This window comes from Monodelphis domestica, chromosome 8, assembly GCF_027887165.1.
Source record: "Monodelphis domestica isolate mMonDom1 chromosome 8, mMonDom1.pri, whole genome shotgun sequence".
In the NCBI taxonomy this organism is placed as follows: domain Eukaryota; kingdom Metazoa; phylum Chordata; class Mammalia; order Didelphimorphia; family Didelphidae; genus Monodelphis; species Monodelphis domestica.
Window position 1 is genome coordinate 236,397,338 of NC_077234.1, and position 123,062 is coordinate 236,520,399.

At 39.6% G+C, this 123,062-nt stretch overlaps 2 protein-coding genes across 10 annotated transcripts in view; one reads left to right on the top strand and one right to left on the bottom strand.

Annotated features, from left to right (window-relative positions):
• The first annotated feature begins 5,179 nt into the window (after positions 1 to 5,179).
• On the top strand, positions 5,180 to 87,420 carry BMX (BMX non-receptor tyrosine kinase). The gene is made up of 19 exons (XM_007500881.3): positions 5,180 to 5,343; positions 18,373 to 18,519; positions 20,567 to 20,671; positions 28,811 to 28,892; positions 32,043 to 32,162; positions 37,840 to 37,907; positions 44,861 to 44,982; positions 50,592 to 50,654; positions 52,969 to 53,022; positions 57,316 to 57,370; positions 59,068 to 59,147; positions 62,489 to 62,616; positions 64,297 to 64,371; positions 65,028 to 65,199; positions 69,168 to 69,384; positions 74,292 to 74,356; positions 78,542 to 78,660; positions 80,403 to 80,560; positions 86,369 to 87,420. Exons 1-19 carry the CDS (start codon positions 5,200 to 5,202, stop codon positions 86,441 to 86,443), a joined length of 2,049 nt encoding a protein of 682 aa, XP_007500943.2. The 5' UTR covers positions 5,180 to 5,199; the 3' UTR covers positions 86,444 to 87,420.
• Positions 87,421 to 97,342: 9,922 nt separating this feature from the next.
• The window catches only part of ACE2 (angiotensin converting enzyme 2), an 85,246-nt gene continuing 59,526 nt past the window's right edge, over positions 97,343 to 123,062 (bottom strand). For all 9 annotated transcript variants that reach the window (XM_007500876.3, XM_007500875.3, XM_007500874.3 and 6 more), the window contains 10 exons: positions 122,553 to 122,779; positions 119,110 to 119,254; positions 116,388 to 116,486; positions 112,676 to 112,798; positions 112,060 to 112,232; positions 111,043 to 111,098; positions 106,562 to 106,662; positions 102,883 to 102,999; positions 100,558 to 100,752; positions 97,343 to 98,686 (listed from right to left, as the gene is read on the bottom strand). In XM_007500876.3, coding sequence (XP_007500938.2) covers positions 98,572 to 98,686; positions 100,558 to 100,752; positions 102,883 to 102,999; positions 106,562 to 106,662; positions 111,043 to 111,098; positions 112,060 to 112,232; positions 112,676 to 112,798; positions 116,388 to 116,486; positions 119,110 to 119,254; positions 122,553 to 122,779 — 1,351 coding nt within the window. In that variant the 3' untranslated portion in view covers positions 97,343 to 98,571. The remainder of the gene's footprint in view (positions 98,687 to 100,557; positions 100,753 to 102,882; positions 103,000 to 106,561; positions 106,663 to 111,042; positions 111,099 to 112,059; positions 112,233 to 112,675; positions 112,799 to 116,387; positions 116,487 to 119,109; positions 119,255 to 122,552; positions 122,780 to 123,062) is intronic.

Below are 123,062 nucleotides of genomic sequence, written 5' to 3' on the forward strand. Positions count from 1 at the left end.
GAGGCATCCTAATGGCAGTAAACAAACCGAGAGATAATCCCCAGATGTCTGTGTAGTCATTGGTCTCAAACTTTGCACCCTGCCTAGACATGAACTGGTTCTGCATATCGACTGAGGTATGAACAGTTTGGTGGATCCATAATTGCACTGGTATGGGAACTCCTCTCACCGATTCAGGTTACAACTCTGCGTATCTTCTCATTCTGTGTATTTCTTGCCTACACTCACTCAACCGGCTTCAGGTTATCAACTTCCCTTCTGAAGTGGCTCATAGAACTGACCAGGCAGAGCAATTTCATTAGAACTATCACCTCTCAGATTTTGATGGATTCAACCTAAAGCCACACATCCTTTGCTGGGTGCCACAGCAAACCACGGAGTCTTATTGAACTTAAGTCTACTAAATGCTCCCTTCTACATATGTTTTTACAGTTAATATTTTCCCCCAATTCAAATGGAGGACTTTAGCCTGTACAAAAGTCTTTCAGATTTACACCACATTATAAATTAAAATCAAAATGGACACATGATTTTAATTTTATGGATCATAGCATAAAAAAAGTTAGAAGAGAAAGATGAGAAACCTCTCTATGCCCTTGGTAAGAGAAGTATTCTTAATCTAACAAGGGAGAGAGGCAATTACAAAAGACAAAGTAGATAACTTTGATTATATAAAACTGAAACACGTTAGCACAACACCGTGTTTTAAAAGAAGAATGGAATTAGAAATAAAATATTTGGATCCGGTTTCTCAGACAAGGGTTTAGAATCCAAGCAAGTCATTCTATATGGTCAAAAGATATAAATAAAATAGTTCTTTAAAAAAATCTTAATATTATTAACAACTACATAAAATAATGCTCCAAATCACTAGGAATAAGAGAAATGAAAAATGAACACAACTCTAAGGTTTCACTAGATTCTGCAAAATTGGTAGAGATGACAAAAAATAAGAGTACTCAGTGTTGGTAGGGTTGTGGAAAGATAGGTACACTAAGCAGCTTGTTGGGCAATGTATATAGTGCTGGACCTGGAGTCAAGAAGACCTGAATTCAAATCCAGCCTCAGACACTTCCTAGATATGGGATCCTAGGCAAATCTCTTCAACCTCTATTTACCTTAGTTTCTTCAACTGTGAAACTGGGAATAATAGTGGCATAGATCTTTCTGATTTACTGAGAATCAAATGAGAAAATATTTGTGAAGTGCTTTGCACAGTGTCTAAAATAATAAGGAATATTAGTGATGGGTTAGAAATGCAGAACTAGACATAGGTTTTCAGATAAGTGAAGAAGTTGATTCATTTTGATGAAAACAAATGGTTAAAAGGAAATCTATTGGACAGTGGATAGAAATTGGCAAGTGATATTGATGCAAAAAAAGAAAATAAATATCATTGAAACATTTTTAAAATACAAAGAAGAGAATAGAATGGAGTTCAGGGATACAGATAAGCAGGATAGTTTTGTTACTATAGTATAAAATTTAATATAGACACGCATGTATTCTAAATACTATATAAAGATTACTTTAAAGTATTCAGTCTGTTTTTCTGTTCTTATTCATTGACATACTAATATTCATTGCATGAATAATAAAAAAAACATTAATGGAACAGAAAAATTATTGGCTTTGGAAAAGAGTTGAGAAGACATACTTTCTTTGCTGAGGTGGGGGACTATGGATGTGGAATGTTAAATATACTATCATATAGAATTAAAGCTTTAGTTGGTTTTGCTAACTGCTTTTAAAAAATCACTCCCGGGGGCAGCTGGGTGGCTCAGTGGATTGAGAGCCAGGCCTAGAGATGGGAGGTCCTAGGTTCAAATCTGGCCTCAGACACTTCCCAGCTGTGTGACCCTGGGCAAGTCACTTAACCCGCATTGCCTAGCCCTTACCATTCTTCTGCCTTGGAGTCAATACACAGTATTGACTCCAGGACAGAAGGTAAGGGTTTAAAAAAAAATCACTCCCCCCTCCCCCCAGCTTTGTGACAAGAGTTGGTTTGCTAGGTTGGATGGAGGAAGCAATATATTTTGAAACAGGTAGTACAAAAAATAAATGGTATTTTATTGACAAAAGATAAAAAAATAAAGCTAACTATAATAAATACAACTCATCATACCACAACACAAGATGATATGATAAAATATACACATAACTGGAACAGAAAGACATGAGTTTGAATCTAACCTCAAACACCTCACCGCATCACTCTGGGCAAGTCATTAAACCTCTGTCCACCTTAGTTTTTCTGTCTGTAAAGTGGGCATAATAATAGAACCTGCTTCAACTGTTTGTTGTGAGGATCAAGTGAGGTAATAATTCTAAAACACTTAGCATAGTGCCTGGCAGATTGTAAGTTGCTAAATGTAAGCTGTTATTGTTGTTATTATTATTATTATTATACATAAGACGGTGTGCTAAGTACAATAGATGGGTAGAATTTCTACTCATTTTGTCAAATGATGGGCAGGAAGGAGGGAGTTAACTGGGTATTTTAATGTAACAAACAAATCAATAATTTTTTTAAAGAAAGGAACTACTTCCAATGTCCGTTTATTTGAGATCCTTATGGATCCTTCACAAGCAATACTGACTCCACCTTGCTACTCCAGCCCCTACCTAGCCAGAGATTTTACGTGGTTTAGAACTGGAAGGTGCCTTAGAGATCAGCTAATCCAAACTCCTCTTTTTACAGTGGAGAACACTGAACCTGGGTGACTTGCCCAAAGTCAAGGGGGAGCTTCAGGATTCCATCTCAAGACCACTGACTCCAAATCGGGGACTTTTGCCACTACACCAAACATATTCCACGGAATATTTTTAGATATTCTTATATTGATTTATAAAATATTATACATACATTACATGTATACAGAATATGTTACATCTCATGTTTTAGAAAAAGCAAAGTTGCTGTTTACTATATAGAAGGTAGGTGTGTGTATATATATTTGGTAAATGGGGTGCTCAAGGAGGACTAGAACCTCTGGTGGAAGGATCAGTGTTCTGGGCACCATGGCGCCACCTAGTGGTTCCTGGAGGACTAGCACCTCTGGTGGAAGAGCCTTTGTTCTGTGCACCATGGCGCCACCTAGTGGCTCCTGGAGGACTAGCATCTCTGGTGGAAGAGCCTTTGTTCTGTGCACCATGGCGCCACCTAGTGGCTCCTGGAGGACTAGCATCTCTGGTGGAAGAGCCTTTGTTCTGTGCACCATGGTGCCACCTCGTGGCTCAGAGAGGACTTGCACCTCAAATGTGAGGCAGGTGAGAGCGCTCTCTCTCACCTGTGGCTCCAAGAAGTTGTTAAACCGTCTTCGCAGGGGGCGTAAACCAATTGAAGGTAGCTGAGAGGTTTCAAACCATGGATGAGTTAGGAGGGATAAATACCCCGAGAGTATGAAAGGGCAGATGAGAAAAGGTTTTCCAGTGGCGGTTCAAGATGGCTGAAGCAGGCTCTGCTGAGCTCTTAGATCTTAGTTAAAAACCAAGGATGCCAAGTCTGGAGTCATTCCGTCTGGCTTTGCTACTGGACTTTAATTACTCTGGAAGAGAGAGTGGGGCTGAGGACTTTGTGCAACTCTCTCTCATTTAAATCCAATTTATTCTCTAGTCAAAAGACATCGCCAGTGATGTCATTTGGGTCCTCTTTGAGTACAAAGGACAACAACCAACCTTATACATATATGTAAATGCATGACACACGCTTACAGGCATGTATGTAAACATGCATGTTTGCAACGCAGGTGCATGCTGTTCTTCCTGTGTGCTTACATGCATTATACATGCATATACACATGTATGTCACATCTGCCTTCTAGATGGCAAGCAGTAACTTTGCCTTTTCTACATATTCTTTTCCTCCAGCACAAGTAAGTATTTGATCCATTTTTGTAGAATCGAATCGAATTATCCCGAGTATCAATTGGAGTCCAGAGCTGAGTCAGGACTAATATCGGAAGCTTCTGCCTTGCCATGCAGTTCTAAAAGGACACGGGAATGGTTAGAATGGCAAAGGCTAAGTAAGTCATCCCTTAAAATACTGTTGCCCCATGGGCTCAATGGGTGACTCCTTCTCTTGGCTATGCCTACCTGTACCCTAAGGTACAAGGAGATTTATAGTTCTGGAGTGATGTCAGTTTGGGTCTTTCGACTTAGGTCCACAAGGCATCGGATTAGAGGCAGCGTGGCATTGTAGTGATGCCGGAGTGGACTTCTGTGCCTCAACAACTTGGGTTCAAGACCATCCGTGCCAGATACTGGCCGCATGATTCTCCGGGGTCGCTCAGAGCCTCAGACAACTCCCCAAGACTACAAATAACAGAAAGGGGACTTGGTTAAGGAAGTCCCTGCGTTGTTGAAATCACAGGTCCAGGCAACAGGCAAACACAGAAAGAAGTTCTAGACTAAGCTGTAACAATGGGCTGATGCCACAGTAACAATAATGTGGCTACACATTCACCCAATCACTCCTGTATACACACTATAATATATCATAGCCTGAGAAAGGGATATCCCCAGTTGTGTTGCTCAATGGGCCAAGCTACATTTCTCATATGGGCCGCTAGGTGGTGCCATGGCATAGGATCTGGAGTCAAGAAGACATCTTCCTGAGTTCAAATCTGCTCACTTACTAGCTGTGTGACCTTGGGCAAGTCCCTTAACCCTGTTTGCCTCAGTTTCCTCGTATGTAAAATGAGCTGGAGAAGGAAATGGCAAACCACTCCAGTATCTCTGCCAAGAAAACCCCCAATGAGATCATAAAGAGTCAGATACAACTGAAAAGAACAAATACCTTGATGTCTACCATATTCAGGAGACGAAGTTCATCTAAGTCTTGAGTTAACATTCATTACTTATTCTCTGAGCTCTTTGGCCTTACTTAACCGTTTCCTGATTTCTATGGTAGCAGTCTGTGTCCAAAGGGGAGCTTTTGTCTTTATTTTATCATTCTTTCCATTGAAATGCTACATAAACAAAGGCAGAGTTGTTGAAGTTTATTAGGAGCCCTTCTTCTCCCTTCCCAAACAGTCTTAGCTGTTACCGCTCTAAATTGGAATCTTTATAAAATGTGTTTTTACCTCTATTATTGTTCAGTTCAATCAAATCGGCGAGCATTGGCTAAGTGTCGTGTGTGGTTTCCTGTAGGATTGTGTAAAGTCCTGCAGAACAATATCCATTTGGGGGCACTGAGTAATGTGGTCATTTCAGGCCTCCCAGTTACCGAAACGTAAGAAGCCAGCCGGAGCGTACAGAGGTGATCGCTGCTTCTTTTCCTTCACCACTTGTCAGCTCATCCTGATTGGAATGGACCCCAACAAAATGAAGCCGGCAGAAATGGTATGTGGCAAAGGTTGGGGGCCACGAACTGGCCTTTGCACAGGAACTTGTCGGGATTCAAATTTGGGCTGGTGTTGATAGTAGCATGAAGACAAAGTCCAGCACCAGCTGTATTTGGGATTGGCGTTCTCTTTTCCGTTTTCTTCTGCTGGTTTTTGTTCCCCTGCCCCCCCAATACATACCTTCTAACAGCTGCTGAAAGAAAGATGTTTTCATTCAATTTCTTCCTATTTTTCCCAGTGGTTTTTCCCCCCTTTTTTATTAGAACTCTTGCTTTATAGGTTTTATATGGAACTCTTGCTAACTGTTTTTGCTTTTGTTTGTTTTGTTTTGACGCTGACTTTCACTGCAAGTGTGTGGTTTGCTAGTTTATTTGTTTGGAAATGGGTTGGTTTTTTATGTTTAGTTTTGGTGGGGAGAAGCAAGGGAAAGAGGAGATGTCTATGCAGGGGCAGTAGTTGTGAGAGGGATCCAGCCACATGGCACAGTACAAAGGACTCCAGAATCAGAATCAGAAAAACTAGATCTGAACCATTCCCTAAAATTCGCAGATGTTCCAGAGGTCTGTTTAAAATGCAGACATATGTAGGCAGTACAAGGAGTCAAAGCAAGGCTTCTTCATGTTCTTGTGCATGTCACGGACCCCTTTGACAGACTGCTCACATCTATGGACCCCTTCTCGGACTAATGTTTTGAAAAACATAAAATCAAATGTATAGGATTAAAAAGGAAATGAACTACATCAAAATCAGTTAGATACATTTGTGTGTATGTGTATATTTGTGTACATATACATGTATATACATAGTTTAGTATCCTTATTACATATGTATATGATATATATGTTTATGTGTAAATTTTTATTTATATAGATTTATAGATAAATAAAAATATTTTGTGTATTTATACATAAATAAAAATATTTTTTAAAATGTATATATAAGCACACACATATAAATAATGACACAGATCCTTGGTTAAGAACCATTGAAATTAAAGGCATTCAAACTGAAGTGTTAAATGACTAATGATCTGCTTTTTTCCTCAGCCAGGGAAATCTAAGTAAGATCTTTAGATTTGGGGGAGGGAGGAGGAGGAAGAAAAGGAGTCGAAAGAAGATAGTGCTTAAAAAAGATGGGGAATTATCAAAAATGTTCTCTAATAATAATAGATAGAATTTATATAATGCTGTAAGGTTTGCAAAGCCCGATCCATATGCTAGTGATGGTGAACTTTTTAGAGACTGAGTGCCAAAACTACACCCTCACGCCACATGTGAGCCACCACCTTACCCCAGACAGGGGAGGGAGGAAGTGTTCCCATTGGGCTGCTGGGCAGAGAGGTAGGTGATGTGAGGAACATCATTGGCCCTGATGGAGAGGGGGAGAGGAGCAGCCCCCTCCAGCATTCATGCCATAGGTTTGTCAACATGGCCATAGGCTATCTGATTTTATCCTTATAACAATCTTGTGAGAAAAATACTATTATCATCTTAATTTTATAGTTGAGGAAACTCAAGCAAACAGAAGTCAAGTGACTTGCCCAGGTTTACACAGCTACAACAATTATTTATTTTACATTAATTACAATTATTTTGTAATTAATTACATTACAATAATTAATTACAATAATTACACAACACAACAATTACAGGTAAAATCTGAACTCAGCTCTTCCTGACTCCAAGTCCAGTCAGCGGTGGGAACACGGTGGCCCTTAGCTACCTCAACAAGTTGCTAATCAATAAGAGATCAAATTAGAAAATTAGGATTGTGGTTAATATAATATTTTCCTAACCCCAGTGCCTCTATGGCATCATCTATGTGGATATCACCTTAGACAGTCTAATCCTCCAGCTTGGGGGTAGAATATATCCGGTAGGATCCATGGAAAAGCAAGTATAGGAATGGCATAGGATTAGCAGGTATGAGTCTATCTACATGTTAACTGTGGATAGCAGTTCAGTACTTGAGTTGTCCATCTATTGACCTTTCTCGCTGCTATTTTTCATTTTTATCTTTCATAAATGATAATCCTTGAACCATTTCTTGTGTATAGGCTATTAATGGAAATTGATCTAGGAATACTCTGACCCCCTGAACTTTACCCCTACCAATTCTCCATTCTCCTTTCTGTCACCTGCACTGATCACAGAGGGGGAGGGAGGAAAAGCACCACTCAGCTTCCTAACTGCTATCCAATCATCCCTTTTTGTTTATTGTTGCTGAATCATTGCAGTCGTGTCTGACTCTTCCTGATCTGATTTTGAGGTTCCCTTGGCAAAGATACTGGAATGGATTGCCATTTCCTGCTCCAGCTCATTTTGTAGATTAGGAAACTAAGGCAAGTAAAGGTAAATGACTTGAACAGGGTCACACAGCTAGGAGGTGGCTGAGGCTAGACTTGAACCATGAAGAGGAGTCTTTCTGATTCTGAGCTCAATGCTTTATTCATGTATCACCTAGCTGCTTGGGTCCTTCCTCCATTTATTCAGTTCTGAGCCCAATCTTTTGCTCATCTGGAGCACATTACATGCACACATGTGTATATATATATATATATATATATATATCTTTAGCATAATGTAGACATTATGTCATTTTCATGTAAAACACAATTGTCACTTTCTCTCCCTTCTACTTGTCAACATCAAATAATAGGATGTAGTTATGGAGGAAAAATATGAAGAATATTTAAGACAGCTTCTTTGAAAGCATAATAATATTATTCATTTATATATTGCTTTAAGGTTTGCAAAGTACTTTACAATTATTGTCTTATTTGATCCTCACAACAGTTAGGTGCTTCTTTGTTATTCCCATTTACAAAAGAGGAAAGTGGGGGACACAGGTTAAGTGGATTGCCCAGGATCACTCAGTTAGTGTCTGAGGTTGGATTTGAACTCGAATCTTCTGGTGAATCAAAGTGCCCTCTTCATTAGATGATCTGAAAGATACCTATTTTAATGGAAAAAGCTCTGGATGCAGAAGCAGAGCCATAACTTGGGTGAGACAATCAAGGCTTTGCTCCAGGGTGTTGAATTTGAAGGGACCTGACATTCAGAAGCTTGAAAAACTGAAGATAATGCCTAGTTATGAGAATAATTAGTTAAAATGGGAAATTACCATGTAGTCTACTTCCTCCCTTGAATTCCAGGCAACATTCTCCCTGGCTGAGACCCTCCCTTCTCTCCCCATCTTGCTTTCAATGGGATGCCATCTCTGGACACCAAAAATACCACTTATGGCTCTATCTGGAACCAGACGACGAATTCAAATCCTGGTCCACTGCATGTGACCCATAGACATTAATCAAATTATCTGACTCCTTATATAGAGCCAGTATAGAGTAGAGAGCAGTATAGAGTAGAACTGGGTTAAGAAGAGCTGGGTTCTTGGAGAATATTGTCCCCAGTAACAGCAAAACCATACAATATGAATGATTTAGTTAGACTCAGCAAAACAGTGATCCAAGGCAATCCCAAAGGACTCATGATGAAAAATGGTATTGCCCTCCAGAGAAAGAACTGATGAAGTCTGAATGCAGATCGAGGCAGACCATTTTTCATTTTATTTTCTTCTTGGCATTTTTTTATGTCGTCTTCCACAACACGATGAATATGGAAATGGTTTTTGTGCGATAGAACATATCTAACCAATATAACCAATATCAAATTGCTTATTCTTACGAGTGGGGAGGGAAACAAATGTTGGAAAAAATTTACACGCAATTGGGAACAATAAAGTATTATTGGAAAGAGAGAAAAAGACAAAGAGAGACAGAGAGAGAAGACATAGGTTCAAATCCTACCTCAGCTTATATGTAAAATGAGGGAGTTGGTCCTTCTTGCTTTAACTATATGATTCCATGATCTTGTCCTCAGTTTCCTCATCTGTAAGTTGACACTGGTTTCATCCAACTCAAATTACTCTTTTTGAATTGATTAAGAAAAATGTGTTTTAGATGGCACTGTGGATACAGATTCAAGCCTGGAATCAGGAAGACCTGTGTTCAAATCTGGCCTTAGACACTTAGTGACCTTGGGCAAATCACTTCACTTCTATTTGTCTTAATTTCCTCACCTGCAAAATGGGGACAATAATAATATTGACCTCTCAGGGATTGTTGGGAGGCTCAAATGAGATAATTGTAAAATGCTTAGCACAGAACCTGGCATATAGTAAATGCTATGAAAATGCTTATTCTCTTCTCTGCCTTCCATGTTTCAATTGTACTTTCTATTAAATATTTTGTTCATTCTTTTAGTAGTAAGTCAGTAAGAAGAAATGACTAGGAAAAACTTTGAAGGAGGCAGATATTGTCTAGAGTGGCCTCTACTTCCCATTTTGGTGTTCTTGGCCTCTTCTACCTTTCCTGATTACAGTAATGACCAGTGCTCACAGGGCCCTTTTATTTTACTTTTTCCTCTTATTGATTAAAACCTGCTCTTAACTAGACGTCCCATTATGAGCGTGTAAATGGCGGCTAATAGTTTAAAGTTCGGCTTCTCTTAGGAATGTTTTCATTTTCAGAGTTGAACAATCAAGGGCTTTTCCAGCCAAGGGTAGGGAAGAGCTACCAGGAGGAGTTCTTTTTGTTCTGAACAGACCCTTCCCCCAAGAGATCAGCTATCAATAGCTTTGTTTCTTCTTCCTTTCTTGGAGATTATTCTCTACTCTGGGAATAGAATTGCTATTTGCTTTGAAGATCAGTCCTGGAGCCTTGTATGATGCTGTCTTTAGGAATTCAACTGTAGGTAAGAAGGTCTTTGGGAGTTGTTCTAGTGGAAAGCGAAGGAGAAGGCGAAGAAGCATTTATAAAGCACCTATTATTATGTGCTGGGTCCTGTGCAAAGGACTTTACAAACATTACCTCATTTGATCTTCACCACCACTCCGGGAGGTAGATGCTGTTATTATTCCCATCTTACAGATGAGGAAACTGGGACAGACAGAGGTGAAATGACTTATCCAGGGTCATAGCTCACGGGTAAGAATCTGAGGTTGCATTTGAACTTGGATCTTTCTGACTTCAGGCCCAGAGTTCTATCTTTTGGACCACATAGCAGGGAAAAACCCCTTGGACAAAGTCTATGATAGACCCAAAATACACTGAGTCACACTTACGGTAGGTTACATTACAGAAAGACTTTAGTGTATTCAACTAGCAGGATACTTCCTCTTCAGATATCCCATTGGGTCAGTTAGATCCTCCCATCCTGCAGAACTGAATTTGCTTATGCATTGGCGTGTTACCTAATTCAGTCATCTGTAAGACATCTTTTTACGATATGTCATGGGACAATAGCTCCTCAAATCCTCAGAAAATAGAATTCACCGATGTAGCATGCTCACTCCCTCTATTTGCCTCCGGAGCGCTTGAATGTCTCATGTATCATAGACCTCTGGAAATAAACAGCCCTGGATATTTGGCAGGCAAATTTGATATGTCTGTCATGCAGTGGCAGTGATGTGGGGGGCCGCCTAATTTTCCTATCACCCTTTTGGAAGGCAACTCGTAAGGCATAGATAGGAGTTTCTGATCTAATTGTAGTCTGAGACAGCGAGTGCTGGAGCCTAGATTTTAGGATGTTAAAACGGAGATCGTTTGCCAGTCAGTCATTAAGAAAGCATTTATGGAGCAAATACCATGGGAAGAGTTTCTCTCTCTAGTTCTACGATTTCCAGATTTAAGGGTAGGGAGAAAGGCCTGGGAAACTGCTTTCATGTTGATTGGTCCATATTGCCATCACTTCTGATAGGAATTTGGGGTCTACAAAGACACACACCTCCTTCAATCCAGATTTTCCATTGCTAGGCACATATCCCAAGGAGTCCATGCTAAGCAGAAAGTTCCCCAAAACATCAAAGTATTTAAGTCTATTTTATATTTTAGAGTAGCAAAGAACATGCTCATCAATTGGGAAATGGCTAACCCAAGGTGGCACAAGAATGCAACAGAATTTACTCAGCTTTAAGAAATGACAAACATTACAAATGCTGAGAAGCACGGAAAGATTTACACGAACTGATGCAAAGTGTCAGAGTCAAGAAAACACTAAACACAATAATTATAACAATGTACATGGAAAGAATAACTACAAAACAATTGCAAATGACGGTTATGAAATGACAAAGAATAAACTAGTGCCTTCCTTAAGAAACAATGAGCAAATTAATTAAAAAAAACTTGGAAAGAACTATATGAGATACTGAAGAGTGAAATGAGGAGAACCAAAAGAATATTATATATAGCTGTGTATTTAATATTTGAAGAATAACTTGTGGATGTTCATCTCCAGAGAATGAATTGAGAAGTGGAAACAAGAAAGACATGATCAATGTATTTTGCTGGATGATGCCGTCTATGATGTGAGGAGTAAAGAAAGGGCAAATAAAAATAAATAAATTAAAAGAGTAAGTCAGAACTCAAAGAAGAGATCAAAGAAAAGACTTCCGATGACCCCTTTGCAGTGGTGCAGGTCCATTGGAATGGGAACATTGAATGTCTTATTGGGTTTTTTGTATTGTTTTATTTTAACAAATGCCATCTAGAGTCATGAGTGCCCTAGAATCTATCCATGGACCCTGAAAGGGATATGTGGAACTCAGTTAAGCTTTATAAAGCAGGGATTCTTAGCTAAGTTTCACATACTCCTTTGGGGGCCAAGGATATATGCCAGGGGACTCATGATTTTAGATGGAAAAATTCTGCGTCTTAATTTTCACTGATTTCTAACTGAAATTTAGCATTTCCTTCAATTATCTAAAAATGTTATTTGAGAAAGGATATATCGGCTTCACCAGAATGTCAAAGGGATCTGTAACACATGAATAAAAAGTTAAGAGCCCCTGTTATAAGATAGTCCTCTTTGGAGGACAGCAAAGGGAAATATGTGGAAAATTTCATTAAAAAGATATTAATAAAAAATCTCAAAAGAGGTTCTAAACAATTTAGTATCTAAGGGATGGAGAATGTGGAGAAGAGGGGTTCAAATGAGTATAAGAACCAAAACCAATTCTAATTTTACATTATGAGTATAACTGTATCTATAGTATATAATTAATTACACCTATTACTGCATCATTCCCCTCCTTTAATCTAAGATTTCTACAAAGCTTTAATGTTTTAGGGCACTTTACATGCATGATTACATTTGATAATCTCAGTGCACACAAGATTCAGGTTCACAATTAACTGACTCATTTTCCCTCCCTGAGAGGAAATAAAAACTGGGATTATGGGGTAACTAGATTAAACAGTGGACAGAGGTTGCTGGGCTTGGATTTAGGAAAAACTGGGATCAAATACAACCTCTGACACTTATTAGTTGTGTTACCCTGGGCAAGTCATTTCACTTCTGTCTGCTTCAGTTTCCTCATCTGCAAAGGAGATAATAATAACACTTTCCTTCAGGGTTGTTGTGAAGATCAAATAAGATAAATATTGGTTGTAGAATGCTTAGTGCAATGCTTCCACATAATAATTGATATATAAATGTTACCTCTTGTTACTGTTATGGATAATACAAATAATTGTTCCTGTGAGTAATCCCAATTCTCATTTATGAAAAATCATGACATTTTGTCTAGACTACAAATTAGCCCTCATTATAGGGATCTCATTCAGTAGGTGGCAAAATGGATGAAGTGCTGGACCTAGAGTCAGAGAGGCTTAAATTTAATCCATCCTCAGACACTTAGTAGCCATGTGACCCTGGACAAGGTCTTAGTCTGCCTCCTGACTCTACAGGTTGACATCACAATGATCTCCTGGACATTTTGAGATAAATGTACTATAAGAAACTCAACTCAAAATATTTTTGTGTTGGGGACCATCAGTCCACAACACCTTGACAGAGTCATGCGTGGTAGCTGGGGAGACCACAGAGTGGTCCTTGGCGAGATGTGACTGCCACTCTATCCCCCTTGCATGACTTCTTTCATCAATGCCCCTTACCTATGAATTGGCATGATTATTATTCCCCCTAGTCTCAGAAGAAATAATGCAAGAGCAAAACACATGTACTGTTATTCCCTAAAACATCACCAAAAGATCAGACCCTTAAACCCAATCCCAAAAAGACAATCAAGTGTTAACTTTTACTTAGGTACATAATTCCCAGCAAAACTGCAGGTACAGGCCAAGCCCAAAACTTTCTCATGAATCCAGCACACAAATCAATCATAGAGGCCCATACAATATGTACAGGTACAGTACAGGTACACTAAGTAAGCTTCAATATGCCTCAGTGGCTCAATTACACAAATCAGTAACTGAAACTCCCTAGTAAGCCACCTCTGACGAAATCATTTATCGTGTATTCTGTCTGTAATCACAATACAAAAATATAGAATGTTAATCAAGTGATTTGTTAAAAGTCAATGTATCACTTTTCCAATTATCTCTCTTTGATTTTGTATACCTGCATGCCAAGAAAATGGGTATAAATCCCAGGCCTGGGAATGTCGGAGCAGCTTTGTGCAAAGCAGTCCTGTGGCTGTAATGATTAAGCTGTCTTCTGTTTGTTATTTATTTTATTTAATTTATTTTGACTGATCATTCACCACCAGTCAGGAACCCTGGAGTCGTGAGTGAGGCTGGACCCTGACCATGGCATTTTTGCCCCAAACCTACTACTTTTCTGGGACAGCTAGGTGGCATAGTGAATAGAATGCTAGTCCTAGAGTCAGGAAGACCTGAATTCAAATCCAGTCACAGACATTTACTAGATATGTGAGCCTGGGTAAGTCACTTACCCCTGTTTGCCTCAGTTTCCTCATATGTAAAGTGAGCTGGAAAAGGAAATGACAACCATTCCAATATCTTTGCCAAGAAAATCCCAAATAGGATCACATAGAATGACTAAAATGACTGAACAACGCATCACTCTTCTGAATTTACTTATTGCTATTGAGGATGCCACAACCTTTCTAGTCAGCCAGGTTTTCAACTTCAGAATCAGCCTCTACTCCTTATTCTCCCTCACCCTACATCTTCATTCTACCTCTGTATTATCTCCTATATAATAAATCCCTTCCCTTCGCTCATATGGTCTTCATCACTTTTCACTTTCAAAACAATCAAAAGTCTCCCCTCACCAATCCATCCTCTACCCACATGCCAAAGTAATCTCCCTAAAGCATAGATCTAATCATTTTACTCTCTAGCTCAATAAACTCCAATGGTTCCCTTTTACCTCTACAATCAAATATGCATTCCTCCATTTGCCATTTAAAGCCTTCACAATCTGGCCCCATTCTACCTTCCTACAAATTACTCCACTCCTACTGCTCCGCTCCAGCCACCCAGAGTCTATGATCTAGGCAAATGGGTCTTCTTGTTTTTCCTCACACACAACATGCCATTTCCCATCTCTGTGCCTTTGCCCATAATTCATTACTTCTTCATTTTTCTCATATTCCCTGTAACCCTTCAAAGCTCATCTTAAATGGAACCCTTGTATGTGAAACCTTTGCTAACCGTCTAGCTGCTAATCCTTTCTTTTCTTTGTATTCATTTCTTATAAATTTATACACAAACATACATATATACATATACACACATATATGTATATATTTATGTATATATATGCACATACTGTTTCCCCTGATAAAATATAAGCTCCTTGAGGGCAGGCATTGTTTCATTTTTACCTTTGTATATATTCCCTGTGCCTGGTCCAAAGACTAAACACATAATGCATAGTTCAATGCTTGTTTAGCAGTTGACTTATTACAAATATTATGATGGGGGACAGCTAGTTGGCTCAGTGAATTGAGAGCCAGGCCTAGAGACAAGAGAGTCCTGGGTTCAAATCTGGCCTCAGATGCTTCCTCACTGCATGACCCTGATCAAGTCACTTAACCTCATTGCCTAACCCTTACCACTCTTTAGCCTTGGAACCAATGCGCAATGAGAAGTGGAAACAAGAAAGACATGATCAATACATTTTGCCAGATGATGCCGTCTATGATGTGAGGAGTAAAGGAAGGGCAAATAAAAATAAACAAATTAAAAGAGTAAGCCAGAACTCAAAGAAGAGATAAAAGAAAAGATTGATTCCAAAACAGAAAATAAAGGTTTGAGGAGGGGAAAAGTCACATAGTATGATTATGAGCAATCCTCTCTGCGCCTTGGTTTCCTCATCTGTAAAAGGGAGTTAAAAATAATATGTATATAGTAGTATTTGCTTTACGGTATTGTTGTGAAGTTCTCTCATGCTGATGTGCTTTGCCAATTTTAAAGCCTTGCACAAGATGTTAACCATTTCCCTTATTAATCTAGTTAAAGAAGTCGAATCAGAACTGTTTTTACATATTCCGGAATGCAGGAAAGACCGAATTTCTTAGTCCTCCTCTCTGTCCAGTCCTAGTCGCTCCTTAACTCTTTGCCAGTAATACAGAAGCCCTCCACAACTGGGACGTAGCCAGTCACCCATCTGCCCCCTCCTGCTCCTAGCCCTGTGGAGAACAATGGGCCTGCTTCCTGATTTGGGTGATAAGGAAAATGCAAATATGTTCATTCTAATCCATGTTCCTGACCCACTGGGTAGGAAGAGGAATGGCAGGTTAGTGACCAGGTCTCTCTCTTTAAAGCTAGAAATTAAGGCAAAGGGACAGTCTCACACTGACTCCCTCCGAAGACTAGCCATGAGCAAGGTAAGAGCTTCCATATTTCCAGAGGTCTAGAAAGGCATTTTCGGCATGGCTCAGAGATGCCAAACTAATGCCGCACCCTGATAGGCAAGACAAAAGAAAAAATGAAAGAGTTTGTGCCCGTCATTTGTTGCTTAGGACTCCCACTTTTCTTTATCAAGACTGAGAATTTAGTGGCTAAATTCTTTGAAGTTCTCATCTATCCAAAAAGGCTTGACTGTCGGGGTAGTTTGAGTTATTGAACTTCCTAGTTTTTAATCTGTTAAATTTGTTCAATCAAACAAATTGGGCAGTTTATTGGGATACTTGAAAAATGAATGTTTTATACTCTAGATTAAGGATTCTTAAACTGCTGTCCATGAATTTGGTTTCTTTTTTTAAGAAATATTTTGATAACTATTTCTGTATAATTGATTTCCTTTGAAATTCTATGTATTTTATATAGTTAAGGCCATTATTTTGAGGAAAGGCCCCGAGGCTTCATCAGACTGCTAAAGGGAAACATGGCACAAAAAATTTCTCTAGATATAATTGTATGGAGACGTTGGGGCTCCAGTTTGTGAAAATCAGGCATTTTTTGAGCTATAACAATTTCCTTATTAATCCCTTGCTTTTGTATGACATTTTGTATTCTTCATAGCTCTTTTTATATAAATGATCTAAAGTGGTTCTATTTGTGTTTAAAATTATATCCGTACCTGCCTAATGTTTTTAATTCTTTCTAAGGAATCTGGAAATAATGTAAGAAATATGAATATCAAAAAGTTTGTTCACATACGTGAAAGTGAGGTCATGTCTGCCAGACCAAAGCATTGTGCTAATTTGGTCAAAACATGCAGATAACTGGTGGTAGATTCAGGTTAAATTACTTATCTGGTACCATATTGCTTATTACTTAACAATAAGGATTCATAACTAGGACTGTCCCCAAAAGGACTGGGCTGCCTCAGGAGTTAGTAGTTTCCCCCTCTTTGAAGACTTTCAATTAAAGGTTGGATTTCTCACTGTCTATTATAAGAGACCAGAGTTGGGGGCGGGGATGTTGGGATTGTTTTGCAAGTTTGGGTTGAACCAAATAGTTACCAGAATCTCTGTCATTTCTGCGTGATTTGAAATGTTAATATTCATTGACATATTTGGATGAGTTAAAAAGTAAATCATTTGGAGCTTCTCTATCCAATATGGATAGTATTTGTCCATATAGATTCAGTATTGTGTAGAAGATACTTACATAGGTACAAGATTTATGTTGTTTTTGTTGTGCAGTCATTTTTAGTCATGTCTGACTTCATAACCCTCTTTGGGGTTTTCTTGACAAAGATATTGGAGGAGTTTGCCATTTTCTTCTCCAGTTCGTTTTACAGATGAGGAAACTGAGGCAAACATAGTTCAGTGATCTGTTCAGGGTCAGTCACACAGCTCGTAAATATCTGAGACTCTATTTGAACTCATGAAGATGAGTCTTCCTGACAACAGGTTGGCATCCTACACTGTGCCACTTATGTCTCTCTCCCTCCCTCTCTCTCTCTCTCTCTCTCTCTCTCTCTCTCTCTCTCTCTCTCTCTCTCTCTCTCTCTCTCTCTCTCTCTTCTCTCTCTCTCTCTCTCTCACTCTCTCTCTCTCTCTTTCTCTCTCTCCTTCTCTCTCCCCCTCTTATCTACGTAGAATATGTCTCTAATGTATGTATATACACATAAATGTGTGCATTTTATATGTGTGTATTTTATATTACATATATATGTGAAATATATGCATATAAAATGGGCACATATATGTATATTTTATGTGGATATGTATATGTAAGGGTATGTCTATGTGTATATAACAATATTTATCATATATATGGGGAGACAGAGACAGAGAAGAGAGAGAGAGAGAGAGAGAGAGAGAGAGAGAGAGAGAGAGAGAGAGAGAGCGAGCTGCAGTGATAGAGGCATTTTCTTCACTGGGAGTTTGCTAGACCTATGAACTCACAGATCTAAACCATAAAAAGTGACAAAGAGGGGCAGCTGAGTGGCTCCGTGGATTGAGAGTCAGGCCTAGAGATGGGAGGTCCTAGGTTCAAATTTGGCCTCAGATATGTCCTTTGTGACCCTGGGCAAGTCACTTCACCCCCACTGCCCAGCCCTTACCATTCTCCTGCCTTGGAACCAATATACAATATTGATTCTCAAATGGAAGGTAAAGGTTTAAAAAGATAACAAAAATGAGAAACTATAATAAATACTAATATATTTTAATATTTAAATTGGTCTCAAGATAGCACTTTTGAATGAGAAACATGTGTAGGAAGAAAAACACTAAAAAAGTTAAAAGAGAACATGGCTTGATTTGAACAAATGGTATTTTGTATGATTTCATATTTCTTCAGGATGACAATATGGACAAAAAAACCGTCCTCGAAGAACTTCTCCTCAAGAGGTCACAACAAAAGAAGAAAATGTCACCCAACAATTACAAAGAAAGGCTTTTTGTCCTTACCAAAACAAACCTCTCCTACTATGATTATGACAAGATGGTAAGACTATTTTTCTAGTTGTTTTTAGTGCTTTCATTTTATTTTTGCTTAGTTGTATCATCATTGGATAGGATTTTTAAACTTCTTAACCTTTATAGTAAAGATGATCTCAAATTCCCTTGCTATGTTCCTTTTTGGATAATCAGAATGCATTTAACTCGTGAACTTTATGGCAGTATGATACAGTAGAAAGAATTCTGGCTCTAGAGTCAGAAGAACTGGGTTGAAATCTCATTTCTGGTACATGTGGGGCTTTGGGAAAGTCAAGTGACATTTCTGGGTTTTTTCAACTATAAAACAAGGAGGTTGGATTAGAAAGTCTCAAGGAACACCCCTGCCCCAGTGCTAACTGTAGGTGTTTTGTAATAAAATCTTTAAATCCTGTCTAATTTTTCCTTATCAGAACTACACTAATCAGCCCATTGGTGATTTTTTCTAACTTAAAAGGATAAAAACCACTATGCTATCTACTGCCCAGTGGACTTACGCATCGGCTATGGGGGGTGGGGAGGAAGAAAAGAAAATGATCTATGTCTTTAACGTATAATGCTTGGAAATGATCAAATAAAATATATTTTAAAAAAACCACTATGCTAGAATGCTCTTAAGATAGACAGAGCATCTTAAGATGCTTTTTAAAAGCTTTACCTTCTGGTTCTAAGCCAGAAGAGTGGTAAGGGCGCAGTGTTGAGGGCGTGGCAAAAGACTTCCCCAGGGTCACAGCTATGTCCGAGGTCAGATGATAGCATGAGCTCTTGAGTACTGTGGGTAGACCCACTGCTAAGTTCAAGTTCTCTACAGGAATCGGCTGCTGCTTCGTTATATACTTTCTTGTGAACTACAGAGAGTTTTCTCTCTTTCAGCTGTCACCAACTTAGTTGATTAGCCATTTCATTGACGATTTCATGGATGCCGACATCTCATAACATATTTTTACCACTTTCCCACAACAGGAAAGTCTTCGGAAACCCTCTTAAAACGTGTCTTAAAAGAAAATGTTCATTAAATTAAATTGAATTGGCTCAAGAAACACTTAAGAGCAGGCAGTTCTGCAGGGGTGGGGAGGCTCAGAAGGCTCAATTCCCAGCAGAGAGTGGATGCAAAGGGAAGAGGAAAAGGCAAACTAAACAGTTTCCCAGTTTCTCATAAGTCTATTCACTATGAGTTATTTTATTTAAATGAAATTCCCAGAATATCGCACACACGCACACACACACACACTTAAGTGCAAGTTCAAAACACTCTGAAGCCAAACATAATGCCTGCTTTACTACTGTCCATAAGAGAGGAATTGTAATTTTCCAAGAACATTTTTCCAATGGCTAACCTTGACTTTGTTTATTATAAAAACGGTTGTTGAACAATTGAAATCATAGCTGCCTACAACCATCCAATGAACTGTCTCCTTGTAGGTTTCCAAGTACATTTTGGCATGACCTCCTTTGAAAAAGAAGCAGAGAAAAATATCTCTTAGTCATTCTTCCCCTAAGTTCGTTCCAGCTTTATTCACTTGCATTTTTCCTTTTTATAAGCTAAAATGTGTTGTAGATTGGGAAGAATCTTTTGACCTGTTAGGAAGGGAATCTGTGAATCAGCAAAATCACCCAATGGTAATAATAGTAACAGAAACTGTCATTGTCGTGATCATCGTCCCCGAACTGTATAGAGGGAAAAGCTTTATGAGATGCAGAGATCTAGTAGAAGAAATCAAAGCCATGGAGGAACCGGATGAGGTTCATATCATCCCTGTCATTCTTTTTATCATTGGCGTTGTCCCAAAGCTACTTTCCGAGGGCCTTGGAAGACAAGCCTATGTGTCAGGACTTTTATTCAATTTTTGTAAACAGTTATTTTATGCACTTGCTCAATAGTCCACATATAAAAATATAGTAGAATAACAATTTGCATGAAGAATACTTTCGCTTGACACTGAAAAACCTGAGGAGAATGAGATGATAATGATAATAATAAAAAATACTTCGTTTTATATTCTTTGTACATAATAATACGTGATTCCAAGATATCATATTTTTGTTTTGGGATTTAGAAAAGAGGCAGCAAGAAAGGATCAATTGACATTAAGAAAATTCGATGTGTTGAAAGAGTGAATCTTGAGGAGCAAACCCCTGTGGAGAGACAATATCCATTTCAGGTAATGTCAAGTAGAGCATGAAATCTAATGTTCAGATCATTAATCTATTTATACCCTTCTGAAGTAAAGTTTTCTCAAATAGGGAATGGCTCAGCAAGGTATTTATGGAGGGTTATTTTCAAATTTGGACTGTATGAGAAAGTATTTTGTTGGGGGGCAGCTGGGTAGCTCAGTGAATTGAGAGCCAGGCCTAGAGATGGGAGGTCCTAGGTTCAAATCTGGACTTAGACACTTCCCAGTTGTGTGACCCTGGGCAAGTCACTTGACCCCCATTGCCTAGCTCTTACCACTCTTCTTCCTTGGAACCAATATACAATATTGATTCCAAGACAGAAGGTAAGGGTTTTTTTTAAAAAGTATTTTGTTGGTTGCAGACAGGGAGGAGGAATGGGTACTCTCTGGGATTTTTCTGGGGTTTTCTACTTTCTTGTTGTTCAGCCATTCAGTCATGTTCAATAATTCTTGACTCCATTTGGGGTTTTCTTGGCAAAAATACTGGAAGGGTTTTTGCCATTTTCTTGTCCATCTCGTTTTACAGATGAGGAAACTGAGACAAACAGAGTTAAGTGACTTGCCTAGGGTCATACAATATCATACAACAGTGCAGCCCCATTGCTATGCGTCTGATCCTTAGCAGTTAACTCCTACAAAAAGAAACCCAAGCTTTTACAGTAACTTAGTCAATGCACAACTAAAACTTTGTAGCTATTTTAATGGAGCTTCCATTTACCAAGGTGCTTATTTTCAACAAAATGTCCTGTCAACCAGAGAGGCATGTCAACATGCTTATACTACAGGCTGGATTCAAACTCATGTCTTTTGACTCTTAGCCCAGCACTCTATCCCACTGAATCACCGAAGGACCCCTTTTTCTCATCCTACTAGGAGTGAGGAAAAGGAACAAGAACCAAACACTTAGACATCCTGTTTAGGAACCCATTTGCGCCAGTTTGCCTTAGCCCGCTTTGTGGAAGTTCTCAGTTTTCACATCCATTTGCCCATGCAGAACAGTCTGAAATAACTGGACTGTTCTGCAGGGAAACCAAGAGTGTGCTAGAACCAGCTGAAACTGGCTCATGGGAGTTGATTGTGTTCTAATCTGGGAATTGTCAAACACTACAAATCAGGGCTGGCTTTATTGTTTCTTCAAATGTCTGAATTTAAGAAAAGGATGGAGAAAATGCTAATGATGCAGGCTGGACTTCAAAGGGTGTTGTGGGTACAATGTTCTTCTGCAGAGAGCTGATTTTCAAGTATTTACCAACATATGCCTGCAGGAAACAAACCTAAATGGCGAGGCAAGCAAAACACTAAGATCAGCTAAAGGGTGGCCTCCTTTGGTCCTAGAGCCTTAGGATTTGGACCGCCTGGGCCTTGTGGATTTCTCCAGCAGCCTGGTGAATCCTCTGCACCCCTCTGTTCAGTATAATGTTTTATTGTCTTTATTCACAATGAAAAGACATGCTAAATTTTAAGTAGAGGTTAGTAAAAATGAAGACGTGATTTTTCCCCTCCATCTAAATGTATGGACTTCTTGAAATCCATCCATGGAACTCTTGGAGATCTGTGACCTCTAGATTAAGAACCATTGCTTTAACCCCAGGAGCAATGGTGTGTCTGTAATTCAAACATAGTAAATACTTGTTAAGGTGTATGGGGGGGTAGGTGGCTCAGTGGATAGCACACTGGCCTGGAATCAGGAAGACTCATCTTCCTGATTCAAATTTGACCTCAGACACTTACTAGCTGTGTTCCTCTAGGCGAGTTACTTAACTTTGTTTGCCTCAGTTTCCTTATCTGTAAAATGAACTAGAGAAGAAAATGGCAAACCATTCCAGGATCTTTGCCAAGAAAATCCCAAATGGGGTCATGAAGAGTCAGACATGACAGGAAAAGGGCTAAACAACAACAGAGACCTGTGCTAGGAGGAGTTTATGTAATAGTAATGTAATAAGTGAAAGATCCTAAACAAAGTGTTATGAGATATTTTTAAAAAGGGAGACGTTGCTTTGGCATAGAAGGGGAAAGGAAAAGACATGTCAGAGAGATCAGGGTTAGCTGCTCCTCCAGAAGCACCAGCCTTTTTCCCTCTGTGAAACCCTGAACTTTGGGACTAGAAGGGAACCCGGGGATTCTCCAGTTCAAATCTTGATTTTAGAAACAAAGGGACCATTTCAAAGTTGATTTTGATGTTGGGATGTTTCTGTGACGTTATCCACGCGGGTACTTGTTTCAGCTGTGAAGATGCCAACTCATCTGCACCTTCTGGCCTTTTGCTGCTTTTGTCCATGCTGGCTAATCCACCATCCGCAGGCAGTCCTTTCCATCTTTTTAGCCTCCCTCAGAGTAGGCTTCCTCTAGTTACCCATGGATACCGGTGAAGTAATACTGGCCATCTGACAAGTCTTGCTCATGCTTCCTGATCAACCCATTTCCTTTTCTAATTGCATCTTTTTCTCTAGTCTTTCATGCTGGTCTCCTGCATGATTCTTTGCGGATAACATGTTGCAAAAAATAGACGTTGAAACTTTGAAAGATACTCCAAGCCACCCTGCCTTTCTGTTATCCTTTGGATAACATTAATCTTCAGAGGCAGGCTGTTGCATTACATGATTTGAAGACACGTGGCATCATTGGAACACTTTACAAATATATGCCTTTATTCAGAGAAAAGTGTGTGCTAATTAAAAACACTATTCAGTTCCCCAAATGTCATCCAGTCTCTTCTTCTCTTATTCAGTTCGGGGCCCAGAACTTTGTTTATCGAAGATGTCTCTCCAAGATTTATAATCAGCCTAATTCTATATCATAATTTAGACAATATGCTTTCTTCATCCACTTGGCTTTTCATGTGTGATTTATTGGACTAAATTCTTTCAAGCCATTGATCTCATTTACCTCTACCTATTCTGCCATATAACTTCTATTCTTGTATTATAAATGAATATTTTATGATTTTAACATGCACAGAGATGACAACCGAGGCAGCATTTCACTCTACTGAAGTTGGGGCTTTTTTAAAGCTACAATTAAGAAGTACAATAGGATATGAATATCTTTCAGTTAATTGTGAAACTGTAAGGATACGTCCTACTCTATATTATCATTTGCAAAAATCTTTGGTGATTTCTTCTTAAACATTCATCAAGCATATCCTCAATGTGTAAATTATTTTCAAAAAGTTTTTAGAAGAGGTGAGAAAGTAGAAGCATGGTCTGATCATCATTCATAATTCCTGATTTGTCTTTTGGGTACTAATGAGGTTTGTGAATTTTCCCAAACATTCTTGCTTTAAGAGTTTTTGTGTGCCTCACTTTACCTTTATCTCTCATGGAACAGTGACCAAGATGAGAGGTCTGATTTTTTTTCTAACAAGATTAGTGTTTTTACAGACAAAGGTTGAAAAACTGAAACGTTACCAGATTCTGCAGATCACACTACAATTATCTTCTCAGCGTGCTAATACTAGATGTGTTTCTACAGAAAGCAAGTCTGTAGTAATGGGGATGTTCTTAGGGACAGTGTCTCCTGCTACAAATATCTTGCCCTTTGACTATTCTGAGACTAGAAATATGTCCAGAGAGAGAGCCTATAGTTTGGGTTTGTTTGGGGAATGTTCTCAGACAATGTCTCTAGCCACATAGAGCTTGTCCTCTGAGTGTTAAACAGTTCTGTGGACTTTTCCCCCACTCTTCCTCTTCCTGGAGATGAGAGGTCCATAGGTGTTACACAATGCACTCACATGCACCCATGGGATCCTCAGGGACTGGTCAGGAGAGGAGAAGGGAGTAAAGAAAAGGAAGGGGTAAAGGAGGGAAAGGGGATACAGAAGAGGAATTGGGGAAATTGCCTACTGAGGCAAGGAGGACTACTTTTAGATTTCTCAAGAATTGATCAATTCATGGCTTCTTCCTGCTTTATGAGCTGACTTTGCTCATAATTTCCCACTATCTTATTCTATATGCAAAAGAAAACCCAGGTTGAACCATTATTGTGGTTGGCTGCCTGTTGGCCAAGATCAAATGTTTGTTGGCTAAGAAGGTTTCTTGGCTCTTTTGATCTTCCTACTGTGGTGAGTGATTTGCATCAGTCCAATTTTTGAAAGAAAAGGTGCCCTTGTGAGAAGGATTGATGAAGGATCTATCACCCTTTTTGCCATGTTAAAGTCAGAGTCCTGACCAGCTGTGAAAGTTCTACACCAAAGGCTTGAATTGAACGTGAGGGATGAGAGTGGAAGGAGCCATTTTGAAAATGGAGCACATTTTAGGCAATGTTTGTTTTGTTTCCTATGCTATAATGGAAGAGCTTTTGCTGTTAAGTTGTTTTAGTAGTGTGTGTCTCCATTTAAGTTATCTTCACAAAGATACTGGAATGGCTTAGCATTTCCTTCTCTAGTTCATTTTACAGATGAGGAAACTGAGACAAACAGGATTGAATGACTACTCTGAGCCACACAGCTTTTAAGTGTCTGAGATTAGATTTGAATTCATGAAGATGAGCCTTACTGATCCCAAGGCTGGTGCTATATGCACAGTGAAAACTAGCTATCCCGGTAGAAGAGGTAGAAATAGCTATAAATAAAAGACCCCATCGATGGCAGAGTTGTCAAATCAAAAAGTCCTGTCTCTAGAGAGCATTCTCAAGGACAAGTTACCCATTTAACTGTGAAAAAAAATCTCTGTAAGTGGCTTTAAGGAAGTCACTGAGGGATATCACCTAAGAGACTGTTTTGAACGGCATAGAAAGATTGAAGTGATTAAAAACATAACTTACCATGGCAGTGACAAAAAGACAATCTTTGCTTTTGTGATTTTCCATGATTTTCCATGACTTTGTGCCAAAGACTGTCATTCAAGAATATTATACTGCAGATGGCCTCTACCGTGAAGTCAGGAAAGTTTTATCTGAGCAAGAAATGACCAGTGCTCCCTTTACTCAAGGAAGTCAAAGGGATTCTGGGAACTTTGATAGTAGTCATGGAGGTAGCTTTGCTGGAAATCACAACTAAATGAAAACTTTAATAACTGTGGTGGTTTTCATGGCAGACATGGTTGGTAGGGGATATGGAGGAAATGAAGATTGTTACAATAGATTTGGCAATAATAGGACCAACTTTGGAGGGTATGGAAACTTCAGTGACATTGGCAATTACAAGTCATCCTGCAAACTTTGCTTCTGTGAAGGGGGAAGACTTTGGGGCCAGTAATTCTTGTATATAGGGTGGGTCAGTGTTTTGTCAAACCTAATAATTATGGTAGTTATAGTGGCTCCAGTGATAAAGAATAGTTACAGCAACAGAAGTTTTCATCACTATTAGGAAACAAAGACGAATCAAGAGACAATAGCTAGAAAAGCAACAGGGAAGCCATAGTTTGTAAACATTTTGTGAACTCAACCAAGCACAATGGTGTCAGGGCCTTACTCCTACAAAGAGGCACATTTTAGACAATACTTTTTGTGTATGGGGAGGGAGAAAATGCCAGAAATATATTTGTGATGCTGAATAATTTATTTAAAGCATAAAGCATTTAAATAGTTTTATGTGGCTGCTTTTGTACCCACCCTATTGATTGCTAAATGTAGTAGTTTGATTGTGGCATTGAATTAAAACATCTTTAAAAATAGGAAATGATAATAGTCTGAAGGAATGTCTGTTCTTTTATCCTGTTGAGTGTTCTTTTATTCTGTTGAGTGTATATGGTCACGATAATCCATTTCTCACATTTTAGCCTTAATAGTTGGTTTACATAGGTCAGTTTGGAATGACCTCAATTATATTCCATATCTTATCATTTTATTCTTTCTAATTGACATTAGTCATTTTCTCTGCTATAATAAATCTATATTCTGACTGTACACAGACAGAAATGAGACCAATATCAGTAACTAGTTGGTGGCTGTTCAGATATTCACTTTTTATATTATTTCTCTAACTCCTCTTAAATTATATTCATATGAGTCACCAGAGTGGTTGCAGTAAAAAATTCTTTAGCTTCATGAAAAGAGGTCTAGCTTCCAGGAATAGGGAAGGGATAGTCCCGCTGTACTCTGCCCTTGTCAGATATTATCTGGCATATTGTGTGTAGTTCCAGATCTATGGTTTAAGGACATTGATCATTGGAGTCCCCAGAGGACAGCTGGAATGGGGAATTGCCTTGAGTCTGTGTCCTGTCAAGATCAGTTAAAGGAACTAGAAACATTTAGTCTGAATCAAAAAACTGTGATAACTGGCTTCAAATATTTGAAGCATTGTCACCTGGAAGAGGGATTAGACATATTCTGTTTGGCCACAAAGGGTAGGTAGAGTAATGAGAGATGGAAGTTTCCAAGACATTAATTTGGACTTGATACCAGGCAAAACTTCTTAGCAATTAGAGTTTTCTGAAAGTGGCTTTCTGGAAAAGAAGCAGATTCCCCCTACTTGAAGGTCTTCATTCAGTGACTCTCTGAGCACTTGTTAGATAGGGTAGAATGGAGACTTCTTTAGTGTATGTATATGTTGAACTAAAATGGCGCCCGGGGTTCTTTTCAGCCCTCAAATAATGGGATCCTGTAATTTTTGCATTTTTCTTGGATCAGCTTCTTCAATGTCTACCTTCACTTTAGACTGACCAAATATTGAACTCTTTCACTTCAAAAGAAGGGACTTAATGAAATCTTTGTAGGGTTTCTCTACTACCTTGTTTTCTGCCCCAACTATCGTCAGTGACCTTTTTACAAATATTATCATGAGCATTGTCATACAAGAAGATGAAGTATTTCATGAAATAATATTTCTTCTTGCTTTTGAATGCATAGAAACCCCCCTGGTTTGCCAATAAATGTATTCTCTAAGCAGAACTTTATAGCTCTCTTTCCTTTTAGCTCCATCTTCCTTTTGGTTTGCATTTGTGGTAGGAATACTAAGGTTCCTTTACAAGAGCTCAACCTGTGGTCCATGAACTTGGTTTTATTTTAATGCTTTGATCACTGGATTTCACTATAAATGGGTTTCCTTTGTTATGTGTATTTGATTTCATGCTGTTAAAAACATTTTTCTGAGGAGGGATCCAGAGACTTTACCACACTATCAAAAGGGTCCATAATACACACAAAAAGGTTAAGAGGATAGGCAAGGAGCCACCAACGATTTAAACCCGTGTTCTTGGCGCCCTTGGGACCCTGTTTTCGCCACTGGGCCCTGACCATCATTATAGGAGTAGAAAAGGGCTTCATGGGACCTAACATCATTTGTAGTGTGAAAAGAATTCATCACCTACCTAGTAGAGATGGCAATCTCTTTCATTAGAAAGGTCGATTCTTAGAAAATAGACATTGTTTCTTAGGACTCTACCCAGAACTTTCTAAATCAATCAATCATCAGCCAGTGAGCATTCATAAATCACAAAGCTAGGGGACTGAAGATTCAAGGACTAAAAAAAATAAATAAACAATCTCTTCCCTCAGGAAGCTTATATTCTATTCCAGAATGATGGAATCTGCCAGTGTTTTTAATTCGCTGACATAATAATCCTTAGAGGATGCATAGTCATCTCCACAGCATAATAAGGACTGGAGTAGGATTCTGTGAAGGATTTTAGGCCTTGGAGCTAATGGTTTATTTTAATTAAAAAAAAAAAAACCTATTTTCTGTCTCAGAATCAATACTGTGTATTGGTTCCAAGGCAGAAGAGCAGTAAGGTCCAAGCAATGGGGGTTAAGTGACTTGCCCAGGGTCACACAGCTGGGAAGTGTCTGAGGTCAGATTTGAACACAGGACCCAGATCTCTCCAGTCCTGGCTCTATATCCACTGAGCTGCCCCTCAAAGCTTGTTTTTAAATCCAAATTCTCAAACTCCGTATTCAGTCTTCCTACTGTCAATACCGTACTAAATGTTTGTTTGGGAGGTTTTTAATGGATGACTAAACATCATCATTAACATGGCTTGCTTTCACATTACCTTTTTAAAATAAAAATGTGAGAAGGCCTGGAGGATTCATTTTTAGGAATTAAGAAAAAGTTGTTTCTAGATGTGGGGGGACCTCCTCCAAAGCCAGTGTGTATTCATTGTACCTAGCTTCTGCAGAGAAATCTCATTGCTAAGGAATGCCCAGAAGCCCACAGGCTGGAATATGGTGTCAGCGTCTCTCTCTTTTCAGATTGTTTATAAAGATGGACTTCTCTACGTCTATGCGTCCAACGAAGAGAGCCGGAGCAAGTGGCTAAAAGCCCTCCAGAAAGGTATGATCACATTAGCCTCCCGTGAAGCGTACAGGATAGGGCATTAATGGAACTGATTCAGTGCTAAGAGAACCTTCTAACTGTGCTCATTCCCCTCGCCATGTGGGCCATTCTCAGCCCATTCCACATTTTTTCTGAAGTAAAGGAGGGCTCAGCTGCCTGGGTGCCATCTTTCCCCACTACTGTGCCTTCCTGGGGGCCCAGGAGAGTACCCTTAGTTCCAGTCTCCCCCCATGCCTGTCCCTCTTTCAGAACCCCAGGGCAAAGCCCAAGCATGGGATGGTGCCCAGTCACACAGCAGGCCATATGCCCACGTCCCTGAGCCTCGTCCCTTCAGTTTCTCTCTCCCCACTGCTTTATGTCTTTACAACCCCGTGAGGTGGGAGCTCTTATTCTTCATCTCTGAAAGATGAGGAAAAATAGGGGAGAGAAAATGAATGTCTTGCCAAAGGCATACAATACAGCGAAGTGTCAGAGGCAGGAATGGCAGGAAAATAAAGATGGAAACGAGCAGAGATGGGCAGTGAAGAGAGCATTCACAAAGACTCAGAGACAGGAGAGGTCAGAGCAACTTTGGTGTTGTTCACTCATTTCCAACTCATCTTTTAAAAATGATTCTAAATGATCTTTTATCTTCCCAATTGCACACTTTTTCACGGTTTATAACCTCCAAATTGTCTTCCTTCCCTCCTCCTGGCCATGGTAAGCCATTTAATCTGGGTTAAATATATTTTCATGAAAACATATTTCCATGTTGTTCATTGTGTATCCAGCTCTTCTTGACTCCATTTGGGGTTTTCTTGGCAAAGATACTGGAGTGGTTTATTATTTCCTTCTCCAGCTTGTTTGAAATATTAGGAAACTGAGGCAAGCGGGGTAAGTGGCATGGCCAGTGTTTCACAGCTAGTGTCTGAGGTCAGATTTAACTCAGGCTCCATGGTTCGGGGGCCTGGCACTCTATCCCCTTCTCTACCTAGCTGCCCAGGACAGGTTTAGGGAACTCGAAATGATCACAAAAAGCATCAAGGCAAGAGCCATGACATTTGCCTAGGAGACACGGTATAGAGATCCTTGAATGCCAAAGCAATACAATCAAATACACATCTAGAATCAGGGCACAGTTTTTAAGCTTTTTGAGCTTAAAGAGAAAGTGAGGTCCTCAAGCCTGCGCCTTAGGAAGATTATCATGGCAGGGGTTGAAGAATAGAGTCGAGAGGGCTGAGACTGGAAACAGGAAGACCAATCTCGAAACTAAAACAATAATACCAGGCAAGATGCGATAAGACCCTAACGAGGGAGTTTGGGGGATAAGGAAAGAGGGAGTAGAAAGGAAAGGAGGGATGCTAGAGATAAGCCACAAATGCTTGCTTTCTCCAAGCTCTGTAAGAGAAACCCCCTCTTTCTTTACATCTAGGCAGCCGAAACTCGTGGAGTGGTCAGGAAGGGGAGCTTAGATTGCTTCAGAAACATTACTTCATTTGTTGTTTGGTTATTTTTCAGTCCTGTCCAACTCTTCATGATCCCACTTGGGCTTTTCTTGGCAAAGATACTGGAGTGGTTTGCCATTTCCTTCTCCAACTCATTTTGCAATTGGGGAAACTGAGGCAAACAGGGTTAAGTGACTTTCCCAAGGTCACCCAACTAGTAAGTGTCTGAGGCCAGATTTGAACTTGGGAAAAGGAGTCTTCCTGACTTCAGACCCAGCACTCTCTCCATTGTGTCTCCTTGCTGCCCTAACATCATTTTATAGTACAATAGAAAGAAAGCATTTAATTTTTAGTCAGATAGAGCTGAGTTCAGATTCTTATTTTTCAAATTATAATCTGTATAATCTTTGGCAAATCATGTAACCTCTTCTAGTCTGTGGTTGAAAACCATGTCATTTACCTAACTCTATAAACTCCAGTGGCTCCCTATTACTTCCAGGATCAAATATAAATTCTTCTTTTTAGCTCTTTAAAAACAAAAAGGAATATGGAATGCTTTGTGAATGTGCATATTATCTTTACACAGAGACCATGTTAATATTCTCTGTAGTGTTTAATTTTAGTAAGACTTTTGTTCTGCTTTTAAAGCCCTTTGTAAAGTGACCCCTTTCTTCCTTTCCAGACTCTCCATAGATCTAAGACCTACCAACACTGGTCTTTTTGTGGTTGCTCACATGCACTCTATTTCCATATTTTCACTGTCTGTCCTCCACACCAGGAATGTTTTCTCTCTCTCTCTTCACCTTCTTGACAGATTGTCCAATGGTCAGAGCACCAAGCCTGGCATTGGCAAGACCTGAGTTCAAATCTTGATTCAGACACTTACTGGCTGTGTGACCCTGGGTAAATCACTTAATACCATTTGCCTCAGTTCTCCCATCTTGGGCAATGACCTAGAGGAGAAAATGGCAAACCACTCCAGGATCATTGCCAAACAAACCACAAATGGGGATACAAAGAATTGGATGCAACTGAAAATGATTGAACGATGAACAAAAGAATGTAAACTCCCTGAGAGTAGAGATTATTGCCTTTTTTTGTCTTTGCATCTCCAAGGCTTACCACAGTGCCAAACAAACCCTGAGCAGAGGCTTAATAAATGGCTTATTGATGGGCTGATACAATTTTCAAATCCCCAAATAAATAGGAATGCAACTGCTACAGGGAACTGAATTTTCAGGCATTTAAAAAAGCTGCATTTGGAATAGAGCAATAGGAAAAGGTAAAAGGCTCTCTCTAAGGCTAGAAAGCTGTCTTCAGGATTGGAAAGACCAAGGATCAAGTCCTCCCTTTAATATAGACTTGCCATTTGACTCTGGGCAGGTCGCGTAACCTCTATTTTCCTGAGTTTTCACATCTGTGAAATGGGGATAATAGTAGCACCTACCTACCAGGGTTGTTACAAGGATCAAATGAAATAATATTCGTAAAGCACTTCTCACAGTGCCTGGCACAGAGTAAGCACTCTAGGAATAGTAAATTATTATTACTCCGATGTAACTACATAGAATTCTAGACTGGCATAAGGACACACATATCTTCTGGGACCACAGGATATGATTCTAGGGGGGTTCAATGGTCCTTCTATAAAAACACTTGCTGGATGTGTTCCCCACTCCTGGCCGAGCTTCTCTTAAGAGTGACTTTTCCATTTGCCTTCCAGAAATCAGGGGGAACCCCCACCTGCTCATCAAGTACCACACCGGATTCTTCACAGATGGCAAGTTCCTTTGTTGCCAGCAGAGTTGTAAGGCGGCTCCTGGATGCACCCTCTGGGAGGAATGTAATGCCAATCCCTTCATTCTATCTGATTCTAAAGAATTGTCATCCTTAGTCAACTCCTACCAGCTGTCAAAGCTGGGAGAGGAGGAAACATTGTCCAAAGAGTTTGGATTTGCTTGTTTGGGCAGCGTATGGCGAAGAAGTAGGAGACTTGGGGCAGCTAGGTAGTGCAGTGGATAGAGAGCCAGCTCTGGAGTCAGGAGGAGTTGGGTTCAGATCTGGCCTCAGACACAGACTAGCTGTGTGACCCTGAGTAAGTCATTTAATCCTACTTACCTAGCCCTTGCTCTTCATCCTGGAGGTATTACTAGGACAGAAAGGAAAGTTAAACAAACAAACAAACAAAAAAGAATAAGACTTGGAGTTAAAAACCCTGATTCTATCTTTGACATTTACTAGATGTGTGACCTGAGCAAATCAGGCTCAGTTTTCCCTTCTGTAAAATGGAGATATTAACATCTACCTCCCAAAGCTGCCCTGAGGATCCAATGGAATACTATACATGTAAAGCATTTGGCAAGAGCTTAGAGCATTGTGTGAGTGTTACACAGATTTAATTGGAGTCTTTTTTGCCAAGCTTAACTGTGTTATGATCTTTTTATAAATGATCTTCTTTTTGATAGGGGTGGGAGGTTAGAGAAATAGAGGCTACATTCTAAGGGAGAAGACAACATCCTTTCTTTTTGTGACAGACTCTTATGGCTACTTTGTACATTTGGGTTTGTAAGACTAGACAGCCCTCAGGAGGGTTGATTTCCTCCTGTTTTGTACTTTGCCTGTCATTAAACAAAGCTGTCAATAGGGAGATTGTGGTTTCTTGGCTCTAACCCACAATTCCTGCTGTAACAGCTGGCTTTCCCAAAGGTGTGGCTCCTGGAGATAAAGAGACTTGTATGTTCTTCATAAAATAGATCGCCATTTTTAATATAAATATATATTCTAACATTTTCATTTTTCAAACACAAATGTGTACCTCGACTTCAAGAATAAATATAAACTAAAGCAGATCATAATATTCATAAAATAACAGGCAACAAAGATTATACAGGTATCCCTTCCACATCATGACTTTCCCCATCATGGTTCCAATATATCATAGGTTGGCATAAGAAATTAAATGGGAGTTTGGGAGGATGCAGACGACACACAAAGGCTAACAGATGACACAGAAAAAGCTTAGAAACTCAGAAGTGGATAAAATATATGTATATTTGTATGATATAAATATATTGTATCTTTTAATATCATACATGTATTTTAAAACATTTTATATAGAACAGTTATTTTTTAAAGTCAAAATAAGTAAAAAGTTAGTTTGTGAAGAAGACATGAAAACCATCAGATGATACACAAAGGTTAGAAATGTAGAGATACCTTAAAAAGATTAATAACTTATAAGTGCATACATGAAAAAGGAAAAAAATAACATATATAAATGCATACAAGAAAAAGAAAAAACTCAGACTTATTCTCTGGTTTGGAAAGAGAGAGACAGAGAGAGAAGCAGAGAACAGAGAGGGATGGAGAGACAGAGAGATAGAGAGCCAGGCAGATAGAGACAGAGACAGAATCAGAGAGACAGAGACAGAGAAGACAGAGTGAGACAGAGAGAGAGAGACAGAGACAGAGACAGAGACAGAGACAGAGAGAGAGAGAGAGAGAGAGAGAGAGAGAGAGAGAGAGAGAGAGAGAGAGAGAGAGAGAGAGATCCTTTTAAAGCTATATTACAGGTTAGGTAGTTCAGTGGATTGGGAACCAGATGAGAAGTCTAGACTTGCTAGATGTGTGAACTTGAGCAAGTCACTTAATTACCATTGCCTAACCCTAACTGCTTTTCTGCCTTGGAACCAATACACAGTATTGATTTTAAGACAGAAAGTGAGGGTTAAAAAAACCTGAAACTAAAACATATTATATATTTGTTCAACTGTGATTATGTTTGGATGTCAAGATAAAGAAGTAAAAAATTGATCTGAATCAGAAAATAAATATTTATGAAGCACCTACTATGTGCCCAGCACTATGCTAAGAGTTGGGGATATAAAAGTGAAAAATGTCTGAACAGAGTTACAGATAAATGAAAATGAGAAATATCATTATTTTAGAGTTTATATGACTGTGCTCCAGTCTTTGAATTATCATTTGCTGATAAATAAATTAGTTAAAATTTATCTTAGCAGAATTTGAGTGGCCCAGATTCTGACGTTTCCAGAGAAAATCTGGGATTCCTGCATTTCTCTACGACTATAAACTGTGTAGCTCTTGGGCCCTGGATTGGCCTTTGGCCAGAAAAAGGCCTCTTTGATCAGTCTCTGCTCTCCTCATAGCTCTCCCTGGGGTACCGGTTGAGTATTTGAGAATACCTTTATAGGCAATGAGGCCATTTTTCCATCTGTCCCTTGGGAGAGTTTCAGTTGTAGTCACAGAGATTCTGCCCTCTGGCAGCTTCAGCCCTGAACAGCTTTGTATGAGAGTCAAAGCCTGTCCAAGACACATTGGCTAACTCGCTGTTATAACCCAGTCCACGTTTGCCCATCTGTGCACTGCTGTCCATGTCGGTGTGTCTCCCTGGAATGCCTTCCCTGTCCAACTTGCACCTGTCCAACCTGTCAAAATCTTATTCTTTGAGGGCTTCTTACCCATTGAAGACGGTGCTGTCTGGACCATTTTGGTGAGCAAATCTGAGGGGGAAAATCACCTTTTCTACAAATTTCCTGTTTTTTCTACCTTTCCAGCTCCTGCTGAGTTCTGTTGGTATTTCTATTATGGCCACCATCACATTTGAGTTGTTGATATTTGTGTCTGAGGATACTTATGTGTCTTGAACTTCCAAATACTTTGGATAAAGTCAGTCTGGAGTCAGGAAAATCTGAATTCAAATCTGGCCTCAGACACTTACTAATTGTGTGACCCTAGGCAAGTCACTTAACCTTGTTGTTGGTCTCAGTTTCCTCATCTGTAAAATGAGCCAGAGAAGGAAATAACCAATGACTCTAGTATCTTTGCCAAGAAAAGCCCAAATGGGATTACAAAAAGTCTGGAAAAAGAATTCACAAAAATGTACCTGTACTGGAGAAGGAAATGGCAACCCATTCCAGAATCTTTGCTTAGAAAGCCCCATGGAGTCCCAAAGAGTTAAATGTGACTGAACAACAAAAAATGTACCCATCCACTGTCCTAAGCATCAGAGCTATAAAGAAGAGAAGAAAATAGTCCCTGTCCTGGAATTGTAAAGATGACGTTCTAATGGACAAGGCATTATTTATGTAAATAGATGCATTTGCATACATGCTATAAATATTTATGGATGTTTTACATTTATGAATATTGATGTTTATGTAAATAAATAAAAGGTGTTTACATAAATACAAGGGACAGCCAGATAGATGGAAGATAACCTTAAGGAAGGCAGAAGTGCCTGGGGAGTCTGGAACAGGTCTCCTACTGAAGAGCTTAATATTTGGCAAAAAGAGCGTTTGAGCTTAGTCTCAAAGGGAGCCTGGGATTCTGAAAAGTAGAAGCGGACTCAAAATTCCAGACTTGGAGACTGCCAGGGCAAGGACAGGGATTCGGGAGATGGAGTGTCGTGTTAGGGGAACTGAAAATAGACTGTTTTTATTTAATCATAGAGTACAAAGGGTAAAAAGATTAGAAAGGAAGGACAGAGTCTTTTAGGAACAATATTAAATGCCAAACAAAGGAGTTTAGTTTTGATCTTAGAGTAGGCAGGCCACATATTCATACTTATCCTTTAGGAAAATTTCATTGGCAATGAGGAGGGGAAGGACAGAGTACACTGGAAAGAGACTTGAAGCAAAGAAACCAAGAGACTCTTCCAATAATCCACGTGAAAAAGAATACAATTCTGAAGGAGAGTAGTGGCTTATAAGTACCCCCCCAAAAGCGATGTATCCAAGATTTGGGGTGGAGAAAGAAAAAAACATGATTTGGCAGCTGGTTAGATATAGAAACTTATGATCTTCTGAATTGAGAAATATTGATTTCAATTTTACGTGATTCCAAACTTGATTGTGTCCTAGGCAGGGCTGTTCATGAATATGGTTTTGAGAAAGAGAAAATAGTAACACTGGGTATTTTTGACCCTTCCTGCTTTTGAGACCCTCTTGTCCGTACCCCTCTCTGAGAGGCATGGCTCAGAAGGGGCATCATTCCATATGCACATGAGAAGGGAGGAAGGAAGTGAATCTAAGCACTAAATACTTTACAAATATTATGCCACTGACCTTCACGACAAATCTAGGATCTAGGTGGTGTTATTACCCCCATTTTATAGTCTAGAAAACCAGAGATCAGCTTCAAATCACACAGGTAGTAAATATTTGGATTTTAACAACTCTGAGGTACCAACTCACACTTACCAGATTGGCTAATAGGACAGAAAAGGGAAATGGAAATGCTAGAAAGGATGTAAGAAAGTTGGGACACTACTATATTGTTGATGAGGGTTTGAACTGATCCAACCATTCAGAGAATGATTTGAAACTCTTTTCAAAGGACTTTATAACTCTGCAAACCCTTTGCTTCATTACTAGGTTTGTTTCTCAAAGAGATCAAAACAAAGGGAAAAGGACCTATTTGTACAAAAATATTTATAGCACCGTGTGTGTGTGTGTGTGTGTGTGTGTGTGTGTGTGTGTGTGTGTGTGTGTGTGGTGGCAAAGAACTGGAAATCAAGGGGGTGTCATCATCATCAGCTGGGGAATGGCTGACCAGTTTGTGATATATGATCACACTGAAGTACTATCATGCTATAAGAAATGACAGGCAGGAGAATTTCAGAAAAACCTGGAAAGCCTTACACGAACTGATGCGAAGTGAAGTGAACAGAATGAAGAGAATATTGTCACAGTAGCAGTAATATTATACAATGATCAATTGTGAATGACTTAGCTATTCTCAGCAATAAAATGATCCAAGACAGTTTCAATGGACCCATAATGCTTTCCATCTCTAGAGAAAGGTCTGATGGATTCTTCCTGACTCCAGACCCAGCTTTCTTTACCTATCGAGACACTTTGATGCTTCTAAATTGGGAAGTGGGGGGGAAATTAAAAAGAAATGAATTGGGGAGTGGGCAAAACGCAGGCTTAATAATTAGCAACAGCACTATGTAATGCAAAAATAACATGTTGATATTCCAAAAGGTCTCTTCTTTTGTGGTGCCAATTTGAATATCTCACAAACAAGTGTAAGAAATGCAAATAATTCTCAGTAATCCATATATCTGTTCCTCATCCTCAAAGAAGACTGTATACCTTTAGGACTAACATTTGTTTATTATCAGAAGATGCAGGTCAACAGTGGGTGTATGCTTAGGGCCATTATGCAGCATTCTGAGTTCCATGGATGTCACAGAAGTTGGATATAAACAAAAATAGTAAAGTTTAGGGTTGTTTTCCTTTGAAAATGATCTTTTTAGTTGTGCAAAACTTCTATCTTTGACCTAATCTATTGGACAATAAATGACATAGGCAGAGATTGCTCCTTGTTATGACTTCTGCCCTTTTTAGGCATTCTAGTATATAGCTGTAGGGATTCTTTTAATATTTATGTCCCCAGGTTTCAAGAGTTAAACAAGTTCTTTTTTTTTGTTTGTTTTTGCGTAGAGGTATCTATTGGTCTAAGAGTCCTTGGTCATTTCTCGTTTTTCCTTGTAGATGCCAATCTTCATGTGGAAAGCATCCCTGTGAAGCCAGTACTACATCCCATCATTCCCCATAGATTGGTAAGTCACCATCATTTTTTAAAACAAACCACTTACAGGCTTCATAAGACCATACGCACCAAATAAGCACATACTACCACATCTATGTAGTATGGATATATGTACTACATTCTAGTATATATCTTAGAAACATATATGTCAAAGATTCTTAGATTTTAGTCTGGGAACAGAGGACACTTTCCAACCGGGCATCAGGGAGCCTGGGAAAATACGTTAATAGTAGCCACTGGCAATACTTGATACCAGACTCAACTATGTATTCTGAAAGAGTTCAAAATGGAAGCCACTTCAGTGAAATTATGGTATTCTCTCCTCCAATTCCATAACATGCCTTCACATAAGAGAAGGAAGAAATGGTGATAATATGGGGGAGGTGTCATGAGAGGCACCAAATAAAATTTAAGATTGCATTCCCAAGGACTAAATTGACTCAATCCCACCAAAAAGAAATAATAACTAACCTCTATATAGCAATTGTTATGTGCCAGATGCTACAATTATTATGTCATTTAATCCTCAAAACAACTCTTTGGAGGTAGGTGCTATTATTATTCCCATTGAATAGATGAGGAAACTCAGGGCAAATGACTTGCCCACGATCACATAACTAATAAGTATCTTCTGAGGTTGAATTGGAACTCAGGTCCTCCTGACTCCAGTTCCAGTGCTCTATCCATTTTGCCATCTAGCTGCCCAAATTGGGGATAATGGTGATCTGGAAAGAACTTCAATCATCAGTCAACAACTATACCCCTAATGCTATTTTACAGCTGGGTAAACTGAGGAGGAATAGACATTAAAATGTCAAAGGCCAGATGGGAACCCAGGTCTTCTGACTCCAGGGATAGTACCCTTTGCCCTATGATGTGCTGAGACAGCTAGGTGGTGCAGAGGGCAGAGCACTGAACTTGGACAAAGGAAGATATAAGCGAATGCCTGGACTCTGCCCATTCATTACTAGCTGTGTGATCCTGAGTCAGTCATTTAATGGTCCAGTTTAGTCAGTTGTAAAAAGGGGATAATAACACCTACCTAACAGAAAGACTGCCAGCAGAGGTAGTACACTGTACCACGATACAAGGCAAATCCTACTGTCTACTACCATCGTACATGTAAAACACTACCTGTAGGATCTGGGGGAAATTGTCCAACTTTCTGAGCTTCGCCAAGGAAACAGATCGACTAGAAGGCTTGATCTCCCAGCTCCCTCCTGCTGGAGACTTTCAGTCTTGTGGAACTTGCCCAGAGTCATTCATTTGAATACTTTCAGACTTGTCATTCAGGGCTGCCCACACTCTTGCACAGTTTTTATTACTTTGTCTGACCATGGAACAGCTCAGCGGGGCAATGGATGGAGTGCTGGGCTTGGAATCAGGAAGATCCAAGTTCAAATATGACTTCAGACACTTACTGTGTGACCCTGGAACAGTCACTTAATCCTGTTTGCCTCATTTTCCTTATCTGAAAATGAGATGGCAATGGCAATGGCAAGCCACTTCCAGTTTATATTGCCAAGAATATCCCCAGTGGGGTCACAAAGAGGAGAATCTGCTTGAAGCCTCTCTGGAGAGGAAAGATCTTTGGGTGGAATCTCAGCCCTTGTATCGATACTCTGCTATGCCATGGAAAGGCAAAAGATCAGCCAGCCCGCCATCAATTCTGTTGCCGGTATCGATGCTTTTTAATAACTACTAGACACTGAAGGAATTCCAAAGAGAATCATGACATGGCGCCTGGCCTCAAGTTCCTTATGATTGAGTAGGTTTGGGTTTGCCAGCACATAAAGACTAAATAAAATTTAGACAGGGGTGGAAGCAGCTAGATGGTTCAGTGGAAACAGCCAAAAGTGGAGATGGAGAACTAGGTTCAAATCGGGCCTCAGTTATGTGACCCTGGGCAAGTCACTTAACCTCAGTTGCCTTACTGCTCTTCTCCCTTGGAACTGATCATCAATATTGATTCTAAGACAGAAGGTAAGGGTTTAAAAAAATTAGCTCGGTGATGGGAGACCTGAGGGAGAAAACTAGACACAGAGATAGAGGAGACCCAGGAATGTGCAATGACATAAGGCTGAGAGGAACAGGAAGTGGTCAGATGTCAATTGCCACAGAGTGGCCTGAGGGGGTGAACACTGAAACGAAACCCTGGATTTGGTAATTGGAGCTCACTGTGACCTTGATCAGAAGAGTCATGAGCACAGAAGGCAGATTGCAAGGCGTTGAGTAACACCTGGTTGGTGAGGAAGTGGAGGCAGCAAGAGTACAGTATTCTTATTTTGTCAGTGAAAAAGAGGATAGAATATGTGGGGTGGTAGAGGCTAGGGCTGAGTTTTTTGTTTTGTTTTGTTTTTTCAAATAGGGGAGGCCTCAGAATATTTATTAGACAGAGAGGAAGGAGTTAGTAAAGAGAGAAAGACTGAAAACGACTCCTTAGAAGAATGATGGCTGTCACTCATGAAATTCGATGTTGTTTTTGTTCAGTCACGTCAGACTCTTAGTGGCCCCATTTGGGGTTTTCCTGGCAAAGATCCTGGAGTACTTTGCCATGTCCTTCTCTGGCTCGTTTACAGACAGGGAAACAGAGGCAAACAAGGTTAAATGACTCCCTCAGAATCATCTAGCTACTAAGTGTCTAAGGCCAGATTTGAACTCAGGAAAAGGAGTTTTTCTGACTCTCAGCCCAGGACTCTCTCTGCTGTAGCTCCTAGCTTCCCGAAGGCTTGCAGATTTATCTACAAAACAACCTACTTTCATTTTCTCATTTAATCCTCATTACAATCCTGTAGAGTAAATGCTATAGGTAAGGATAGAGAGACTAAGTGTGCCTTGCCCATCCTTACACAGCTAATAAGCGTGAGGAGGGATTGGAACTCAGGTCTTAGTTCACCCTTCTTTCCATTACATTGTACCACATTGCCTCTTAGGCAGGACACGGAATCTCAGCTCTTGTACCAACACGGAGACCCGACAAATTCATTGGCAGAGTAGATCCTACTAGAAATTGAATCTTACTAAAGTTAGTAATAGTCGTTTCTAATAAGCTGAGGAAGCCATCTGGGCGTATCTAGGATATGACTGATGACTGCCTTTCAGGATAATTGAATCCCTTTGCAATCTTATGAATTTTATTTTATGCATTTAAAAACTTGGGAGTGGATAGAGCGCTGGGTCTAGAGATGATCCTGAGTTCAAATCTGGCCTCAGACACTTCCTAGCTCTGTGACCCTGGGCAAGTCACTGAACCCCCATTGCCTAGCCCTTATCTCTCTTCTGCCTTGGAACCAATCACAGTATCAATTCTGAGATAGGAAGTAACAGAGAGAGAGAGAAGAGAGAGAGAGAGAGAGAGAGAGAGAGAGAGAGAGAGAGAGAGAGACAGAGACAGAGAGACAGAGACAGAGACAGAGACAGAGACAGAGAGACAGAGAGAGACAGAGAGACAGAGAGAGAGAGAGACAGAGAGACAGAGAGAGAGAGAGAGAGGGAGGGAGGGGGAGAGAGACAGAGAGAGAGAGAGAGAGAGAGAGAGAGAGAGAGAGAGAGAGAGAGAGAGAGAGAGAGAGAGAGAGTAAGAACACCTAGGTGATTCAGTGGATAGAGTCAGGTCTGGAGATGGGAGATCCTGGGTTCAAGTCTGGGCTTAATTACTTCCTAGCTGGGTGACCCTGGGCAAGTCAGTTAAGCCTCCCTGTCTAGCCCTTATCACTCTTTGCTCTTGGAACCAGTACACAGTATTGATTCTGAGACAGAAAGTAAGAGTTTTTTTTTTTTTTTAAAGAGAGAGAAAAAGAGGGTAGGGGTAGCTAGGAGGATCAATAGATAGAGAGCCAGGACTGGAGATGGAAGGTCCTGGGTTCAAATCTAGCCTCAGATACTTCCTAGCTGGGTGACCCTGGGCAAGTCACTTAACCCCTGTTGGGTAGCCCTCACTCTTCCTCTGACTTGGAGCTGACACTTGGTATCTCTTCTAAGGCAAAACAAGACAGAGGCTACCTTAGCATTTTGATCAATGAACACAGTAAGAGGATGCCCTGTGGTACCCTTCATGGACCAAATTCCTTGCATGTTTCTTACCTCCCTACGTACTCCTCAGCAAACTTGCGATGCCCACCACTCGCCTGAGCCCACAGGATCTGTGAAGTGAGCAGGAAGAGAGATGGGCTCTGAGCCGAGGGAGCCCGGCCCGAGCTGTCCTCTGCATGCCGTGGGCTCCCCTGGACACGTATTTCTACCCCCCCTCCCCCACACCTGCAGGCTCAGAAGCATGTTGGGAGCTAAGCCAAATGGGGGGGGGGGGGAGTGCCCTTTTGGTACGCTCTGATAAAGAAGAAAAGCTGCTCTTGCTACAAATGCAAAACCAGAGCATTATTTCACAGTGCAGCAGCCTTTGTCTCCTAAGGGATTATTTGGGGTTTGTGCTGAAGATTTTCAGCCATGCAAATCAGCAGCCAGACAGTTTGAATGCTGGATAAGCCCATTTTAGTTCTCTCCTGGGTGAATGCACTGGGAGTCGTTTAGAAAGAAGATTTTGGAACCCATTTTCTCCCCAAGTGCATTCGAAAGAGAAAGGCGTTTGAGTAAAACCAGGAAATAAAAATCAGGTCTCTGACCTTTTCATGTTGATTCCCCATCGCTTCAGTGAAACTTTTTACTCCCCTATTTCTTGGGAGAAAGAGGCTCTTAATTTTGTGGGGGGGTCAGGGACCTTTCTAGCAGGTTGGTGGAGCCTATGGACCCTCTCCCAGAAGGAGTCAAGTCAACAAGCATTTATTAAGTTCCGGTTATGTTCCATGCTCTGGGCAAGGCTTTAGCAACATAAACAAATGTCCCTCCTCCAAGTTTTTTGTTTTTTAAACTCCTACCTTCTGTCTTAGTACCAATTCTAAGAAGAGAGGCAAGGGCTAGGCAAGGAGGGATAAATGACTTACCCAAGATCAGACAGTTAGGAAGTGTCTGAGGACAGATTTGAATGCAGACCCTCCTCATTCCAGTCCTGATGCTCTATCCATTGTGCCTCCTGGCTGCCCCTCCCCAGTTCTTAAATGCATAAAATAAAACACATAGGATGACAAACGTAATCAATTATGTTGAAATACATTTATCATTCATATTCTAGATAAACCCTAATATTTGGACAGCTAGGTGGCACATTGGATAGGGTAAGATTTAAATTGATATCCCAGCACTCCAAGAATTATATTTTATAAAGTTTATTAATATTTACTTGAAGTAGAAGGAATGAAAAGGAAATAGAAGTATAAAAGCCTAATTATCTAACAAAATTAAGACCATGTGAGCAAAAGTCTCCTGGCTCTCCCCTCATGCCGCCTCCACCAGACCTGATCACCAGAAGAAGAGAGCAAGAGGCGGGACTATACCAAATTTATATCCTCCCTATGTCAGCATATAATGTGAGTACAGTGGGGCTCTGGGAATTGTAGTTTTTACACACGTGGAAGTAACCTGAGAGCTGATTCCTCACCTCTCCCTGGCCCAAAATTATGTCTCCCAAATCTATCTGGGAAAACTATTAGGGAGGTTTTCCATCCTCCCTCTTCCTTTCTAGAGTGGATCTACTCTTTGGGATATTTTTCTCTATGTCATACCTCCTAGGTATCCCCTGTATAATTGGAAAATCTTGAACCCCAGGACTACATTCCCCAGAATTCTTTTTCATTACCCAGCATCCCTTTCCCTGTGTCCTGTGCTGGGTAATGAAAAAGAATTCTGGGGAACATAGTCTTGGGGTTCAGGATTTTCCAACTATACACCCCAGCAGAGCATGGTTGTCCTTAGTCTTCCCTTCTCTTGCTCTAAGCCTCCAGCAGAGCTTGCTGAGAAAGGGAGGGAAGGCAAAAACCCTTTATAACCTGCTCTTGGCCAGGTGCTTTGCAGGGGGTTTCCTTTGTAATATTATAGCACTTCTTCCTCACCTTCATCTTCCAAAATTGGTGACACAATAATCCCCATTTTGCAGTTGAGGAAACAGAGAATCAATTAAATGGCTTGATCTGAGGCACACACATAGAAGCTGCTTGGGGCCAAATTTAAACTGAGGGCTTCCTAACTCTCAGCTCAGGTCTCTGGCCACTCCCCTTCTAGCTGCCAAACAATGGAAAACACTATTGACTGAGTAAAACCTTCTCTACAAAAAATGCACCATGACGAATTGTTCTGGTTCCAGACTAGTTCCCTGACCTTCTCCCCTCTCCTCTCCCCACACTAAATGGTGTGGAGACTCTCCTCCAGGAAGCCCCCATAAGCCTCCCACAGGCCCTACTTGCACCCCTCTGTCATTGTCAGGATAAATGAACTGACTGAGAGATGGCATTGACCCAATGAAGATTGTTGAGTTCCCCAGAAGAAGAGGTAGAGACTCCCCAAGAGAACAGTCCCTTTGTGGTCGCCATAATAGAACAATGGTACTGGAATCAAGAAGACCTGAGTTCAAATCTGTTCTGAGGCAATATAAGTTATGTGACCCTGGATAAGTCATTTAAGCTTGTTTGCCTCAGTTTCCTCCTTTGTAAAATGAATTAGAGAAGGAAATGTCAAATCACTCTTTGCCAGGAAAGTCTCAAATGGGGTCACAAAGAGTCAGACATGACTAAACAATCATGACCGTTTTCAAAATAAATATTTTTAAAAGTAAATTCACAGAGCTCCAGGTTAAGAACCCTTTCTTTGGAAAGTGCTGGTTTCCTTTTTTATTTTATTTTATTATGGTGAATAGGTCTTCTTCCTAGCAAAATTTTGCATAATAGCATACCATCATAGGGTGCCTGCATTCTAAATATTGTAGATCCCCGAAGGATCAAAATCAAAGATGTCTCAGGGACTTGGGGTGGTGGGAGGGAATGGGGAGTAAACAAGTTCAAGAATGGTCATCAATGGCTTATGAGCATGTGCCTCAAATATTTATTGTAATAAATTCATTTCTTCTGAATACCAAAGCTGAAGATCCCACGAGCTGTTGCTTCCCTTCCACCTCATGAATCATCCCCAAAGTCCACTACAGAAGAGTTTGATTCAGAGAAGAGAAGAAATGAAAGTTCTGAGATGGGTGCAAATACACGGTAAGTTTCAAATGAAGTATCCTTGGTGGTATTGGTGGTAAATAAGAAAACAAAATAAAAATATAGAAACCTGGCTCTCTGCTTCTGCCATGATGGGCAACTACATTCACCATGCAGAAAGGTATGTTAGATCAATAGGAGTAATAATAATTTGATTTACATAGTGCTTTATGTGGCATGTGAAATTTAATAAATGGTAAACTGAGGCAAAATTCTCAACGCAAGATAGCATTTATTAATAGAAGTATGCAATACAATAATAAAAGGCTTGCCTTTATTTAGGTCCAAAACCAAATCAAAGATGCAACTTATTTATTTATTAATAGGATTTATTTACAAGTGTCTCAGCCCTGTCCTTCTCTCCCTGCATCATAGAAGTTATCATCCAGGAGAAATATATGTGTATATAAATTATATCTTTCATGTTTCCATTTTTTAGTTCATCCTCTGGAGGAAACATTAATAAATTATTCTTCCAGTATTAAAGCTGTAGCTGTGTATGATCTCTTTGTTCTATTCATTTGTCCATTGCAATCATATACTACTATGTGTTTAGCCATTCTCCAATTGATGGGCATCCCCTCAATTTCCAATTCTTTGCCACCACAAAGAGAGCTGTCATAAATATTTTAGAATATAAAAGTTCTTTCCTTTTTCCCTGATCTCCTTGGGAAACAGACCCAGCAATGAATCATTTTGTTTTTATTTGTTGCTTTAATTTCATAACAAATCCCAAAACAAGAAGTGCTTGGGAGTGCCCCTCCCATATCCCTCCCACACTTTAAGACTCTATCGCTGAAGGGACAAAGGCAGTCAACCAAGGGCTGGAGAAGGGCACTCTTATCCTAGGAAAATGGAGCAAAATCCCCCCCAACTGAAAACTTCAGCAAGGAAACATCCACTTCCCCCTCTACCAGGCCACTTCAGCATCTTGGTTCTGCATGGAAGCAGCTATGAGGACTACTGCTGGGGCATCCCCTCATGTCACCCCCACGCCTGCCAGACAGCCAGTTCCTTTGTCATCTTCCTCCTCCTTCAGAAACCTCCTCTCATGGAGCTGGAATCTTGTGGTTGTATTCTTTGCTTTTGCTTTCATCCTTCTCCTACCACCCATTACTGTCTAGTAGTTGTAGCATCTGAGGTCCAGAATTTGATGGTCCCTTACTAGCTTCTCCTTCTGGTAACCCTAGATCAATCTTCCATTTTGGGACTGACTGGAGAGCCCCTGTGGAATAAACAAGCTTCCTTCCCTGGTCCCTCTTCTGGGAGGTCAGCAGACTGTAGCCCAGGCCCTACCTGACTCACAGAAGATGCTACCCTCCTAAAGAGCACAGGGTTCAGGTTGACTGGAACTCTCCAGAAAGACACCTGTTTCAGTGGTGGAGGCAGAATCCATAACTTCTCGATACTTCTGGAAGTCCTGGTCCTCCATTCTTCTCATTGTCCTCTGAGGTCAGGTATTCAAATATGGCCATTCTAGAGCTAGAGGGTAGGAATAGAGAAGTCTTCCTTCTGCAGGATTTGGCTAAGGCTTTTGGTATGTGGACTGAGGTGTCTTGGATCTAAAGGTACACATAATTTTATAACTCTTTGGGTGTAATTCCAAATTGCTCTCCAAAGGATCAATTCATAGCTCCACCAACAGTGTATTAGTATCCCCATTTTTTCATATCCCTTCCAACATTTGTCATTTTGACCTTTTGTCAATTTAGTCAATCTTATGGGTGTAAGATGACATCTCACAATTGTTTTGGTCTGCATTTCTCTAGTCAGTGATAATTTAGAGCCTTTTTTCCTATATCTATAGATGGCATTTGACTTTTGTCCAAAAATTGTCTATTTGTATCTTTTGCCTATTCATCAATTTGGGTGGGTGGGTGGGGCTCTTATTCTTATAAATTTTACAAAGCTCTCTATATATATTTTAGATATGAAACCTCTATCCAAGAGGTTGTTTATAAGCATTTTCCCCAATTTTTTGCTTTCCTTTTAATGTTGGAAACATTTGTTTTATGATGCAAATTATTTTTATAAGAACAAAGAATAGAACAGAAATCATACCAGTACTTATGAAATTGGCAAGGGGGTTGTGGAATAATGATTGGTTACATTAAAGAAAGTGGGTATAACCCCAGAGCGGGATGAAGATCTCCTCTCTCTATTTTTAATGAATGATTTCATAAATTTTGAGTTCCTGCTGCATTCTGGGGTTATTGATGAAGACCCAGATAGGTAGACTTACAGGAAACTACTGAATTAGACAAGATAATTTTTTTTTTTATTAAACCCTTACCTTCCATCTTGGAGTCAATACTGTGTATTGGCTCCAAGGCAGAAGAGTGGTAAGGGCTAGGCAATGGGGGTCAAGTGACTTGCCCAGGGTCACACAGCTAGGAAGTGGCTGAGGTCAGATTTGAACCTAGGATCTCCCATCTCTAGGCTTGGCTCTCAATCCACTGAGCTACCCAGCTGCCCCCAAGATAATTTTTTTAATGAGCCTGGTTTTTCAAGGATTACACACACACTTTGCAAGAAATGCTGAGATAATATTTTATGAAAGTATTGAGAACAGTTTTTCTTTAACACTTACTGCGAGAAAGTTTTGGCCTTTGGTATCAAACCAGGAGAGAGGAGATTGAATGTTGGCACCCATGAGCTTCTTCATTCAGAGACAGAGAGAGGTTTTAGGTTTGTTACATCGAATACAGAATATAGTTACAGAATAAAATCAAATACAAAATAAAGATTAATTTTTACAATGTACATTATTTGTTTAGAACTTCACAACAACCTTTTGAGACAAGTATTATTACTATCTATATTTTAGAAAAGTAACAAAAGGTTGCATTGAGTTGGAACACTTCTGGGGAGACACATGCTTTGGCTCCTTTCTCAAGCACTTGCACCCCCAGAGGCCCCCAGTTGGCTCCTTGAGCCTTGTTTTGGGGTTCCCAGATGAGAATCAATGACATATAGAGATGATTAGAAACTGACCCAAGAATATGACCCCTATTAATAGGCTAGATAAAGGCGTGAGGAGAAAAACTCTTTCTTCTTTAAAGGTAGGTTCTTGGTTGAGCATTATAGATCAGGGGCTTCTATAAAAAGAGGATAAAGTTTGGCCTAATGGCCACACCAGTAGGTCACTCTTCTCTGTGGGCTATTCCATCACAATCAACTAGTGGGATGGTTTTGATCTGAACTGCTTGACAACCTGCTGCCTTTGATGATTGGTTAGTTGGTTGGCTGGTTGCTGTCCTTTGTACTGGAAGAGGACCAAAATGATATCGCTGTGTTGGAGTCTGACTGGGGCTGATCAGACCATTACAGGTTCAAAAATTTTATCACAGTTTGGACACAAAGAGCCTGTGTGAATATCTGGAATGGAGTTCACCGTAATAGTATTAACCATCTTTGACATACCACCTTAAGATTTGCAAAAGGATTTACATATATTTCATTTTGATCCTCACAAGAGCCTCAGAACAGTGTAGTGACTTGTCCACCGTCACAAAGCTAAGACGTTTTGGAGGCAGGACTTGGGCATGTGTCATCCTGACTCCAAGTCCAGTTTAATGGCCAATATATCATTGCCTTTGACTGCTACCATCCAAATAGAGTCTACATGATCCTCGTTCTTCCAAATGTCTTATTCCCTAGACCAGTCTATATCTATAACCTGTATCGCTGAAACTGTGTCCCCCTCTACCTAGACCTCAGCATTTCCTCTGACTGCTAGTATTCAACTTCTTCCTGATCTCTCACCGATTTCTCTCTTGAAAAGATCATTTCTCTGCTGTTACCCATGAGCCTATTCTTTCTTCTCAACCTTCTAACTACATTTTTATGGTCTTTTCTCATCATCGCAGAGGAGGTTTATCTGTACCTGCAATTTCAACGGCACAAGGAACTCCCCATAAGTTTATTCCCTCCACCAGTGTAGAGACAGCCTTAGAGATTAGCCTGGGGGACACTGAGAACTTAGGTGACTAATCCTGCAGTCATGTCGTCTGTATTTGTCAGAGCCAAGAATCGAACCCAAATCTTCCTAACTCAAAGACTAGCTCCTTATCTACTACTACAGGATGATTTCCTTCTACTGTTTTACATAAAATAAAATCCATGCCACACTAATAATCAACCGTAAGAGTGTAAGGAACTCAATCAAAAGGAAGTTGATGAATATCATAGGCCCATTCTTTCAGAAGCAGAGTCAGAATCAGAGTTGGGTCGCTCAAATCCTGACCTCCAAAACCATTCATGGGAATGTAATTTCCTTAGAAGACTTGAGGCTGAAGGTAAAATTCCAGATCTTTGGCTATTCTCGAGCCATATCTGGTGGTTTGAAATTATTTGAATGCAGGGCAGCTATAGGATATCAGGAGATGTTGGGCTCAAATCTGGCCTCAGATACTTCTTAGCTATGTACCCTCATGTAACCTTGATCGCCCAGCCTTTGCCACTCCTTTGACTTAGAATCCATGCTAAGACAGAAGGTTTTGAAACCAAAACATAGTCATGATTCTAAGATGGAAAGTGAGGGTTTAAAAAAAGAAAAAGAAAGCTTTGATTTTTTAGCTTATTTTGAGGTTGGAAAGTAACCTTGCCTCTAGCAGGACACCAAGACACGACAGTTTCCATGCTGTTCCAGAGTTCTGACTCAAAAGACATTTCTCGTCCTTAGAAGTTCAGAGAACAGGGAGAGTTTAGTGGGTAGAGCACTTGGCGTAAAACCCTTCAAATACAGGCTTCTCCAAAAAGTTTCTTGATGTGGGCATGATTTTGACAAGAGTTGGCACAGGAACTGAAGGGAAAGGAGGCCAAAGATCTGGGCCTTCCTGATATATTCTTTGAAAAAATGGTGGGTAAACGTTCTGCATTTCAAGGAATATTGAATCAAAAAACAACAAAGGATGCTTCCTCTGAAGGGCAAAAGGAATCTGGCTCAAATGCCAGAGAAAATTGCCTTTCTGTTAGGCTGCTCCTGAAAGATCTGGTTCACAAAGAAAATGAGACAATTTCCCCCATCCTGCTGGCCATGTGGTCAAAGGAACTTAAAAATGAGTATTTAAAGATATTGTCTATAATTGCAAGAATGTATGTCACAATAAAATTCCTAATGCACCACTCCAACAGCAGGAGAATACTAAAAATCTACTCAAAAGCATTAAAATGAAGGAAAAGAATCCCTAAATATCCATGGGGAAATTAGGCAAGAGTAGGTTGCCAGTCAAGATGGTAGATGAATCTAAGTCTCCTATTTTTAAAAATGAAAACAAAAACAGAAGCAGGTGCTGAGATAGAATCTGGGGAATTGGATGTTGAAAATTTAACAGGAAATGAGTCACTTGTTCAATACAGTTAAGGTTTAATTCTGTTTAGAAAATGTTCTGGTTGTGCACAATTGCGATTTGTCAGGATCTTGGAAAAAACCAGAGATGAGAATGACTCATTAGCTTCCTTGTCCAAACTGAATGAAAAGCGTGGGGAAAGGTATTATATAATAAGAAACAGGAGAAAATCTGAGGTGCTTTTGTGCGTGTGTATCTCACGTGGTAAGTGAGTATTGCATAGAAATGTATTTCTAGAACATATCAATTTCATTGCAGAGGTGAAAATGCTGTGTCTGGGATTCCACTCAAAAAGCATGTACAAATTCCAATGATTTCATGGTAAGTCAGATATGCTATTTACTTCCATTTTTCACAGAATCGAACGTAGACTTAAGAGGTATCGGAAAACAATAATAAAGAATGTATTCTAGCAGAAGGCAGCTAGGGGTGTTCTTGGATAGAGAGCTGGTCTTGGAATCAGGAAGACCTGAGTTCAAATCCAGCCTTAGAAATTAACTAGCTGATAATACATATATAATAACCCAGTAGAATTGTTTGTCATTTCTGGGAGGGGAAGGAAAGAGGGGAGGGAGACAACATGAATCATGTAACCATGAAAAAATATTTTTTAAAAATAAAATAAAAATTATATTTAAAAATGAAATTTACTAGCTGTGTGACCCTGAGTTTGTTGCTTAGCCTTTTTCTGCCTTAGTTTCTTCATCTATAAGCGATGGGGGAAATAATAAGCTTTTACCTCCCAGGTTTATTGTGAGGGTCAGATAAACAATATTTGTAAAGTGCTTTGCAAACCTTAAAGTGCTATATAAAGGCTAGCTATTGTTACTTTACTTTGATATCTTATTAAACCATCAGTCACTGTTTATCGTATTGAAAAGTATTTAATAAATAACAAGTATTTATTTAGCATATTCTCTATGCCAGGCACTGGAGATACAAAGGCAAAATTGAGACATTCCTGCCTTCAGGATGCATACATCTAGAGAGGGAAACAACATGCACACACACACACACACACACACACACACACACACACACACAAAACAAATATAAGATAATTATTTAGGAAGACGAGACATTAGCAGCTAATGGGTGGGGAGGAGTAGGACATGTAGGAGAAGGTGTTTGAGCAGAATTTCGAAGGGAGGGATTCTAAGAAACAGAGGCGAGGAATAAGTAGATTCTAAGCATGGGGGCAATCTGTGCATAGATGCAGAGACTAGAGACGAGATTTTGTGGGTGAAAGCCAACAAGTAGGCCAGTTTGGATAGACTACAAAATGCATAAAGGAAAATAATGTATAATACTCTGGAAAAATAAAGTCTGGAAAGGTAGGTTGGACCTAGATTGTGAAAGGGTTTAAATGCCAATCAAAGGAGTTTGAATTGATCTCAGAGGAAATAGAAAGACTGTTCCTCAGTCATTTCCAGCTCTTTATGACCGCATTTGGGATTTTCTTGGCAAAAATATTGGAGTGGTCTGCCATTTTCTTCTTCAGATCATTTTACAGATGTGGAAACTGAGGCAAACAGGGATAAGTCTAGGATCGCCTAGGGCTACACAGCTAGTAAGTGTGTGAGGCTAGAGTTGAACTTGGGAAGGCAAGTCTTTCTGATTTCACTCCCAGCACTCTATTCACTACATCACACATCACTCAGCTGCCTAATAGGAAGACACAGATGTTTATAGAGCAGGGGAATGACGCCCATATTTGTGCTTTAAGAGAATTCCTTTGGCCATCGTGTAGAGGATGGATTGGAGAGAGAGAAACTTGAGAGAGGAAGACTATTAGGAGAGTATTGTCATAATCTTTCAAGAGGGTGAAAGCTCATAGCTATATGTATAAAGAAAAGGAGAACAATTGAGAGAAATTATGAAGGTAGAATGCATAAGATTTAGCAATTGAGGGGATGTAGGGTAGGAGGTAAGATAGAGATAGAGTCAGGAGTTCTGAGTGAGATGGCTCTGAAACTGGGAACCTGGGTGATTGCAAAGGGAAGACCTTCCATTCTTCAAATTAAAGATAATACAAAATTCCTATTAAGCTACCCACTGCAGTAACTCCACAATATGCATGCATAGAATGTTAGAAAGCCCTGAGTTCAAATTTTCCCTCAGAAACTTACTATGTGACTGTATGATCCTGGGCAAGTGACTTACATACTCTGTAAGAAGAGACTGGAATCTACAGTCTATAAGGACTCTTCTAGGGCTAACTCAATGATTTCCTGACAATTATTGACATTTTGAAAGTTTTCTACAATATGAGGGAAAATGGCTCCAATCTGATTTAAAAATCATCTGCAAGAATGGCTCTTCTCATATCCAGAGGTTTTACCCCAAACACACAAGTGCCTGTGTATATGCTTCCTTTGTCCCCCTATTTGGAAGTAGCCCCCAAAACTGGATTGCAGCCAAGTCCTTGCTATGTTGCTGGTCATTCACTGCAATGGATTTCAACAGAGAGGAAGAATCATTCGCTTACTCATTCCATTGCTTACAATTTCCTCAGGATAAAAAGGGAAAATGGACTCCTAGGTGCAAAAAGAAAATGGAGAATCAAGTGAATCAGCTTGGGAATTGCTTCTATCTGACTTTTTTTTTCTATGATCTCTCCTCATCTCTTCCCTAGGGGGGTCCCAGGATCAAGCTCATCTGAAGAAGAAGAAAACCTGAGCAGTTATGAGTAAGTGGGTGGCTTTTTTTTTTCTTGGTAGGGTGCATGAATTTATTCTTTCCTCCTTACAGGCAATAAGAATGAGCAGCGACCAGTGAGGCCCCAGCCCTGGGCACATGCCAGGGGTGGTACATGAGCCTGCTTCTGGAAGTCTGTCAGGCAGTTTGCTAGTATTATTAAATGCTATGCCCTGAAATTGTAAGTGATAAAGTGAAATGGAAGAGTGCAGCAGCTGGTTCTCCTCCCTCAGTTTCCTTTATTGGCACATCATTCTATATCATACATACCTCAAAGCTTAGCTCTGAGTCCCTTCTTGACTCTGTAGATTCTCTGACTTGGTGACTTCTGTATAAATGGAGATTTTGAACCCTAGACTTCAATCCCCAGAAGCCCTTGGTGTTTCCCAGAATTCCCTATAACCTCACCCGAGTCCCCAGGTTGGCGAGATCACAATTGGTATTTAACTGGCAGTAACGCCTCCCTCTCTCTCTTCCAGTCCATTGCAATGATTTTGAATAGGCTAATCAGCCATGGGCACGTGGGTTTTATTTTGTGTCTTCTTTATTCCTTGATGTCTAATGATCCTTAATAAATCTCATAAAATATAATATTTTTATTATTAGATACATAATTTAATTTTTAAATTTTGCACTTCAAGTCCAACCAGTTTAATTACCATAGCTGTCATAACTCACCAATCTAGATAACTATTTTCTTTATAATTTCTTTTTGTGAGTCATGACTCACTAATCTATGTATCCGTTTTCTTTTTAATTTCATTTCTCTGATTTCCTTCCTGAACTCCTACTTGGACCATAGTAGGTGGTGTATAAATGTTTATTCTTTTTCCGTATTAGACATTTTGAACTGAATGTCTTGTAAGTCTCTCAACATCATTATGTCTAAAACGAAATCCATGACCTTTCCTCAATGCCTTTCTCTTCCCAATGTTGTTGTTACGTTTGAGGATATCATAGTCCATACAGCTTCCCACATTCTCAACCTTGACATTATCAGGGACTCGGCATTTTCCCTCATCAAATGTATCCAGTCAAGTGCCAAATCTCTTACCTCTGTCCCCTTTGCTCTAGTCCCGTAGTCATGACCTGAGTTCAGGACCTCACCTTGATTATTGAAATAGTCTCTTCACCAGTCTTCCTGCCTCACGTCTTTCTTGTCCACTCCATCCTCTATGGAATGGTCAAAGTGATTCTTCTAAAGTACAGAGCTGACCATTTTACTTCCCTAGTCAAAAAACTCCTGTGCTTTCTTTAGTGATGCTTCATAACATTATATTTATCTCATCCTTTTAGTTTTTAGAATATAAACTGTGGTCATTTTACTTTAGTAATTCTCACATATTGGGTGTATATCTGCATTTTTATTTTACCATTGTGGGGCATCAAGAAAGTCTAATCCCCTCCTTTGGATTTCTGGTTGAGATGTTCCATCTCTACACCTGACGCCTTTGAGCTGCCTAGAATGTTTTCCTTCTTGCTTCTGTCTCTTTCTTGACTTCACTAGTGCCCCTCAAGGCTTAGATCAAACCTTATCCCGTGCTCGGTGCACAGCTGTAGAAAGGGTTCAGAAAGGAGATCTCTTCTTCTCCCCTCCCTCCGGGGCCTCCCTTCTAAGATTTCCTTCCAAAGATAAATATGGTCTCCTCCATTAGAATGAAGGGGTTCAATCGCCATTCCTTATATTGCTTCTGCTTGGTATGGTGCCTGGCACTGAGTTAGGGCTTAAGTAATGCTTACTGAGTGGCCTAACTAGAGTCAGAGCACTATAGAACCTTGGTGAGAAATATCGTGAAGGATTTTAGAGGAGAAATGCTTTACCGTGTTCTGAAGGGATTTGGGGGGTGGGCTTAGTTACCTGAGCTACCCAAATGGGAGATAGATATGTATGCATACATATATCAATAAAAATGTTAATCTTCCATTTGGGGAATTCAGATAAAATGTATATATAGCATAGTTTACATTCAAATACATATATAATATATAGACATGATGCATACAAATACACATATTTTATATATATATGACATACATTGCATGTACAAATACACATAATGCATAAATAGAATATATATACTGTACACACAAATTTACACATCTATATGTAATACACACAAATACATATAATTTACATATCGAGCATATGTGCACAGATATAATCTGTGTATGCCCCACATATGTGTGTGCATATATGTAAATATACACACACGTGTGCATATATGTTGATTGAGTTTATGATAGTTCTTCATCTTTGGCTCTCTCTCTTTTTGGGATGCCAAACAGTGTCTATACAGTAACCAGATGACTTAAATAGGGTAAACAAATTATTTTTGTTGACTTTTGGGCAGGGTGATGCTGAGGGACAGTCCCAGGACTTTTGCACCCAGAATTATAATATTGCAAATGGAGTGACTCTAGTTCCAAAGCTCTTAACAGAAGATATCCCAATCCCTAGAAAACGACAAAGTTATAGAATGAGATTCCTGCATTGGACAGGAAGTTGGGTTAGAAGACCTCTAAAGTGACCTTAAGCAAGTCACTCATTCTCTCCAGGACTCAGTTTCCTCAACTGTAAAATGTGAATTTGAGCCTGATGGCTACTAAGTTTCGTCTTAGTTCTAAATCTATGATCTTGTGATGGAATGGTTCTGAGAATCCCTTCTGGTTCTATATTGGTGACCTTATGAGCCTCGAATTAGATGTCCTCTGAGGTATCTTCCAATGCTGCCTACTATCCCCTAAACTTAAATAATAATAATAGTAGTATCTAGCATTTATACCCATTATTTTAAGGTATTGCAAAACACTTTGCATATATGCTGTCTCATTTCATCCTCACAACAACCTTTAGAGGTGAGTACTCTATCCCCATTTTATAGATGAGAAAACTGAAGCTGAGAGAGGCTAAGTGATTTATTCAGGGGATCATTGCGAGTGAGTATCTTGAGGCAGGATTTGAATTTGCCATTTCCCGACTTCAAGTCCAATAGTCTACCGTCTCTGAGACTTAATTAAGTCCTTTCCAACTGCACAGTTGGATTCCAGGGTTAGCTAAATCAAACCCAATATCTGTCTGCCTAATTTAATATATTATAATGAAACTACAAGGTAACGGGACACATTCTACCCACAGAGACACAGACAGAACTTATTGAGACCCCAGGAATCGCCTAAGCAACAGAGCTCGGAGGGGGAGAAAAAGGCTTTTTGACCCAAGAAGAAATGTTTGTTTTTTTTTAGTTTGATTTCTTTGTTGAAATAGCTGTGAATATTTTCCACAGATTTTGCACATGTTTCTATCCCCGTTCTCATGTCTCTTGCATTGGGTAGCTAAAGGCAAAATTGGAAAACAGGCTCGGTTTGCTTTTGACCACCCTCTTTATAGATTCCTCTTTCTGAACCTTTTCTACAGCTCTGGGTCTGGCATCTGCCCCATATCAGACAAACAAAATCAAAGGAGAAAAATCACCCTGCTCTGGGGAAAGGATCGATTTCTTTCTTACTAAGGTATAAATAATTGACGAGGCTCAGTGTGCGATGGAAAATTGCATTAAAGCAGAAGGCAAAGACTTTAACCCAAGGAATAAGTCTAGATTTTCAGATATCAGTCCCCTGAGTGGGAAAGTGATTTCATTTCCCAAAGTCTGGGAAAAGAGAGCTCAGTCCATCTTGGCGTTGACCCTTGAATCTGGACCTGACCGCTTATCCGGGGCAAAGCCCTATCATTTATAAGTTCAATTGGCGGGGAAGAGAGGAAGGTGGGCTGGAAGAGGGGCAGCGTGTTCTCTAAAGAAGTTCATAGCTGGTTATCCAGAAGGTGTTGAGTCATAGATTTAGAAATGGAGGAAACCTCAGAGGTCATCAGGTCTGACTCCATTTTAGCAGGGAGGAAACTGAAACAGATATTATCCAACTCTACCCCAACCTCATCTAATCCTCAGAAGTTGTTTCCAGTTATTTAGGAGAAAAGCGTTTTTAATGGAAATGCTATAAAATGTATCTCAGTCGGGTTGGGTCTGGTTTTGTCTGAGAAAAATGAGAGGTGTGAAGCAGGAAAATATAGGATCTGTCCCTTCTGGTAATGGGGAGCAATCTTCATTTATAAAGCTTCCACATTGCCCTTATAGAATCGCAAAATTATACAATGTCAAAGACGAAAGAACCTTGGGAAAATCTTCCTTCCTCTCTCCCTGAGCAACTTTTACGTATGGGGAAATTGAGCAATAAATACGTCAAGATAACAATAATCCCTAATTCCAATTCATGATCTTTTATGCTGCAGCTGGTTTGCAGGTGATATCTCAAGAGCCCAGTCTGAACAGTTACTGAGACAAAAGGTACCGTGAAACAGACTTCCTTTCTTTTTAAAGCTATCCACAAAATCTCTCTTTTCTAAGGATAACAGTTTGATCTACTAGAGCAGCGGCTCTCAACCTCTCAATTTATAGCAGTGAGAATACATAATGCATATCAGATATTTACATTCCGAATCATAACTGTAGCAAAATGACAGTTTTGAAGTAGCCACCAAAATAATTTTTGGGTTTGGGGTCACCACAACACGAGGAACTGTATTGCGGGGTCACGGCATTAGAAAGGTTCTCACCACTGTACTAGATGGATACTAGTCCCCTGGAGTTTAGGGATAGCTCTGAGGATTTGGGAATTATTTTTCTAAGGCTATATAAAGCTCACACACCCTGACTGTTGTTCTTCCCTATGATTAACCATTGAAATCATTCAAACCCCATAATTGCCATTTATTAGCCCATGTGTCCATGGGCTCCTTCGAGCCTTAATTTCCTTATTTGTAAAATGGAGACTTAATACCTGAAGGCCTTTCCCTCCCACCAGTAATTTCTTCTTAGGGGTTGGGAGAGAACATTTCTACTACCACGTTACCAGATGTTCCAATACCTGGCTTTTGAATTGCCTGATATTTCATACAAAACCCTCCGAGAGACCTGAAACAATCCAAAAGCACTTCCTGTGTGGCAATACTCCATTTTAGCCAATGGTTTCCAAGTCTGAAGTGATCAAACACTTTTTACATGTAGTCTAAAGCCTATGGTTGTTTGATCAATGGAAAGGATGGACCTAAAGCTTATTCAGGCTTGCTCATTCTTTTGTTTGATTCAAATGATAAAGGCATCTAGGGCTGGAGTATTATGTCAGCTACTTTAAGTGGGATGGGGTGATTTGGTTGATTTCTCCAATCAAACTTTCATTTGTGTATATTTAGTCTTCACATTCCCTAGCTAGCTGTGTGATGATACTGGGGAAGTCACTTAACTCTGCCTCAGTTTTTTCATCTGTAAAATGAGCTGGGGAAGGAAGTAGCAAACCTCCCCCCAGCATTTTTGCCAAGAGAACCCCAAATGGGGCCACAAAGAGTCAGACATGGGTGAAATGACTAAGCAACAAAAACATTAAGGTTTACAATTTGTTTTCTGTATATTATCTTCTTTGGTTCTCACCATACCCCTCTGAGGTAGGCATTGTCATTAGCCATTTTCATTGAAAGAAAGTAAACTCCAAGAGGGCAAGGATTGTTTTGTTTTGTCTCTCTGTGCCCAAGGTCAACCACAATGCCTAGCCCGTCCAGGGGTCTTAATAAAGGCTTATTGGTTGATTCCTTGATTGACTTAAATTACTTGTGGGACCTTTTACCTCTCAGTGACCCAGGCAAGACAATATATGAGGGAGAAGTTGCTGATTCACGGCGTTCCCGACAGAAAAAAAAAATGTACAAGGCAAATAACATAAACAATTAAGTGAGTGGAAAAACAAGAGCACACACACCCTCTAGGTGTATATGGGAGAGCCCTGAAGGAGGAAGTCTGAACCTTGGAAACCCTTCTGTACAGAATGTTCTACCTGTACCTTTCTGACGTATAGCCTTCTGGGCAAACACCAGGAATATCTAGTCTGTCCCATTTCACATCTTCTAAATGATAGCTGAAAAGCAGTTTTTGAAAATGCCAGTTCCCCTAGATTTATCTCTGTTATCCTTGATCATTCCTTTCCTCTTTAGGGAAAAGAAGGAGCATTTATGGTTCGAAATTCAAGCCAAGCAGGACGGTACACCGTGTCCTTATTTAGTATGGCCCTAAAGTAAGTATAAGAAGGATGCCTCTATGTTTGTGCATTCCCTATGCACTCTTTGATAAATGTTCTCTTATTCATCATCATCCCTAGAGTGAATTTGGTTTTTCTGTTGCAACAGGTATGATGTTACAGAAATTCTTTGGGATTGAGGTTAGGGACTATTCCCTTTCACATGCAAAGTTTGGGGTTCTGCGCCCCTTCGGGGGGAAAGAAGATTAGCTACTCTCCCTTGGGTCTCTTACCTTCTTCTCTCATGAGTGTTTTCTCCTGCATTCAGTACTAAGTCTGAACAGAGGTCAGTCCCTGCAGCCTATACTTTTGTGAAGAAGAAGAAGAAGAAGAAGAAGAAGAAGAAGAAGAACAAGAACAAGAACAAGAACAAGAACAAGAACAAGAACAAGAACAAGAACAAGAACAAGAACAAGAACAAGAACAAGAACAAGAACAAGAACAAGAACAAGAACAAGAACAAGAACAAGAAGAACTCCAATAATATTTACATAAACTGTTTAAGATCTAGCTGGCACAGTGGGTAAGATGTCAGGCCTGAAGTCCGGAAGATTCCTTTACATAGGTTCAAATCTGGCCTCAGATTCTTACTACTGTGTGACCCTGGGTAAATCACTTTACTTGTTTTCCTGAGTTTCCTCGTTGTCAAAATGAGCTGAAGGGTTATGGCAAACCACTCCAGTATGCTTGCCAAGAAAACCTCAAATGAGGTCACAAAGAGTCGGACACAATTGAATAACAAAAAATTTAAGGTTTACAACTAGTTTTAGGCATATTACTAATCTTCTCTGATTCTCACACTAATCCTTGAAATGAGCGTTATTATACTCTTCATTTCAAAGATGAAGAAAATGAGATGCAGAGTTTTTAGGATGCCCAGTGCCCCAGATAGGATTGACTTTCTGAAGCAGGATTCAAACGTAAATTTTCCTTTTTCAAGTCTTGCATTGTATCCACTATATCATGAAGTAAACAGGCTTCCCCTAGGGATACGTTTCACAGGCAATTATGATAAATAGATGAACTGGAATAAAATTTTTCCACACAGTTTCTTCCCAGGAATGATCTAGGTCATGTCATCCACTTTGTAGGTTTTATAGTGCCCTAGAGCTGCCCTGAAATTTCAGTGCCTAGAGATGGTGGAGAAGTAATTCTCCCTTCCTCTACTCACTAGGGCATGTAAAATGTTCTACAGAATTTTGATGTCACCCTGGGACAGCTAGGTGGCAGAGTGACTAGAATGCCAGGTCTTGAGTCAGGAAGACTCATCTTTATGAGTTTAAATTTGGCCTTAGATACCCCCAGTGTAACCCTGGGCAAGTCACTTAACCCTGTTTGCCTCAGTTTCCTTGTCTGGAAAATGACCACTCCAATATCTTTGCCATGAGAACCCCCAGTGGGATCAGAAAAAGTCATACACAATTGAGCATCAACAATAATATTGACCCACTTAGAATATTAGAGTGAAAGTCTGGCCAAATGATAATTAAGATTATTTGGGAAACTAATTTTCCCCTTTGATTATTGATTTTCACCTGGTTTAGAATTATGAACCTCCTCATTGTTTCTTTGTTTTTTCTCAGTTCTTCACCTCCTTTCTGTCCTCACTCCTAAGTCCAATGTTTGATTGGCAGACACTTAGCTTTGTAACTCAAGTTTGTTCAAGTAAATTATGGATTAGAATTTTTATAACATGAAGAGTCCTCCTTACGATAACTGTAAGTGTCATAAATGCAGATTTGGAAATCATAGTTCCAATGGCAGGTAAAAGCTGAGTCCTCGGTCCATGTGTCAATCTGTAGATGGTAGTAGGAGCATCTGGGGTATTCATCGAGAACTGGCACTTTCTGGAATGAGGGCTTACCAAGTCCTTTTCAGAGCTGTTCATCCACCTTTGGTGTCCAGTTTTCCCCCCACTCTCACCTGGCACTCCAAGAGGCTACAGCATGTGCAGGGGCCACTCTGCTAAAACCCATCTCAGCAGAGGGACTAAACCAGGATGAGGGTAAACTGGAAGACTTCAAACCTATCAGTTAGAGCGATGCCTAACCCAAGCATTTGAAGCCTTCCCCTCACTGAATGAGCAAATGAGAACAATTCTTTCCAATGGCCGTGAAGGCAACTGGGAGCAGATGCCAGGACATGCTTAGAGTTTGGCCAGGCATGGAAGATGCCGAGGTCATCCACTACGCCCTGGACCATCACCAGTCGTTCTGACTTTTGTCTTGCCACTGGGCTTCACTAAGTCTGGAAGAGAAGGTGAGGCAATTCTGTCTCATTCACAAATTCCAAATCAAGCTATCACCCTTGATACCTCTGGTCTTCTTCGAAAGCAAAGGACAAAACAACATTGTAGTTCCTGAGTGCTTGGCATGAAAAGAAAAGAGAACGTTTTGAAGTTAAGAATCAAACACTACATGGCTATTTGTCCACTTGTGGTTTCGATTAGCCTAGGAGGTTATATGATGCAGTCAGAAGAATACCAAAGTGGCTGAGTTCTAACACGGCCTGAGTTCTGGGGCTTTGTGACCTTGATCAATTCATTTCATTTCCGTTGGCTGCAGTTTCCTCATCTGCAAGTTGTTTATGTGTGTCATGGGCTGTGGTTGGGCTAGATGACTTCTGATGTTTCTTCCAGCTCTAGCTCTCTGGTCCTATGAGACCAGTAAATTCTAAAAGGCAAGACCTCTCTTCTCAGAGGTCCACCAGCAGCCTTGAAGTTCCTACAAAGTAGAGTCCAGAGCCACGCTAGTTATTATGGAAAAGAAGAACACTTTTAGAAAATTATCATTGGAGGGGAGGGGGCAGCTGGGTAGCTCAATGGATAGAGAACTGAGCGTGGAGAAGGGAGGTCCAAGGTTTAAATCTGGCCTCAAACACTTCTTAGCTGGGTGACCCTGGGCAAGTCACTTGACCCCCATTACCTAGCCCTTACCATTCTTTTGCCTTAGAACCACTACATAGTAGTGATTCTAAGATGGAAGGTAAGGCTTAAAAAAAAGTTGTCCTTACTATAAACTTTAAAACATATAGCATAAATAGCATCAATAAGAACACCACTAATTGGCCATATCCTTTTGGACCTAGAAAAAAAATTGCTCTCTGGCTAGCACAAGGTAACCAAGATTATCGGTTGGCATTGGCATTCTAGTTAACTGGGAGTGTACTCCCGATTCAAATTTGATACATACATATTGGAAAGCAGGTAAAGATACAATCTACATTGCGTTATTCCGTCTAGACGATTTGTGTCCCCAAAAGGCAAACTAAACAGCTTACGTATCTAATTAACTTTTCATTAGTGAACAAATTCTAACACCTTTTGCTTTCTTTTTCAGTGATAAAAAAGGAACTGTAAAACATTATCACGTGCATACAAATGCTGAGAACAAATTGTACTTAGCAGAGAATTACTGTTTTGATTCCATCCCTAAGCTTATTCATTATCATCAACATAATTCAGCAGGTAATGCCCTTCAGTTTCTTCTCTTCGTGACTGGACCTTCTCTTGGGTCCTGCTCCAAATCGAGTTAGTTCTGAAATCATGGGCGAGGGAAAGTATTCCTTCGAGGCGCTGAGACTTGGCTGCATTTGGGGACGTACATTTTTGTAGTGGATTCTTTAATGGCCCAACAGAGAATACAGCTGAGTCAATGTAGACTCAGTAGTGGAGATGTTCATTTGGCACCTTCCATGCAATATGCCAGTTTGAAGTTTATGGCTAAGTAATGGTCCAGCTGCGATTTAAATTCAGGTAACAGACCAGGGAAATTCTCTTTCCTTCCATGATGAATGAGTCGTCACTAAATACCAAAATGACCATCGAGATTCATATTTAGAATATTGAAATAAAACATTTCAGTTCGCTATGTGGATTGTAACTGTCATAATTAAATTTCAGCATTGCTTAGACGTATTTTAGCTGAATTTCCTCTCTCCCAGAACTGATCCCTCATCTAAACTTTATTTCTGTCGAGGGAACTGCCATCATTCCAGTAAGCCAGGTGCACAGTGTTGGAATCCTCTTTGCCTCGTCCCTCCCTGCACTGATTTTCAACTGCTATTCTGCCAGTCTATTTCCAGAACATCATTTGCTTCTTTCTACTTATACCACCTCAGACGGAGTTCAGGTCTTCATCACCTCTTGCCTGGACTTTTTAGGAGCCTCTTAATTGGTCTCCGTGTTCTAGTTTTTGCCCAATCCAGTTTATCCTCCTCACAACTGCCAAATTAACATTTCTAAAATGCTGATATGGTTTTTTAAAAACACACCCCAGTGTTAACCCCTAGTTAATTTTTTTTCCTGGAGATTCTCTACTGCCAATAGATAAAATACAGAATGCTGAGCTTGACTTTGAAAGTCTTTCCCAATATGACTCCCACCTACCAACCTTTCCAGGCCTTTTCACATTATTTCCCTTCACATATTTTTTCTTTCAGTCAAATTGGTCTTCTCACTGTTCTCAGCATGCAACATCCCCACTCCAGATGGTTACCTTTGCATAGGTTATTCCCCATGTTTGGAATACACTCCCTTCTAAATCTCATGGAATCCCTTGTTTCCTTCAAAGTAAAAACCAGGTGGTACCTCCTACGTGAGAACGTTCCTACTGCCCCCAGCGGTTAGCATTCTCTTTCACCTGAAGTAATTTTGGATAATTTTGCATGTCTCCTGTATTTGCTGTAGCCAGATGTAGTGCTGAGTTAGGCAGACTTATCTTCTTGAGTTCAAATTTGGCTTCAGACGCTTACTGTGTGATCCTGGGCAAGTTCTTTTATGTCCCAGTTTCCTCATCTGTAAAATGAGCTGGAGAAGAAAATGGCAAATCACTCTAGTATCTTTGCTAAGGACACCTCAAACAGGGTCATGAAGAGCTGGAAATTACAGAAAAACTCAACACCCTGTATTTATTTACTTATTAGTTTACTTACTGTATCTCTCCCCAGTAGAATAGAAACTCCTTGAGGGTCTACAGTCTCTTTTCTAACATATCTAAGGTATGGACAAAACATTCATTTCCTCAAATATAGAATCATCACCTTCTATTTATTCCATGTCTGAATCGTATGATTTGTCCTTCTACTATTTACTAAGAATCTAAAAACTAGTCTGTGGAATCTGATCATGTTCTTGTTATTATTATAGGCATGATCACAAGGCTTCGACATCCAGTGTCCACCAAAGTCAATAAGGTCCCACTCACAGCGTCCTTGGGAAGTGGTATGTCAACGCTTTTATGGATTTCCTTTCTTTTTAAGCAGATAAACATTATTACACTCATGGAAAGGCATGGGTAGGTAAGAAGTAGCCTCTAGATGGGGCATCTAGGTGGCACAGTGGACTGACCAAGTGCCAGGCCTGGAGTCAGGAAGATTCACCTCCCTGAGTTGAAATCTGGCCTCAGACCCTTACTAGCTATGTGACCCTGGACAAGTCTCTTAACCCTATTTGCCTCAGTTTATTGATTTGTAAAATTAGAGAAGGAAATGACAAACCACTCCAGTATCTTTGCCACAAAAAGCCCAAATGGGGTCACAAAGAGTCAGACATGATTGGAATGACTGAACAATAACAAAAGCCTTGAAACATGAAATCAGAAAATAGGTGAAATCGTTTTATAGGACTGTTCTAGGGAAAATAATAATTTCTCTTTCTTAACAATGGTTTAAAATTCTTAAGCTACTTAATATATTTTCATGTCACAAGGTTTCAAAGAATATCCTTAATTTTTAAAGAATTCCTACTAGTAATTATCTTGCCACATTTTCTCCATAATACAATGTACTTCAGAACACTATAAAGCAAATCATAAGATTATTATATTCCCAACTTTATATTCTCACCAGATGTTAAAGAAATTTGCTTTAATCTCCTAGGAATTTGGGAGCTGAAGCGAGAAGAGATAACTCTTTTGAAAGAACTGGGTTATGGACAGTTTGGCGTGGTGCGTCTGGGAAAATGGAAGGGGAAGTATGATGTGGCCATTAAAATGATTAAGGAAGGTTCCATGTCGGAAGATGAATTTATACAAGAGGCTCAGACTATGATGTAAGTAGTATTGTTTCCCCTAATTACGGGACATTCAGACCACAGTGGCAAAGGAAATCATATTGATGCCCCATCGGATACTTTCCATTTTTTTCTTTGAGTAGACTTTCCCCCCATCTCCTCCTCTTTGGATAAATCATTACCATACTCTTTGTCCAGATAAAAATGAGATAATCTTAGAACAGGAAGGAATTGATAGATCATCTGGTCCATTCTGTATCTGACCAGGAGTCCTCTTGACATCATCTCTGAGGGGTGATCATACAGCCTTCTGCAAGAAAACATCCCAATTTGAGACAGCTCGAATGGTCAAAAGGCATACCGTTACACTAGCAAAAGTCTATCTGCCACTTCTAGTTGTTTCTCTGAGTTCCCTAGAGGCAAGCATAACAAGCCAAATTCAATTCCTTTTCGACATGCTAGCCCTTGAAGTATTTAATTATAATCTGCCTCCTCCTTTGTCTCTTCTTTTCTCTGCTAAATATGATGTCTGCATTCTTCTCTTGAATTGACATTTGCCTTCTAGAACTACTACTATAAGACAAACAATAACAACAATAATCCGATACATTAAGGCTGATGACTTGTTTGTTCTGGACACTGGCTAAGATCACATTAGCTCATTTGTCAGCTGTCTTACTTTTCATTCATATTGACTTTCGAAAAAAGTCCCGCCAACCCCCAGCTATGAACTTGGTCAGTCAATTCTATTAACCCCAATACAGAATTTTATATTTATACCCATTGAATTATACCTCAAAAAAAAAAGAACTCTTACCTTCTTTCTTAGAATTGATACTAAGTATTGGTTCCACAGCAGAAGAGAGATAAGGGCTAGGCAATGGGGGTTAAGTGACTTGCCTAGAATCATACAACTGGGAAGTAGCTGAGGCTAGATTTGAACCCATGACCTACCATTTTATTTTATTTTATTTGAAAATTTGAAAAATTTTATTTAATTAATTAATTTAGAATATTTGTCCATGGTTACATGATTCATGCTCTTTCCTCCCCTCTCCCTGCCCCCTTCCTGTAGCCAATGTGCAATTCCACTGGGTTTTACATGTATCATTGATCAAGACCTATTTCCATATTATTAATATTTGCACTAGAGTGATCGTTTAGAGTCTACATCCCCAGTCATATCCCCATCAACCCACATGATCAAGCAGTTGTTTTCTTCTGTGTTTCTACTCCCACAGTTCTTCCTCTGAATGTGGATAGTGGTTTTTTTTTTCTTGTAGATCCCTCCAAGTTGTTCAAGATTACTGCATTGCCACTAATGGAGAAGTCCATTACATTCGATTGTACCACAGTGTATCAGTCTCTGTGTACAATGTTCTCCTGGTTCTGCTCCTCTCACTCTGCATCACTTCCTGGAGGTTGTTCCAGTTCACATGGAATCCCTCCACTTTATTATTCCTTTGAGCACAATAGTATTCCATCATCAACATATACCACAATTTGTTCAGCCATTCCCCAATCAAAGGGAATCCCCTCATTTTCCAATTTTTGCCACCACAAAGAGCCAAGACCTTCCATTTTATATCTGGCTCTATCCAATGAGCCACCTTGCTGCCCCCACTGAATTGCATCTTTTTAGATACATCCCAGCTTTTTCGTCTGTCAGGATCTTTTTGTTTCCTGGCATTGTTGTCCAAAGAGTCAGTTACCAGTCCCAGTTCTGGGTCATCTGCAGCTATGTCAAGTATGACATCATTCAAGCCAGGGATAAAAAATGATAAACAAGGAGATTAAAAAGGAGAAACTTGGAATACTATAATAGAGAACTACTCCCCTCTCACTTTTTGATTTCTTCTTTTGGTCCTCTTCCTATAAATTTAATTGATAAAAATCCATGTGGGTAGGGGACAGCTAGGTGACTCAGTGGTTTGAATGAACCAGATGTAGAGTTAGGAAGTTCCATGTTCAAATCTGACCTCAGGCACTTCTTAGCTGTGTGATCCTGGGCAAGTCATTTAACCCTCATTGCTTAGCCCTTATTGCTCTTCTGCCTTGGAACCAATACACAGTATTGATTCTAAAATGCAAAGTAGGATTTTTAAAAGATCCATATGAGTATTTGAAGCATTTTATGCTATATTTATATTAATAAGATATTCATTGATTATTAATAACCCATTAATTAATATGTTCAGACTTTTAGAACTCTGGGCAGACTTAATAGTTTGAAAAAATGCTATAGCAGCTATTTTGCCAGTAGCCCTGAGGGTCATAGATTCAGAACAGCAATATTGTACCAGCATAGTCTGACATGAGACTAAATGCTTTTTGAAATATCAAAACCATCCCATTAGCAGTGTAGAAAGACCTAGTCATAATCTAATCTCTAGCATCTTTGTCACATAGCAGAGATGTTGTGTTAATAGAAAGTATAAATGAATGAGATGTCAAAAACTGGTGGAAGGAGAGATACCTTGAGCATCCCACATGAACGACAGAAGTTGTTCTGGCTGGATAATAGCAGGGGCAATCTCCACATTGAGGGAGTGCTCACTATGTTCAGAGCAGAGAGCAATCCAATCTAATCAGCATGCATTGAGCACATACCATGTGTCAGGCATTGTACTAAAGACCAAGGGCAAAATGGAAAAAAAAAAAGACAATTCCTACCCTCAAGGAGTTTACAATCTAAAGGGGGAAAACAATATACAAAAGAAGGCAGAAGAGGTGGAAGTGGAAAAGAAAGGACTCCTTGGGATACCTAGTAGAGGAACATTTTTTTTCCTATGGAGTCAAAGCCAGGCAGGGTAGTAGATCCAGAGTGGGGTGAGAAGCTGAGGATTCAGTTTCTGCCCTCTATAAAGAAAGGCATTGAAGAAGTTTTGTCCTCTACCTCTAGCACACTCAGAGGGGAGAAGAGGATAAGGGAGATGAGTATCAATGAAAGCTTGAATTAGAAGCATGGTGGTGAATGACTTCCCCCCAAAAAGAGATCACAGAAAAATTCAATTTCTATAATGTCTTATCACCCCAGCCATGAATCATCTCACTATGTCCTGGACTGTCCCCAAACTCCATACATTGGACTTCTAGAAAATCTCTGCCTGGCTTCACTCTTGCTCACTGGTGACTTCCTCCATTGGGATACTATTTCAGGAAGGACTCCAGCTATTTTTCACCTTACTCACTCCTTCACCTTCTCCACACTCCACCTCCTTTTCCTAAGCTGATACATAGAAAGATTCCCCTTCTTCCCCCTCATCCTTTCCATACCACTTTATGTGTCACCTCCTCTCACTGGACTATAAGCCCCTTGAGGGTAGGGACTCCCACTTAGCAGAGTGTCTGGTACATAGGAAGCATTTAATGAAAACTTTATGTGTCTAGCTAGCTCTAAAAAGCATAATTCAGCAATGTGATTATGGCATCAATCTGCGCCACTCCATCAGCAGAATACAAAGGAAAGATCACAGCTAGGAAGCAAAGTACCAACATTCAAATCCTCACTTTAACATTTATCTCTGTGACTGTTCACAAGTCACTTAATTTCAAGATGCAGATAACCCATCTCCAAAATGAGCAGAATGGACCACAGGTACCTTCCTGTTAGATCTGTGATTCTTATCTATCTATCTATCTATCTATCTATCTATCTATCTATATCTGCCTGTCTATCTACCTTTATTTACCCATCTCTCTATTCACTTACCTATATATCTATTCATTTGTCTATCCATCCATTCACTTAGCTATCATTCATTTATCTATTTATTCATTCATTTATCCATCCATCTAGATCCGTAGATATCCATTGATCTGTTGATTTATCTCTATTCATCTATTTATTCATTAATTCATTTATCTATCCATGAATTTGAATTGAGGTCTTCTTGAGTCTAAATCTATTCTCTAACCACTGTACCACATAGTTGTTTCTTCAAAAACTTTCAAGATACTAGTAAAATGAAAGAAAAACTAAAGTTTGAATAATCGATTTGTTTCAGGAAACTCAACCATCCCAAGCTGGTCAAATTCTATGGTGTGTGCACCAAGATGTACCCCATCTACATAGTGACAGAGTATATCACAAATGGCTGTTTGCTAAGTTACCTGAAACAGCATGGGAAAGAACTCCAGCCCTTCCAGCTTCTGGAAATGTGCTATAATGTTTGTGAAGCAATGGCCTTCTTAGAGAGCCAGCAGTTCATCCACCGGGACTTAGTAAGCAAACTCTTTTTTTAAATTTATTTACAAGTATCTTAACCCTACCTCCCCCCTTTCCCTACATTATAAAAGGCATAATATAAGGGACAGAAATGTATATAGAGAAATCATGTCCTTCATGTCTCCATCTTTCTGTTCACTTTCTGGAGGTAACGTTCACTCTTTATTCTTCTAGAACCAAAATTGAAGCTGTCTATGATGATCTCTTGGTTCTACTAATTTTGCTGTTCATTATCCTGTGTAGTTCTTTCCAAGTTTTATTAAAATTAGCCTGTTCATCATTTTTTGTAGTGTTCCATAATAATTATATGTCGCAATTTGTTCAGCCATTCCCCAATGATGGGCATCCCCTCCATTTCCAGTTCTTTGCCACCACAAACAGAGCTGTTATAATTATTTTGGAACATATAAGTTCCTTTCCTTTTCCTCCAATCTCCTCTAGAAATACTATTGCTGGGTTTAAGGGTATGTATACTTTTTTAACTCTCTGGGTCTAATTCTAAATTTCTTTCCATAATGGTTGGATCAGCTCACAGTTCCACCAACAGTGTATTAGTGTCCCCATTTTCTCACATCCCTTCCAACATTTGTCATTTTACCCTTTTTCATTTTAATCAAATTTTCAATTTAATCAAAAAGCTACTTGGTCTACTGCTGCCCTGGCATTAAGACTTCAAGTCAAGTCAACATGCCTTTATTAAGCATTTGCCATGTACTAAGCACTAGTGCTAGGAATACCAATACAAAACCCAACCCTCACTGCACTCTAATGGAGAAGACACCACACAAAAGGAGAGGGAAGAATTTAGATAGAAGTCTGGAGAGCCGAGAGGGAGCTTGGAGAGGATGTAAAAATAGCTAGACTAGAAGTTTTCCTTAAATTGGAGATTGTAGAAGGAACTGGTTATTCAAAAGAAGGGGATACATGGGTGGAGAGTATTTCCATTGTGAGAAGTCTAGGAGAGAAGTAAGCTAAAGAAGCTTCTGTGAGAAAGTCTGAATAGGACTTTAAGAACAGATCGGGGCAGGGGGTGGGGGTAGACCAGAGTTCAAATCCAGCCCAAGATGCTTACTAGCTATGTGACCCTGGGCAAGTCATTTAACTCTGATTCAGTTTCTTCATCTGTAAAATGATCTGGTGAGGGAAATCATAAAGGAGTCAGGATTTAAACAAGCCAAAGCAGTTCCTATCCAGAGTGCCACACCTGACTCAGCAGAGCCATCGATAAAGGGAAGTCAGAGAAGACAAAGATGATGGCAGGAGGAGAGATTGCCAACTTTGTTCCCAAATCTGACTTGAGAGGAGCTGAGACTAGGAGATTTCCATGTCTGTAGCGGTTCTAACTTATCAATAAACATGTCTATCCCTGCAAAAAAAACAACAGTCTAATATCTTTACCAAGAAAACTTCAAATGGGACCAAAAAGAGTCAGGCGTGACTAAAAATGAATGAACAAATAAAGTACCGGTATCCCTTCTGCATTGCCACTTTGCCCATCATGCTTTTGTTGTACAGTATTGCCAGTCCGCATAGGAAATTAAAAGAGAATTTGGGGTGAGTTTTGCAGATGCTGCAGACAACAGGTGAAGGCCAGCAGACAACACGGAAAGTTTTAAAACTCAGAAATGCATACAATATGTATATAGCATCTATAAACATATTTTATTTTTAATGCCATCAGCATTTATAATTTCTTTTTTAAGGTTAAAGTTTGTGACCACAAAAGCCAGCAAACCAGATGCCAATATTAGAAATGAAGAGATATCTTTAAAAGTTTGTAACTCATAAATGTAAACACCCCATAAAAGAAAAAGAAAAACATTCAGACTTCTCTGGGATGAAGGAAGGGCCAAAAAATTTTACACAGCTTTTCTAGCTCACAGAGCCACCATGCCCCTAACCCTCATGATGTGGAAGGCATACCTGTATATATTAAAAAAAAAAAAGAAAAAGAAAAGAAAGGAAAAAGAATGGACTTGGGAGAGAGAATTATGCCGAATTTAATAAGAAGAAAGGATCTGGTCAAATTCTACCTCAGACACTAGCTATATGACCTTGGGGAAGTCACTTAACCTCTCTCAGCCTTAGCTTTCTCATCTGTAAAATGAGGATAATAAAAGCATTTACCTCCCAAGGTTATTATTGGGACTAAATGAGATAATATGGATAAAAGGCTTTGCAAATCATATGGTGCTACACAAATGCTATCTATTGTTATTATAATTAGTTATTATTATGATTTATTTAGTTTTTACTGAGTCATTAACTTTAATCATTTATTGGGAAGATAGCTCAGTGTAGAAGAATTGCGATTTAGAGTCAAAAGACTTGGGTTCAAATACTTACTCTTTAGTTGCTATGTGACCATGGACAAGTCTTTTGACATCTCTGAATTTCAATTTCTCCCACCAAATAAGATTATATTTGTAAAACTCTTAGCACAGTTCCTGGCACATAGTAGAGGCTCATTCCATTCCTCTTCTTTTCTCCCATCTGTTTTTATTAGAGAATAATGATATTTATATTACCTACTTCAGTTCAAATAAGATAACACTGTAACCTTGAAGCACTCTATAAATATGAGCTACTATTTCTCAGAATATATATGTATATCTGTATATGAAAAGAGATTTGGGATTTTTTTTAGTTTGGTTTTTAAGCAAAATCAGTATTTGGAGAATGTCTAAAATTGAACAGTCCACCTAGAAATGAATTGACATGCCATTTGTCTTGAAATGGGCCTAAGGTGACCGAGGAAGAATTCCTCTTTGGAATAACATGGATGCACTTTGCAAGGCAGGAATATCCATTGGCATATTTCTGTAGAGTTCCTTTTCCATTTCACTTGTGCATGAATGTATCTCTGTTGCTGAAAATGTTGATACTCTCACAAGTGAGCCATTTGGCGATTCTGATCATAGGATGAGGTTCTATATTTAAATTGAAATAAAGGTAGCCAAATGTGCATATAGGAGATGTGGGTCAAGGAGCATTCTCCTTGACTGCAATATTCCCATGTAGACCCTTCTTGTGGATAAACAGAAGAGCCAATGGGGATGCTCCCCAAGGTTCATTCCCACCTCCACTCACCATGCACATCTGTGGCAACAATGATAATCATTACCATAGCCATCATCACCATCATCTCATTTCTGGTATTGTTTGCTCTGTGGCTATGGGAAAATCACTTAATTTCCCTAAAGTTCAGTTTCCTCATCTCTTTTTTTTAAGTTACTCATATTGATTGTGTATATTTTTCAGCAGTTATTTTCAAGACAAAATGGAATGACAGATATGAAAGGACTTCAAAAGCTATAAAGGGGGACAGCTAGAAGACACAGCAATAGAGAGCTCTAGGCATAGAGTCAGAAGGACCTGGGTTCAAATCTGACCTTGGACACTTCCTAGCTATGTTCCTCTGAGAAAGTCACTTAACTCCATTTGCCTAACCCTTGCTCTTTTGTCTTACAGTTGTTACTAGGACAGTAGGAATGGGTTGAAGAAAAAAGGAAGAAGAAAAAGGGCTAAAAAGATCTGGATGATGTGTCCCAAGGGGCTAGAGTTCTTTGGAGACAAAAGACCTGGGTTCTGATCTTATTTTTATTACTTACTAACTATGTGTCCATGGGTTTATCACCCTCTAACCATCAGTTTCTTCATCTGTGCTGTAAAATAACTGAGGAAACCATCTGAACTATTCAACTTATTCGTAAAACAGGCATAATAAATGGGTCGATGGACTCCGCCAGTCAGTCTGAAGACCCTGAATATAAAGTGACAGTTTTTTCTGCATTAAAAACAATCAATCACATAAGACCAATTTTAAAAAACCAGGGTTCAAACTTGGTATGAACCAGGACATGTAATTAATTAATTAATTAATCTGATTTCTGATTGGAGGAAAGATTAGGGACTTCCCAAAATAGGAAGGAGAGCAGAGAGGTGCAATTTCCTGAAATCAGAAAAGGAGGTGTTGCACTGTTTTTAAGAGACTATATTCAGCCAAAAAAATGGAAATAATAACTGACTAGTCAGGACAAGACCAGATTTCAGATAGGATATTTGGGTTGCTTCAGATGTACAATTGTGAGAAAGTTCCCTGCATCAGTTTTTGGATTTAATGAGGTTTCTGGTCAACATAATCTAGATCCCTCGTTAAGGGTCTCAAAGCATCAGGTGGTTCAGCGTCCCACCTACACCAAGACTTGGTTCAAACAATGTGACAAAGTTTTCTCACAATTCCCTTGATTGAATGAAGTTTTCCTACACGATAGAAGTTGAAATGGACCCATAATTGACTAGGAAGTGAACTGAACTAGATGGAGAATTGAGATACAAGATGGCAGCAGGATAATTCACTCAATTCCCACACATCTATAAAATAAGGAAAATAGTACACACTATACTTACCTTATTGAGAGGCCCAAAAGTTATCTTTTGAACTCTCCCCCACATACATATAAAAAGATGTTTGGGAATTGAGTGAATTATCTACACTGCTGCCATCTTGTAACTCAATTTTCAATCTAGTTCAGTTGTATATAGTTTACATATATTATAAATAATATATATTGCTATTATAGTACTATATATTATATATTACTATATATATTTATACTATATCTTACTATATAGTATATACATATATACAAATATGCATTATGTATACATATATTATATATTAAATATTATAATATATTACTTTATAAATTTTTAAGCCCTCTGTTGTCTCAGATTTTATACATACATATTACATATATTACTTATAAATCTTAAAGCCCTCTATTATTGTCTTCAGATTTTTCTTAAATATTAACTATGACCGAGAAGTAAAGAAAAATGACCTATTTTTTTTTTGTTCCCATCTAAGTGATAAATTTCCTATTTTTTCCCTCCTCTAAAGGCTGCTAGGAACTGCTTGGTTGACAGTGACCTTTCAGTGAAAGTATCTGACTTTGGAATGACCAGGTGAGGCATATGCTAAATAAATATAAGGAAGTGAGATTTGCAGTAATGTTTTCCCAAATAATAACACAATCAGAAACCTTGTGGTACAGTTCGAAGAGGACAGGAGACTGTCCTGGGTTGTACACCTCATTCTAACGCTGAATAAATCATTTTCATATCTCAGTTTCCTCATTTGTAAAATGAGAACATTATACTAGATAGACCCTTCCAATCCTAGATCCATAATCCCATGATCCTTTGATCTCTTAAGCTCCTTTCTGCTCCCCAATTCTATAAAAATAATAGAGATTTTCTAAAAATTGATCAATCTTCTGCAGAAATTTTATTGAGACCTTAATGGTTACACCTTGGTTAAAAGAGAATATTGAAAGAATTATGCCCTGCTAACATAGCAAAAAAGAAATTTATCATCTTTTATTTATATTCCTTTTTCGGCATTGTCTCTAGTAATGCGTGCAGTTTGTAAATCTTGGATCTACTTGATTGAATCCAAGAGCATTAGTTTTCTAATGAAGTTGCCATCCCGTCTGGCTAATTTTGCAGCTGATAATTAACAGCATCCTTACCCAGGCCCCAATCTCCCTAAGACCCCACAATCATTGTGTTCTGTGTACTGCATGTATTCTGGGTCAGAGTCATAACTCCCTGACATTTGGTAGTTTTGCCAGCCCCGACTGCTTCAAAAGTATTAACTTAGAAGTCTTAGAGAACTGCTTAGAGATGGAAATTCATTTCAAGGCTGCACTTTATAAAATTAAATATGTTTAATATTTAATTGGGATAGAAATGTTAATGTATTCATAGCAGTATTATTTGTTAATAGTCATCAACACCTTTATTTAAATCACTTTTTTTGCTACATATTTTCTATTTACTTATACGCATACATGTCATTTCCCTAAACAGAATGTGAGCTCCTGGCAGGGCAGGATCTATTTAGTTTTTGCTTTTGTGTCCCCAGCAGTGAGCATAATTCCTGCTGCTTAGAAGGCACTTAAAAAATGCTTGTCATTTGCCTGAAAGAAAAAAATTAAGATTAAATAAACCTTTAGTCTTTATTGCTGATTCTACATTTCTCATTGATAAAATGATGAGTTGTTTCATTTGGATCTGACTCTTTATGACCATATTTGGGGTTTTCTTAGTAAGGATCCTGGAGTGGTTTGCCATTTCCTCCTCTAGTTCATTTTACAGATGAGGAAACTGAGGCAAATGAGGTTACGTGACTTGTCCAGCATCCCACAGCTAGTAAGTAAAAAAGGTCAAATTTCTACTGGGGTTTTCCTGATTACAGTTCTGATGCCCTGTCCACTGTGCCATTTTGTTGCCCCAAATAAGTTAGATTGCACTAAATTACAAAGAAGTTCTTCACCTCTCTTGTGTCCTGGACCCCTCTCGCACTCTGGGGAAGCCTATAGAACCTTTCTCAGAATCACTTTTTTAAAAATCAGAATTGAAGGAAATGCTGAATTTGAATTAGAAGTTAGTAAAAGCCAAGATGTAGTATTTCTCCCCCCCCCCCATCCCCTCTCTAAGGGTAAGAACCCTTGATGTAGAGATCTCTAAATTCCCTCCAAACTCTGCATGCATGTTTTCAAAGGAGCTGCAGCTTGGTTTGCACCCTAGATAACATTGGGGAAATTTTCCTTTTCATTCCAGAGAAATTTCCCCAGCACTAAGGAGGGTGTGAATGGTGTCGTACTAAATAAGATACGATTGTTCACCATTCCTGCTGCCCCACCGGGGTTAATGCTGAGTGATTTAGAAGCTGCCTTCCTCTGGCTTCCCTTCCCTTTTAAAAAGCAGTAGATATTATGTGGAGAATGTTTGTCCTAGCTCTGGATTTCCTGTGTTGTCCTTCATCACCCTGGTTCCCAGCCCTCGCGCACTGTTTCAATTCTAGACTAAATGGGCATATTCTTCGCACGAAGGGGAGATATGGATGTCACACAAGTGAGTTAATGTGTAAAAGAACAATTAGCGGGTGTGGGTTTTCAATTTCGCCTGAATGTAATGGCCCTAAATTGGACAAAGTACAGTTGGGTTGAACGCCTGCTCTTTGCCTTAAAAAAAGATGTGACAAAAAAGGAGAGGAATGCAGAATTCACATTAACTTCAGAAATGATGGACTCCAACTCCCTATCTTCGAAAAGCAGTCTCCTGAACTGTCACAGGCAAATGTGAATCTATTTTTAAAAGGCATTCATTAAATTGAACATTTGGAGATATTTGCTTAGTGCCATGAGTTACTTTGATTTTAATTATGCAATAACTCCTATTTGTTTATCACTTTGATAGTTTGCTGCTTGGGAATAAATAAGCCCTTGGCCTGACTTTAGAATCCATACAGTTTTCTGAAATAGGGATGAGAATATTAGATTTGAAGTCAGAAGATTTGGGTTCAAATTTTGACTCCCCGGCTACCAGTTTCACTGTAGACAAGTGACGTAATTTTCGGAGGCTTCTGTTTCCATAATTGTAAAATGAATGGGTTGGACTAGATGGTCTCTAAGGTCTCTTTCAACTCTAATTTTCTTGTTCCTGAGTCTTGGTGTTAGATGTCTGCCATTATGTTCTCACCTACCCTCCTTTGAGAACCTTATTCTCGAGGGCAGAAAAGAGGGCAACCTGTTATCCTTATTTCCTTCCAAAAAACACCAATGATAAATGCTCTCACATTTGCTGGCAGCCAGTTATGCTCTCTGATGGTGCCACCCACCAATTTTCTCTATATATAGAGCCAGAGGAGGAATCAGGAAAGAATAATTGAAGCTATGCTATGGATACCTGCATTCAACATGACCATCCATGTTGTCTTACCTAACTCTGGGCCACCACCAGGAATCATCTTGATCCTCTCCTGGATTATATTCTTGAACTCATCCTTCATTTGAAGTTCAATCACCATACCTTGTCCCCTTCCTAGAGGATGACAGCAAGAGCCACTGGCTATGCCACTGGGGCTGAGACCCTCAAGGAAATGACGCTTTTCTCCTCCAGTGTAATGATACCCCATCATGATAGTCAATATGGGATTTCTTAAGCTACTCCTTTTCCATAAAGAAAAATACCAATCTAGAACACTTTGGATTTGCAGCCTCTTAAAATTCAGACTTCTTGAGGCAGGTAGATAGCACAGTAAACAGAAGAGCTAGACCCAGAGAGGGAAAATCCTGGGTTCAAATCTGACCTCAGATATTTCCTGTGTGACAATGGGCAAGTATTTAATGCCCTTTGCCTAGCCCTTACTATTCTTCTGCCTTAGAAGCAATACTTAGTGACAATTCCAAGACAGAAGGTAAGGGTTTAAAAAAAATTTAGATTTCTTTCCCTTAGATCTGGTCATATTACCTGCTTTGAATATTTATAATTAGAGTAAATCCATTTCACAACTTTTGATTCTCGGGTTATATTCTGTAGTGATTTATTTGCCTCTTTAAATGACTTTTCCCATGGAAGAATATTATTTTAATCAATCTGTTAGCAGTATCTTAGGTGAGTTTTCTGTGCTTTACTTTTTATTTAATTTAAATTATTATTCACTGAGGGCTGATGCCATGTGAAGTCTTCTATTGTCTTAACAATGATTATTATTAGGAGCAGGTAGGTGGCTCAGAGGATTGAGAGCCAGGCCTGGGGACAAGAGGTCTGGGGGTCAAATCTGGCCTCAGACACTTCCTACTCACTTAAACAGCATTGCTTAGCCCTTTCTTGCTATTCTGCTTTGGAACCAATACGCAGTATTTATTCTAAGATGGAAGGTAAAGGTTGTTTTTTTAAAATCCAGTAATTGTTATTCTTGGACATTCCATATGCAAAATTAATCATTTAGCCTTGGTAACCCAGAAGCATAATAATGTACATTTGTCTAACTTAAACCCATACATGGCTTCATGGAAATTCTGTAAGAGTTTGGGAAAGAAGGGCTATCTCCAAAGGTCTGTACTCTAGCTGTAATTTATATGTTTAGATATGCTGCCAGAATATCTTTAGCATGGGGCAGAGCCAAGATGGTGGCTCAGTAGCAGCAAAAGCTAGAACTGCTCGGAGAATTCTCCCAAAATACCTTTAGTCCCCACCCATGTTTATTGATCTAAATTCTTCAGTGGAATTAAAGTAAGAGGCACTGAAGGTCTCCTTCTTGGGCAGTGACCCGGGTCTCACAATCTCTTTAATCTCTTCCAGATATGTCCTCGATGATCAATATGTCAGCTCAATAGGAACAAAGTTCCCCATCAAATGGTCAGCACCAGAAGTCTTTCATTACTCCAAATATAGCAGCAAGTCTGATGTATGGGCCTTCGGTAAGAACATTGTCCTCCAGGGAGGCATAATTGTCCTAGAAGTTGACTTCCCAAAGGAAAAATCATTAGAGTAGGAGCAGCGGCAGCAACAAACAATGAGAAACTTAAACATTTGCAGATCTTAGAGAAATTTCTTTAAATAACAAACAATAACAAAAAAGAGGTTACCATATATGGAGGGGACTTTCTTGGTCTCATTTAAAGTCAACAGTATGCTGGGTGATATATATCCTTTTGGTCTCTTCCCACATGAAAGAGATGCAGGAAATTTTCTCACAAAAAGGTTCAACTAACTTTAAAAAATAGCAGTATGACATTGAGGTTATGGTTATGTAAAGCCCAAATTTATTTGCTTTGTCTATTTAAAAACAACAGTTAGATAACTTAAAGATCTCTTTCCTACTCCACTGCGTTGAATTGACCAGTTGTTAGCTGACCAGAGATAAATAAGAAATATGTGTTAATCATATCTTTCCATAAAAATTTACTTTTTGATTCATTTTCTTAAAGAAACCCCATAGGAACGTCGTTATGGATCATTAACAAAGATCAGCTCTTATGTGGTTGGCTTTAAAAGCGTACTACTCATAATTTTCCTTGTTATTGTTTTAATTTTCCTATTCCTATGGTTTAATGCATGCAAGCAGTTTCCTAGCTCAAAGGAATCTTAATTTTAGCGAGTTACCTGGGGGCTTGGAGTGGCTATGTATTTATAGAACCAGTACGCGTCAGAGGCAGGACTTGAACCAGCCAAGTCTTTCTAACACCAAGGCATCATGGCCCTGGTCAACCACACCATGCTACTTCAAAATTTTTCTCTAAAAAGGAAATGGGATTTGAGTGAAAATATATGTATAACCCAGTGAAATTGCTTGTCATCTCTGGGAGGAGGGAGGGAAGAGAGGAGGAAGGCAACAAGAATCACGCAACCATGGGAAAAAATTAAAAAATTAAATTAAATCAAAAATGTTCTCTATTATGAATTCTATATTGTAGAACTATTTTTTAGTCATTTGACAATAGGTAAAGGTGGGGGGGGGAGGGGGGGAGAGAGAAGGGAATTGTTACAGATGAAGCCTCTCTAATCCATGCCTCTATTCATCTCCATCATTGAGAAGAGGATCCCTTAGCAATGGAAACTTTGGAACTGGGGCTACTTGTATCAGTAGTTAAAATTTAACTGTGACTTGAGACAATGTAGTACAGTGGAGAATATTAGATTTGAAATCCAAAGACTCGGATTCCTGGCTCTGTCATCCTTGGGAAAGACTTCTCAGTTTTAGTTTCTTTATCTCTAAGGCTTGAGTATTGGACTATTGTTCTTCAGCCTTTTCAGACTCTTTGTGACCCTGCTTGGGGCATTTTTAGCAAAGCTACTGGAATGGCTAGACATTTCCTTCTCTAGCTCACTTTTAGATGAGGAAACTAAGGCAAATGGCCACATGGTTAGTAAGTGTCTGAGGCCATATTTGAACAGGAAAATGGGACTTCCTGATTCGCAGACTGGCCCTCTATCCACTGTGCCACCTAATTGCTGAATATGGGACTTTTCAGCTCTAGGTATATGAAAATACTCCAAACCACTTTACTTTGGAGGCATTATCCAATGGGCAGCATTTTGGTTCCCTGCTACCTCTGGGTATTCACTTTCTTTTACTGAAAGTTCATTTGCCAAATAGTCTGTCCCTTGCCTTTTTTCTGTTGTTGTTTTTCAGCCATATTTTTCTCTTGTTTTTTCATAGGAATCCTGATGTGGGAGGTATTCAGTTTGGGAAAGCAACCTTACGAGCTCTACGATAATAGACAGGTGGTGACAAAGGTTTCCCAAGGTTATCGACTGTATCGACCACAGCTAGCTTCGGACAACACCTACCAAATAATGTACAGCTGCTGGCATGAGGCAAGCTATGATTATAATAGGGAACATTTATGTAGCACTTTAAGGTTGGCAAAACGTTTCATTTCTGTTTTCTTATTTGAGTCTCCCAGGAATCCTGTGCATGGGGCGCTATTATTATCATCTCCATCTTACAAAAGAAGAAACTAAGCCCAAAAGAGGTTAAATGACCTGCCCAGGGTCCTACCACTAAGTTAATATATGAGAAAGGACTTGAACTCGGGTTTTCCTGACTTCAAGTCTAGCATTCTATCTACTGTACATAGTGAACTCATAATATGATAGCTATAGTCAGCCGTCAGCACCATGCTGGGCAGTCTGTCCATTGGTATCTTTACGTTGTGCTCATCAGGAGAATGTCAAGAAAACATTCCAAATATGCCGTATAGCTGGATATTCATATATCCATTTGTTTATAAATATATTTATAATTTATTATTATATTATAATATAATAGCATTATTCTTATTCATTATAAATGTGTTTATAATTTGCATTATGGTTGGGCAGAGGTAGATAGAAAGCCATTTGCACATAGATGGTGTGAACCTCTTATGGCAAACTTAAGTGGCATTAGAGCTCAGGATTGTGGAAAAGGGATAGTTGAATTGCAATCTGGATCCCTACAAGGAATTTTCATATCAATGAGATCACAAATTGTCTTGAATATTTGAGCTGAGAGAGAGAGACAAATAGGGACCTGTTGATGTAAGAAACGCCCTCTGCCAATTCAAGTTGTCACCTTCTCTGCAATGTATTGGGTTAGGGAATTGCCTAAATCCAAGGTGTCAAACATGGACACTCCGGATAACCCCCACCCAGATTAAAGCGTAACTGAGAATATTGAGCAAAAGAAATGAAAGTGCAATAAAACAGGTAACATTATATTTTAAAACTCAGTCAGCGTGCAGTCCGCAGGGATCCTCATGGACATAGTAGTGGCCCTATTTCTATTCCAGTTTTACCCCATTACACAGGGGTAATCTCTGAAAGATTATTTGACTTGGTCATAGCACTGAGACGTTAAATGTTTACTTACCCAAGGTCATACTACCCATTTGTAGCCAAAGTGGCACTTGACCCCACCCAGATCCTCCCCAGTTTCAAGGCCAGCCCTTATGTTGACCAGCATTAAAAAGGAGTAATGGAATGACAATGTTTGGCACTGTGCCAACTAAACAAGAGAAGGCTGCAAAACATTATCGTGGGATTTTCCCTCATGCAATTTATGAAGACAAGTTACATTTAGAAAACAATAACTATGCTCCCAGCAAATTTAAAAAAAACCCTCAACTGCAAAATATTGGATCATTTTAGAAACAGAGAAGAATAAATAACAATATGCAAACGAGTGCATTTATGGGGTGATAAATGCAATGGAGTTATGCATTGAACTTTCCATTCATTTTTGTTATTCGGTCCTGTCCAACTCTTTATGACCCCCCCCCTTTTTTTTTGCAAAGATACTAGAGTGGCTTACTGTTTCCATCTATAGCTCATTTTACAGATGAGGAAATTGAGGCAAATAGGATTAAGTGACTTGCCCAGGCTCATGTGGCTAGTAAGTGTCTGAGGCTACATTTGAACTCATCTTCCTAATTTTAGGGCTGGCACTGTGCCACACAGCTAAATATTCATTATCCATAAATGTGCATTATGGATAGCCAGAGTTGGATAGAAAGGCATTCCAAAATATGGGGCAGTGTTGCCAAAGGTTGGGGTTTGTTAGGAAATAAGTGAGAGACAAAACACAATTAGAAAGCAGGTCTGGACAAGTTTTTGAGGACTTTGAATCATAAGATAGGGAATTTGGGACACAAATTGGAGTAACTAGAGGCTTTAGAGTGATGCCCCAGGAAGAAAGATTAATTTGACACCTGAACATAGGGTAGATTAGAATACAGGAGAAATGATAGGCGGGGAGACCATTTGAGGGGCTGTTTCAGTAATAGAGGTCTTAAGGGTTTTAAGGACGTGGCACAGAGGAAAGAAGACTAGATTTGAAAGAAAGAACTGGAGTTTATATCCTGTCTATGGCATACACTTTATATGTCATCTTGGACAAGTCACTTAGGCTTGCTGTCACCGGGCTTTAGTTTTCTTATGTCAAACGATGATGCTGGACTAAATATTGCCTAGATATTCCTTCTGACTCAATATATCTATATTCAATTACTCTAAGGGGTAACTTTATAAAGCAAAAATGGAAAAGACCACATGTACAAGGTGTTCCAAAAGTCTTAATGAAGCTTTACGCTTTAAATTTAAAATTCTTGGTTAAAAAAAGTGAGTGAGTGAGTGAGTGTGTGTGTGTGTGTGTGTGTATACACATGCAGACAGACAGACAGACAGAGACAAAAAGCTAGATGGAAGATAGATTGATAGTTAGATATATATAGATAGACAGATAGATGGATGGATGGATGGATGAATAGATAGATAGATAGATAGATACATAGATAGATAGATAGATAGATAGATAGATAGATAGATAGATAGATAGATAGATGGATGGATGGATGGATGGATGGATGAATAGATAGATAGATAGATAGATAGATAGATAGATAGATAGATAGATAGACAGACAGACAGACAGACAGACAGACAGACAGACAGACAGATAGATAGATAGATAGATAGATAGATAGATAGATAGATAGATAGGCAGACAGACAGACAGATAGATAGATAGATAGATAGATAGATAGATAGATGAATAGATAGATAGATAGATAGACAGACAGACAGACAGACAGACAGACAGACAGATAGATAGATAGATAGATAGATAGATAGATAGATAGATAGATAGATAGGCAGACAGACAGACAGATAGATAGATAGATAGATAGATAGATAGATAGATAGATAGATAGATAGATGGATGGATGAATAGATAGATAGATAGATAGATAGATAGATAGATAGATAGATAGATAGATAGATAGATAGATAGACAGATAGATAGATAGATAGATAGATGGATGGATGGATGGATGGATAGATAGATAGATAGATAGATAGATAGATAGATAGATAGATAGATAAATAGATAGATGGATAGACAGATGGATGATAGATAGAAATACATATATAAAAATAGATGGATAGATAGAGATGAATGGATGGATGATATATGGATAGAGAGATAAATGGATAGATAGAGAGATAGAAGTAGTATACTTATAGCACTTTAAGGTTTGCAAAGGGCAAATGAAAATTTAACATTGGTTTTCTGTTCAAGCTGAAATCAGCTTGTTTAAATTTTCAATGTGAGCATTTACACTGAGGAATTTGGCAAATACTACAAATAAAGACTTGATTTATTATTTTATTGATTATTTAGATTTAAGAAAGTGTTAATAACACAACTTAAATGTAAAAATGTGTTATTCTTACACATCTGCCAGAGATATCTGGTTGTTAAACATTTGCAATCACACACACATTCGTACTTACATGAATATTTGCATATATTGATGTGTTTATGAAGTGGTGAATGGCACCAAAGATTTGGGTTTGAGACAACTAGGTGTAAGATGATGGGAACAGAGAGGTCAGAAGAGAGAGCCAGCCAGTTTATCAGTTCTATAAGTTTGATTTAGACATACTAAAGTAGGTAATGAAATATAATTTTATACATATCTATGCTTATCTATAAGGAAGTTAAAGTCTAGGCTGTATTTGGCCCAAGATCACACAGCTAATAAAGGGAAGATCTAAGTCTGAAATTCAGATTTTCTGATTCCAGAATTCCTTTACTAACTCTCCTCAACTTTTAAGGGTGGAAATGAGAAGAGAATAGTAAGAAACTATGGAAGGAAAAAGAATGACTATCTCTTCCTCAGAGAATGAAGCAAAAGGGAGGTGGACAAATTGTAGGGGTGTTTGAGGTATGAAAGAAGAGAACTAAGGATGGACATCTTTTGATTTTGCAGTAAGGAAAGGAGAGAGGGAAGGGGAAAGAAAGAGGGGAGGAGAGAGAGAGAGAGAGAGAGAGAGAGAGAGAGAGAGAGAGAGAGAGAGAGAGAGAGAGAGAGAGAGAGAGAGGGAAGGAGAGAGGGAGGGAGAGAGAGAGAGGGAGGGAGAAAAAAAGAGAGAGGGGGAGAGAGAGAGAGACAGAGAGAGAGAGAGAGAGAGAGAGTGAGAGAGAGAGAGAGAGAGACAGAGAGACAGAGAGAGAGAGTCAGATTCTGGGAAATTGAGGAAAAACAATGCTTATAATTCTTTAGGAAGTGTTCTTTTAGTGAATCATAAAATAAATATATATTCATAAAGGCTGCCAAGTCAGTTGGCTAGCATTTGTTAAGTGCCTGTCACATGCTAGTCACTATGCTAAGTTCTGGGGATGCAAAGAAAAGCCCACAAAGTCTCTGTTTTCAAGGAGCTCACTGTCTAATAGAGGAGACAACAGACTAGAACTACAACATGCACATCACTATGTACAAACAAAATAAATACAGGCTATATTCGAGATCATCAACAGAGGGAAGACAACAGCATTAAGGGGAAAACCTTAAGAGGCTTCCCATACAGGCTGGACTTGAGGGAAGCAAAGGAAGCTGGGAGGTAAAGATAAGGAGGGAGAGAATTCCAAGCATGGGACATAGATCACTTATCGTGGACTTATTTGGCACAGAAGTTTGCTCGTCCCTGGTAGTACTTGGTACCTCAGGAGTTAATTTAGGGGAGACAGGAAGCTGAGGGCATCCAGGAGTAAGGACTGGCAGGAAGAACAAGAAAGCATTCAGAAGTGAAGCAAAAAGCCGACTTCTATAGAATAGTACTGTGAAGGGAGAAAAAAGTCAGAGTAGAGCGGGAAAACAGGGACAAATGAAAGAACTCAAGCTCACGTAAGGACAAAGACTACACAAAAGGAGTGCGACAGAGAAGAGATAGACCACCAAGAAGGTTTAATCAGAAAGGAGAATTTCAGAATTAAAAATAATAGAGAATTGCTTTGAGTGATGAGAGCGTGGCCCTCTCTGAATGGCTGAGGTAGACTGCAGCCAGTGGTCACAGGCATTAGAAGGTTGATCAGCCGGAATGACAGTGTGCTTCAAAGGGGCGTCCCAGTGAATATTAGTCACTACGAATCATAGTAAGACCCAGACTGGACTGAACTAAGAAAGGAGAGAGAGATGCGGTGAATAAGAGATGACTTGGTAGGTAAGAGCAACAAGGAGTGATACAGATGGATGGATGGGCTGATGAGCAGTGGCTGCAGGAGAAGTATCTTGGAGTGGCAGTGGGGAACTTGCTTCCTTCTGGACCTTCTGGATCAGTGTGTGGGGTGGGGTATGAAAAGAGAGAAATTAGCATTGGAAAGAGTGCTAAGGAAGGAGCTATCCTCTGGAAAAAAGATATTCCCATGAAGACAGGTTGAGAAAAACATGTGAAAAGAATAGTTTGTTAATCGGGGCACAGGTATTCCAGAGGGGCACAGTGAAAGGTGAGAAGAAGGGGATAAGAATTGCAGATCGCTACTGCTGAACTGAGTAAGAATTAAAGTAGGTAGAGACAAAATGGGGGAAAGGCAGAGAAAAGAGGCAAGCCGTAGTCATGGTTTAACTACTCTGCCTCTTCTCTGAAAGAGAACAGTAGCGGTCTAATGGCATGTGATAATATAGGACATGAATGGAAACCCCCCAAATCAGGAGGCACAAGCTTATTTTCATATCTGATCTGTCAAATCCGGCATGTTTCAGCAGTCTTCCAAGGGATAAGAACACCTAGAATGGGAAGACACTCATTTTTGTTTTGGTGGAAGATCAATCACCCCTAACGATGACTTTTCTTTTCATTTAGCTTCCAGAAAAACGTCCCACATTTCATCAACTCCTATCTTCCATTGATACACTCCGGGAAGATGACAAGCCTTGAAAAATGGAAGGGGACAACATATGTACAATGAATATACATTTTGGCAAACATCTTTCTTTTTAAGAGAAGTAGAAAGGACTGAGCTCTCTGTAGTTTAGCTGCTTCTACTCAATGTTATCTCATTTACTGGTTGTCCTTTATAATCTGGAGGGTTGAACAAAACAAGGAAAGAAAGCTTCCAGAGATTCACTTTTGCCCTCTGACAATCATTTGCTAATATTACTCCTAAAAAAAAACAACAGTCCCTTGACTAAAGTAGAAGTACATTTTGCATCTGTTTGTATTAAAGAGTGATTCCGTGGCTACTTTTATAAATTATAAAAGAATTATTAATATTATTGAGATTTATTTTATCAGACTGAATTCTTTTCTTAGGCTATCATCATCAGATTTAGAACTGAGAGGGACCTTAAAAAGCCCCCTCATGAAGCCCAGAAAGGGGGAGGTCACATCAGTAATAAGTATTTGAGCCAGAATTTGAACACAAGTCATCTGGCTATAAATCTAGTGTGTGCTCTCTGTTATCTGACTGTTTAAAAGCAGTCATAGGGTTTATAGAAATTTTTACATGGTATATGGTTGTTAGCTTTGTTCATTCAAACTTCAAATGGTTTTCTTTTATCCCCACCATGCACTGTATCTGCAATAAGGGCATCCTACCACCATTGTCCAAACCAATAAGTATAATACTTGTCTGAGATCCAGATTAGAGTTACAAATTTTTCTACTTGTGTTATAAAAATAAAATGCTATGATTATTAGTCAGTTGTGGAGATTCCCCTGAGCTATTTATATTTTCTGACCATATACCCCTCTATGGATTTAAAATTTTTCTTTTTTTGCACATATAAATGTTTATGTACATATCATATCCCCCCTAAGTAGAATATAAGCTCCTCAAGGGCAGGAACTGATTCATTTTTTGTCTTTATATTCCCAGTGTATAGTAAATGCTTAATAAATTCTTGCTGAATGATTGAGGCTGTCTCATTTCATTGTTGGACAGGTCCAAAATAATAAGGAAATTCTTTCTATTAAGCCAAAATTCCCCTCTCGGTGACTTCCATCCAGTGATCTTAGCTCTGTTCTCTGGAGCCACATCTGATAAACCTAAGTTCTCATCCACAGGAAATTATTGTCATTGGTGACATTTTGTTAGTCCGATAAGAATCAAGTCTCTGAAATGTGGCATTTGAAGCCCACTTTGTATAAAGCCAATTTGTAGAAGAATGTCTTCTCTGTGTAATCTTAGATGGCATTGTAGAAAGACTGTGATATTTAAGCAGCAGACTTAACCTTCCCATCCTTTTCCTCAGGCATCCATGGATCCGATGAAAAGTTGGACTTCGGAGAAAAAGAAAAAACATCTATTTTTTTGTCATGTTCATGTCATATGACCAGTTGCTCTCCCCCCCAAATCCCCCTCTTTCTGAGACTTCACTGGAGTCCGTGGAATCCCAGAATTTGTAAGCCTGGGAGAATCTTAGAGATTATCAGCGCAAATGCCATTCTTCCTCATAGGAAGAAATAGAAACTCCCAGAATACTCCACCTGGTCAGTTTTGTCATTGGTATTTCACGAGGGAATATGAGATGTACTCTCCAACTCTAGGTCTATGTGCACCTCAGCATCACCTCCACTGTAAAACAGAATTGATTAAGCCATCTGTCTGTCCATGGTACTGTACCGCAGAGCAACCACATTGCTGTAAACTTTACAGAAAGTTTGACTTGAAGGTTTATGGAAAGATTGAACAGAAAATTTAAAGAGTTAGCACAGTGGTGAGTGCTTAATAAGCATGTGCTGTGACCATTCAACAGCTTTGCTAATCAACAAATCAACAGGTATTTCAGTTCCTGCACACAAGGAGCTCATGACCAGATGAAGAGACTCAATTAATGCAGAGGAGATAACAAGTAAAGGTCCAAGACCGTAGAGAATTGGCTTCTCGGTTTGGGTAAGATGGACACACTCACAGGATTGTCGACTGTTAGTCCTAGAAATTAGGAACGATGGCCGGATTGATGAGAAAAGCAATGATGGAGGTGGTAGACCTTGACGTAGAGCTTAGGTTTGGGGCAGAAATGTCAAACAGCCCACAGGTCACTACCCCCCTAGGTTCGGTGAAACCAGATTAAAATATAATTGGGAAATACTTGACAACATAAATAAAAATATGATAAAACATAGAAAATGTCACATTTTAAAACTAAGTCAATTTTGGGGCTGCAGAGATAATTATGTTCAGTTTAGGAGCCTTATTCCTATTTGAGTTTGGCTCCCATGTGTTGGGTAAAGGCATGAGAGAGCAGCAAAAGCAAATCTTTATCACTACTCATTCTGTACACATCTAGTTAAGGCTTTCTTCACCCCTCTCCTGGTCTATTGAAATAACTTCCTAATTCACGGACCTGCTTCTGATCTCTCCTTTCTCAGATCTGCCCTCTATTTGACTGCCAACTTCATGTTTTCTAAGTCATAGACCTGATTATTTTAATCCCCTGCTAAAAATATGCGGTGGAAGGGCAGCTAGGTGGCTCAGTGGATTGAGAACTAGGTTTTGAGATGGGAGGTCCTGGGTTCAAATTTGACCCCAGACACTTCCTAGCTGTGTCACCCTGGGCAAGTCACTTAACTCCTATTGCCTAGCCCTTACCAGCCTTGGAACCAATAATGCATAGCATTGATTCTAAGACAGGAGGTGAGGGCTTAAAAAAATTCGGTGTTTCCCCATTGTCTCTGAAGATCAAAGACAGACTTTTCAGCTTGGCATTTAAAGGTCGTGACAACCTGGCTTCAGCATGATGGAACTACCCTCTGGAGCAATGAACTAAAAATTGGTTTAGCACCCGCAGATCCTCTGATGGCAACAGAGAGCCATAGTATCCCCTGCCTTGGGGGTGAGAGAGAAGAGAGCCCTGGATCCCTCTGAGTTTATATACCCAGACGACTAGAAAGATAGTCCATGTAAGAAGCCTGCCCCTTGTTGCCCCTTCCCGACAAGCACCTTTCCCCAAACTACCCCAATGCTCCAACACATTCTACATCCGAATCCACTTAAAAGCAGAGCCTTTCTCCGGTTCCTCACTTGTGAAGTGGGGATTGCCCAGCCTCCTACATCCCAGGGTCGTCCTGAGGATTAAATGAGATAATGAGCAACTGGGAAGTGCTTGGCATTGTGCCTGGCACATAGTAGGCGCTTTACCCGTGTTAGCTGTTACTGTTTGCCAGGCTTCCTTGCTTCTTCCTCCATAACATCACACTTGTAATACGGAGGAGAGGGTTAGAGCCAGCTTTCAGAGGCATAAGACTCACAGGAGAGGATTCTAGAATGGAAAGTAAGGAAGGGGCGGCTAACGGAGGTTTTCTCTGCTTTTGGCCTGGAGGCACGGGCTGCTTTGCCTTGGTGGCTGATCCTGGCCTGGCCTGCTGCCCTGCTGCCCGGCTGACTTGCTGTTATCTAGGGCAGTTCCTGGTGATGCTGAACCATCTGATTGTGAGCCCAGGCCTGGGCCCTTTCTGGATCTAAGACCTTCCCTGGGCCCTCTCAGGCCCTTTCCTTAAAAGCAGCTGGGGGGGGCGGGGGGGGTAGCTTAGCTTAGCCAAGAACAGGGGCTGCGATTTTTAGACAGTGAGGGGAGGACTCGTGTAGGATAAATCACTGAAGAAATCCTATTAGATCCTGCGATGTTAGTTAGAAAATTCGCCTTGGGTTAGCCCATGCCCTTCTACCTTACTTCCTTCTTTCAAGCCACTTTCCCATTCCCCGAGTGGTCTGTGTGTGTCAGACCAGCCGTTGCCTGGCTGGGTTCTATTGACCGTGCCAAACCACAGAGAATCTGCTGAGACTGGCCCAACACAATTCCGCCCTTCACATCCCCTTCTTGCACCCGCTAGCTCTTACCTTGGCCATGGTAGAAAGCTCCTCGATTCCCTCTTCCACGGGACCCAAGCCATCGTTCAGTAACCATTTCAGCAAAATGTTCATGAACCCACCGTAGGGAGGAACAAGCTCTCCATCTCTCGCCCTGTCAGTTACCTCTGGTAAGCAATTGACTACAGGTGACATATAGAACTCTTGCGACCGGGACACCAGATGTCTCGTGCACAGACTGGGCGCGTTGTGCACACCTGTGACTTCTTGTGAAGTCAGATCCTTGACTCTGGAGGTTGACCTGGTTTTTGTGTGTTTCTTTTGGAAACTGAGACAGAGTTAGGTGACTTGCCCAGAGTCACACAGTTAGGTGGTGTCTAGGGCGATTTGAACTTGGGGAAATGAGTCTTCCTAACTTCAGACCCAGACCTCTGTCTACAGGGCCACGCAGCTGCCCTCAGGATTGAATAGAATAGATCAGTAATTCATTTGGAGTTGCAGTATGGTAGGAAAGGGTCCTGGAGTTATGAGCCAAGAAGACGAAGTTTCACATTTTGCCTGCCATTTTGTAGTTGTGCGACTCTTGGATAGTCATTAAACCTCTCATTTTCCTATCGGTACAATGAAGGGTCTCGCCTCTTGGATCCCTTCCAGCTCTAAATTGGTGAGCTTATTATCCTATGAAGAAACATTTATTGAAGACCTACTATGTGCAAGGTATTATGGAGGGTATAAAAATGAAGCAAGTATACATGTTGTAATGAGTATTATTGAGATTGTGTCTTTTATAAACCATTCCTGTGTTAGAATTGGGAAAACAATATATAGAACTACAGTGTTGTAAGTGGAAAGAACCACAAAAAATAACTGAATGCTGTATAATAATATTGACCAAACTTATCCTAAAAGCAGAGATGATAAAATAAACCTTCTTTCTTTCACTTGGAGAGGTGAACTATGGGGATTGTGTAATTACAATCTGCTCCCCAGGACTCTCTTACCCAGCATCCAATTTGTGTGCTCACGCTGAATGCGAACAGTGCGTAGGAACATAGGGAGGGTATATTTTTATGGAACCACACCCCTCTCTCTGCTCTCAGAAAGGCGGCTGTGGAAGTTGGGTGAGAACCAGGCAAGAGAATTTTACCCACATGTTTATTACGTAGGCTTTAATACTTTTGTTCTTTTATTTTTTCTACTTCAAGTGATTAATAATAAACCTTATGAAATATAATATTTGGAGTTATTGATATTAATTTAAAGTTTACAGCATGGAATATTTCATATGCAATATCATGAAATTCAATTAATAGGTAGGTTAGTTTGCTTTTTAAAAACCGGGGCTTATTAGTTGATTCATATAATAGTTATTTTTGCTTTTTTGTTGTTCAGTCTTTGTCCAACTCTTTGTGGCCCCATTTGGGGTTTTCTTGGCAAAGATAATGGAGTGGTTTGCTATTTTCTTCTCTAGCTCATTATTACAGAGGAGGAAACTCAGAGAAATAGGGTTAATTGACTTACCCAAGGTCACACAGCTAGTTAGTATCTGAGGCTAGATTTGAACTCAGGAAGATGAGTCTTGGTGACTCCAGGCCATATACACTGTGCTACTTAGCTGCCCAATTTTGGCTTTCTTTTTCCTTCTCTTTTCTTTGTTCCTTTTTGTTACCAGGATTGGCTCACTGGACAGGGGAGAAGAAAGGGATGTCTTTAGAAATGAATATGATGTAAAAGTTATGAATCAAACAAACAAAAAGAAGTTGTCAAGAAAAGTTTGTAATGTTAGTTAATAAGTAATAAAATAGGATGTATAATTATATAATAATGATAAATAAATAAACAGGTTAGTTCCCTTGCTGACCTGCCACCAGTGGGACCCTTTGATTCTGTCTCAATGGTGACCAGTTTGGTGCTTTGGGATGAGGCTGTAAACCGTGGGGAGATTCCTTCATCTCCATTGTCTTCATTCCCCTGGCTCCAGAGAAGACTGGCCACTGAGTCAGGAAGAGCTCCCTTTCAGCAGATCTTGCAAGAAACGCTTCTTCCACCCTGAGCCCTGTGTCCTGTGCGATGTAGAATTCTCTCTTTGTGGGACTGAAGGATGGAAAGCCGCCCTCTCCCATTGCTAGAGAAAGGATAACTGCAAATAGAAGGAGGAGCTTAGCTCAGCAAGTTCGAGCCTGGCTGGCTGCCTTTGCTGCTTTGTGTTCCAATTGAACAATGACCCTGAGTCACATCTCTGGTGTGAGTTTGGGCGGTTGAGCATAAACTCGCGTCCACACCAGCTGTCCTTTGGAAAGTGTCCCCTTTAGGGACTCCAGCTCTGCTGGGAGCAGATAAGCACCCAAAGGGAGATAAACCCAACCTCTGGTGTGGCTTGTCAGAAAAGAGGGACCTGGGGGACGGAATGCAGCGCTAGAGAGGGAATGGTGACTCATCAGTCCTACAGAATGTTGTCTGTTTTGAGTATAATAATGGTTCTAAATTACTGCTTCGTGTTTAAGTTTTTTGTTAGTATTTGTGAGACTTCTGTGTTTAGTATTTCTTTTGAGCAAAGAAAATGGCTGTCTTCTAATTGATCTATTGTGTACAATTCATAGCTTTCTACTTCCCTTTTGGAGATTTTAGACGTGTTGCATAATATAAAATTTAAGAAGTTTTGGCCAGGAATCTGGAGTGAAACAAGCATGTATTTAGTATATCAGGCTCCTGAGAGGTAGTTAGGTGCTTAGTGATAAAAGCATTGGGCCTGGAATCAGGAAGACTCAAGTTCAAATTATTAGGATTAATTAGTAGCTAAGTACAGGGTAAAGAAGAGTGGATAAGGTTTCTTTAAGACCAGATAGAATCTTGGGTAGTGGAGCAGTTGGAATTCTGGGTAGCCAGAGTCAGTTGGCTTTCCAACTGCCAATCATCTCCTGGTGTTTTTTTTTTTTTAATTTTGGTCCATTTCAAACATTATTCCTTGGTTACAAAAATCATATTCTTTTCCTCCCCTCCCCTCCCCCCCTTCCCATAGCATTCCACTGGGTATAGTATCCTGAAGTAGGGGAGGTCTGTGACCCACGTGTGTGAAACTAGGTGACGAATCAGAACCCATTGACTGTCTCCTGGGCAGTCCTAAGCAAAGCTTTAGCTGTAATTGGTCCATGTAAAAGTGGAAGGAAGGCACAGGAAGTGACAAAAGGAAGGCACAGGAAATGATGAAAGGAAGGCATAGGAAGTAACAAAAGGAAGGCACAGGAAATGACGAAAGGAAGACACAGGAAGTGACAAAAAGGAAGGGTCTTTAAAAGTGGCAAGAACTTCCTATGACCAGGTCTTTCACTTTCAACTTGACCTTAGAGGAGCTTTGGATGAGGACTGCTTCTGTTAGGACTACCACATGGGTGAATGAGAAAGGCTGACTCCTTTTCCTGACTTGTTCTGGAGATACTAGCCTCCCCTCATTGCTAAAACCCTTGTTTAATTTATCTCTGGGCCCCCTTTGCTGGGGCCTCCTATTCCCTGCCTGGTTCAGACCAGACAGAGTAAAAATCTACTCTCTCTGATTTCCTTACTATCACTCTTTCTCCTTTTGTAAATAAATTACCATTAAAAAGTCCTTTGGAATTGAGTAATAATTCCTGGTGACCACAACCCCTTGAATAATTTAGTCCATAGTGGTTCTTTTTTTTTTTTTTGACATTTTAATTAATTTATTTTTTAATTTTATTTAGTCAATTTAGAACATTATTCCTTAGTTACAAGAATCATATTATTTTCTTCCCTCCCCTCCCCCCCCTTCCCGTAGTCAACACGCAATTCCACATGTGCCCTTGATCAGAACCTATTTCCATGCTGTTGATGTTTGCACTAGGATGATCATTTAGAGTCTCCATCCCCAGTCATATCCCCCTCAACCCATGTAATCAAGCAGTTACATAGTGGTTCTTTTTAATATGTCTCTAGTCATTATCCTTGTGAAGGCCCAAACCAGATACTGTATCCCAATTTCCCCCCTTAACATTCCTATTGTAACATTCCAGCCATTAACATTTCTGGCTGTTCCTATTTCTTACATGTTCTGGGAGAATATTTCTAACATTTTCAGGTGATCGTTTACCCTGACCTTAGCTGTTAATCAATCCTAATAAAATCCATCTTCAGATATTTACTAGCTGTATGACCCTGGGCCAGTCACTTAACCTCTGTTTGCCTTAATCCACTGGAGAAGGAGATGGCACTTTTTTCTAGTATCTTTGCCAAGAAAATTCCATTGACAGTTTTGGCGTGATACAATCCACAAAGAATTGGACACAACTGAACAGCAATAAATGTGCCAGAGACTATACTGTGTACTTAAAATATGATCTTATTTAATCCTCACAATAACCCTGGGAGGTAGATACTATTATGGTCCCTATTTTCTAGTTGAGGAAACTGTGGCAGACTTTAAAAGTTAAGTGACTTGCCCAGGGTTACACAGCTAGTAAGTGTCTAAAGCCAGATTTGAACTCTGGTATTCCTGATTCCTGACCTAGCAATGGGCCACCTGCTTACGTCAGGGTAAGAGCAAAAAGACCCAGAGTTCCAAAAAAAAATCTGACCCTTCTCTTGGGGAATCAGGCTCCTCAGGACTGAACCCTATCTGTGTGCATAGCTACAGAGTTAAGGGGCCTCTTTTTTCAATTTTATTTTTATTATTGTCAGTCCAGCTGATGGAGATTTGACCCAAGAGAAAATGAGACCAGAGTAAGGTCATATGGCAAAGCTTTAATGGAGGAAAGAAGCGGCAAGGGGGAGTCCAATGCCAGTTGAGGTGCTACAGAGTCCCACCTGAGTAGAGAAAGATATAGGGTCTTATAAAGGATTGGGAATGGGGGGGTGCAGGGAACATGGCAACTTGGATCAATTGCATTGGTTGTTTTCAGGTGTGATATTTCTCATGAATGCGAAGTCTTGATGTTCAGCCATACAGAATGTGGTCAAGTTATGCATTTGTCTCAGCTTTGACAGGCTGAGGAATGGAACGTGCAGATGTTGAGGTCCATGATAACATGGTACTGCTGGGGCTTTTTGTCCTAAGGTCTATCAATGATCATGCAGAACACACTTCCATATTGGTCACTGGTGGTAGAGCACACACACAGAAAACAACCCCCCCCCCAAATAAAATTGTAAATATAGTGATGTGAAAGACATCTTAGATCTACATCCATCCAACTCCAACAGTTCTTTCTCTGGAGGTGGATAGCATTCAAGGGACCTCTTTAGAGAAAGATGAGTGTCCATCCCCACCTGAGCCCAGCAGCAATTCTGAATTATTGCTGGGAGCCATCAAGACCACGTTATTTGACACGGTCCACATGGAAACCGGGGACTGCAAAGCAGCCCCCAGGAAAGGTGGAAACTCACTGAAACGCCCCTAAGTGACTTTCATTATTAACATCCCCTTATTATTGGAATTGCCATGATTATTATTCTTACTTAGCCCTAGGAAAAATAGATAAGAGCAACATGCCTGCAGGGTTAATACAGATGTCCTACTCTGTCCCCCTAGGATATTACCAGGAGAGCCACTTACAAAATTAAACCTAAGGATTCTTATATACCCACTTAGATAGGACCCTCTTGTCTAGGCATAAAAACTTCTGGCAAATCTACGCTCTGAATTCCCTAACCTGTATCTGAGTCATGTTGATTTTACCCACTGATCCTGCCCTTAGCAACAGAGTTTCGTTGACTATCTATCTCCCTAGGGTTCCTGTTGTTAGGTCCCATGGAAACATGTATGATGAGAATGAAACTGTAAGCCAAGTAGATGTGTGATCATGAGGGTATAAAATAAATCCAGGCCTCAGCCAAGGTGGAACAGTTTATCCTGTGAAACCTGACCTGCAGGTTGAATGCAAAAGCCGTGTCCCATCCATCATTTTGCTGACACTGTCCCACCTCCAAGACCCCATCCCCTGTGGGAGGCTGGCCCATCCCACAGCATATTATCATAAATTAAAAAGCAACAATAAAAACAATAAGGCAATTCCTAATCTGTCAAAACACTGAACAGGATTTTCAAATGTACTGATATTCCCTTTTTCTCTTAGAAATGTCCAGGGTAGTCCATGGACAAATGTCTGCCCTCAAAACCAGTTGAAACCTTCCTTCAATTGGGAAGAGTATATTTCATCAATTTATCCGCATAAATTAACTCTGAACATTTTGGCTTAAGATGTTTCATCAATTTTTTTTTAAACCTAAAACTGCAATGACAATGATATTAACTAATTTCTATTGTACTTTAACATTTATAGAATATTTTCCCCAACCACTCTTTGATAAATCAAGAACTCTTCCCATTTCACCTATGAAAAAACTGAGGCATAAGGAGGCACCTTGCTTAGTCAGAGTCACAAGGCTAGAAAATATCATAGTTATGACCTGAACTTAGGCCTTCTAATTACAGTCTGGTGTTCTCTTCTGTTCTGCTGCATTATTGTCCCTGAAAAAGGGACAGTCCACTTCCAGAGAAAGAACTACTGGGGCCATCTTTCACATCAGTTTGATGTGATTTTATTTTGGGATTACAGTTTTGTATGAGTGTGCTCTTACAACAATGACATATTAATATGGAAGTGTGTTTTGCATGATAATAAAAATTTAATTTAATTAAAAAAAACAAAAGTCTTCAAATTAGAATGAAAATTCAGTGTCCAAATTTTGGGTTACAGAATCCCATTGAAGGTGGGATTACACCAGTTCCTCCCTTCAAGAAGTTTCCTCGGAGGTCATTGATAAGAAAAAAGATGCTATATACACTGAAATATTTTATATCAGCCCTTTTTATGGTCGGGAAGAGCAGGAAATAAGGTGGATGTGCTTAAGGAATGACTAAACAAATGTTGGTGCACAAATGTGATGGAACATTGTTGTGTTGTAAGTAATGACAAATACAATGAATACAGAAAAGAATGAAAAGGCCAACTCGAACTGAAGCAAAATGAAGTAGATCTCAGAACCAAGACAACAAAAAAACAAAAGCCACCTTTGATTTGTGAGATTCATTTTCACCACTGATTGTGGGAACACTTATAGAAACACCTGATTGAAAACAAGTCATTTTTCTCTTCATTTTAGTAATTGTTTTTATTATTATTATTCAACAACAGAATTGTACAGCTCATTTTCCATGGGAAGTCTACTTTCTCCCCAGGAAACTTCATCAGTTGGTTTATGGCTTGGTCCTTGGGAATGGGAACTTTGCGATTCCCATACTTGTCAGAGAGAAGGTTAAGGGAGTGTGTCCAGTCAAAGTATGCTCATTCTTGAGCTGGATATTCTGCTTAAGAAGGCAGGGGAGAGGGGACAGAAACATTGGTTTTGTCCTCAAGAGGCTTATGACCCATTTGAAGAGACTAAATTGGTACGATTAGAGAATGAAGGGGACTCGATCAATTCAGCATGGTGGACTCACAGAGAAGGTTCATGAAAACTTTGAGAATTCCTATCATGATATCAATTTATCACTGAGAAACCTGGAAGTTTCAGGATAGGAAACTTTTAGGATTTCAGTCAAGAAAGAACATTAGAAATTATCTAGTCCAATCTCCTCATTTCAGTGATAAAAAACAGTAAAATGAAGTCATACAAGAAGAAAAGAACAAAGTCAGAACTTGAACCTCATGCTCCCTCTCATCCTATTAACTCCAATTCTGATTTCTTCAAACCTTCTCACCTCTACCCTTCTCATGTTGTACGCAAGACTTGATGCCCTTTTGGGCAAGCTGCTATAATTTTTAGAAGGGACTAAAGAGAATATAGCATGTAACTCAAGTTGTTCTTTGTTCCTTGACTTCCATTAGTTAGTGGACCAGTGGCCTGCTGAGGTCACCGTCATTACAAGCAATCGATCAGTCTCACAACCAAAGATCAGCATTTGCTTCTCATTTCCAAGATCTCTTTTCCCACCTCAAGCAATACAGTAACTTGATACACTCAGGTTTTCTTCCTCCTCTTGAACAGCCTCATTGCCCCAAAGAAGTCATTGTACTTCTTTTCTCTTGGAGAAATGGAAATGGTGTGTTGCTCTCAGAAAGCCGTAAATAATAGAAACACAGTAGATTTGGTCCTGTAATGTTTTGTTGGAGTAGAAGCAATTCCTGATCAGAGTTGCATTTGGGGTGTTCAAGGGCATTTACAGGAGCCTCCTCACCCATGTTCACTACACGATGTTAATATTTACAGGAAATGGAATGAATAAGAAAATAAAAAGTTTCTAAAATGATGTTTGAGCATCCTCACTGCTCTGGAAAGCTGGATTATGTTGTCCCCCAGCAACATCCACATCAACATAGGGGTTCTCATCATTGCTACTGCTTGTTTTGGCTCTCCTGTTACATAAAAAGAAGATAGCATTAATATCTAGGAATTTAACAGACCAGTAAGGATAGGCACTGGGCCCATTGTTTCATTGGTATAGAGCAGTAGTTCACAAAGTGCAATCACTTGGACCTCTGGGGGTCCCCAAGACTGTTCCAAAGGTCTTTCATAATTCTAATACATAATAGTAATGCACACTAATTAATACAGGATAGTGATGTCTTAAAACAACTAGGTGGCATAGTGTTTAGAGTGCCCGGTCTAGAGTCAGGAAAATTCATCTTTCTGAGTTCAAATCTGACCTCAGGCATTTATTAGTTATATGACCCTGGGGCAAATCAGACCCTGTTTGCATCAGTTTCCTCAACTGTAAAATGAGCTAGAGACCATCCCAGGGTCTTTGCCAAGAAAACCTCAAATGGGGTCATGAAGAGTCAGGCAAGACTGAAACAATTGAACAATAATAGTTGTTATTGTTTGATTGGTTCAGTAATGTCTTAAAACTAAGGCATTATTTGCCTGTTACAGTATTTTTTGCCTTTTTCAACTACATATCTCTGTAAGGCCAGATTTTCTTTATATACTTCAGTCAAAATTATGTATTGCAACAAACTGACTGTTGAAACAGATATGAGAATTCCAGTTATTTTCTCTGATGTCAGATTATTAAAGAGATTTGCAAAAGTAAATAAAAATGCCATTATTCTCACTTTCTTCATTTGGGGAATGATTTTCCATAAAATAAATTATGTTAATATGTAATGAGTTTGTTATTATTTTAATGAATTAATAAATATTTAAATATTATTAGTTTTAATTTCTAATGTGGACCTGCAGTCTGCTAATACACCAATAGCTATAACTCATATAAACAAAAGCTCTTTTGAGTATAATATTTATTATTTATTTACTGTAAATAAATAACTTATTTTTTAAGAATGTAAAAGGGTTATTTAATGAAGAAAATTACTATTATTTTCATTCTTCATTACCAGGTCTTCTCATTCATAGTTCATTGTTTTCTCCTTTATACCATATTTGTCACACTTAATGCGGAAAAATTCCTGATTAGCTAAACTATATTAAAATGTAATTGGGAAATGCTTAACAAAATAAATAAAAATACAATATAACTTAGATAATATTAATTTGAGGTTTCCTAAGTCAATATGCTGCCCCTAAAGATGTATTTGTATTTGAATTTAACATTACTGTCAAACTCTACAACAGGCTTTCAGTTTCCCATTCAGCCCACAGACCCTATTAATACCCGTATACGCCAACGATGAAAGGACCATCTCCAATAGTTGGGAGAAATCCATGTGGAAGGATTATAGGGTGAGACAGACAAGATGGGTTATAATCCACATGTTGGAGGGAATGTTCCCATCAATGAGATCCCAGACTTATTAGAACAGTGATGGCAAACCTTTTAGAGACTGTGTGTGCTATGCCCCTCTCTTCACCTTACCCACACAGGGAAGAGAGAAAGCTCTCTCATTGGGCTTCTGGGCAGAGGGGTAGGTCATGTGAGAAATGTCCTCAGTGCAGGTGAAAAGGGGAGGGGAGTAGCCCGAGAGCTCTGCTCCCCTCCAGCTCTGCCACTTGTGAGCCACCCACCTTCCCCACTGTGCACTCTCATTGGGCTGCTGGGCAGAGGGGCAGGGGGATGTGAAAAAATGTCATTAGGTGTGGTGGAGAGGGAGAGTCCTTCTGCCTTTCTAGCAACAAATGAGGGGGGAGGGGCCCACTGAGAGCTCTCTGTATACCATCTTTGGCACTCATGCCATAGGTTCACCATCATTGCATCAGCCCATCAGGGCACTAGAGTTCTGATCCTTATCGCAATAAAGTAGGAAAGCCTCCAGAGAAGGCTACTTACTTCTTTCGGTCTCTGACTCCAGTATAGATTAGGTAAACAATTCCAATCACCACAATTCCCATGACGACTCCAAATACTATCATCCATACAGTAACAGGTGGCTCATATGGAGGGGCTAACGTGGGAGAGATGCCCACAAACTCCAAACTGTTGTCATTCAGGCGGAAGGCATCATTGATGCGGTCCCTAGACATACTGTAATTAAGAGCACAACTTATAAAAGAAAGAACCTGGAAGAGAAAGGAAAACACACACACACACACACACACACACACACACACACACACACACACACACACACACAGAGTGGAAATAGATGTTATGTACTTTATGTATACACATATATTTTTATTATATATGCATTTATGCACATATAATATGTATATATATATATGCACACACATTTAATATGTATGTGTTTGTCTGTATATATACACATGTATATATGTGTACTTTATATACACATGTACACATACATATATGTATATTTAATATAGCTACTTTAATAAATTAATAATGAAATTTATATATTTAATATATGTATATTGTGCTTTGTGTGTATGTGTATGTTTACACATTGTATGTGTATTTTATATACATATTTTTATGCATACACATACATACACCTATACACACCTGGGAATGAGGAATGAAGAAAGGATGCCTTTGGATTCTTTTTTACCTTTAACAGCTATACCCTGAGTGAAAACTTAGGCACTTGTCACAAATTGTCAATAACTTGTGAGTGGCTCCAAAGCAAATCTGTCTATATCAGACCGAGTGGGTCTACTTCTTGGATAGGAAGGTAGCTCAGTGGAGAGAGTACCAGGTCTTGAGTCAGGAGGACCTGGGTTCAAATGTGACCTCAAACACTTAGCTATATGACCCTGGGCAAATCACTTAATCCCAATTGCCAAGAAACAAATAAGCAGAGAGAGAGAGAGAGAGAGAGAGAGAGAGAGAGAGAGAGAGAGAGAGAGAGAGAGAGAGAGAGAGAGAGAGAGAGAGAGAGAGAGAGAGAGAGAGAGAAGGAGGGAGGGAGGAAAAATGAATAGTTAAATACTCAGCATTCTGGACTGAAGTGGCAGTATTTTCCCAGAATATTTACAGTGATTTCTGAGGTACATTTTCTTTTTCAGGAGTTGATGGAGAAGAGACCAGATCTGTAATTTCAATAATAGAACCATTACAGGGAAACTTCCTTCCAGGGCAGCCTGTACGGGCTCTATCATTTACAGACTTAGAAGCTGACTGGAGGACTGAGAAGTCAGGTGACTTGTCCAGAGTCATACAACTAGTCCGAGGGGAGGCTTGAACCCCCTGATTCCAAGGTCAGTTTTCTAATCACTGCTGACTCAATTCAGAATACTCACCTAAACCTCCTCATGTCCGTTTTCACAAACTATAAAAAATTTCCTTTGCCATTTTTTTCGACTGCAGGGAAGGCAGTTGAAGAGGTTTGCTAAGTGGAGGGTCTGAGGTTCATAATATAATTGAAGTCTGAGAGAGAAAAGCGTTTTCCTAGCTAAAATTCCAATCACAGATCATTTCTGGTATTTCAGGTCAGGCCATTACTGTGCCCCAAGGAATGTAGTCACAAAGAAGGTATCAACTTTGGAAGAGCCTCATTGGTCCTCAGGCCTTTCATTGCCTGGACACCTAGAAACAGTGGTATGCTTATAAATGCTTAACAGCTGGGTATCCAAACAACTACAACTAAATAATACCCTTGCAAGTTTAATCTTCGTTATTAATATTTTGTCCATCACTTTTAGACATCTAGGAAACCAACCAAAAAGATCAAGTTCATCTCTAGCATTTGATAATTTCTGATGTATAAATGCTCACAGTGAAAAATGTAACAACCAGCTTTCAAAAGCCAATAGAGGAGCAGGACCCAGCATGGACCTCTGCCTGGCACTCATTTCAAGGTTATGTGGGGATTCCTTTTGGCCAGTGGAGCTGAAGGCAGAGCATGTCCAGAAGCTTTTACGAGCTCCAAAGCCTGAGATGGACCTCAGGTTCCATTTCACAGGCAGAACCTACTCTCCAGTCAGAGCCTATTTATTTCCCAGGGTAGGAGAGAATTCCTCACATAGCTCAGCATTAGCATATAGTGGACACTTTAACCACAAAATGGTAAATGAATCAACTGAGGGTTAAAAATGTCTGGATGTGATTCTTCCTCTTTGGCTCTTTTGTGAAAGACATTAGAGGAAGTTTTTGATATGGTACCCTTCAATGATGATGGCGATCCTCTCCACCAACATGACATACACAAACACACACACACTCATGTCACTCAATTAGGAAAAAAATTGTCACCTGATTGCTGCTTCTACTTCTTCTCGAGGAACGAAGGAGGTCCCATTAGGAGGGAAAGTGACGAAGAAGTAGAAGGAGATTCTGGGTTTCAAATCAAACATTTTTACATTCTCATTGCTAGGGAGAAACATAAGATATATTACCCCTTAAGACATATATGACTTAAAAAACAACACAAGGAAGAAGCTAAGCAGCTCAGTAAATAGATAGCCAGGCCTGGAGATGGGAGGTACTGGGTACAAATCTTGACTCAGGTGTGACCCTGGGCATGTCACTTAACTCCCATTGCCAAGCCCTTACCATTCTTCCACTTTTGAGCCAATACACGGAATTGATTATAAGATGAAATAGCCTTTTTTTAATTAAAAAAAGAAATAACACAAAGTCAAAGGGCATTAATTGATCATATGCATTCTTCTATTTTAAGAGAATAAGAAGAGTCTTCAGAAGAGAATAGTGGCATGTAGAGAGCATGGGTCATCACCAGGCCCCAGAATCATGGTTGATCATTGCACAGAGTTATTATATCCTTTAAAAATTGTTTATGTTAGGGGGCAGCTGGGTAGCTCAGTGGATTAAGAGCCAGTCCTAGAGACGGGAGGTCCTAGGTTCAAATCTGGCCTCAGCCACTTCCTAGCTGTGTGACCCTGGGCAAGTCACTTGACCCCCATTGCCTAGCCCTTACCACTCTTCTGCCTTGGAGCCAATACACAGTATTAACTCCAAGATGGAAGGTAAGGGTTTTAATTTTAAAAAATTGTTTATGTTTACAATATTGTTGTCTATGTATAATGTTCTTCTGGTTCTGCTTACTTCACTCTGTATCAGTTCATATAAGTCTTCTCAGATCTCTTGAAAATTTTCATTTGAATCATTTCCTACAGCACAGTAATATTTGTATGTGTTACCAACCTTTATTTTTCTTTATTTTCCAATGGTAAGGGGCAGAAAAGGAGGAAGGGAGAGAAAAATAAATAATTATGAATTGAAAGCATAAAAAGAAGTTGGATTTTTTTAAAAGAGAGTAATAAAAAATGGAAAAGTGATGTGAGATGAGGGGTAGAGGTACAATTTAGAGTAGAGATCCATGTGACATCTCATTATTCTCTCTCCATCTAAAGGTTCTGTTCCAGGCAAAATAATGAAGGAAGTTATGTTTGCTCTTTTCTGAGCCCCCTTGCCCATCATCTCATGCTCTTAGGTACTCAGTGCCTCTGGTTGCCCTATACTTTTTAGCATCCCCAACTATATGGCACCTGGGCTATCAAATCAGATCTCACACACTCACTAGCTGTATGACCCTAGGCAAGTCATTTAATCTCTGCCTCAGTTTCCTCACCTACAAAAATAATAGCATTTACCTCACAAACGTGTGATGATCTAATGAAATAATATTTGTAAAGAGCTTAGCATAGTGCCTAGCAATAAGGGGAGAATAGAAGAAAATGGAAGGGAAGGGAATGAGCATTTATTGAGTGCTCAAAACTGAACTAAGACTTTTGGGGAGAGAAAAAGGGACAGAGACAGAAAGAGGGGAAAGGAGAGATAGGGAGAGAAAGAAGGGGGAAGGGGAGAGAGAGGGAAGGAGAGAAAGGGAAGGGTGAGAGAGAAAAAGAGTGGGGAGGGACAGAGGGAGGAAAGGAAAGAAAGACAGAGACAGAGAGAGGGGGTGTGATAAAGGGAGAGAGAGAAAGAGGGAGGGATGGAGAGAGGGAAGGAAGAGAGAAGAAGTGAGGTAGAGAGAGGAAGGGAGGGAGGGGGAGAGTGAGAGAGAAGGAGGGAGGGAAGAATAGAGGGAGGGAGGGAGGGAAAGAGAAATAGAGGGAGAGGAGAGAGAGAGAGAGAGAGAGAGAGAGAGAGAGAGAGAGAGAGAGAGAGAGAGAGAGAGAGAGAGAGAGAGAGAGAGAGAACTAGAGAATTTAAGGCTTTTAAATGGAGTTTAAAACTCCATTAAGACTTTTGGAATACCCGTTGTGTCTAACTCATAGACCTAGAGAGAGCTAGAATAAATCTCATAGTCCATCTAGTCCAACCACCTCATTTTACAGATGAGAAGACTGAGGTCAGGAAGATTAAATGACTTCCCACAGGGTTGCAAAAGTAGTATTGCAGGGAGGGATTAAAGTCAGATTTTTTTAATCTGACTTCATTCTCATATCATAATGCTACCTTTACTTAACTCCACAGTATTCTTCCTACTTTCATCTCCTTTACACACACACACACAGAGGAACATACATACACCCTCCAAGTTTCTTCCCAATGTGACCCAGTGATAGTGATAGCAGATGATGAGAAATGAGCACAGCCAAGCAACTGCCCCAGCCAACATGGAGGGCAATTAATCACAATGGAAATTTCAGTGGTCCTAGAGTTGATGGACCTTGGTTCTACTTTCATCTCTGATACTTCCTACCTGTGTGACATCAGGAAGGTGACTTGGGTTCTCTGTGCCTCGGTTTCTTTGTCTGTAAAATGAGGGAACTGAACTAGGTAATTTCCAAAATGCCTTCTAGTTCTCAAACCTCCAAACCTCTCTCTTCATCAGGCCTCAAAGAAAAAATGTTCCTAGATAGGACTTTGAGCATCAATTAACTCAAACATGTACCAGGCGAATCTAAGTGTTGGCATGGGGAAAGAGATCAAAAGGTGTCTCTATGAGTATTCTAATAAGACCCTTTGTCCACTTAATTCTCTTCTAATTCAACAGTCACTGGTGTCTATAAAAACAAGCTAGAGAAGGAAATAGCAAACTGGTCCGGGATCTTTGCCTAGAAAACCCCAAAAAAGGTCTCAAAGAGTTGGACATGACTGAAATGACTGAATAACAACAACAAACACCAGTCTTGCTCTGACCTGATCTTAAAGAAAGGGGTCCAGGAATGGAATAAGAAAGTAATCACAAAGAAGGGGCAATGGTTATCAATACAAAATATTTTCCTTATCACATTAGGTTTCCAGTATTACTGATAAAGTCTGCAAAAGAAAACAGAAGTTGGATTTAGCTTTGAGGAAAGTTTCACATTAAGAAGATAGACAAGGTGTCTACGTCTAAAAATGCAGAAGCAGAGCCAAGAAGGAAATAAAAATTGGCTAACCAAGATGGCAACCCCAGAAGGAACTCACCAAAAGGAGAAAACAGGAAATTTTTGCCAGCCATTCAGTTTTATACTATTTCCTTTGTATATTTTTTATCATCTTGGTCCCCTTGCAGGTTCCTATAATCTAAGACAACATTCTCTAGACCACCAGTCCCTATTCAACTAGTCAATGGGCAGGAAGAATTCTCATTGCTCAGGTAGCATGAAACAACCTGAGGAAAAAAATTGGTTAATACCATATCTTGCACTTAAAAGAGCTCCTGAAAATAAAAGTGTTAAGAAGAGGAGCCATCCTGTATCAGAAAAGGAGAGATGATTATTCTTGCAGTTGTCATACCTGTTCACAAGACAAGACAAAACAAAACCAAAAATACTATTGCCATCCACATCCTTCCACCCCTGACAGTTTTCTTATGTCAAACAGTGTCCAATTTACCAAAGCTCTAGGACAACAAACAAAGCAAATAGGTTCTGGGATGGGAGTAGAGCTGAAGGTTAAAGCCAACAACACCCCTCCCTCAAACCTCTAACCGAACAGAAAACTAAGAAAGAATTGAGAACCCAACACAGTAACTCACCTAAAAGGGATGCTTTGCTTTTTCTTTATTAAAAAATACTGTCTCATGGCAAAAACAATTGATGACTGGAACAAATACATTTCATTTTCATTCCAGGTATACTGTGGAGGGAGAAAAGGATAGGATGAGCACCTTGAGGGCAGAGACGATTTCTCTTTTGTTGTTTCATTTCTAGGAACTAGAAGAGTGCCGGGTACATAGTCAACATTTTATAAATGCTTGATGAATGACAAATTACTTATGAGAACAAAACTTAGGAAAACTTACGGAACAAAAGCTGACAACTGGCAACTATATGTAGCAAATTTGAGTCTTCTCCAGCTCACTAATTGCTTTGGCTTAAAAGTTTGGGCAGCTAGCTACATGGGTCAGTGGAGAGAGTGCTGGGCCTGGAGTCAGGAAGACTCATCTTCCTAGGTTCAAATTTAGTCTCAGATTCTTCCTAGCTTTGTGACCCTGAGAAAGTCACCACAACCCTGTTGGCTTCAGTTTTCTCATCTTTGAAATGAGCTGGAGAAGGAAATGGCAAACCACCCCATTATCTTTGCCAAGAAAACTCCAAATGGGGTCATGAAGAGTCAGACATGACTTAAAAATGATTAAATGACAGCAAATATGTATGAGAAAATTACCAATTCACATGATCTGCAAAGTATGTATTTTATAGCCTTTCCTTGTCTAGTCCTGATTCTCATATATGTCTTATAATCATTTTTTGAAGTGCCATAAAGTTCTTGGTGCCGTTTTAAAGGTTAATTGTTTAAAAAGCTTAAAACTTTATTAAGACTTTTGAGGCTCCCTGTACATAGCATTTTTTTCAATCTCTAACACTGTAGATCACTGTAACCTAAATGGCATAGCTGAGTCCTTCCATTTTTAAAATTCTTATTTTTTAGAAAAAGTGAGTCCAACAATAGTATATGCTTTATAAAGTGATTTTTAGTTTTGGACAAAAATATATGAAAAAATCAACAATTATGGATCTCTCTAGACACAAAAGTGATTTAAATAGGTTAAATTCTCATTACAACATTACTGTATATAGAGCAGGCAACTAGAACCAACCAATAATCATATCTTCCACGTATCCAGGCCTACAAGGATGTTTATTAGGATCATAGGATCAGATATTTTGAGCTGGAAGGAACCTCTGAGGCTATCTAGTACAAGCCCCTCGTTTTACCACTGAGGAAACTGAGTCCCAGGGTTGCCCGAGGTTAAATAGGCAGTGATAATGTCAGGATTCAAACTCTAATTTCTCTGACTTTAAATCCTTTTTACCAGGTTTTACCTATTCTGTTTAACATTTCTTAGCTTTAAAATCATATAATCATAACATTGTCAAAATGTAAAATTGGTCTCCTTACCCATCCACACTTCTTTACACTGTTATTAAATATTTAATTTCTACAATGAAGATGTGTATATAATGGATAGAGTGCATAATAAATGCTGATTGATTGATTGATGAATTTTACCTAATAATAATAGCTAGTATTTATAAAGCACCTACTATGTCAGACAAAGTGCTAAACACTTTTAAAAATATTGTCTCATGTGATCCTCACAGTAACCCTGGAAGGTGCTTCTGTTTTCCTCATTTTACAGTTGAGGAAACTGACTTGCAAAAGGACCCAGAGTAAGAATCCAAGGCTAAATTTGAGCTCAGGTCTTCCTGACTCCACCCAGTGCTCTATTGATCTTACCACCTAGCTTACTTCTGTGAGTATATATTCTTTAATGGGAAAATCTGAGGATATCAGGAGAGAAAAAATTCCAGGTGGGAAAAGATAAGCTTTTCCCAGTCTAAATCTTAAAACAATCATATTCTTGAATTATTAGCATTACCTGTGTGACTACTAGTCTTGTTATGAAGTCTTTTCTTTTTCTTAGCTTGCCTAGAAGCAACATTTCCAGTTCTATTGATTCAATTTATCCAAGGTCAAGTCTACACAAGAGGTATCAAAAAGGCCATCCAGGAGCCCCACAACACTCACTAGTATGGCCCAAACCAGATTAAAAATGCAATTGGGAGAGACAGCTAGGCGGTTTAGTGGATAGAGAATTAAAACTTGGTTCAAGAAGTCCTAGGTTCAAATCTAGCCTCAGACACTTCCTAGCTGTGTGACCCTGAGCAAGTCACTTAACCCCCATTGCCTAGCCTTTATCACTCTTCTACCTTGGAATCAAAATTTAGTATCAACTCTAAAACAGAAATTAAGGGTTTTTAAAAACTCAATTGGGAGATTTTCAAACAAATTTTTAAGAATTTAATTTAAAAATATAATCATGCGGTGTTTTCAGTCAATGTGCAGTCTCCCAGGGATCCTTATATATGCAGCTTTTTAGCCCTTTTCTGTTTAGTTTGACACCATTCAATATTAACATCAAAAGATGAAAAGCGAGACATTCAATCATTTGTTTTCTCTACAGTCATCTAACCATGTAGTTTACCTGATTTTTAAAGTCTCAACTAATTACACTGATTTTTTTTTTGGCATAGATGCATGGGAAGAATCATATAATTTGATTTGTTTTTGCTACTATTTCTTTTCCTTTTCTTTTATTTTATTTTAACCCTTATCTTCTGTCTTAGAATCAATACCAAGTATTAGTTCCAGAGCAGAAGAGCAGTAAGGGCTAGGCAATGGGGGTTAAGTGATTTGCCCAGGGTCACACAGCTAGGCCATGTCTGAGGCCAGATTTGAACCCAGGATCTCAGTCCAGTGAACTAGCTAGCTGCCCCCAATGTTTTTGCTAAAATTTCAAGATAAGTGCCAAGAATATCAAAGGACTTATTGGAGTCCCTTTCCCTAGTCCCAGCCCATCTTGGCTTGTTGCTCATCCTTCATTTCCAAAGAGAACAAGTGATTGTTGTTATCTGTTATAATCTCTTGAAGTTGTTATGGTAATTAATGAGATTTCTGTGTTAAAGGATGAAAATTGTGTAAATAAGAGACCAAAGATGCTCTGATTCACATCAGAGTAAGACGCTGCTGACCTGCCCTTAAGATGGCTTGTGTGGTCCCTGAATCACTTTTCTAGAAATAGATTCGAAATGTAAGTTAATACCAGTGACATCCCAGAGTGAGGTCTTGACTTGCACGTGGATGGAATTTAAGGGAGGCAAAGCTGAGCAGAGTTGTCAGCCTCAATGACCCTCGAAGTCTAATGGCAAGACAAAAGCCAAGTCCTGGGACACAAGTGAGAAAAGTGAGCTCTGTAGAGATGGAGAGACTTGCTGAAGGTCACACAGGGAGGAGGTAGCAACACTTCTTACTCTATTCCATCCAGCCCAGGTCTTCTGACTCTGAATCCTGTGCTCTTGAGCCAGCGTGCGGAGGCCATGCATGCCTCTCCTGGAGTGCTATTTTGATCAGTCCCCAAGCAGGCTGCTATTTAACGCCTCTTTATTAGATTCTTAGAGATGGGCCCAGTTTTTGTCATGTACCTTTATATTACTGTATTTCGTATTTGTATTTCTTGTCGATCCTTATAAAATGTGTCCAAATAAATATTGATTCTAATGCTAGAAAGATTAAAAAATGAAACGAATGTGGCACATTTCTGCATCTCTCTTCCTGGAAGAATAACCTCAAATGTGTACGTCATTAGTCTGGCTAAGAGAAAGTCTATTCCCTCTTCTGGGAAAATGATTCAAGTATCACACAAGCCTTCTTAAGAGTGGGTCAACAAGCATCTTGCCTCTGATGTGAATCATAGCATCTTTGGTCTCTTATTTACATAATTTTCATCCTTTAACACAGAAATCTCATCAATTCCCATAATAGCTTCAAGAGATTGTAGCAAATAACAACAATAACAGTTCACAGGCGTTACTGTTACAGCACCTAAAGTTTTCAAAAGCTTTTTACATATGTATCGGGTAGCTAGATGGTACAGTGGATACAGTGACTCATCTTCCTTAGTTCAAATCAGATCTCAGGCACTTATTAGTTCCATGACTGTGTACGTATTCCTGTTTGCCTCAGTTTCCATTTGTAAAATGAGCTAGAGAAGGAAACAGCAAACCACTCCAATATGTTTTGCCAAGAAAACTCCCAATGGGGTCATGATGAGTCAGACACATCTGAGATGCCTGAACAACTTACATATATAACATAACATTTGATCCTCACAACTCTGTGAGCTAGGCAGGGAGAATATTATTTCCCTTCCTATGAGAGTAAATAAGGAAGCTGAGACCGACAAATTTCAAGTAGTGTGCCCAACATCACACAAGTAATGGCAGAGTTGAAAGTCAAAGCTATGTCTTCTCACACCAGGGTCCTCTCCAGTACACTTACCCAAAAAGGCACCATCAGAGAAAATGAAATACCAAAGGGAAAAAGCCAATAGGGCATAGTTATTACAAGATCAATATGGTTTCTATTCTCCTAGCTATGTGGCATCTTCTTAGCATACCCTCCTTCTGAATACATGAGAAGAAAAATAATGGAAGAGCTCTCCAAGTTACTTACTGCATTTTCTCCAAGAGTTTTCAGACTTATCCTCACTTTGATTTTGTATGCATTATCTAATTTAAAAAGAAATGGCAAGGTTGAGAAGTATGAACATTATTAGGTCTGATTATGCTTTCATTTTTACTCATTGTCAGTATCCAATCAGGATTTGGAATAGAGAAGGAGAAAGAGGGGTAGTGAGAGTGAGGAAGAGAGGTAGAAAGAGCAAGGAAACAGTAATGGGTTTTTCTTTTGGCAACCTTAATTTTCTCTCTCTTAAGTCTACACCTGTTCATTCTCCAGAATGGTCCTTCAAAGTTTTCTTACATTTTCCATTCTCCTCTTCTTTCCATTGTCCCTTCTATTCTTTTTCTCTATGCTTTTTTTTTCTTTGTATACAAAATGACAGATGATTGGGGACACTGGTTAGTTTTAGAAGAACAATCCTCCTCTTCCCTCCCTTGGAGCTTCAAACTCTGGACTTGTACAACATCAATGATTAGAGCAATCAAAGAACCACAGAGCATTAGAAGTAGAAAGGACTCTAGAGATCATCTAGTGAAGTCCCATCATTTTGCAGATAAAGAAGCAATCACGGGGCCAATTAGCTATCTCAGTGGATTGAAAGCTAGGCTTAGAGATGGGAAGTCCTAGGTTCAAATGTGGTCTTAGACACTTCCTAGCTGTGTGATCTTGGGCAAGGCATTTAACTCCCATCACCTAGCCCTTACTGCTTTTCTGCATGAATCAATATAGAGTATCGATTCTAAGATGGAAGGTAAGAGTTTTTAAAAAATCAATCAATCAATCAGTAAATGTTTAATGAGCACCTGTTGTATGTAAGGTATAAAGAGAGGGAAACTTGCTCAGATGATGCACACCATCAGAGATGATGCAATACTTATCCATTCATCCCCCAAATATTTATTTAGTACTTCCTCTATGGAAGATATTGTATTATGTATATGAAATGAGTGAAAAAAGGCAGGAGAAGACAGAAGAGCTTAAGCCCTGAAGTGATTATTTGGTACTTACAAGGACTCCAATCAGTATTCCAGCCCACATATGCATCCTTGTTTTGTTCTTTCAGCCATGTAAATAAGGGTTCAAAGTATTCAAGCAAAGGTCCTGCATCCATCATTTTATTTCCTACAATACTCTCTAATGCTTTCGTCCAAGGTTCTGATTTCCCCATCTTCAGCATGTTCCTGTATACGAGAAGAAAGGTGTTCAGAAGCACTCGGGAGATTCTGGATTTGAAGTCAAATGAACAGTCCAGGTTAGATTTCTTTCTACTGGCTTGTGTCTCTTTGTTTCTGGTAGTTAAATAAGCAAGGTTCTTTGATTGAGGAGTTTTCTCCTATTCATATCTACCCTTGTCTCTGTCTTCCCTCTGCACAGCAGTCAAAGGTAGCCCTGTAGTTGTGATACCCAGAGAGTGTCTTCTCCCAGTGAGATCCAGCCATTGAATGCTGTTCACTCTACCTGGCTGAAACCTAAACATCCTGAACACAAAGTAATTGGAGAAAGAACCCTGAGATGGGCCTCCTTTTCCTTCCCTTTTTAAGGAAGGCAATCAAATGAAAAGTTAGACACAGATATAAACCATACTAGAGAATGGACGAATGGAAAGGAGGGGGTGACTTCTTACTGCAACTTTGTCCCGGCTTCGGTGGAATTTGTGATGTCACATTTATGGAGAGCAGCTGAGGGCTGGGCAATTTTACAGAGGGCTTTATGGAACTGGAATTGATAGATAGTTCTTGTATAATATCTGCACAAGAAACAAACAATAATCTCAATGTTAATTCCTTACAACCACAACTGGACACGGAAGCTTAAATTATGCACTTCCCTTTCCCACACCACATACTCTGAAATCTAGCAACACTGGCCTCCTTGATGTTTCTCACGCCTGATGCTCCATCTTTTGATTCTGGGCATTGTCACCGATTGCCTGGCATCCTCTCTCTCCTCATCTCCACCTCCCAGACTCTCAATTCTCCCTCCTACAGGAAGCCTTTCATCATCTTCCTTAATTCTAGTGCTTTCCCTCTGTTATCTTCAATTTGTCCTGTAATAGGATTTGTTTGAACATAATTGTTTTCTGGTTGTCTTCCCCATGAGACTATGAGCTCCAGAAGAGCAGGTCCTGTCTTCTGGCTTTCTTTGACTCCCTAGCACTTAGCAGCACAGTGCCCGTCTCATAGAAGGCACTTAGTAAATGTTTACTGGCTGGCTGAAATTCCAGTAGACCCTACCAAAGAGATCCCTTTACAAATCCTCATTCCCAGAAGCACTGTCTGTTTGGCAGCAAACTACTTTTTTGAGACACTCTTTACAATATTCGACTTGATCAAGAGCTGTGGATTATAAATATTGACTTTTTTCTCAACTAACTGATTGGTCCTGGACAAATTACTTTCCTCTAAGGCTTCCTTTTTCAGCAAAAGCCTGAAACCACTCTGAATATCCTTCCAAATCAATTTTTAAAAGGGGACTCAAGAATCAAAGCAGGATGGCAGAGAGAGTAGATTTCCACAATATAAAGGAGAACCAGAAGTAAAATAAGAGGGTTGAACTAGATTAGTGGTTTTTGACCTGACATCTAATGAACCTGAATGGGAAAAAAAATCCCCTTTTATTTCAATATAATTGCTCCCCTTGCAATCCTATGTATTTTTAAAAAATCCTTATCATCCATCTTAGAATCAATACTGTGTATCGGTTCTAAGACAGAGGAGTGGTAAGGGCTAGGCAAAGGGAGTTAAGTGATTTGCTCAGGGTCATACAGTTAGGAAGTATCTGAGGCCACATTTGAACCCAGGACCTCTGGTCTCTAGGCCTGGCTCTCAATCCTCTGAGCCACCCAGTTGCCCTCATATGCATTCTTTTATATACATTTAAAACATTCTAGGGGGCAGCTAAGTGGCTCAGTGGATTGAGAGCCAAACCTAGAGATAGGATGTCCTGGGTTCAAATCCAACCTCAGATACTTCTTACCAAATTGTTTACTCCCCATTGCCTTGGAATCAATGCAGATATATTATACGATTCTAAGAAGGAGGTCAGGGTTTAAAAAAAAATTCTGCAAAGTCCATCAATTTCATCAGACTGCCAAAGGGAGTCCACCACACCAAAATGGCTATAAATTCGTGGAATAGATGACCTCTGGCATCTAGGTTGTACAGTGAATAAAAGGCCCTACTGGGAGGTATCTTCCTGTATTCAAAACTGGCCACAGACACTTACTAGTTGTGTGACCTGGCCAAGTCACTTAACCTTGTTCAACTCAATTTCCTCATCTGTAAAATGAGTTGAAGAAGGTAATGGCAAACAACTCTAATAACGCTGCCAAGAAAATCACAAATGGGTTCATGAAGAGTCAGGCACAACTGAATAACAACAACAACAACAACAATAATAATCATTAATATTCTTTGATTCTAGGACTCTCCATAAGAAGGTGAAGTTGGTGCAGATAAATAGCTCAGTCTTGGAGAAAAACATTTTTGGTCGCCTATGATCCTTAGAAAATTTTCCACAGAATGCCTCTTACACAATCAACAAATAATCAACCAGGCTTTGCTCGAAGACCTCTCCTGCTGAGGCAACCAGGGCATTTTTGTTTGGTTTTGATTGTTAGGAGGTTTACCTGACATCATGTCGAAATCTGACCCTATACCATTACTTGGACCTAGTTCTTTCCTATGAAGCCAAGTAAAACACATCTAATCCTGTTTCCTCCTGACATCTCTTCAGATATCTAAAGACAGATATCACCCTTATTTCTGCCACCAAGCCTTTTCTTCTCCATATAAATAATTCAATCTAGCTGGTCCCAGCTAGATTTCTTGGCATCAGCCCTTCCTGGCTCTACAGAGAGCATGCCCTGAGAGCCTTTACTCTTCCTGGTCTGGGATGCCCACCTGGGGGCTCAGGACTGTCTTGATTGATGAATGGGTTACATGTCTCAACAGTCCAGCTGCTGAAGACTATTTTCTTCATTTTTGAATGAATGCTCCTTGATGATAGAGATTATCTTGCTTTTGTAATTGTTTCCTCAGCACTTAGTTCCTTGCTTGGCACCACATTAATAAATACATTTTTCTTCCTTCCTTCCTTTTTTGGTGTGTTAATTGAGGAAATCATGGGCAGGCTGGGATCTTGCAGGTATGCACTGTTCCCAAAGAGGTCTGATCCAGGACAAAGTCTGATTACTGCCCCCTGGTCTAACTCTAAGTGCGTGTCCCCAGTTTCAGTCTGTGCGAGAGTATAAAGGACTCTGTCCTTAGCGGCCAGCAGAAAGCTTTGTTAGCTCGAAGCGACAGAATTGTAGGATCCCTGGGTCTGTTTCCTGCCTTGTTTATTCTTTGCCAGACTAGGCTAGATACTGAAAATTGGACCTCTTTTGAGGTTGGAGCCTGAGCCAAACCTTTGCTCTTGCTGGTGTGTGAACTTCTTCCCTCTCAGTATATTGTCCTGGGCTTTCCTACCTTGACAAGGCAACCAGACTGCCACACCATGCACAAGTTCCCTTCTTGTTCTGGATCTACAAGTCATGACAGAGTAGTAGACAACAAATCTGCTAGTTGGCACTACTTGACACGCCTTGCCTGGGTCCAGGTTTAGGGCTTCGCCAGTATGGGCCAGGGGCCTCCCTTTCTATTGGTTCAAAGGCATCCCTTAAGCTCCTCGGCACATGCTCCTTTCCCTAGTTTCTGCAGATTTCTCTGTCTGTCTCCCTGTGCTGACCTGGACCAGATAAAGGAACCATTGTGACTTTTTTCTGGATTTCTTCATCAAGATTCAGTCTAGTGGAGGCAGCTAGATGGCTCAGTGAATAGTGCCAGTCATAGAAACAGGTCCTGGGTTCAAATCTAGCCTCAAACATTTCCCAGCTGTTTGACTCTGGGCAAGTCACTTACTATCAATTAGCTAGCTCTTACTGTTCTTCCACCTTGAACCTTAATACTCAGTATTGACTCCAAGATAGAAGGTAAGGGTTTAAAAAAGTGATCCTCCAAACATGGTGTTACTTGACAGTCACTCATTTATATTTATGCTATTTCTGAACAACTATTTTCTTTAATGCCATTTCTTCTACCATTTTGTTTTCATGAAACCAATGAATCACCTTAAATAGCATATACCTGTAATACTTCTTTGTTTCACTCTTAACACTAGACACATAGTACCCGTTCGGCAAATCTGAATTGAATTCAATAAACTATTTTGTCTCCTGTTGGAAAATAATGGTAGGAGAAGGAAGACAAAAAACCTCCATCTGTTCTTAGCCTCCTGGTACGTCATTAAGGTCACTTGTCTACAGACATTCCAAGCAATGGGGATGGAGACATTACCTGATAAAGGAGTAATCATTAGCCACATGAAACAATGCAGCAGGGTCACAGTAGGTTTCATCATGGGGCAGGGGCTCCACCACACCAACTATTTCACGCCTTGGGAGAAAAAGGAGAGGGGAATTTCACGATAGAACAGCAGCTCATCCACCAGAAGGTAAGATATACAGTTATCTGGCCCAGTGAATATTGCCACATCATTCAATGATGTTGATATTGGAATAAGACAGATGCTCATGGGTTAAATGTTTTTTGCACTGTCTGCAAGCTAATTAAATACAATAAACTTTTATTCAAAAATATAAAACCAATTCTTATCTTTTAGGTCACACAAAATCAGCAGACACACTGGATTTGGTCCCAAAGGCCATAGTTTGTTGACTCCTGGATTAGGGATCAAAGGAGGCAGCAGGATATTATGATGAGAAAACTGCATTCAAGTCAGGAGGACTTAAGTTCAAGATGTCCTTCTGTGTCACCTGGACAAGTCGTTTCTGATTGTCTCAGGCAATTCTACCCTATCAGAACTCACCGAAGGTATGTGGAATATATCTCATTAGATTACACAGCAAGGGAAGGGTGCTCATTTTATTCACATAACTAAAACTTTAAAGGGTTTTTTAAAATTAATTTTAATTTTTTAACTAACAACTAAAATTTACTTTAAAAACAAACTTAAAACAAGTTTTTGCCTGAAGTACCTGCTACTTTGTACCTGGCATGTACAAAAATACAATTAATTTTCTTGATATTTATCTTTCTGAAGATAATGAGCTAATTGACCAAATTGACCAAAACAGATTAAAGTTTCCTATCTTCCTATCCTAGGAAATTAAAAACTCACTAGGTGTTCTAGACTTAAATTCCTTGGCCACATCATTATAATTAATTGATAAAGCCAAATTCATGTTCAATGGACCAAATCATGAGGAAGTCAAGGCACTGTTGGGATATTATACTTCCTAGTTTGCTTTTTTACATAAGCTAGTTTGGGAAAGGCTTTCCCTTGAAGAGCTTGTTGATTGCAAATAGACTTGTGAAACTCTCAGAAGATGGAAGCCAGGATGCAATCAAGCCACAGTCTGGTGGTGACTGTAGTGTTAACTTTAAGAACACATTGCCCATAACCCTGAAGCAATGAACTTAAGTTTCCAACTTATTCAGTGATAGGATAGATTTATAAATATACTTAGATAGATATCTCATCAATAGATGTTAGCTAGAAGGCTCCTTTGAGGCCATTCAGTTTGACCTTTTATTTTTTTAAAGATGAAGAAAATGAACCCCAGAGAGGGAAGTGATTGCTCAAAGGTGATAAATGGCAGAAGTGGGATTTGAATTGAGAATTTGCCTCCAAAATTAGCCTTCCACTCAGGGCTGGCAACTTGGATTCAACTGAATTGCTTGTTATGGATAAAAATTATGTGAAAGACAAATTTTGTATGAGAATCTCATAAATGAGCAAGAGTCAGGCTTTTCACCCTCACCCAAATACCAAATCACATCATTACTTCTATCAATTCAGGGGAAAGAATCTGTTACACAAATGTGGAATCACATAAATTAATTGCTCAGTTTTCAAATGGTGTTTTACGTGGTCTCGATGAAATTGAACAATTTTTAGATTTTTTCAAATAGATTTTATTTTATAGATTGTGTGGGTGTGTATGAGAGAGAGTGCTACCTCTCTGCTTACAAAGAAAACTTAATTTAATCAGAGATAAGCTTTACTTTTTTAAAAAATGGAACTGATTAGGAATTGGTGTTTAATACCAAATGTGACCCTGAGGTTACACAAAATGAATAAATGACATGAAATAGACTGTGTCTGGTCGTGTTTCTTAGTGCCGTAAGACTATATCTATAAAACTCTTTGCTCCCCTTCCACTTTTTGGTTCATGCTGCCCTGTGACTTTCCCCCTTCCTGGAACTCTCCTGTCCTCTCCTCTCCTCTCCTCTCCTCTCCTCTCCTGTCCTGTCCTCTCCTCTCCTCTCCTCTCCTGTCCTCTCCTCTCCTCTCCTCTCCTCTCCTGTCCTGTCCTGTCCTGTCCTGTCCTGTCCTGTCCTGTCCTCTCCTCTCCTCTCCACTTGTTTAAATACTCAAGCCCAGACTCTACTCTGAAGTTTCTTTTGGACTCGCCTCGCCCACAATGTCACAGTAAGTGACATGAAATATAAAGACTTTGCTTTAGGTAACTTCCTGTGTCTTACATGTACCAATGGTAGCTTAAACGCCTCGTCTCTCTCTATCTCTGCCTGTCTCCATTTCCACTTCTCTCTCTTATTAACTTCCCATATCTTCCATTGTCTGTATCACTCCTGGCCATTTACATGCTGCCTTATATTATTATTATTGTTACCTTTTTATATGTATATGTCTTACCTCAAGAATGAGATAACCGATGGGCAATAAGTGTCATACTGATGCCAAAGATATAAAAGTAACAGGGGAAAGACTTCTCATAATGTTGGATGGAGACTCTGTGTAGGAGTTATGGGGAAACATGGGCAGGGATTAATGGTGCTGAAGAAGAGCAACCTTGGCTTTTGATCTATAGTCCCCAGACCTGTAAAACCATGGATTCGCCAAAGTTCCCAAAATGTCTGCCCTCCAGCTCCACTGAAAACTCTTTGAAGGCAACTACCGTTTTCTTCTATTTCTTTATATAAACCTCTAGTCAAATGTTTGGCCCCATGGCTCAACAACTATTTATTAACTTACTTCATCTCCCACCACTTTTTCATCCACTCCTCTTTGGGAATTTTCCCCTCAAATACCATCCATCGCCAATTCTCGAGCATGTAAGTGAAGGGCATTGTTCCAATAATGGTGAGGGCTTGCTTGAACAGGAAATTTATTTCTGTTTCTGGAAGTAAAATGCCAAAAGAACAGACATTAAGATGAAGGTGTTAAGGGATTATTTGAACGAAAGCACATGTCTTTTATCATAAATACCAATTGTTCTTCAACACATACTTTCCTTTCCATTAGGAGATAACAGGTCATATGCAGAATGATGCAACCAATTCTTCATTAGCCTTGATGTAGTAGTTAGTTACAGATTCTATTACGTAATTAATTTTGGTTTTGTCATCAGTTTTTACCATCTTGCTTAGGCCACTTTTCACTCGAGCTAGGGAGCATTAGCAAAACCAAATGCCTGAACTATCAGCTACTTTCCCTGACTTTTTAAAATTCTCTGCTGGAGTTATCAACAAGGAAATAAGGAAACATTTTTAAGTGTCTACTATACTTTCTAGTTGTGTGACCCTGGGCAAGTCACTTAACCCCCATTGTTTAGCCCTTACTACTCTTCTGCCTTAAAAAATGATTCTAAGATAGATTAGAGTTTTTAAAAAGCATATACTATGTGCAAGGTACTGTGCAAAACACTTTCCAAATATGATTTCATTTGATCCTTACAACAACTCTAGGAAGTATATACTATTAGGTGACTTGCTCAGGGTCATGAAGGTAGTCTAAGGCTGGATTTGAACTCAGGTCTTCTTGGCTCTAAGTCCAGCTCTCTATCCATGGGCCATACAGCTGCCATTAGTAGTAATTGTCAAAAAAGTCAACGTTAGAGCAACACAGGCCTAATAGGGTTTTTAAAGATCATTTGAGTCACCTCATTTTATAGATAAGGAAACTGAGCCCTAGAAAAGAAACAAAAGAGAGGAGATCAAAGGGCAAGGAGTAGGGGGAATCTGGGTAGTTTAATGGATTGATAGCCAGGCCTAGAGACTGGAGGTCCTGGGTTCATATCTGCCCTTAAACACTTCCTAGGGGCAGCTGGGTAGCTCTGTGGATTGAGAACCATAGAGAGGGGAGGTCCTAGGTTCAAATCTGACCTCAGACACTTCCCAGGTGGGTGACCCTGGGCAAGTCACTTAACCCCCATTGCCTAGAGCCCTTACCACTCTTCTGCATTGGAACCAATACACAGTATTGATTCCAAGATGCAAGGTGAGGGTTTAAAATTAAAAAAAAAAACCAACAACAAAAAAAGCAAAACAAACCAAAAAAAAAAACTGCCTAGCTCTGTGACCCTGGGCAAGTCACTTAACCCCAATTTCCTAGCCCTTACCATTTTTCACCCTTGGAACCAATGCACAGAACCTAAGATAGAAGGTAAGGATTTCCCCCCCCCAAAAAAAAAACTTTTTTAAGGCAAGAAGCCAACCTAAATAAGCAGTCCCTGAATGACCAAGGGCTGACTGTTCTTATCTATGAAGCCTTTTTCTGCCCACAGGCCCAAAATGCCCGAATCTCCCAAAGGCCTGCAAATATCCCGACTCACACAAAAACCCAGCTAGTCAGACGGCTTGCCTGACATCATCGAGAAGTTGGGAGCAGAGCCTCTCCCCTCAGGAGACTATCGGTGAGTTTCTAGCTCCAGATGAATGGGTTAGTCAGTAGGAGATGCTCTCTTCCCATCTGAATGAAAGCTATCATAATGTCTTGATCCACAAGAATGGGAGATCTTAGGGCAGTGCTAAGTAGTGACAAAGAGTGACCTAAATCTTTGCTTCAATCCTGGATCTCCGGCTCTTCTTTAATTGACAGACACAATCAGGATTTATACCGGAAAGAGATTTGGATGCCATCCAATCCAATATCCTTATCTTACAGACTAGGGAACAATAGTCAAAGAGGTTAAGTAAATGCCTAGCATCCTGCAGGTAGCAGGTCAAAAACCCAAGATTTTTAGATTCCAAATCTGGTGGGTTTTTCCATTTTAACACAATGAATGAAAAGCACTTGCAAATGGTAAATTTGCACTCTAGAAATGTTAGCTATTATTATCATTGCTACCTCATTCTACTTACTACTAAATCTCACTAAAATTTGTTTCCCAAATTGTCTGAAAAAAATGATGATGACAATATCTCGGGGCAGCGAGGTGGTGCATGGGATAGAGCAGCTGGCCTATAGTTGGCCCTTTAAGATAAATTCATTTAATATCACATGTGTAAATGAAGGGATGAGGACTTTATCATCTTTAACTTGCTGTTTGGCTCTAATTTTCTCTGCATGCATAAGTGTCCAGTAGGTTGTGCTGTCTGACAAGGTTTGTGGCTTTAAGGTAGAAGGCAAAAATGAGAAGAAGAAATATTCTTTCTCTCCCTTCTCTGGATCCTACATTTGGAAGACATAACCAACTTCCTAAATTGCATCCTTCACTTCCAACCTCATAAAATTACTCCCTCATCATCTCCCTCATTCTACCTTGCATGCCTGGGATGGGGGTGGGGGGGTGGGGCGGGGCACACAGTATAAAAGATCACTTAACTGCCAATCACTTTCTTCTTCATTAGGTTGCCAAAGCTATTATCATTGTTTTAGCCTAGGAGAAAATAAAATGGAGAACCCATATCCAAATGACTTCGTTTTCTCCGCATTGGGAGGTTTATGAGTTATTAATAAAATATCAAAATCCTCAAGGATGATATGGCACAGGCCCCTAGTTGAGTGCAGAAAATAGCCTTTCCCTATTCTCAGAACCTTTCAGCCCTACCTCCTTCTCAGAGATTCAAATAAGGAAGTCAGGAAGAGATGAGGTCCAGCTGTCTGTAAAAAACACAGTCTCTAGTCCTTGGACATATATCACAAATCTCCTTCCCTCCCTCCCTCCTTTTCCTTCACTCTATCTCTCTTTGTCCCTGTCTCTCTGTCTCTGCCTCTCTCTGTCTCTGTCTCTATCTGTCTCTCTCTCTGGAATCCTCCTCCCACTTGAAGTATAGTATCCTCAAAATCTGATTACATAAACTTAAGAATAATCTAATTTGGTTTTTACCACTAGTTAGTTAACTATATGATGGTGACCAAGTCCTGATAGCTCTCAAGGCTTCAGTGTCTTCATCTATAAATGAGGAGTTGGATTTAAAAAACCTCTAAGGTTACTTTGACTACATGACTTCTGAGGTTTCTTGTAGCCATAACATGATGGAATTATATTATTTCTTTTGTTATATATATAGAAGCAGGAGTGAAAATAATGAGAAAGGAAAGGACAATATTTAATGAAAGTCTTTCCAAAAAAACTAAGTCATAATGCCCACTTTATAACTTCCTTCTTTTGAATCCTATATATGGCTGCCTTACCAAGGTAAGTTCCTATCCTTGGGGAGGAAAAAAAAAGAAAAAATACTCTGAATATTTACCATTATCTTCTTGAAAAGTTGGTGGTAGGAGACCAAGGGCTTGTAAATGTTTCGGTGTGGCTGCTGAGAGGGACATAATTTCTCCAACTGCCTCATGGAACCCTTCATTAGCCCCATTTCTCAATGTAAAAGGTTGTTTAGCATATGCCATGTCATACTGGATGTGACCCATCTCGTGATGGGCAGTTAGAAAGTCATCCATCGTCACTTTTGTGCACATCTTAATCCTGTATTTTAATGGAAAATGAAAAAAATTAAAGTGGATCACACAATGTCCATACTATCTGATTCAGAGAGCTCACTATTAGCCACGTACTCCAACAACTTCAAAAATAGAAAGTTCCTAGACACACCAAAATATCTTTAACAGCACTTTTTTTGTGGGATCAAAGAAATAGAAATGAAGCAAGTGCCTATTAATAGGGGATGGGCTCAACAAAACGTAATCCATGAATGTTATGGAGTAATCCATGAATGTTATGGAATATTAGTATGCTAGAAGATATCATG

Coding starts and splice junctions, on each gene's coding strand:
- BMX (XM_007500881.3), top strand. CDS start 5,200: ATGTGGTCATTTCAGGCCTCCCAGTTACCGAAACGTAAGAAGCCAGCC. Junction 50,655..52,968: donor CAAATTCCAATGATTTCATG/GTAAGTCAGATA, acceptor TCTCTTCCCTAG/GGGGGTCCCAGGATCAAGCT. Junction 64,372..65,027: donor CACAGCGTCCTTGGGAAGTG/GTATGTCAACGC, acceptor TTAATCTCCTAG/GAATTTGGGAGCTGAAGCGA.